The sequence below is a fragment of the Dasypus novemcinctus genome, chromosome 5 (assembly GCF_030445035.2).
Source record: "Dasypus novemcinctus isolate mDasNov1 chromosome 5, mDasNov1.1.hap2, whole genome shotgun sequence".
In the NCBI taxonomy this organism is placed as follows: Eukaryota; Metazoa; Chordata; class Mammalia; order Cingulata; family Dasypodidae; genus Dasypus; species Dasypus novemcinctus.
This window is the reverse complement of record NC_080677.1, coordinates 29,154,329-29,298,507: the sequence shown is the minus strand read 5'-3', so window position 1 is coordinate 29,298,507 and position 144,179 is coordinate 29,154,329. Positions and strand designations below refer to the sequence as shown.

At 41.3% G+C, this 144,179-nt stretch overlaps 2 protein-coding genes and 1 long non-coding RNA gene across 6 annotated transcripts in view; 2 read left to right on the top strand and 1 right to left on the bottom strand.

Annotated features, from left to right (window-relative positions):
• The window catches only part of PLEKHA8 (pleckstrin homology domain containing A8), a 60,767-nt gene extending 23,574 nt beyond the window's left edge, over window positions 1-37,193 (top strand). The window contains exons 4-14 of one of the 2 annotated variants that reach the window (XM_058296829.2): window positions 1,356-1,480; window positions 3,408-3,566; window positions 4,831-4,871; window positions 6,367-6,524; window positions 8,384-8,543; window positions 8,942-9,027; window positions 15,582-15,640; window positions 16,634-16,764; window positions 17,865-17,935; window positions 31,914-31,975; window positions 35,747-37,193. In XM_058296829.2, coding sequence (XP_058152812.1) covers window positions 1,356-1,480; window positions 3,408-3,566; window positions 4,831-4,871; window positions 6,367-6,524; window positions 8,384-8,543; window positions 8,942-9,027; window positions 15,582-15,640; window positions 16,634-16,764; window positions 17,865-17,935; window positions 31,914-31,975; window positions 35,747-35,944 — 1,250 coding nt within the window. In that variant the 3' untranslated portion in view covers window positions 35,945-37,193. Of the gene's footprint in view, window positions 1-1,355; window positions 1,481-3,407; window positions 3,567-4,830; window positions 4,872-6,366; window positions 6,525-8,383; window positions 8,544-8,941; window positions 9,028-15,581; window positions 15,641-16,633; window positions 16,765-17,864; window positions 17,936-25,040; window positions 26,544-31,913; window positions 31,976-35,746 lie in introns of those variants that run through there. The other variant, XM_058296830.2, reaches the window with a different exon arrangement.
• Window positions 37,194-70,547: 33,354 nt separating this feature from the next.
• MTURN (maturin, neural progenitor differentiation regulator homolog) lies at window positions 70,548-107,215 on the top strand. Of its 3 annotated transcripts, none has more exons than XR_011648796.1 (4): window positions 70,888-71,120; window positions 81,275-81,397; window positions 97,460-97,621; window positions 107,199-107,215. XR_011648796.1 is itself a non-coding variant. In XM_004456583.4 (3 exons), exons 1-3 carry the CDS (start codon window positions 70,959-70,961, stop codon window positions 97,568-97,570), a joined length of 396 nt encoding a protein of 131 aa, XP_004456640.1. In that variant the 5' UTR covers window positions 70,548-70,958; the 3' UTR covers window positions 97,571-102,771. The 3 variants fall into 3 exon arrangements, 1 of the variants encoding a protein (XP_004456640.1); XR_188118.4 differs by lacking the exon at window positions 107,199-107,215 and adding an exon at window positions 99,007-102,771; XM_004456583.4 differs by lacking the exon at window positions 107,199-107,215 and having other exon boundaries at window positions 70,548-71,120; window positions 97,460-102,771.
• Window positions 107,216-116,305: 9,090 nt separating this feature from the next.
• On the bottom strand, window positions 116,306-118,422 carry LOC131278607 (uncharacterized). Its single transcript, XR_009185990.2, has 2 exons — window positions 118,216-118,422; window positions 116,306-116,854 (listed from the first exon to the last, which is right to left on the bottom strand). It is a non-coding gene; the product is annotated as an uncharacterized lncRNA (long non-coding RNA).
• Between the last annotated feature and the right edge of the window lie 25,757 nt (window positions 118,423-144,179).

The window sequence follows — 144,179 nt, the reverse complement described above, 5'->3', positions numbered from 1 at the left end:
AGTCTGGGAACCTTGGCAATCATCCCCTGGCATCTCTGGGTTCCCATATTTGCTATCTTGCCTCTGACCACCTAGCCAGCTTTTTGTGTCTTGTATAAACTCAGTGGAGTTTAAGCCAGGGTCTATTTCTAACTCTTTTTCTTAGCATATCATAGTGGGAAGAGTGCAGGCTTTGGAGCCAACATCATGGCTTTCCAGGTTACATAACCTCTCTGAGCCACATTTTCCTCATCTTTTAAGCGAAATTATAATGGTTCCTATCTTAGAAGGATTACCTTGAGGATTAGGGATGATATACAAACTGTCTAGTACCCTGTCAGGCAGTAAGTTGACCTGTAGTAAAGAATAGCTGTGCCAGAGAAGCCTTGGATCAGGGTATTTTCTGTAGTAGCACCCCGTTTGCCCCTTCCTTCCCCTGGGTTGGGATGGATACTTAATTATCGAGTTGCTATTGTGGAATGTCATCAACTCAAGATTTATTGGACCTCCTGGAAACCATGGCATAATTTTCTCTTTAGACCAGGGCAGGAGCACCAGGCTGTACTGCCTGGGCCCCAACCACTGCCCTCCTACCTTGTATATACATCCAAAGAGATTACAAAGAAAGGGGAGGCCTCAGGGAAAAAGTGTTCTAGGGAACCTTTCTCATAACAGGTATGTCAGGTATGCTTAACTCTTCAAATAGAAACAGTAAAATAGCCTCCTCTTTGGTTGTTCTAGTATGCCAAATTAGAAGCAAATTCTAGATGCTTTTGGTGTTGAATCAGAGCAGGTGGTAATGTGCACCTTTTAACTGGCAAGAAAACAGAGATGGTAATAACTGTGACACCTCAGCCCCAGTGGTGGCTGGAGTGCTTTGCTAATGAGGGAGCAGCAGGTGCACAGAGGGTGCCATTAGCCTTGACAGGCAACAGTGTTGAAACAGTCCTCAACCAAAAAGTAAGTGTCTTATTTGTGGAACTTGGACATTACAGAATGATGTTTCCCAGGTGTGAGCAAAGTACTCTATTAACAGGCTAATAGCTATGACTCATTTTACAGATAGGGAAAGCCATGTGGCAGAACTAGAACCAGAACTCTGAACCCTTGACTCTGTTCCCACTTCTGATATCAGTGGGTCAGATTGTGTTTTCTTCTTCCTGTCTTGATGATTATTTGATTCAAGAAATAATTTAGACTGGGAATTTCCTTTTTCTGTTTTTCTTGTGCCCATTTCTTCATCTGTAAAGCATCTGTAACCAATACAATAAACATTGAACTTTGGGCTTAGGTTATATATTCCACTATCTGTATTATATACTAACTAGCAAACTGGTTATTCATTTTAGTGACTACATTATCATTTTGTTATATAGAGTTTGCTGAAAACACTGAAAACCTGAAAACCAAAATGTCAGAACTAAGACTCTACTGTGACCTCCTTGTTCAGCAAGTAGCTAAAACAAAAGAAGTGACCACAACTGGTGCATCCAACTCTGAGGTAACATATTTTGTCTTAGCCACATAAAAAGTAGCACCACATGGTGCTTACAAGTGATGCTTAACTCTCACATAATCCCTTAATATCTTGGAATCTACCATTTTTCAGAGAAAAAGTAAAAAAATTCAACAGAGGAAAGTAATGTGTGCATTTTAGCATATGGAAGCATAGAGTTTTCCTTCCTTCCTACCTGGAATGAATTTGGGATTAGTAAATTAATAACATTTGGAAACTTTTAACTTCAGTACTGGTTTAATGAAATATGTTTCTCTCCCAGTTTGCATTACTTTTTAAAATACAGTCTTGTCTTGCAGAGACATTTCTATAGGTATGGCTACTAATATGCAAACATAGCATTTGTCCCCAATGTATGTCAAGCACTTTTGTTGCGATTAACAGGATTGTATTCTGCCATAGTAATTGCCGTGCACTGGAACAGACCATTGCTTTCAAAGATGGAGACACAACTTTTCTTCTCTCTGTCATCAGCAGGGAGTGCAATTTTTAACATTTGTTAATAAAATTATCACTGACTCATCTTGCAAACCTATATTAAAGGATCTATTTGGTACTAAACAACATGTTGAATGTCTCACGTTACCCAAAGCAGGTCTTTGCTCTCCTTTTAGAGAAGTTATCCTATGCAAACAGTGCTTTAAGAATGAAGGGTCTACAGATTATAATGAGTGGTTTTAAATTACTCTTAGGAAGTAGAAGAACATTGTTATTAGTAAGGTATATGCTATTAGTTTTTCTAGTACAGGTGATTTAACTCATTTTAATTCACTTCCTTTTGGGCTCTTTTATTCATTCAACAGCTGCCTTTTGTGCTCAAAACACTATGCTGGATGTGGGGTAAGGAGAGGGGATCAAAAAATTATATCAGTCCTGCTCTTGGGGACTTTGTAGTATACAACAGTATTCTCAACCCAGAGCAATTTTGACCCCAGGAGACATTTGGCAGTGTCGGCAGACATTTTTGTTTGTCACAACTGAGAGAATGATACTGTCATTTAGTGAGTAGTAGTCAGGAATGCTGCTTAAAATCCTGCAATGGACAGGAAAGCTACTACCCCACTCCACCCCCTGCCAACAGAAAATTAACAACTCTAAAATGTCTGTGATTCTGAGGTTGAGAAGCCCTAGTCTAGAGGGAAGGAGAAATATGAACAAAACAATTTTTAATTCAAGAAAGCAAGCGCTTGTTATAAGTGCCCTGGGAACTTGCTAATGAAAGTTACAACCAGCAACATCACCTGGTACCTTGCTAGAAATACAAAAATTGAAGAACACATAAAGGCCACTAAAATGTGGTCTCTGCGCTCTCTAGTTGGGATGAGGTTTAAGTTTCCTGAACCGTCTTTAACATCAATATCCAGAGGAAAAACACCATTGAAAAGTAAAATAACTTGGGGGAAAAAAATCAATTAAATGTTCAAAAGAATTCCAATTGCAGACACCTCTTGGACCCATCATCCTGAAAGCAAAAAAGTCCATTCTGAAAGCAAGTGATGTATGATTTGTGGTTTCTTATGTGGTAGACCTCATTTTCCCTCAGGCAATGGGAAACATTTTCCCATTGATCCCACTGGTCTTCAGTCTTTGTGACTCCGTTTCATGTCTGTCACCCCTTATTGACTGAAAAGCTCTGTAAGGGCTTTGCGCCTAGCACCTGGCACAATATTTTGTTGAGTCGAAAGTTGTTGCCTTCAGCTGGAGTGGTGGATGAGTGAAGAGTCAGATTGAGCAAGGCTTATGTATGGATAACAGACAAATTTGATTCAGTCTTTTTTTGTGTGTGACTGATGTATGTATTTGTCCAACAAAATGGATAGATACATTAAAGGTTTCCTCTAAGGATATTCCACAATTGGACTTTTTCTTTTTTGGCAAGGTAAAGGAGTCTTCCACTCTGGTTGTTTCGTAGGAGGGAATTGATGTGGGATCTCTGCTGAAATCAACCTGTAGTACTTTTCTGAAGACCTTGGACGAATGCATGCAGATTGCAAATGCAGCCTTCAGCTCCGAGCTGCTCTATCGTACTCCCCCGGGATCACCGCAGCTGGCCATGCTCAAATCCAACAAGGTAAAAGTCTATCTCAGCTTGACTGGTACAACAGGACATAATGGGAAGTAGAAAAGTTAAGGAAGTAATATACTGAGTTATGTTCTCCATCATCCTTTGGTGACTAATAGAGCCATTTTTTTAGTGGACTTTGCATTATATCTACTTTTAGATCTGTCTTCACACACAGAAGACAAAAACTTGAGGCTTATTTATCCCCCACATCCAGTCAGTTATTTTTGGCAATTTTATCACCTGTGTATCTAATACCTCTTTAACCTCCTTATTCCAGTTAAGTATTGCCTAGATTTGTGGTAGTCGTCTAACTAGTCACCTTCAGTTTGCCCTTCCAAGTCAGCTGACAGTATTTCTGTTTATATGGGTAAATTGGATCATTTTACCTAAACCCATTCCTACAGGTTAAAGTCAAAACTTCTTAGCCCCTTCCCATATCACCATTCCCTTTCCCTGGCATGATCTGGTTTGGATGTGAGCAGTAGTTTTAACTGCTTATAGTTCCCTCCACACCTTTGTTTAATTTCCTACCGCCAAGAATATCCTTCTGGGGAGTGGATGTAGCTCAAGTGGTTGAGCGCCTCCTTCCCATGTATGAGGTCCTGGGTTCGATACCCAGTATCTCCTAAAACAAGCAAACAAATGAAAAAAAAAGTAACTCTCATTGGGGAACATGTGTAGCTTAATGAGTGAGCACATGCTTCCCATGTACAAGGCCCTGGGTTCAATTCCCAAGATCTCCTAAAAAAAAAAAAAAAAAGAATGCCCTTCTCTGTATTCTGCTGATCAGCTCTCATTCATCCTCCAAAATCTTCTTCCTCCCTGAGTCCTGAGGTTGAGCTAAGAGCTCTTCCTCTTCCATTTAAGCCTAACTTAGCCTAATTCCATTTAGAAAGTATCTTAAGGACAGGGACCTTTTAATGTTTATATATACAGTGTTTGATACAATGCTGGGTCATAGTTTGCTATTTATTAATGTTTAATGAGCATAGCTGAAATTACAAAGCAAACCAATCACCAAGGATTTGGCTCTGGTAATAAGGTCCTTCAAAAGACTGTCTTCCTTTTTCTTAGAAATTCATGTACCCTTATTTGAATAAATGAAAAGGGCTAGTTGGGTTAAGGATGCTCCCTTTCGGGAAGAATTTAAATTCTTTTTGTTGAGTGGGGCAGTGTATATTATGGTCGTATTTACTACATATGATAGGATTCTAAATATGTTGTTGGAAGTTTAACATGTTAAATGTTCGTTTCTTTGCTTCTTTTAAAGATGAAACACCCTGTTGTACCGATTCATAATTCATTGGAAAGGTACAGTAACTTTTTTTTGTATTTTTCTTCTTTCTAAAATTAAAAAAATAAAGATATTATTATCCCTTACTTTTTAAAAAAAGGATATTTTGATCATGTGTTGCTTCTCATGATTTGAGATGATCCTAGAAGGAAAGAGTATCTAGCTCTTCTTTTTTGGGGTGAACCTGAAGTAACTCAGACTCTCATTTAGCACTAATAGAGAAGATGTTTGCATTTCCCCCAGGATATGGATCTTACCACATCTAGTGACTTTTAGTCGCTAGTGCGCTGAAGTGGAACTACTCTTATGGAGGAGTTGAGCAATGATTTAAGTGTGCTTTTATCTAGAAAACGCAGTACTATTTTGTTTTGTTTTGTTTAAAAAAAAACCCTCTTACATAGTTTTACTGGTTAAAAAGAAAGAACTTAATATAAAATCCTCAATCTTCAATTCCTTTACCTGCTCCTTCAATTTTTAAAAAAGTACACATGTAGATAATTGTGCTCCTATTATTTGGGGGTTTTAATTCATTTATTTCATATACACATTCCCATGTATTGATATAGTCCATATATTGGTCATTTCAAATTAATACTTATATTTCATCTCTTTCATATACTGTCATTTGCGTAGCTAACTATTTCTCAGCATTGCTCCAAATTTGGTTATTTCCAGTTTTCTCTTATTCTAAATATTTCCACTAGGAACAACTTTGTAGATTTTTTTTTCTTTTGAGATATTTCCTGGATATAGTTCTAAATTTTTAATTGCTAGATCGAAATGTGGTATTTCTTTAGAAAATAACAAATGCGTTTTTTAGTGTCATCATCTAGGCTTGGTCCCTTTCTCCTTATTTTTCGTAGAAGAAAATATCTTTGTTCTAATTTGGCTGGCTATAATTACCTATAATAAGATTTTATGTTTTTCTCTTTAACAAATAGCATCAGCTGTCACTTTTCATGCTGAACAACCTGTTCCATTACCCTAAAGAGCAGCAGCTCTGTCAGGGTATGTTCTGCTCCTACCATTTTTTGTTTTTTACTGTTTTTTTGTTTCTGTCAAATATATTTTGCAGGAAGTACTCTCCCCTGACATGGGCTTCTAATTGCTAAGCAAACTAATGGAAGTGCTCTAGGGATTTTTGAAAGGAGAAGAGTGAAAAAAACATCCATGTGGCACCTGGAGAAAGTTGATTGAGAACTAAAGAGCTGTCAATGACTATTTCCTAATACTGGTGGGGAGCAAGATTGGGTCAGCAAAGGGTGCAGGAAGGGCCACGAATGGCTCTTTGATTTCTAAACTGCAGCCTTGAGACAGACTCACCAGCATCACAAGCCATCTGGGTGAGAAAGTCTGGCTTGGTTTAGCAATTCTGCTTTTTAATCAATGTTAAAAGGAGTTGGTGATTGTGAACCCTTCCCCCCAACCCTCAGAATAAGAGCTGTCTAGGCAATCTATATATGATCAAGTAATAGAACTTTTTCCTTTTTTTCCTTTTAAACATTTTTTCAGGCAAATAGAGTTGAACAATTGTGAAAATGGATCTTTAAATTTGGAGATAAATGATAATGAAGAAATCCTAACAATAAACAAGAGCCCCTTGTTTTTGAAATCTGCAGAGAGAAACTATAGCATATCAAGTGAAGAAAATATAGATGATAATATAACAGGTAAAAAACAAAAATGGTGAATGTCTGAAGCAAACCACTGAACAACAGAATCTTGGGGGTTTCATTTTTCATGGTGTGACCCAACACTTAATAGGGATTGACCTCAAAAGAATGCACTATAGGGAGTAGATGTGGCTCAAGCAGTTGAGCGCCCACCTCCCACACAGGAGGTCCTGAGTTCGGTTCCCAGTACCTCCTGAAAAACATAAACAAATACAAGCAAAACAAATGAGAAAACCAATTCAGGGAAACTAATGTGGCTCAGTGGTCCACATGTGCAGTCCCAGATTCAACCTCCAGCCCCCGGTACCTCAAAAAACAAAACAAAACACTAGATATCTCCTTAGGAAGATATTGTCTTAGAAACACCAGGTTATTTGACTGAACACTGTTCTGCCACCTCATTAGTGTGTGTTCTTGGCTGTTACATTCACAGGCTGCAGTGAACAGTAGCTGCCTGTGTTGATTTTAGAGGATATGAGCCCTTCACTAATCTTTCAAACTGAATTTCAACATTCTTTTTTTAGACTATACTATTAGCCCTGAGAGTGTAAAATTATGGCAGTTTAGCTTCTCATTCTCCTGGTTTCTGCTGGGATCTGGGGCTGCCAGAATTCACCAGCCACCATCTAGTTTTCTTCAGCTGGCCTTCTCTATGTTCAAGCCAAAATCCCATATCCTAGGTAATAGGCCTGTAGTTGAGAATGGTGCCCTTCCAAAGTTGCTAATTCCATCGGTACCAAGACACTGCTAAACACTAAAACCCTCTTCAGATCAGTCAACAATAGCCATATTAGACCTTTGAATAGTGTTATAGGGCCTAATAAATATTTTCAAATTAAATTTTTTTAAAAAAGTTTTCTCATCTCTCCTGAAATAAGAGAAATTGTTTTTACAAATGCATCAGGAGAAAAAGAAAGTTCATGTTCTTAGCTATTAATCTGCGACGAGCAATCTACACATCTTTTTCTAGTCATTGAAGACCTATCTCTTGAGAAAATAAAGGCTAGGGATTTTCCATCAAAACCGCACTGCCATTTGTTTGGCTAAATAATTTGACTTCTAGGAATTTGCCTTTAGGAATGGTCAGATTTAAAGTCAGAGATCTGTTGACAGGAATGTTCTTTTTTTTTTTTTTTTAAGATTTATTTCTTTTCCCTTCCCGCCCCGCCACCGTTATCTGCTCTTGTGTCCATTCTCTGTGTGTTCTTCTGTGTCTGCTTGCATTCTCAGCAGCACCAGGAATCTGTGTCTCTTTTTGTTGCGTCATCTTGTTGAGTTAGCTCTCCGTGTGTGCAGTGCCACTCCTGGGCAGGCTACACCTTTTTCGCATGGAGCGGCTCTCCTTGAGGGGCACACTCTTTGTGCATGGGGCTCCCCTATGCAGGCAACACCCTTGTGTGGCATGGCCCTCCTTGCACTGCGCATGGGCCAGCTCACCACATGGGCCCGGAGCCCTGGGTTCGAACCCTGGACCTCCTATATGGTAGGTGGACGCTCTATCAGTTGAGCCACATCCACTTCCCCAGGGATGTTCTTTAATGGCATTCTTTAATATAGTAAAATTTTGGAAATCACCTAAATGCCCTCTGTATGGGCATGATACAGTATTGAGTGGCTATTAAAATTGTGGTTTTAAGGACTAGTGAGTGATATTGAAACTATTCATGATACAACTGTTAAGTGTAAACAAGGATACAAATCCAGTTTTGTTTGCATATTCTGTATGGATGTATACAGTATTTCATTGATGTTTATTTTCTGAATACTTTCCTGGTTTGGAAATTTTTAACAATTTTATGTACAGTTTTTACAGTAAGTATGTAATAGGTTAGTAACAATTCTCTTCTACTTTGCAGTCCAAGTTGAAATAACAAAGGAAGGTGGAGAAAGAAACCTGGAAAATCATGATGGTAACTTGGCACAGTCTATACTGAACTCTTCAAATAATTCTCCAGAATCCCACTGGGAAGAAGGCAAAGAAGTTATCCCTACTTTCTTTAGTACTATGAACACCAGGTACTCTATACCCTCTGAAATCACTCACAGTTGGAGACTAGCCTCACTTCTGGAAAATCAGTCCTGGTATTCCTTTTATATGATGGCTTATTCTCAGAGAATAAAGAATAAGATATGCCAAGTATCTACTCTGTACCTTGTCTGAAGCAGTGGATGAGAAGCAATTGGATTGTGAGTGGATACTCTGAACAAATTTTAGCTTCCTTTGGTGGATTATCTTTGGAAAACAATTTTATTAGACCCTGTTTTAATAGAAAACAATCACTGGGCTTATCTGTGAAACCAGGCCAAATGATTCACCCTAGAGAGGGGCAGCTATTTCCATGACTACATCTGAACTGCAGAGAGTACTCATGTTATTTTCAATCTTTCCTCCTCTGTATCACCAAATTGTTTAGCTTTAGTGACATTGAACTGCTGGAAGACAGTGGCATTCCCACAGAAGCATTCTTGGCATCATGTTATGCTGTGGTTCCAGTATTAGGTAAGAAAATAAAGACAAGGGATTTTCCATCAAAACAGTACTGCTATTGGTGCAGTTGCCTTAAATTCATTAGTTTGTAGAATCTATCTCCCTGCAGTTATTTTGCATGAAAAATATCCTGAACATGTGTGTAGTGAGATGACCCTTTTTTAAAACTAACTCTTTATATCACCAGCAACATAATAAAAGGTATATGACCTTAAGCATTATTTCCATTTCATTTCTAATTATGTTTAAATATTGACTTCACACTGTGTAATGAAAAAAGAGGATTCTGCTTTCTGGAAATCATACTTAAAAGCAAGTGAAATTAGGTGAGAAACAGACTTTCAAATCCAATGGTACTATGGAAAAATATTTTACCACTTAAAATGTTTTTTCATATTAAAGTATATGTATAAATTTATTTAAGTTCAAACTTATATTTACTTATCTTAGTCAGTGCTACCAAGTATCACTGTGTTGAAATTTATTATATGACCCAATTAACTAGGCAGTGAAATGCATAGAACTTAACGTTATGTTATGATTCAAAGAATTTTGGCAAATGCACCTACCTGTGTAACCCACATCCCTTTGAAGACATAGAACACTGCCCTCACTTCAGAATACTCCCTGAACAAATTGATCCCTAGCCCACCACCCACTGGAAGCAACCATTTTTTTCTGATTCCTATCGGTATAGATTAGTTTTGCCTGTTCTAAAACTTCATATAAACAGATGAGATCTTCTGCATTCTTTTGCATTTGGCTTTACTTGCATAGTTCAGTGCTCTTGAGAGTCACCCTTGTTCTGTGTATTAGTACTTCATTCCTTTGGATTCCTGGGTAGTATTGCACTAAAAAATATACCTCAGTTGCATGTTCATTCTCCTGTTTGATGAACTTTTGAGTAGTTTCTTGTTTGGAACTATTATAAATAAAGTTCTTATGAACATTTTTGTGTCTACAGGCACATGTTTTCATTCCTTTTGAGTAAATACCTAGAAGTTGAATTGCTGGTTCCTGGTAATGTGTAATTTTATAAGGAATTGCCAAACAGTTTTACAAAGTACTTGTACAATTAATTATACATGTTCTCCAGCAATGTCTGAGTATTCTAGTTGCTTCATGTCTTCATCAGCATTTGGTAGGTCGGAATTTATGGTTTGGGCCATTCCTGTGGGTGTAGTGGTATCTCACTATGGCTTTAATTTGCATTTCCCTGATGACTAATGATGTTCAGCACTTTTTCATGTGATTACTGGCTGTTTATGAAGTGTCTGTTCAAATTTAACCCATTTTAAAAGTTGGTCATTTGTCTTTATTATTGACTTGTAAGCATTCTTTATATAGTCTTAATATAATTCTATTATAGACATATGTATTGTAAACGTATTCTCCCAGACTATGCTTGCCTGCTTTTTTTTCTTAATATCTTTTGAAGAACAGAAACTTTTCATTTTGATGAGTCTATTTTCTTTCTTTTATGTTTTCACTGTTCTGAGAAGTCTTTGCTTGCCCCAAGGTCATGAAGATATTCTCTTATGTTTTCTTCTAGTTTCTATAGTTTTAGTTTTCATGTTTACATCTATTCTCTAACTTGGAAGTAGTTTTTTGTATGTACTATGAGGTAGGGGGTTGAGGTTAGTTTCTTTTTCTCTTATATTTGGTTGTTCAGTAACCATTTGTTGAAAAAAACATTCTTTTCCTCTTTTCATTGGTTTGGTAGCTTTGTTGAAAATCATTTGTATGGGTCTATTGCTTGACTCTTTTAAAAAATTTTTTTAAATGGCTGGGTTCTTCCTTCTGTTCCAGTGATCTATTTTCTTTCCTAATGCCAGTGTTACAAAGTTTTTAAATACTGTATAGTTGTAGTAAGGCATGAAATCAGATAATGTTGGTCTTTCAATTTTACTCTTTTCCTCCAAGATATTTTTGGCAATACTATGTCCATATTATTTTAGCTTTTCAATTTCTATCAAAAAGACTTCTGGGTCAATTGATGCGAAAAAAAAAAAAAAGGCATTTGACAAAATTTAGCACCCCTTCCTGATAAAAGCATTCAGAAAACTAAGACTAGAAGGAAGCATCCTTAACATGATAAATAGTATATATGAAAAACCCACAGCTAACCTCATATACCATGGTGAAAGACTGAAAGCTTTCCTCCTAAGATCAGGAACAAGACAAGCATGCCCATTGTCACCACTGTTTTTCAGAATTATACTGGAAGTTCTAGCCAGGGCAACTAGGCAAGAAAAAGAAACAAAGTACCCAAATAAGAGAAGAAGAAGTAAACTCTCCCTATTTGCAGATGACCTGATCTTCTACAGAAAGAAACCTGAAAAATCCACAACAAAGCTACTAAAACTAATGAATGAATTCAGAAAAATGGCAGGGTACAAAATCAACATGCAAAAACCTGTAGTGTTTCTATATATTAGTAATGAATAATCCAAAGAGGAGATAAAGAAAAAAACTGCATTTACAATAGCAACTAAAAGAATCATGTTACTAGGAATAAATTTAACTAAGGATATAAAGCAAGGATTCTTAACCTTTTTGTTCTACAGACCCCTTACTAAGTCCATACTATACTGTGTATTATTGAATAAATATATCATACCCACACCAACTTGTCCCACAAGAATAATATTTTTATGAATTTCAATTCAAGCTCATGGACCCCTGGTTAACAACCCCCGATGTAGGCAGCAGACTTGGCCCAGCAGTTAGGGCATCCGTCTAGCACATGGGAGGTCCACGGTTCAAACCTCGGGCCTCCTTGACCCATGTGGAGCTGGCCCATGCTCAGTGCTGATGCACGCAAGGAGTGCCGTGCCACGCAGGGGTGTCCCCTGTGTAGGGGAGCCCCACGTGCAAGGAGTGTGCTCCATAAGGAGAGCCGCCCAGCACGAAAGAAAGTGCAGCCTGCCTCAAAATGGCGCCACCCACACAGAGAGCTGACACAATATGACGCAACCAAAAGAAACACAGATTCCCGTGCTGCTGACAACAACAGAAGCGGACATAGAAGATGCAGCAAATAGATACAGAACAGACAAGGGGGGGAGGGGAGAGAAATAAATAAATAAATGCATCTAAAAAAAAAAAAGAACCCCTGATGTAAAGGATTTCTATATAAAAAACTACAAAGCATTGCTAAAAGAAATCAAAGAAGACATAGATTAGTGGAGGGATATTTCATGTTCATGGACTAGATGACTAAATATTGTTAATATGTCAATTCTGCCCAAGCAGTTTATAGATTCAATGCATTTCCAATCAAAATTCCATCAGACTTCTTTGCAGAAATAGAAAAGCCAGTCATCAAATTCATATGGAAGAGTAAGTGGCCTCAAATAGCCAAAAACATCTTGAAAAAGAGGAACAAAGTTGGAAGACTAACACTTCCTGATTTTAAAACTTCTTACAAAACTACCATAATCAAAACAGCATGTACTGGCACAATGACAGAAATATAGACCAAAGAAGTTGAATTCTGAGCTCAGAAATAAACTCTCACATCTTTGACCAAGTGATTTTTTTTTTTTTTTTAACTAGAGAAGTTCTGAGCTTACAAAACAATCATGTATAATGTGCAGAATTCCTATACATCACCCCTCCTTCAACACCTTCACCAACTGATTTTTGACAAGGGTGCCAAGTCCACTCAGTGTATGGTTAGAGATTGAATCATGTCCCCCATAAAAGGCAAGTTCAGGTTCCAACCTCTGGTTCTGTGGGTGTAGACCCATTGTAAATAAGATCTCTTGAAGATGTCACTTTGTTAAGGTGTGGCCTGATTGAATCCAGTTGGACTTTACTCTGGATTACTGGAGTCCTTTATAAACAGAGTGAAAGTCAGATGGAGAGAGAAGCCACAGGGAGCAGCTAAGGGCTGGAAGTCAGTGGAATCTGGAAGAAAAAGAAGATGCCGCCATGTGCATTGCCATCTGACAGAAAAGCCAAGGTCCAAGGATTATCAGCAGCCAACTCCAGAAAGACTTTCTGGAGAAAGTCTTCTTGGAGAAAGCAATATCTTGCTGATGCCTTGATTTTGGACTTCTCCTAGGCTCAAAACTGTGAGCTAATAAATTCTCATTGTTTAAGCCAACCCATTGTATGGTATTTGTTTTAGCAGGTAGGAAACTTAAAATAGTGAGGAAAGAATAGTCTCTTTAACAAATTGTGCTGGGAGAACTAAATAGCCATATGCAAAAGAATGAAGGTGGACCCCTACCTCACATGATGTACAAAAATTAATTCAAAATGGATCAAAGGCCTAAATATAAGAACTAAAACTATAAAACTCCTAGAAGAAAATTTGGCAAGCACTTTTAGAACCTTAGGCTAGGCAGTGGTTTCTTCGACCTTACACCAAAAGCATGAACAACAAAAGAAAAAATAGATAAATGGGCCTTAATCAACATAAAAACTTTTGTGTATCAAAGGACTTTATCAAGAAAGTAAAAAGACAATCTACATATTGGAAAAAAAATATTTGGAAACCATATATCAGATAAGGATTTAATATCCAAATTATATAAAGAACTCCTACAACTCAACAACAAGAAGAAACTCAATTTAAAAAACAGATATTTCTCCAAAAAAGATATACAAATGGCCAATAAATATATAAAGATGCTCAATATCATTAGCCACCAGGGAATTGCAAAGCAAAATCACAATGAGATACTATCTCTCACTCACTAGAATGGCTACCATTTTAAAAAAAACAGTAACAGAAAATGACAAGTAGACAAATAGGAACACTCATACATTGTTGATGGAAATGTTTCCACTGTGGAAAACAGTTTGGCAAGTACTCAAAAAGTTAAGTATAGAATTCCCTATGACCTGGCAATACCACTTTTAGGATTTTACCCAAAAGAATTGAAAGCAGGGACTTGAACAGATATTGCACATTGATGTTCATAGCAGCAGCATTCTCAGTTGTCAAAAGGTGGAAGCAACCCAAGTGTCCATCAGCAATTGAATAGATAGACATAATATGGTATATGCATACAATGGGATATTATTCAGCCATTAAAAGGAATGTAGTTTAATGCATGCTGTAATGTGGATGTACCTTGATGCTACCATGTTGAGTGAAATAAGCAAGGCACAAAAGGACAGTTATTGTGTAATTCACTTACATGAAATAAGCAAAAAGAGTGCTGTGCCACGTGGGGGCGCGAGAAGTGTGTCTGACAAGGAGAGCCATCCCTCGTGAAAAAATGCAGCCCACCCAGGAGTGGCACTGTGCATGGAGAGCTAACACAGCAAGATGACACAACAAAAAAGAGACACAGTTTCTCAGTTCTGCCAGATAATGCACGTGGACACAGAAGAACACACAGCAAATGGACACAATGAGCAGACAACAAGGGGAAAGGGGAGAGAAATAAAAAATTTAAAAAATTAAAAATTAAAAAAATAAAAATAAACAACATTGAATCTTCCAGTTCATGGACATGCTACAGCTTTTCATTTATTTAGATCCTCTCTATGTTTTGTATAGTTTTTATGTCTTACACACTTTTATTAGGAATAAATTTTAGAATTTTAAGGGTTTTGATGCTATTGTAAATAGTATTGCACTTTTCAGTTATCTATTGATAATATAGATACAATTGATTTTTATATGATGAGAGTTGTTTTTTTAATGTGATCATGAATGAGTGAATTTTATAAAAAAATTTTTTTGTTTATTGAGATCTTATTTTCTCCTGTATTTTGTTATATAGTAATTACATTGGTTGGATTTAAGTCCACTGTTGCTATTTGTTTCTATCATCTTCCTATTTATTTTCTATTTGTTGACTGTTCTTTTTTCTTTTTTTACTCCTTTCTTACATCTGATGAATTGCGTCTTTTTTAGTATTGTTTTATTTCTGCTTTGCTCTTTAGCTACATATTTTTGTTCCTGTCTTTTGGGGAGGGGGGATTAATCAGGTATATAATTTTTTAATTCCTTACATTTTCTCCTTTGGCTTTATTTTTCAGTGTTTGCACTTGTCCAACAGAAATAATTTCAACAACATATGGGATTTTAAATTTTCTATTAGGCACATTAAAATAGTAAAACGAAATAGATAAAATTTTAATAATGTATTTTATTTAACTTAGTTTATTCAAAATAATATTTCAACATGTAACTTAATATAAAAAAATCACTGTTGAGATATTTTACATTGTTTTTGGTATTAAATCTCCAAATCTGGCATATATTTTATACTTAAAGTGTATCTCAACTTGGCTAGCCACATTGCAAGTGCTATTTAGTGTCTACCAAATTGAATAGTGCAGCTCTAAGGATTACAATAAATATGCACTCTAAATGTATAAGATCCCATCTGCCACCAATACCTTTATTAGGTATTCATCTCAGAGTAGAGTAATAGAAAAGGTAGATGACAGTATCCTGGAAGCATTTTATGTTTAGGAAATTATTTAGAAGCAAAAATGAAACTAGTTGGGGGGAAAGCTATTACATTCATTGTTAATATAAAAAAATTTCCGTGTGACAAAATTGCTTTTTCAAAGATAGTTTCTGTCCTTTCTTCTAGACAAACTTGGCCCAACAGTGTTTGCCCCTGTTAAAATGGATCTGGTTGGAAATATTAAGGTAAGTATTCAGGCTTATCTTTTCAGAAACTTTTAAATAAAGAAAAAAGTTTCTCAGTACTCTTTTGATTGATACGAATACATCAAAAAGTGAAAAATGTATCCCAGCAGCTCTATAAGAGAGTGACTGTCTTCTCAAATTTCAAATGTTTAGTCAGGGAAGGATTAATAACTAAGTATTTACTGTATGCTAGGGCAGGCTTTTGAGGGGTTGGAATAGTCGTTTAAAAAATGAAATCAGGGTTTCTTTTTCATGCTCCAGAGAATGAATCGATGGGATTTTGCTCATATGCTAAAACCAATTCTGTGCTTTTTAGGTTTAAATGATAGCAAGTTCAGTTTTTCCAAAGAGTGTACCAGATAGTTAAAATAACCACCTCTGTTCTCATACTCAGAAGGCCCAAGTTCTGGGTGCATCTCTGGGACCATTAGCGACTCACTGAATTTCTCTGAGCCTGTTTCTTCCCCTGTAAAATGAGGAAATTGTATTCATTACTTCTCACTTGTAAAGTTTATGTTCCATCTTAAATGTAGATTGAACATTGCCTTCTTGAGAATATAGTACCTAGTGAAAATCTGTCATCTTTGTCAATAGATACTAGTCTTTGAGGAAGCAATGTAAGGAATTCCTGTAAACTTAGCTTTCTTTAGAAAATGTATATTTTGAGGGAATAGTTGCATGAAACCTCATTCAGAAACAATTGTCGAGCTTTATACTCAGGATGAAAAGTACAGCTGTGAACTTCTGAGGCAGGAAAAAATACTTAAAGAATAATACTGTAAAACCCTAGGAGTCTGACTTTAATTACAGCTTAAACCTCATAAGAATCTTCAAACAAAACACTTTACCTCAAAAATATAAGGAAAAGGGTAACAGAGGCTTAACTTTGATTTCTAAAGGCCTGTTTGCCGAACTTCTAAGTCTCAATATTGTACTGATTTGCTTGATAGCCTTAGAATTGTTAACATATATTGTTCCCTGATTTTTCTCCAGAAAGTAAATCAGAAGTATATAACTAACAAGGAAGAGTTTACCACCCTTCAGAAGATAGTGCTGCATGAAGTGGAGGCGGATGTAGCCCAGGTTAGGAACTCGGCTACAGAAGCCCTCTTGTGGCTGAAGAGGTGAGGTAGCTGGGGTAGGACACCAGTTAAAATTTGGCTCAGTTGAAATGTTACCAGTAAAAAAATTGTTTGTCAAAGGGACTACTTCTATGTGAAGGAGGAAACTCAATTGCACAGCCCTTTCTAGAAGCCTGATGCATAGAACATCAACTTTATTTTTTTAACTCTCCCTCTTGGTAATAAATATTTTTAGTAATATATTTAAGATAGGAATCTTAAAGGGGAGTAAAGTCAACGCGTTTTTATTTTAAGTCAGTGGTTCTCAAACTTCAGTGGTATCAAAATCCCCTGGAGGGCTTGTTGGGTTTTTTTGTGTTTTTTTTTTTAAGATTTATTTTTTATTTATTTCTCTCCCCTTTCCCCCCGCCAAGTTGTCTGCTCTCTGTGTCCATTCGCTGTGTTCTGCTGTGACCACTTCTGTCCTTATCAACGGCACCAGGAATCCATGTTTCTTATTGTTGCATCTTCTTGTTCTGTCAGCTCCGTGTGTGGCACCATTCTTGGGCAGGCTGCATTTTCTTTCACACTGGGTGGCTCTCCTTATGGGGCACACTCCTTGAGCGTGGGGCTCCGCTACACGAGGGATACCCCTGCGTGGCGCAGCACTCCTTGCGTGCTTTAGCGTTGAACATGGGCCAGCTCCACACGGGTCAAGGAGGCCCTGGGTTTGAACCTTGGACCTCCTATATGGTAGGCAGACGCTCTATCCATTGGGCCAAGTCAGCTTCCCTGGAGGGCTTGTTAAAAACACAGATTCCTGGGCCCTAGATCAAGAGTTTCTGATTCAGGAGGTTCAGAGGTGGGGCCTGAGAATTTGCATTTCTAACAAGTTCCTAAGTGATGCGGAAGCTGCCAGTCCTGGGACCACATTTTGAAAACCACTGCTTTAGGTGTATCAGATGGAGTGAGGGAAGGGTCCAGAGCAAACTAAAGGGAATGCTAGGGAAGAGACTCAGAAGGGACTTAGCTATATGACTTGGCCTGTTTACTGCTGTGCCCAAGATGTTGCTGATATTTTTAAAAACTGATGTGTACCATTTCGTTATACCCATTCAACATAAGTGAACTTTGAAAATAATATCTCTTCATTTTTATTTTAGAGGTCTCAAATTTTTGAAAGGATTTTTGACAGAAGTGAAAAATGGAGAAAAGGATATCCAGACAGCCTTGAGTAAGTGTTCCTTACATTTTGATCAAGCAAATTAATAGGACATAGAAGGGAGACATCTGGAGGAGGAGGGAGGGTATAGGGAAAATATTTACTTTTCAGGGTTCGTTTTTGTTTATTTCATTATTAGTGTTTGCTTCCTATGTATTTTGTTAAAAAAAAAACTCATGAGACAGTGATCTGGTAATCTAGATCTAACTTATTAAAAAATCAGTATATCTTAGAGAAGAGCTGAATTACTAGAAAGCCATGCCTTAACTGTGTATAGGAAGATCTAATATTATGAAGAAGTTAATAGTTAATTAAGCATTAATTACAGTTAATCTTTGAATACAATGTAGTCTTCCAAAATTAATATCCAAAGAAAAGCCAGTTTTGGAAGCCATAAAAGGGGGGAAATGGGGAACCCTGGGGATTTGCCTTTGAGTGAGATTAAGGGTTGGTCATTATCCTGTACTCCTCAACTGCCTTATGTGCACCATTTTGTAGTGGTAGGCCAAGACGGGAATGAAGGCCTTGGTCAGTGGAGACTCTCCTATCTCCAGCTTCTTAACACAGGGACTAGAACATTGTGGTGCCTAATACACATTGGGTGGGTGGACAGATGGGTTCCATCTATTACATCAGCATCCTCACAGTGCTCTTATTGGAGTAGCTGTGCTCTCACCCTTCCTTTAGCAGAAATTCTTCCCATTCTTGAGGCTTGTGGGGAGTGGGGGTGGGGGAATGGAATTCCGTATTGTTTTGAAGCACTATATCATTGTAAAGATGCATAGTCAAGTTCTCAAATGGTCATGATCGTAAACAGTAAAATTAATTAATGAGATTCTTCTGTTGGGCAGGAGAAACCCATGTTTACCGCAGCATTTTGCCAGGGTCAGGGGCAAGGTCTGCCTCTTTCTCTGTGTCCTCCCTTTGTGTCATGAGTTCTAGAGGATTCTGCCCCCACATGATTTCCCCAGGTTCACCCTGTCTCGAAGCTTGCTAAAGTGCTGTAAAACAGTAAGAGCTGACATTTTTGTAGCATCTTTTAAAGAATTTAGCTTAATCCTCACATCAGTCCATTTTTACAGGTTAGGGAACCAAAATTTTGACAGATTAAAACCTTGCTTCGGGAGTGGATTTGAGGCAGTGGCCATCAGAGGTTCTAAGGGGAGGGAGAGGGAAGAATAGGTATGAGAGCATTTTCGGGACATTGAAATTGTCCTGCATGACATTGCAATGACAGCTATAGAACACTATATATTTTGTCATAACCTACAAAATTTGGGACAGAGTGTAAACTATAATGTAATGTATAATATACGTGGTTAGTAGCAATGCTTCAATATGTGTTCATCATTTGTAACAAATGCACCACACTAAAGATGTTGTTAATGTGGGAAAGTGTGGGAGGGGGAGGGGAATCCCCTATATGTAACAGTTATGTAATCTAAAGCATCTTTAAAAATAATAATAATAAACACTCCAAAGTAAATTCAATGAAGTAAAGAAATGCATGGGCATAGAGCAAAATTAATGAAAGATGATGATGAATGAAAAAGAAAAATCACTTGCATAAGTCCACATAGACTTTTAAGCAGAATCACTTCGGGACCCCTGCCTCCAAGATCCATACTCATTTCTTCCATAAAGGGCCTTTTCTACCATCCCTGGGCTGGCTGCATTTTTGGCTTCCCCATACATTCTGAATTTCCAGGACAGTTCCAGTTATAATTTCCACTATGCTCTGATTTCAAATACTAAAAATATGTTCTCTTTATCTATTCATGCCCCCTAACTGGCGTCTGTTGAACTTTGTGGCTTGTGGGAAGGTTAAGATCCTGGGCTCTGGAGTGACTCTCTGGGTTCCATCACTTAATAGCATCATGTCCTTAAGAAAGTTACTTAACCTCTCTCTGCCTTAGTTTCCTCATTTATAAAATGGGAATATTGATGATATTTCCCTAGGAAGATTGTTATAAAGATTAAAAAGGCTCATACATATAAAAAGATTTTTTAAAAGTATTTGTCATATAATAAACACTCAATAGAGGTAACTCTCTATTGATACTAATTTATCATCATCATTATGACATATGAATTTGATAACCTGTCAAATTGGGCTTATTTGTCCCAAATCAAAAATGGAAAGCTTATTCAAAGCTCAAGTGCTGAGCCAGAAACTTCTTAGTATGGAAATTTCACATTGGGAGGAAGACTCCACCTTCAGGAAATGCAGGAGACAGAGGATTTAACACTCTGCCTGGTGGACTCTCTATGTGCTGATCTCTTTTACCCCACAGCTGGAGCTGGGATGAACTAGAACCCTGCTGTTTACAGGCTTACAGGCTAGTGAAAAGTGCTTTGATCTCTGGAGGCAGAAAGGAAATTGAGGACAGACCTTTTCTGCCCCTTTTCTTCCTCTAGCCAGTACCTTTTACTTGATTTGGAGCCTGGGCCTTGAGGATGGATGGAGGTGTTGACTTTGTGAAGAGAGAGGAGACTAGAAGGGCATGCTACTTCATAGCTGAAGTAATCACAGCCAAGTCAGCTTTTCCATCCCCCTCTTTCCCTTATGTACTATTTTCACTGTAAAGGATAAGGGGGTTGTAAGTTTGAGATGTTCATCCTGATGTTGTGATGTTGGGAATTATTTCAAAGGTTTACATGGTTTAAATCATAACATTGCTTGCAGTGATCCCTAGTTTTCTTCTATTTTTCAATGTAGGGAGATAAAGCTTCTTTAACTGAACCCCCAACCCCCAGATACAGTAAGCTCTGTGCAAACAAATATGGTTTTATGAAAAATGTCTATATAATAGCTCTTCAGAACCCATAGGTTCCTTGATGAATATTTCTTCCAGGATAACAGCTTCTGTTTTCTCATTTCGTAGTCACAGCTTTTATGAGCAGAACTGATACCTTGGCAGAAATGAGGGATGGTGGATATGTAGGTAAAAGAAAGGCTGTGTGCAACTTATATGCCTTATGCTGTAGGCAAATTAGTTTACTTCTTTTTTTATTCTAAAATTGAAGTTGAGTTATTATAGTTAACAGCAACTTTTTATGGAATGCCCAGTGTGTGTAGATACTACACTAGGTTCTTTTTTTTTTTTTATTAAAGAAGTTGTATGTTTACAGAAAAATAATGCATAAATACAGAGTTCCCGTTTACCACCTCTCCCTGCCCACAGTTTTCTCTATTATTATTAACACTTTGCATTAGTTTGGTATTTTTATTACAATTGATGAAAGAATATTATTATAATTGTACTGTTAACTGTTGTCCATAGTTTATATTCAGGTTTACTCTATACTAGACTCTTGATAAACATTTCATTTAATATTCCCAATACTCTCCATTTATGGTGAGTAAACTGAGGTTCAGAGAGGATAAGTATCTTCCCTAGAGTCTCAAAATCTAGACCAGTGGTTCTCAAAGTGGTCTAAGGACAGCAGCATCTTCATCACCTGGAGACCTATTAGAAATATAAACTATGAGGCTCCACCCTAGACTGCTGAATCAGAACTCTGGGGACAAGGCCCAGCAAACTGGTTTAACAGTTCATCCAGGTTATTTTAATCCATGCTTTGGTTTGAGAGCCGTTTATCTAGAGCAGGGATTCTTAACAAGGGTTAAATGAGCTTGAATTTAAATTTTTTAAAAAACTTTATTCTTGTGGGGACATGTCAGTTCAGGTATGATATATTTATTAAATAATACAGTATAGTGTGGACTTAGTAAGGGGTCCGTGATTTTCACCTGACTGGAAAAGAGGTCTGCATTAGTCAGTCAAAGGGGTGCTGATGCAAAATACCAGAAATAGGTTGGCTTTTATAAAGGGTATTTATTTGGGGTAGAGGCTTACAGTTACCAGGCCTTAAAGTGCAATTTACTTCCCTCACCAAAGTCTGTTGCCACATGTTGGAGCAAGACTACTGCCGATGTCTGCCAGGGCTCAGGCTTCCTGGGTTCTTCTCTTCTTGGGGTTCATTTCTCTCCAGGCTCAGTTCCTCTGTTATCTCCACAAGGTCAACTCTAGACTATGAGGCTCTCTAGGCTTTGCCACACTCCACAAATCCAGCTGTAGACTATTAAATGAACAGCTTGTTTCTCTTCCCAGGGCCTTCTCTCTCTTTCCTTATGACCACCCTCTCTGTGTGCTTTCTTCCCGGGGCTCCCACTCAAGACTCCAGCATCAAAACTCCAACATCAAAAAATCCAGCTCTGTCCTTTGCCATGTCTTTTACCCTACAGACGTGGCCCAATCAAAGCCCTCAATCATAATTTAATCATGCCCAGGTACAGACCAGTTTACAAACATAATCCAGTCTCTATTTTTGGAATTCATGAACCATATCAAACTGCTACAGGGTCTGTGGAACAAAAAAGTTCAAGAACCCCTAATCCAGAGTTAGGACATTGATGCTCACCCGTCACTAGGCTACATCTTGGTTATTTAGGAACTTTGACTTCATCTGACCAGTTTGTGAGTAGGAATAAAAGTGCTGGAATTTGTCAGCCATCAGCATTAGACAATTTTACTTTGCCTACTTTTCTTAACAATAGCTTTCCAATGACTGAAATTTTTTCCTAATCTAGAGACAATAAAATTAGTAGGGATAAGTCAAGGATAAACTTTGATGTCACTCCCAAACTTGAAAATACTGCTTAAGAAATGTTTTAAGTTAAATGTTCATAAAATTTGTATAGTCTTAGTGGACTTAAGGGATTGGAAATGATATGTTAATCCTAGGTGACATAGAGAAAGCTGTGATGTCTATTAACTCTTTCAAAAACCCATCTATAGTCACTGTTTTGCTGGAGTTCTATAACCTAGAATGGTTCCCAGGATCCAGAATGAGGCCTGAGGCTTTATACTGCCTCCATTTGCCCCATTAAGTCACTTTTATTTCCCATAATAATCAGAATGGAACATTTTGAGTTGTCTTATGCCAAGAGCTGCTCTGTACCTTTAGTGTTCTGTGATATTCTCTTGAGGTCATACTGAGGAAGGAGTTGGATCCACGGGTAGATAGATTTAAAGGTCCATCTTGAAGATTAGTTCTTCCATTTGCAGATGCTACATCAAAAAGAGCTTTACAATGCATCTTTATAAGTGGAAGGCAGAAAGTTGCTCTGGCATTTCATGCACCATTGTACTAAATGTTACACACTCTGTACTCAGCAGGATAGCAGACTGCTGCATCTCTTACCTCAGAATAAGTCCATAATGTCAGATAAACATTAACCCAACTGTGATCCGTGGCACAGAATAGAAAACATGGAAAAAGGATGCTCAGTCATGTATTTAATTCGAAAGATTCTGGTAGTTAGGAAGCTATGAGAAAGGGATAAAATAAGAACTCATAATCAGAAATTTAGCATCAAATCATAACTTGACTCATTCTGAAAACACTGTGGAGCCACTCACAGTGTGTGCCTTTAATGGCAAGATGGGCTTACAGTGCAAGTTTTCATCTGAAGAGTGCCAAAAGTTAAGAAAAGGTTAGCTTGTTTCACCTGTTTCCACTTGTTATTGTGTTAGCTTTTCTATATACAATTTACTTTGCCTGAAATGTAGCCTCTATAATTTCCTATTAGTAGTAACTCATTTTTTTGAATTATAAATATTTCAAATATCTAACAAATATCCACCAGCAGCCTAATACATAAAATGTCAATACACTTAAAGTGCCCCATATATCATTCCTTGATCCCATTACTCTCATTTTCCAGAGAAAGTCATCCTGAATTTGCTACTTATCATTATATAATGAATGTTTTTTATACTTTTACTATATATTTATATATACATAGACAATATCTAATATTATATTGCATGTTTTAAATTCATATTTACATATTCTTCATTTTTCACTCAGTATTGTTTTTCAGATTTATCCAGTGTCGATGCTCATGGTCCTTAGCTCTCTCATTTTCCCTACTGTTTAACATTCCATTGTATAAATAGACCATAGTTTTCTTTTGTTTTTAGCTAAAGGTTTACAAAACAATCATGCGTAAAATACAGGATTTCCATACAGTTTTTTATTTAACAAATCAATTTTACTGACACATATTAATAAACATACAATTCATCCAAAGTGTACAATCAATGGTATTTGCTATAATCACACAGTTGTGCATTCATCACTTGAATCATTATTAGAGCACTTTCATTATTTCAATAATAATAATAATATATAAAAAACAGACTAACAAAATTCCTCACCTCTCAATCTCTCCATGCTTCCCCCACTGTACATGGCTGCTGTTTCTGGCTGTTCTGTCCAAAGTGTATAATCAGTGGCTTTTAGTATAATCACAACTGTATATTCATCATCTCAAAAATTCTAGAACAATTTCATTACTCCAAAAAGAAAGACTTCACACCCCTTAGCATCCCTTCCCCTACATAACCACTGCATAACCTACATAGCTACTCATCTCTTTTCAACTTTATAAATTGATTTATATTTACATTTTATATAAATGTAATCATACAATATGTAGTACTCTGTGTCTGGTCTCCTTCACTTAGTATAATGTTGGCGTTTTTTGTCAGATGTTAACTTATATTTGTTCAGCTTCAAAGAAAAACGGTCATATATATGGAATTCTACCCATATTCATATTTCATATATTTATATTTTACAACTCCATTTCTTCTTACTGCTGCATAATATTCCATCTTGTATATATTCCATAGTTTATCCATTCATTATTTGATGGACAGCTGGGTTGTTCCCAGCTTTTGGCTATTGTGAATAACGCTGCTCTGAACATTGGTATGCAGATGTCTTTTCATGTTACTACTTTCAGTTCTTCTGGGTATAAACCTAGCAATAGTATTGTCAGGTCCCATGGCAAGTCTATATTCAATTTCCTTAGAACTGCCAAACAGTTCTCTACAGTGGCTGTACCATTCTGTATTCCTTCCAACAGTGAATAAGCGTTCCTATCTTTCCACATCTTCTCCAACATTTACAGTTTTCCAACTTTTTAATATCAGCCAGTCTGATAGGTGTGACATGATTATCTAATTGTAGTTTTTTAAAAATTTTATCTATTTCTCCCCACCCCCTTGTTGTTTGCACTTACTGTGTCTGTTTTTCTTCCCAGTTTCTTTTTTAGGAAGCACAGGGAGCTGAACCTAGGACCTCTTATATGGAAGGGAGATGCCTAATTGCTTGAGACACTCCTGCTTTCTGCTTTGTTGCATCTCTCATTGTGTTTTCTATTGCATCACCTTGCTATATCAGCTCACCTCGCCTGCCTGTGAGCTCACTGTCTTCTTTCGGAAGCACCAGGAACCTCTGCTCCCTGCTTTGCTGTGTCTCTCATTATGTTTTTTTTCTTCTTGAGTCTCTTGTTGTGTCAGCTTGCTGTGCCTGCCTGTCACACCAGCTCGCTGTCATCTTTAGGAGGCCCTGGGATCTGAACCAGCGACCTCCCATGTGGTTGGCAGGAGCCCAGTCACCTGAGCCACATCCGCTTCCCTCTCACTATAGTTTTGGTTTGCATTTCCCTAACTGCTGGTGATGTTGAACATTTTTCATATCTATATGGTTTTTAAAAACTAATATAGTGTAGATGAACATTTAGGTTGATTCTAGATTTTCACTATTAAAAACAACATTACAAGAGTCCATGCTCTCTGTTTTATAGAAAATAGTAATACCTATAGCACAGCTGGAAAAGGTGGAGGCTGCTCATAGCTGCGTGCACACCTGTAATTCTGTGGGACTCATGTGGAAAGCTGCATCAGAACAATTGGTTTTCAAACTCTTAACCTATACCAGATCCCCTGGAGGGCTTCTTAAGGCTTTTGATTGCTTGGGAATCGGATGTGGCTCAACCAATTGGACTCCCGTCTACAATATAGGAGGTCCAAGGTTCAATGCCCAAGGCCTCCTGGTGAAGGCAAGATGGCTTATGTGGGAGCTGGCCCATGCAGAGTGCCAGCCCATGCGAAAATGCGGCCCCACATAGGAGAGCCACCCTGCATGGGAATGCCACCTTGCACAAGAAAAGCCACCCCGTGCAGGAGTGCCAGCTGACATGGAGATCTGGCACAGCAAGATGACGCAACAAGAGACACAAAGAAGAGAAAATAAGAAGACACAGCAGAACAGGGGAGCTGAGGTGGCAAAAGAGAGTAATTGCCTCTCTCCCCCTCCAGAAGGTCCCAGGATCAGTTGCCCGAGCTGCCTAATGAGAATACAAGCAGACACAGAAGAACATACAGTGAATGGACACAGAGAGCAGACAATGGGGGAATGGGGGAACAGGGAGTGGGGAGAAATAAATAAAAATAAATCTTTAAAAAAGCTTTGATTGCTTAGTAGGTCTGGGGTGGGGCTGGAGGATTTGCATTTCTCAAAAAGTTCCCAGATGATGCTGAACCTGCACACTTTGAGAACTTATGCTGTATTATATAGTAGAATTAGAATGGTTGAATCACATGACTTGACTAGATCTTGCCAAATTGCTCTTCAAAGTCTATGATTACCAGCAGAGTAGTGAGAGTTCCCAATGCTCCACATCTTTGCCAATACTTGTCGTTTTAATTTATTCTTATCTAATTGTTGTAAAGTGATACAATACTGTCATAGTTTATATTCTTAGATTACTAGTAAGGTTGAGCAGCTTTTCTTATAGAGAATTTGGGTTTCCTCTTCAGTAAGTTTTCTGTGTTCTTTGACCATTTTAGGTTAAGTTTTCTTTATTGATTCATGAGAGTTCATTTATTTTCTGGATATTAAACTTCTTTCCTTTTATAGGTTATAGATACCTTCTGTCCATCTTTTTATTTATTTTTCTTTTATGATAACTTTTAGTATATAGAGTTTCAAATTTTGTGTAATCATATGTGTCATTCTTTTCCTTTTGTGTTTTTCATATCTTGTTTTAAAAAATCCTTTTCTACCTTGAGGTCACAGAAATGTTTTCTGATATTTTCTTCTCAAAGATTTGCAGGTTTACTTTTTTGTGTTCATGTCTTTAATCCTCCTTGAATCCATGTTTGAGTGTGATGTAATGTACAGATACAATTTTCTTTTTAGCTGTATTTATTGGATCATTCATCTTTTCCCCACTTGTATGTAATACGACCTCTGACATATATATGATATAGCTATAAATATATGATATAGATATATATAAATCTGTTCTGGACTCCATATTCTGATCCATCGGTCCATTTGTCTATCCCTGTGCTTTATATTAGAACATGATTTCTCATAGGCAAAGATTCTTACTCTTTTACTGTTTTAAGTGAGCAATTGGGCTTGATCTTTCTGATAATCAAAGGGCATCAGGGCAGATACACTTCCCCAGTGCCTCTCTGTTTCCCATCAGCCTCCTGCCAAGCATGAGTACCTAGTTTCTAATCTATGCTCGCTGTTTATTTTAGCTCATTTGCAGAGCTGAGATGGCTGTCATTTCCTGAACTCAATAAATGATTCCTGACTTTAGTTACTTGCTTTGCTTACCTATTTCCCAGGCTCTTTCTTAAGACTTTGATTTGCATTTCTCCTTTGCCTTTCTACAATCCAAAGTAACTTTACAAATTTTACCAATTATAGATTTACAGAAGAAAAATATTCTCATATATTATTTATGGATAGAATGGTTGTGCACGAACAATATTAGAAAGGTTGTCCTTTCCTAGATACTATAAAAGGTTTAGGCATAGATTCTAAATACCTTATAGCAAGTTTCTGCTGTTATCAGTGAATTAAGATCTTTGCTGTCTTTATACTCAGAATAAGGGGCCAATTCTTACAGGAGATGGCTGGAAGAGGCACATTTTTCATTTTGTTTCCCACAAAAAAATTGATGTTTTTCCTTTTTTTTTTTTTTTCAGCATGGTTTAATGAGACAAAAAAGTCCCAAGTTCTCATTGCTTTTAGCGTTGTGACCTTAGGCAAGTCACTGCTTCTCTGGGTCTTCCGTTTCTTCATTTGTAAAAGGAAGTAAATTGGACAAGATTCTTGTCAAGGCTTCTTACTTGGAAATCTTGACTCAGTCTCTATGGGAACTGCCAAATCTCAAAGAACTGGAAAAAAGGTATCTTTTGTCTTAAAGAAGCCAAAAATTCTCCCAGATTATAGAACATGCATTATAATAATGAATGGATATTAGAATGAAGATTAATGTACTTTATTATCTATTCTTCTCTAGGTAACCAAAATAGGTCAGGCTTAGACTTCATCTTATTTTAATGTAGCCTCATGTGCCAGGGATATTGCAGTCCTAGAAGTCAACTAAGGACTTTTCACTGGTTTTTTGGTTTTTTTTATATAAGCTCTATTCCATTTGTTTTTTAATTAAAGCAGTGGTCTTCCCAGGCCTGAATCAAGACCCAGCCCAAATTCTCTGAATCTTCCTCCTCCATTAGACAATGTGGCCCAAAAAAGTACAGGCACAGGCAAGAATAGCTGCCTTCTCTAGGAAGGCACAGAGTCATGCTGCTGTACAAATACTTCTTTCTTAGACCAGGCCGCCCACCGCATTTGACCTTACAGCACACTTGTCTTATTGCTGTCCTGTGGAAGGAGGGCATGGGGAAGAGTTCGCAGGCTTTTTTGAATGTTGACGTGGAATGGCACAGTGTGAAAAGGTCTCTGAAGTTGGTCTCTGATAAGGTCTCTGCAGTTGGCTTCGCATTGGATTCAGAACCCTTTAAAAAGGCGGTTTGTCCAGCCAATTATGGGCCATGGGCTGAAGACTAGAGACCAGGACAGCTACCTCTGCTGCATATTGTAAAGAAGTGAGAATCTTACATTTTTACTTCCCTGTCACAATTCCATGTCAGAACAACTTTGTTATGAGAAGAAAATAATAAATACTCTCTGCATAGAATAAGACTAAGAGAATAGATCTCCAAAGTGCCCACTGTAATCTATGGGAGGCATGATTGTGGCTTTCTTTATTTCCCTCCTTTTTGTGTATTTTCCATATTTTTGACAATGCATTACTTACGAAATCAAGAAGAAAAACCCAGTAATAAGTGTTATGCTTTTAAAACCCACCATTGGGAAGCAGACTTGGCCCAATGTATAGGGTGGCCACCTACCACATGGGAGGTCCGCAGTTCAAACCCCGGGCCTCCTTGGCCCATGTGGAGCTGGCCCACGCGCAGTGTTGATGCGCGCAAGGAGTGCCCTGCCACGCAGGGGTGTCCCCCACGTAGGAGAGCCGCCCAGCGTGAAAGAAAGTGCAGCCTGCCCATGAATGGCACTGCACACACGGAGAGCTGACGCAGCAAGATGACACAACAAAAAAGAAACACAGATTCCCGGTGCCGCTGATAAGGATAGAAACAGTCACGGAAGAACACACAGCAAATGGACACAGAGAGCAGACAACTGGGGTGGGGAGAAGGGGAGAGAAATAAATGAAAAATAAATCTTTAAAAAAAAAAACCCACCATTGTGCCTCAGAAGTTTAGAATCCTTAACATGGCACATAAAAGGTCTTCATAATTGGCCTCAGTATTCTTCAGCCCCAGTGACCAGTTTACCATTGTCAAACGTGACATGATCTTTCACAACTCCAAGGTGCTTCCCCTTTCTGGAGCACCACCCACCACCCTTCTCCTTGCCCTGTAAGACTCTTTCTGAGAATTCTCTCTGTCCACACTCCCTCAAGCTGGATTAGTCTCCCTCTTCTTTCTGTTCCTGTAGTACTGTGTACAAATCACTACTGTAGCAGTTAGGGATTTGTGTAACAATGATTTGTCAAATGGCTGACTCCCTTACCAAACCATAAACTTCTTTAGGGCAGGGGACTGAGGTTAAAGCACCAGAGGACCTCCACTGCTTCATATACTATGGTAGACTCTGATTAAATTTTGATCAGATGGAGTAGATTTTAATGGTATTAGAAAATCCTTGGTCTGTCTAGATTAGGGTCATAAAAAAGAGTTAACTCCCACTATCTTCTGTTAGTAAGTCACCTAGGATGTTTCCCATAGACCTATATAATATCTTGCAAGCACTATTGGTTCCTTAGATGGTTTGAAATTTGGTTGTCCTTGCTGATTTTTCTCAGGCTGTGCCTAGTATTCTCTGCCTATCTTTACTATACACTTTGTGGACCAGCAATCCTTTTCTTTACGTTTCTCAAGATACATTCCCAACAGCCTTCTATACCATCTAAAATGTCCTGGATACCATATGTTCCCTTACAGAGAATCAGCTAGATTGTAGGTGTAATTTCCATTGGAGACTTGTGTCTCTGACCATATCCTAGTCTTTTCAAACTGTCCTCTATGAAAAAAATTAAATTTAATCTTGGGTTCTCCTTTAGGCTATTTCTAAGTATTCATTATATTTCAACTTATATTTAATTCTTTACCATTTCTGCTTTAGTTTTACCATACTGGATGTTGGCATTTTCAACCTGTTCCTAAAGCTTTAGCTAGCCAGGGAAAACTGTTATATTTTAAATGTACATCATTCATTTATATTAAATATAGTTGTATATTATGCAGATTGGAATCATATAAAACTGAAAATAGTAGGATATACTAAAAGTATTAAAGCCCCACCTACAATTTTAAAATAAAAGTTGACAAGAATTAGTCTAATTTCAGAGCTGGAGGACTTGCATAAATGTAGACTGTGTTTAAGCAGAGGAACCTATGCTTGTGGTTTCAGTGTCTGTTTTTCTGTTGTTTTAACATCTGCTCTTGATTTTTTACATTCTATTATAATGTCATCCATATATTCATCAATGGTATTGGCATTCATGGTAGTACTGAAACTAGCACATGAAAATAAATGAGCTTGGAATAGAATTGAGATGTGATCAAACACAATGAAGAATATCAAACAACTGCCATGAACTGCTGTGCCAATTTTGGAGTAAGAATTCTGTAAACTACTGGGGAGATGTGCTTAGAAATTAAAATGGAATGTTGAAATTAAAATGTACTATGGTGATGTAGAGCCACGCCTTCTGAGAATGTATTTATTCCTATGGGAAAAAGTTTTGCAATTTTGCACTAATTGAATTATTCAAAGTCTTCAGGAACATATCCTTTTCATAAAATGAAGCCACTTTGCTCTTGGGATTTTTTGTAAATAAAATTTTATGTAGCAGTTTTTAAATCTCATTTTTAAAACACTTTGGGGCCAAAATAATACTTTTTGTGGTCTTTAAGGTACAGAATCTGAGTGATATTTATTAATAGACCTACCTATTACTTTATAACTAGCTTAATAACTTCAAGCCATTCTTCCCAGAATTTTTTTAAATGTTTCAAATTTTAATACTGTATATCCAAGATTGTGGGATATTTAAGACAAACATTTGACATTTCAGAAATAGAATGTTAGAATTAGAAATAATCTTTGAGATCATCTTACAAAGGGGGAAACAGTTGGCTGTAGAGGGTATCTAAAGGACTGACACAAGGTCATACAAATTTCAAAGAACTGCATTTTTAAACATTTGTAGTGTATTTCTAAGTGTATTTTTTTTTCAATTTTCTAATATCCTTTCTTCCCCCTTTCTTTCTTTATATATATTTAACTTTACCCACTATGATATAAAGCTAAAGTTCAGATTCACAGGGAAAGAGGTCAAAGGCTCCATTTTTATTTTTAAAAGATTCCATGTGGACTTTTCCCTATTAAGACTTTCAGGATGCACAGTCTTGTAAGCACCAGTTCTTAATACCGATAGGACCATGTTTTGCACACATTAAAATATATCTTATACAGTAATATTTTGACAATGTTCTTTCATAATTTGTAACAATTGTTTCACAACAATGCAAGATGTTAGTGGTGGGCAATGTATGGGATCCCTGTATGATGATATGCATGTTTGTTTTGTAAGTTCACAACTGATATTGTATACTGTCTGTTTATGGATGTTCAGAACGATAAACTTCCATTAAAAAGTTTTTAAAATGTACATTATAAAAATAGTGCATCAACTTTTGATGACATTGTTTCTCATAGAGTGTTTCTTCTTTTCAAGATAATGCATATGGTAAAACATTACGGCAACATCACGGCTGGGTAGTTCGAGGAGTTTTCGCAGTAAGTAATTCGTATATCTCCTCATGTTTTGATGTTCACAAGCAGTGTTTTTCTCTTTGTGTTGTTTAGTTTTTTGTTGTCTACATGTATGGTTTGTTTTGTTTTGTTTTTGAGAAAGTCCTTTAAATCCATAGGCCTTTGGTGTATGGAAGTATCTACAACAAAAAGCACACACAATATAAAAGAGTGTGCTTTTACGCTTATATATTCCAATGACCATGTACAGATTTGCCTCAGAAGTAGTTGCCTTTTTTTATGAGCATTTTTTTTATTGTATTTTTTGAAGATACATAGATCACAAAAAATGTTACATTAAAAAATGTAAGAGGTTCCCACATACCGCACACATCTCCCCCATTCCTCCCAATTCAACAGCCTCCTTCATAATTGTGGCACATCCATTGCATTTGGTGAATACAGCTTGGAGTACTGCTGCACCGCATGGATTATAGTTGACATTGTAGTTTACACTCTCCCCTAGTACATTCCGTAGGTTAAGGCAGGATATAATGTCCAGCATCTGTCCCTGCAATATCATTTAGGACAATTCCAAGTCTCGAAAATGCCCCCACATCACATCTCTTCTTCCCTCTCCCTGCCCTCAGCAACTACTGTTTCTCCGTATCAATGCTACAGTTTCTTCCATTACTAGTCACAATAGTCTTATAGTAAAATATCAGTAAGTCCACTCTAATCCATATTTTATTCCTCCATCCTGTGGACCCTGGGATGGTGTTGGCCACTCCACCTCTATATCGAGAGGGAGCTTAGATCCCACATGGCTGATAGAAGGGATTCTCCTACTTGGAGTTGTAGGCACTCTCGGTTCCCTGTTGTGGTGGTTGACTATCCCCACCTCCCCATTAGCCTGTTAGCCGACCTGGGCAAGTCCATCAACCAGAGAGTAGGAGCTGCAACTCTCCTGGGGCTCAGGGCCAGCTGGCACATGGCCAGTCTAGAGATTTGAGACTCCTGGGTATACACCAACCCCAGCGCCAACCACCGGTTCAGTAAAAATGACAGAAAAATATGGAATGCTTCACGAATTTGCATGTCATTAAAGTAGTAAAGACTTGAATATCAGTGCACAGGAAGGCAGGAAGTAGAAAGCCGGAATACTTACCATTGAGGGGAAAACAGTGATGCAGAAGCTAGTAGCTCCCTCTGCTGTCCATTATATTCAATCCTATTAATTCGCAGATGTTAGTTTAATTTTAACTTTGAATATTTACTTAATTGGGTATACCAGCAGCTAGGACTTGAACTTTCTTCTAAACCAGTTATTTTCATTGGGAAGGTGTTTGTGTTCCTTTACCCAGGGCCCTCTCCTCCCTAGCTCAGCCACATGTTGAACTGGAAGAACACAAGCCTGGGACTCACAGTCCCTAGACAAATCACTTATCCTGCTTTGTAAAGAAGGAATCAATGGCCCCTTTATGTCAGCACTATTATTCTGTGATTCTTCTGTCAGGGAAAAAAGTCAGTTTTAGTCAAATGTAGCTGTGAAAAGGCAGTCCCATGTAGTGGTATACTAGGAAACTTCGTAGAATGTGTTATTTTGAAGGTTGGTGGACAAAAACAGCCCTGCAGGTAATATCTTTTACTACTGTAAAAGATAGGAGACATCATTTGCCTAAAGTAAGATCTGTTTGGGTCCTCATTTATTAGAAAGTGAGTAAAGAAAGTGGTAAGAATTTATAGTATAAGAAATAAAATATTAATGAAAATAAATATTATTTGAAAGTAGAGATGACTAGCTCCTTATCCCACCATCTACTGAATAAGAGCCAGACTAATTGGGGCTGAAAGTTGTTCACCTTCACCTCCAGTGCATATTTAATAATCATAACAATAGCTACAATGTAGGTACTGGCCATCTTTTACACATGCTTTCATGTTCATTATCTTTGTTAATCCTTAGTAATAACTACATCTTACAGGTTCAGATTCACTTTCCCAAGTACCAGTCCCAAAGTAAGCCTATGGCAGAGATCTAGGTCCCAGTTCAAATCTGTTTTCTATGTTGGATCCTCCACTCCACCCTAATATCATTTCCCAAGTCCTGCAACTTCCTATTTCTTAATTTAATCTTTCATTTCAGTGTTTTCCATCCTCCAGTAGCTTCTTCAGAAAGGATACAAAGGAGCTAAATTTTTAAGTTCCTGCATTCTTGGAAATGTCTTTATTTTGCCCTTTTTGCTACAATGATGGTTTGGTTGGGCCTATAAATTTCCAGGTTAATAATAATCTTCTCTCAGAATTTTGAAGGCATTGCCATCCAGCTCCCACTATTGTAAAATCCAATGTCATTTCAATTCCTGTTCCATTGTACATAAACTGTTTCTCACCCCAAATTCTGGATGCTTTTAGCATCTTTTCTTTATCCTCACATTATAAATTTTTTGATGTGTCCTTTTTTATTTTCCTAAAGTAAAAATTCAGTTTATTCATCTCTTTATGACACAGTACAAAACAGGCAAAGTGTTTCACATCATAGATTTCACTTCCAGCTCCTTGGAATGTTCATTTCTTTGGCTAAATTAAGGATACTCATGTCCTTCAGTTCTAGGAGATTTTCTCATATTATGTTTTTTTAGAGTGGCTTCCCTTTGTGTTTTTATTCTCTCTCTCCTTCAAACATCAACCATTATTTGAGTATTTATTCTGTGCCAGACAGTGAACTAAACACTTATGCTATTCTATTCTTAAAATAAGGAAAAGGGTATTAGTCTACAGATGAGGAAACTGAGGTTCTAGAAGCTTAAGCACTTTGCTCAAATTCCTCAAACTAATACATGAAATATCTCAGATTCAAATCCAGGTCTGCTTAATGCAAACCTGTGCTTTAACTACTGCATGATAATTCCAGTCACTTTCACTGAAAAAAGGAAAAAGGTGATTCTCAGAGACTTTCAAAGTATCTGGAAGCTCAGGAAAGCAACTGTATAATGATAATTTGAGATTCTTTGAAAGCCTCCAGACATCTCAGCAGAGCCAATCTAGTGGATGTCAGAAAGCAGACTTTAGTAAGCTTAGGGAAGAGTTGGCCTGCAAAGGGAGGTATAAGAAGCCTGTGAAATCATCTGTTAGAGAATTAGCCTGGTGTGGTTGAAAAAGCACAGAGATGATCCTAAGTTCAGATCCTGGCACTCATTAGCTTTGTGACCTTCATTTGTGGAATGGGATATAGAAACACCAACTGTACAGGATTCTTACAAAGATTAACTGGGATAAAATACATTAAAGCATCAGTACACAGTCAAACAACAAATGTTAGCTCCCTTTCTTTTAAGAAAATATTCAAGGGTGCAAAGGAAATATCCATGTGGGGGAATATAGGACATATAAAGAGAAAGATACATGGAGATGAGATACAAATAGGAAAGCAAGGTGCCTGGAAGGCTAGCCACATGGAAACAAGACCATGAGGGCAACATGCATAAAGTGATTCTGAGTTTTCAAGAGGAATCATCTGTATCATGCTGTGACTTGAAAAGGGAACTTTTCTCAAATTCTCAGCATTTCCTGACTTGTTGGCATTATTCGTCTTTAAGACAGCTCAAGTCCATACTTATACCTCTTCCAACCTTAAAGTTATTTGAGCTGTGCTAGACATATAATTTTAGAGGGTCCACAAATTTTATTTCTTTACTCTTCTCACATGAGTTGTGTGTGTGTGTGTGTGTGTGTGTGTGTGCTTGTATACACACAAGAAAGAGTATTTAAGAGAGATAGAAGTTGCACATATTCTCACAGGCAGTTCTTTTACAGTTAGCTCTGAGGGCTGCTCCATCCTATGAAGATTTTGTGGCTGCATTAACCATAAAGGAAGGCGACCACCAGAAAGCAGCTTTCAGTATTGGCATGCAGCGAGACCTCAGCCTTTACCTCCCTGCCATGGAAAAGCAGTTGGCGATACTGGACACTTTATATGAGGTCCACGGACTGGAGTCTGATGAGGTGGTATGACATCTGCCGGACAGCGCCTCCTCCTAACTTCAGGGAATAAAGTTTGCTGAAGTGTTTTGTTTCCCTACTTAATTCCAGCAACAGCTTCAACCCTCTCCAAATCCCTGTTTCAGGGGATGAAGAAGAAGAGGCAAAACGCAGTGTTTTGTATATAATTTTTAAAAATGCCTATGTGTTTTGTGTGTTTAAAAATCAAGGTGCTATATATTTCAGTTAAAGGGCCTGCTGGAAACCAAATCATATAGCTAAGCTCTGTTCTGCTTTTACAGACTGAACAGCAAGTTGTAAGAGCAGATTTAACAAATGAATTTGTTGGTATTATGCTTTACTTTGTTTTTATTTTTTATTTTCAATAGACCTCCCAAACTCAAGCTGGAAATAAGCATAGTCTCTCTCAAGGTTTATAATTTATAGCCAGTGTTTCAACCAACTTAGAATTAGATTGAAAACTTGGAGGGAGTTTGTCAAAGCTATTGAAATGTAGAGTTTATGAAGCTTACGTGTTTTTCAGTGAACCCTCTCCTCCATGATCCTTTTGGTGAGAAGAGCCTGTGCGTGAAGGTGTTTGGGCATTGGCATGATCACATGGTTGTGGGGAGTGGATAGGACATTGACAAGTAGTGCCACCCTGTTCACAGGCAGGGAGGCTGGCCCCCAAAAGATGAGTGGGTGCCCCAACACCAAGCTGGGAAACAATACAGGAGGGTTAGTACAAATTGCCTGAGATGATACATATCTAATGCACACCTTTTACCAGCATACTTTCCCCTGCATTATCTCCTATAGACATCACAGCATAACTGTGACATTTAAAGGGATTATTTTCCCATTTCAGAAGTAAGGTTTAGAGTTCGAGTGATTTGCTCAGTTATGGAGCCTCTATAAATAGAGGCAGAACTTAAGCACAGGTCTCCAGTGATTTCAAAGTGGAAGAAAATTTCAAGAAAAAGCCAGTTATTTTTGTTTAAATGCACATTTTTTCTACGTGTGGCCTGCAGACCACTTCTGCATCAAAGATCACATGGAGTGCTTGTTGAAAAAGCAAATTCCCAGGCCTTACCTTGACCTAAAGAACCAGAATCTTAAGGGTGGAACTCAGGAATCTGCATTTTAATAAATTTCCCAGGTGATTCTTATGCACACAGGGTTGAAGAACCACTGGATTAAATTCCAGTTTATACCGTTCCCAGCCTTTGTGAACTAAGTGATGTATCTCTTTTTTTCCAAAGATGAAGTGGCTGTCATTTTATTTTATTTATTTATTTTTTTTTAATTGGATAGTTTATCTTTTTATTGTTTTTTTTTTTTTTTAATTTTTTTATTTTTTATTGACTTTGTAATAATATTACATTAAAAATATATATGTGAGGTCCCATTCAACCCCACCCCCCCACCCCCCCTCTCCCCCCCCCCAATAACACTCGTTCCCATCATCATGACACATCCATTGGATTTGGTAAGTACATCTTTGGGCACCTCTGCACCTCTTATACATTGGTTCACATCATGGCCCATACTCTCCTCTATTCCATCATGTAGGCCCTGTGAGGATTTACAATGTCCGGTGATTACCTCTGAAGCACCATCCAGGGCAGCTCCATGTCCCGAAGACGCCTCCACCTCTCATCTCTTCCTGCCTTTCCCCATAACCTTTGTCCATTATGTCCACTTTTCCCAATCCAATGCCACCTCTTCTATGTGGACACTGGATTGGTTGTGTCCATTGCACCTTTATGTCAAGAGGAGGCTCAGATTCCACCTGGATGCTGGATGCAATCCTCCCATTTTCAGTTGTAATCACTCTAGGCTCCATGGTGTGGTGGTTGTCCTTCTTCACCTCCATCTTAGCTGAGTGTGGTAAGTCCAATAAATCAGATTGTAGGTGCTGGAGTCTGTTGAGGCTCAGGATCTGGCTATCACATTGTCAGTCCAGAGATTCAAATCCCCTAAATATATCTTAAACCCCAACATTAACTGCACCTCCAGCACATTAGCATGAAAGTCTTATGAAGGGAGATCCCATCTGAGTCCAGATTCATCACACATAAACACCATTTCCAAAGAGGGGCCATCTGCCCTGGTAGTTAACCCCATCGGCCATGACCATAACTCCCATGGGTCTCTTTGTGGCTGTCATTTTAATAAAATAAGAGAGTGGGAAGTAGCACATGTTTATTCAGCAGCATTTTTTAATTGAACCAGCATTGGCACCCAGGCAGCAGGCATCATAGTTCTGAGTGTACCCCTTGATAAGTTTGGTTTAATCACAGTAGGGTGCAGAGTTAGTCAAATGCAGCTGCTTATCAATCTCAAAAGCTTTGGAACAGTGTCAGAGTTTAAAGATGGGACTTGAATATTTTGTATATTTCATAAAACAACCTTGAAAAGTGTAATGTAATAGTGGCCCTAGTCTCCTAGTAGGCCAAGCTGCCAAGAGCGTGCATAGGAGAGAAGCCATGGGTGCCTTCCCCATAGAGGCTGCTTTCTTCCAGCACCAGGAGAGGCAGTTCTAGCATAAGATAGTTCTCTAGGGTAGAAAGTGGTGAATTCCTTTGAGGGACACAGGTGAATGCCACCTGAATAGCTCCAGATGAGGCTGTTCCTGCTGCAGATCCCTGGGGCAGGGAGGTTAGTAGAGAGGGCTGTTGATTTTTGTCCTCTGCCTTTAAACAAATGGGCTTTTATTTAGTGCAGATTACTGAGGCAGATATTCTGCCCACATAAGGACTTCTGGAAAATGCTTAAACTTAGAAAAGCAACATCAAATGTTTTAGACTGGAGAGAAAAAGGTTGCTAAAATGATGGTGATTATTTTGTATTTTAGTATTTGCTGTTGGCAGCTGCCAAGGTGTATGTATTATTTCTCCCCACTCCCATGAGTAATTGGTTTGGATCTCTTTCTCTGGCTACTGGGACTATGATGAGCGACTAGGTGGTAAATTAGACTTCCTGCCCTTGTTATAGCCTCCTAAAAAGAAAAAAAGAAAAAGTAGCCAGTCTTTGCTCATACTTTGAATGAAGATGCTTTAGGCATTGTGCAGTTGGGAAGGGACAATAGTGGAAGATTCTAAGTATTCTGAAGCATGACAGTTCTAGGCAACAGTTGGTTCTGCCTGTCACCTCAGATGAACTCTTCGAGAGGAGGTGAGCATTCTGAAAATACCTCAGATTTGTAGCCGAGAGCTCTTGGAATACACTAATAAAGAAGGCTGCTCAGCATGCCCATTTCACATTTTATCTAGATACTGCTTAATGTGACCCAATTTTCTGAGGAAGAGGGGTTTAATATTTTCTGGGATAATGGGGAACCCAGAGGAACATAATTTGAATAACTTGAATAAGTTTAATTTTCTAATAACCCTTTCCCAGATCTATTACCTCTAAAGGAGGTAATGTTTTTTGGTAGATATTTTCCTCACTAGAGCATGTTAAGTTTACTGAAGATATGTAAAGCTCTAGAAATTCTAGGAAAAAAAGAAATTGAACCTAATATATATTAACATAATACATATATTGCTATATATTAATATTATATGACCTAACAGTTATAAAGCCTAATAGTTATATAAATTATATAACTATAATTTATAGTTATACCAAACTAGGAATTCGACTTGACCTTCTGGTTCTATGTTACTTGATTTTCCATTTTAGTTAAGGTAGTACTTTTGGCTAATTTGCAGTTACTTTCTAAGGAGGGGGCACTGAGAAAAGATATTTAAGATTTCCATTTTCCTCCAAGATCTGAGACACCTAAGTTTTCTTTCACCCTGACAGCAAGAGATCAGAAAACTCTAATATATTTGTTGACAAAGTAATCACTTTATACTCATTGCTCAAAACATTTTTAATCATTTCTTTTCCAGAGTAGTCTTTAGAGAGAACCTGATGAAAAAGATAATCTGTCTTTTAGGTATTAGTAGAAGCTAGTCAGTAATATTTGGATGGTACCTTACAAAATGCTCTCATATCCATTCCTCATGCTTGCACAGAATAGGAATCAATATGTATTTGTTGAATCAAACAAAATCCTTTCAATGTTGGCATGTCTTTTGACCTTTGAAAACAAATTTGATTCATTATAGCTCTATCCTGATCAAAAATGTTAAATTGGAGGGATATCTTTTGGGGGCAAAACCAACTTGAGACTATCAAGTAAGTAAGATTTTCTCTTTAGCTCTTAATACAGCTCTGAAGGGAGTTCCAGGAGAGGGGCTCTTAGAATGTCAAGCATCTTGGTCCCTAGGGAATCAAAATTGAAGGGCAGTATTCATTAGGATTTGTAAGTAGTGGTTTGAGGCACCTTGCCAACATTTATTTGCATGTAATTTCGAACATAAAGCTTCTCCCAACATCATATTCCACAAAAAGGGGTATTTTAGTTCCATAGTCCAGGCTCCAAGCTCCACTCTTCTCTGCTACTGAAAATTGCCAGCAGTGCCCCCATCAGAGCACCAAATCGACCCCCTTTCCAGCTCTTCTGTCCCATTCCTCGGCAGTATCTTTCATACATATGTAGATCTGGAGCAGAGCTGGTTCAGAGTTAGTTGCTCAAACTGTGGTAATTCCATTTACTCCCATATCAGACTGCAAGAGATTTTTAGAGAACCCATATTCCCATTTGGAGTTGTAAAGTAGGTTGAATGTCATGATATATAGGCATCAAAGAAAGGTGGTCTATTATTAAATGAGTGCTACTGGAAAAATTTATAGTCTTCTTTTTTATTATTAATTTCATGTATATGTCCAAAAAGTTAATGCTTTCCAATTTTCAAAAAATTGTTTTTAATTGAGAAAAACATGTGGTAGGGACCAAAGATAAAGTGCATTTTTCTTTATTAAATATGAAGGAATGAAAAGAGCTGAAGTTAAGAGATTTCTTACTAAAGAAACTTAGTTTAATTGTTAAAATCATATATGAAGAAATGTTAGATAAGGCAGTAGAGATGATCAGAGGGTCAGGAACAAAATAAGATGCAAGGCATTTTGCAAACTATCTGGAGGAAAGCTAGTTTTGTGCCATGTCCTACAAGAAGTTAGGTACATATGTTGCATTTCTGAACCATTGATTAAAATCAACTTCTTCTGATTTTAACCTTAGATTTTAAAATTATTTAGTTCCCCCACCCTTATGTTTCATTTCTTCTTTGAAAGGTAAACTATCAACCTTTTAAAAATTTTAGATTTAGGATTTATAAGTAAAATATATTTTAAGCCATTGTTCTGTTTGCTGAGCTAAAGCCTAGATGGTCTGACATTGATGCCCTTTGTAATCTAGGGCAGTCTGTATACAAACTTCAGCATATCCCTGTGAAATGTATAGAGACTCTTTGGAAACATCTTCTGCTTCTGAATGTCCCTTTGTAACCTACAGTTGCTTACTCAGGGGTAATGATATAAAAAAAATTCACTTAGCCGATTAACAGTATTTTCAGATTCTTTCTATTGTAAGGTCATTAGGGGCCCTTTCAACAATTCCGTAAGCATACTGTTCACTAGTCCTTCCCTGTAAACATCCCCAATTCTCATCCTGTCTCAGTCCATGGTTCTGTGTACGGTGGCCATTTGCATGCTATCTCACTACACTGCTGCATTAAGGCACTCTTGGGCATGATTTAAATGATTGACAGTGCCACTCTGGTACAGTTGATGCATGCATTGATCTTTCTCCTCCACTGTTTTTATATAGCCCTTAATTAAAAGAGAAAAAGCACGCCACTGCTCTGCAATACAAGAGTTTTCTAAAATTCTTTGGTTACCCTTATTAATCACTTCTCTTTCAAAGTGTATAAATATTTTCAGCTAAGCTATGTGCAGACATAGAAAGAGATCCTGCTTGTTTGAAATACATTTTAAAGTATGTTCACTGTTTCCTCCCTAAACCTTATAAAATAGAAACCACTCTGGGATGATTGGTACCCCTTAAACTGAACTTGTCCATACAGACTCCCACATGTGTGTCTATTTATAGGGTATTTGGAGTCATTGACCACAAGAAGGGTGATGCAGAAGTTATTCTTTTGCTTCTTAGAAGGCTAATGAGCCACTTCCATGACACAATGTATGGTTCCCATGTGTCATGAGAATTTCAGTAGAATGTCATTAAACAGTCTAACTACCTCAAGTGAAATTGGCTGTGAACAATCTGTTTCAGATGAGAAAGGTGTTAAGATAATTGTAATCTGGTTAACAGATTGAACAAAATGATGTCTGTATAAAGAAGGACTATGTTAGACCAGATGCCAAAGGCTAAAATGTACATAGATTTCCTTGGATTAATTTTTTGAAGTCAGTGTTTGATTCCACACCCAGTATTCTTAACTCAAATGTCTATGGTTTCATAGATCCATGTACTTTGAATATCTGTCATATGCAGTCTTACATTTCCTATTCTAAAATACCTTCAGCATTTTAAGTGAGTATCAAAATGACAGTAGAAAGCAAGTTAAAATACAGAACTGTCAAGTGGTTTGTTGATTTCTTCATTTTAATGGACTTTTACTTAGAATATGATGTGTTGGAACCTTTTAGGACCGACCAAGGGACTGATAGTCCATGTTTAGTTTGTTTCTCTGTCCAAGTTCTTACTCTGTGTTTTGTGGGGAGGGTAAATAAGGGAGGATTTTACTTTTTTTTGAAAAAATGTTTGAAAATATCTGTCAGATTTTATATTCGTTAGTTATAATAAACTTATTTTTAAAGTATTTTATCAAGTGTGTGTTTTTCTGCATAATTGAATACACCAATAATAAGTATCATTTATGGAATACATACCATGTGCCCAATATCATTCTAAGCCCTTCACAAGTTTTAACGTTTAGTCCTCATAACTCCATAGGGCAGCCATTTTTGTTAACGTCATGTTACATGTAAGAGAAGTGAGGCCCAGAGAGGCACAAGGCCCCATAGCTAATGAAGGGTAGAGCCAGGCTACAAAGCCAGGCAGCCTAATTCCAAAGACATTATAAAACTTTTTAAAAACCCAACCAAAAGATAATTTTTAGGCATCAGAGGACCTCTGTCACTGCATTTCCCTGGGTATTCAAAGCACTCTAGCAAGACCAGGTCCTTTCATAGGTGGCTATAGCCTTTGCTGTGGCTTACTCCTATTTTCAGAGAAATTGCACATGCAATACAAACAGGGATAGGGATGAATTTGCTAAGCATAATATATTTGAGTAGCTGTGTGTTAAATTAGTTTACATTCATTAGCAGACAAATTTTTTTTTGCCTGTCACCTGACACCAGAGAAGGGTTGAACTTATCAAACACTTGGTTCATTCTATAAGTATGTGTGCCATATGTTAGGGAGCCACCCTGTCCACATCCCCTACTCAGGGAATATTTCCACCTATTGCCCAGGTGACCCATCCTGTCTAGCCATCACTCTAAACATATGAGCTGGGTCCCTTAGAATTTGCAGGGGGCAGGGGGCGTTGGGAGAAAGAGAGAGAAACTGCAGTAAAGAGTTGTAGGTGCTTGAGCACAAGGATCACTTTTCTTTCCACTGGTTATTTTTTACTCATAACTTCCTATTCCTTTACTAATGCAGTCATATAGCGCATCTACGTACCCTGCTTTATTCAACTGTAAGTGTCGTGACAATCTTTTGGGGGCTAAAAGGGAAAACTGAACAACAGTATGATACCTAGGGACTTTTCCAGTACATCTGAAGGAAATGAAAAAAAATGGAAAAAGAAGCCATTTGGAGTGGCTGACAGTTCTCTTACAAGAAGAAACCAGAAAAACTTAGCCACATGGGAATTTTGCACATGAGTTGGCTGCCATCCATCGGAGCAGCTTTTCTTTTTGTGTGCTTCTGTGAGTTTAGTAATGAAATGTCAGTCCTTTCCTGGCCCAAATAAAATTCCTGGGCAATAGAGCCATAGTCCAGTATTAACTTATGTTGATCAAACCCAGCCAGGTAGTGATGACAGACGAGAGAATGACGCAATAAATTTTATCCAGTAAGTGTTTGTTTTAAGGACCATTCAGCATTATATTTGTGGAACCCATGGAAACCCTATATCCTATGGTGGCATATGTGAAAATAACTCTGGTTCATCTCCCCCCTACCTCCTCTCCCTTTTCCCCTCTCCCCTTTTCCCTTCTGTCGTATAGAGAATTTTATAAAACTCCTTGACTTGATTAGAATAAAAAAATAATCACAGGATCATGGAGATGGAAAGCTCCTTTATATTTAAAGTGGGGTGATAATAGCTACCCCACTAGAGATCATTTTAAGGATCAAACCAGGAATTGTGCATAAAGTACATAGCACAGTATGTAGAGTAAGATCTCAATAAATGGTGATGGTAATAACAATTGATGTTATTATTTTTTAAAAAGTATAGTTCCATCATGCCTGGAGTTTTCTTAACTGAATAAGCTTTTTCTCATTTGGACCAGTTGTCCCTGTTCTTAAGAAGAATTCACTGATACCTCTGTGTGGAATGTCCTGCCACCACCAGGAGGAGACCCTCATGCACACATCTCCAGATGGATTGCAGGACTTTCTTTTTCTTGCCTGACCACTTGAGCCTGAATAATTCCAGTTGGTGGATTCCAGAAAAATGGCTATTTGGACATTACACTCAATCTGACACTTTCCATAGAAACAAACACACACACTCCACAGAACATCTAATATATCTGCTGCCCCAATCGCCTCTCCCCTTATTCTGGAACACACTCTTCCTTTAAGGGAGCTGCCTCTTCCCCACTCCTTGAGTTCTGGTTGGGCTGCCAATTACAGCACCCAGCCCTCTGGCCACAGCAGTGGGCATGTGGTCCAGAATAAACCTGTCGTGAGCCTTCCCTGGAGCTGTATATTTGGACAGTGGGAGCAAGTATCCCTTTCCTGTAGGGGTACTGAAGTGGGATGGCATAAGAGTGACCACTCTGCAGACTGCCCTCCCTTGGCTGCAGGAGAAAATGAAGGCAACATGTAGAGCTGAGAAATGGCAGCTCAGGGGAAAGACAGCATGTGCAAGAGCAAGAGAGGATGTGGATCTGACATTGACCCATGCCTAGGGTCAGCTCCATACAAGTCAATAAATCCCCCTCTATTTAAAGCTAATTTGGATTAAGTTTCCACTGCCTGTAACCAAATAAAGCCTAAGAAAATTTCAAGTTGAAGTCTGAGAACTTTGACTTCAATCAAGTTATCAAATTTTCTCCCAATGCTTTTCACTTCCACCTAATATGTGCACATGTTCTTTTCTTTTCTAGGGTTAATAGTGGGAACCTTAAGAAAGATGACTAAACTGGATCCAGTTGGGTCCAATTTAAGTCTTAGCTTTTTGGTACTGCTCAGACCAAGACACTGGATTGAACTTTTGGTTTCTCTTAGCCTGTATCTCCTTTCTAAATAACAATAATAATATTTATTATTTATATATTTATATAGTACCAAGCACTGTATAAACATTATATATTATGTTGTGTAAAAATATCATATAGATTATCTCATTTACTCCTCAGAACAACCATGAAGGAGGTAATATTATTAACTCTATTTAAGGATTAGGAAACTGAGGTTTATAAATGTTGCCCTGTTAAGCCGAGGTGGCAAAGCACCTGGGGAGGTAAAATCATGATCGAGCCCAGTTTGACTTGAGTCCACAACCTTAACCTTGTGTCGTATGATGTAATAGATAGAACACAGAATTGTGGTCCAATCCCACCCTTTCCACACCCTAGCTGTGGAGACCTGCGCATGTCACTTAGCTTCTCTGAACTTGGCCTCTTCCTCTGTAAACTGAGGTAATGCAATTGCATTTTGCTCATAAGATCCTTGCAAGGACTGAATGAGGTGACATATGTAAAACATCTCCTGCTGGGTCTGGTGTGTATCTGACTGGCCTGGAGGTGTGTTCATCGTGGCCCACAGTTAAATCTCCCAATCTAAGCTGATCATTCGCACACAATGGGAGCTCAGCTCTCGTGCAGGTCCTTCCACACCCTTCTTATCTTTCTGCTTACGTTAGTAGAAACTACACTGAACATGGAGGGACAGATCTGGATTCTGGTGCTGCCCTTGCAATTTACGATCTGGGTAACCCTGGGCAAATCATTCAACCCCTTGAGCCTTTGCTTCCTCATCTGTAAGACTGAGATGACGTTGTCATGAGGACTAAGTGAGATGATATATTTATAGCATGTAGCACTGTGCCTGGCATAGGGCAAGTACTAATTAAATTGTGATGATGGAATGATTAGACAAGTAGTTAATTCTCAGGTCACTCCAACTGCACCCAGACAAAGGAAATTACATGATCAGGGGAACATCTTTAGACAGTTCATAAACATATCACTTATATTAGACTTAGACTTTTCTTTAAATTCTTTTTAGTTATTTGATTTAATCTGTTAAATATTCAGATTGGTAGTAAAGCACATTTGCATTAGAAGAAAATTACTTAATATATTTCAAATTTCAGAAAATAAGACATTCATCACACACCGAAGTAGAGAACACTATCTAATACTGCACCCTGCTAGTGCCCCACATTGTCAGAGTTCTGTTAGCAGAAGTGTTTCCACAAACAAATGAATACCTACTCTGCTAGATGCCTTGCAGGCACAAAAATGAATCAGATACACTCCCTGCTCTCCAGGAATTTGCAATCTAGTAATGGAGATAAGACACGATCTTGAGTAACTATGCTATAATACAGAATGTAATATAAGCTCTACAAGAAGTGTAAGCAAAATGCTGTGGGAGCCTAGAGTGAGGAGTGTATTCTTTTAGTTGAGGACATTGGACAAAGGCATCCTCGAGGGGTGATATTGGACATAAGGAATAGTGTTCCGCTTAGGAATCTTCGGTTGCAGGAGACTGAAGACCTGAGCAGCACTATTGACGAATGCAACTTAATTGACAGTTATAGAACACTACATCTAATTACAGAATACACCTTTTCAAGTACATATGGAACATTAACCAAGTTAAACTATATGCTGGACCATAAAACAAATGTAAAATCATTGACCTGAAAAAGGATTCTGGGAAGATGGCAGTGGCAGCAGCATATTTCAGTCTCTGCAAATTCCTACATAGAAAAAGCACTTAGATAACAAAGCCAAAAACTCACAAACAGTATTTACTACAAAATTAGGTGACGTTATACTTAACACAATAATGAATATTTCCCCCACAAGATCATGAACATGGTATGAATGTCTACTTTGACTACACCACTTCTATTCATTATTTAACTTGAGGTGCTAGCCAGTGCAGAAAGGCAAGAAAAGGAAGTAAAATGTATGGATAAAAAGGGAGAGATAAAATTATCTTTTATTTGCAGGCAATGTATGTAGAAATCTTAAAGATTCTATAAAAAGACTAGGAATGACTGAATTACAGATGTTTGCAGGACAGGTCATATAGACAAATAAATTGTATTTCTATATCCTAGCAACAATAAGAAAATGAAGTTTGAAAACAATGCTGTTTACAGTAGCATAAAAATCCATAAGATATCAGGAATATATTTAATAAAATATGTATAAAACCTCTACAATGATAATTATAAAACATTTCTGCAAGAAATAAAGACCTAAATTAAGTGAAGAGGTATATGATGTTCATGGATTAGAAGATCTGATATTGATGTCAGTTCTTTCCAAATGGATCTAAAAATTCAATGCAATCCCCCCCCCAAAAAAATGGGAGGATTTTTAAAAAAGGAAGTGATGAAATAATGCAAAAGACCTAGAACAGCCAAAATGATCTTAAATAAACAAAGTTGGAGGACTTTCTATGAAGCTATAGTAAACAAGACAGTTAGGTATTAATATAAAGAAGACAAATCCATGGAATAAGATAGAGTCCAAAAATAGATCCACATTTAACATAGCCAATTGATTTTTTTTTTTAAATAATATTAGAGGTTACCATGCCCCCTATCCCCCACCCCTGGTAACCTCTAATGTACTTTTTTCTTTTTTAATTTCTCTCCCCTCCCCCGCCCCCCTCCCCTCAGTTGTCTGCTCTCTGTGTCCTTTCGCTGAGTGTTCTGCAGTGTCTGCCTGTATTCTTGTCAGCGGCACCAGGAATCTGTGTCTCTCTTTTTTTTTTAAGATTTATTTTTTATTTATTTCTCCCCCCTTCCCACCGCCAGGTTATCTGCTCTGTGTCCATTCACTGTGTTCTGCAACCGCTTCTATCCTTATCAGCAGCACTGGGAATCTGTCTCTTGTGTCAGCTCCCTGTGTATGGCGCATTCCAGGGCAGGCTGCGCTTTTTTAGTGCTGGGCGGCTCTCCTTACAGGGCGCACTCCTTGCGCATGGGGCTCCCCTACGCGGGGACACCCCTGTGTGGCAGGGCACTCCTTGCGCGCATCAGCACTGCGCATGGGCCAGCTGCACACGGGTCAAGGAGGCCCGGGGTTTGAACCGCGGACCTCCTATATGGTCAGACGCCCTGTCGGGCCAAATCCGCTTCCCCCAATTGATTTTTGAACAACATGCCAAAGCAATTCAATGGAGAAAGGAAGGCCTTTTCAGCAAATGGTGCTGAAACAACTATCTAAATGGGAAAAAAAGTGAACCTTGACCAATACCTCACGCCATACACAAAAGTTATTTTGTGATTGATCATGTAAATAAAAATAAAACATGAAAACTCAAAAGCTTCTACAAGAAAACCTACAGCAGTATCTTTGTGAACTTGGGGCAGGTGAGATTGCTTAGGACACAAAAGGCACTAAGTATAAAAGAAAAAATGATGAATCAGACTTCATCAAAACAGAAAACTTTTGCTCATAAAAAATATACCATAAAACAAGCTATAGATTGGTGGAAGTATTCACAATACATATTTGTGACAAAATACTTGTATCGAGAATATGTAAAGTCCTCCTACAACTCAAGAATAATTTTTAAAAGATTTTTAAATGCACAACAAACTTAAGCAGGTATTTTACAAGGGATTATATATAAATGCCAGTAAAATATAAAAAGGGTTCAACATTATTACTCACCAGGGAAATGCAAATTAAAACTAAAATGAGATACCACTAGACATTCACTAGAATGGTTAACATTTAAAAGACCAAAATCACGAAATGTTGCAATTGAAACTCTCATACATTGCTAGTCAGTATATAAAAAGGTTATAAAGATATCATACCTCTTCGGAAATTGTTCCGTCAGTTTCTCATAAAGTCAAACATGCACCTACCCTATGACCTAGCAATAACACTCCTAGGTATCTGTGAAAGAAAAATGAGACACTTCTTTTATTTCATGTTCATAAAAGCCCTTTTTGTAGTAGCCCTGAATGATCCATCTTCTAAAGCATGGCTTGTCCCTTCACTTTGTTAGTGAATAAACAAATTTTGGTATATCCTAACAATGAAATACTACTCAGCAGTAACAAGGAACAAAACAGTGATATACCCAACCAGAGGGATGGACCTCAGAAATATGCCGAGCAAAAGAAGCCAAACACAAAAAGAGTATGTATTAGTATTATTCCACCGATATGAAATCCCAGCACAGGCAAAACTAATCTATAGTGCAAGAAAGCAGAACGCTGACTGCCTGGGTGTCTAGGGTGGGCACTGAGTGGGAAAAGGCAGGAAGGATCTTTTGGGGTGAGGGGAATGTTTTTTTCTTGCTAGTGGGGTGGGTTACATGGCTGTGGGCATCTGTCAAACCTCATAAAATGCTCACTTAAGATTGTCTTATTTCCCTGTATGTGAAGAATATTTGAATTTTAAAAGGTAAGCAAAAATCATGTTCTTAAGAAGAGCAGGGTTAAAATAGCAGGGTAAACATTGCAAGGTCAGAATGGCTGGATCAAAACAGTAAGTTTGAAACATGAATACCCACCAGTCAGTTAGAAAATGCACAAAGAACAAGAGAAAAACATGCAAAGGATATGACTAGACCAGTCACAAATGAGGAAATATAAATGGCTAAAAAGGTTGAACATGATTTCATGTGTTTACTGCTTATTCAGGGTTCTTCCTCTGGTAACTGCTTGATCACGTATATTTTGTTTTGTTTTGTTTACCTTTTTTCTCCTGGTTTATCTTTCTTTAGAAATTCTAGTTATATTGGTCATATAGGTAGCAAGTATATTCTCTTAGATGGTGGCTTGTCTTTTTCACTTCGCGTCTCAGATCTTTTGTTATACATAAGTTTTAAATTTTAATACAATCAAATATATCTATTTTTTCCTTTATAATTAGTGCTTACTGGGTTTGGTCTAGAAAATCACCCCTATTCAAATATTAAAATATCATGTAATATTTTTCCTAAAATTTTTTAATGATTTTTCACCTTTAGGTTTTTAAGCCATCAGAAATTATTTATAGGGAAACGGACTTGGCCCAGTGGTTAGGGCGTCCGTCTACCACATGGGAGGTCCACGGTTCAAACCCCGGGCTTCCTTGACCCGTGTGGAGCTGGCCCATGCGCAGTGCTGATGCGTGCAAGGAGTGCCCTGCCACGCAGGGGTGTCCCCCGCGTAGGGGAGCCCCACGCACAAGGAGTGCCCCCGTAGGGAGAGCCGCCCAGCGCGAAAGAAAGTGCAGCCTGCCCAGGAATGGCGCCGCCCACACTTCCTGTGCCGCTGACAACGACAGAAGCAGACAAAGAAACAAGATGCAGCAAATAGACACAGAACAGACAACCGGAGGAGGGGGGGAAATTAAATAAATAAATCTTTAAAAAAAAAAAAAGAAAAAAGAAATTATTTATAGAGAGTATGGTTTAAGTATAATTTTAACTTTTTCCTTATAGATAGCCACTTGTCTTAGCTATCCCTTTCCTATAATTTTAAATGCTGGTGTTATCTTATATAAATGACTTTAATTCCACATTCTCTGGCATACAAATTCCTTTTGGTCTTTCTGTGCATAGATGTTCTTTCTATGTTACTTTTTTAAGACCTGCTTTATCCAAGAACCTCGGACCTAAACCTAGCTGCAGCAGCATCTCATATGCTTACCACTTGCTTCCCTCTTCGTTCCAGACACAACAGAGCCTTCTTCTTTCTCTTGAAAGTTCAGCCATGCATTTAAAATAATTTTCTGTTAAATTTTACCAAGCATTTCTAGGAAATGTGGCAAGAGAGGTTTCAGATGATCTTTTCCTTCATCTAACCAAAATAGGAAGTCTCATTCCACCCTTTAAAAAAGACAGATGTTTATTATTTTTTCTTCATAAAAATAATAGAAACTTGGGGTTGTGCATAAATAAAAAGTGTTGCAAGGAAAATGAAAACTGCTCATGGTACCACTATCTAGAAGTGACCACTGCTTATCTTTCCTTCAAGTCTCTCTTCTTATATGTGTCTAGATGTACATACACATATATATGTGTATGTATATTTGTATATGTTACATAATTGTATTCATATTTGTTCATTTGTTTCCTAATTTTTTTTACCTGTGATATTGTATTTTTCTTATGTCATTAAAATTCATTAAAAAACAACCAACCCAAGAAACACTTGCATTTTAAAAAGATTAAGGGCAGATAGGAGGCATTTTCATGCAAGTATTTGGCCTTTCTACAAACTTACGTTTTTTTTTTTAAGATTTATTTAGTTAGTTAGTTCTCTGCCCTCCTTCCCTCCTCCCCCACCCCAGTTGTCTGTTCTCTATGTCTATTTGCTGCATCTTCTTTGTCTGGTTCTGTTGTTGTCAGCGGCATGGGAATCTGTGTCTCTTTTTGTTACGTCATCTTGTTGTGTCAGCTCTCCATGTGTGTGGCACCATTCCTGGGCAGGCTGCACTTTCTTTTCCTGGGCAGCTCTCCTTATAGGGTGCACTCCTTGCGTGTGGGGCTCCCCTACGCGGGGGACACCCCTGCGTGGCACGGCACTCCTTGCACGCATCAGCACTGCACATGGGCCAGCTGCACACGGGTCAAGGAGGCCCAGGGTTTGAACCGTGGGCCTCCCATGTGGTAGACAGACTCTCTAACCATTGGGCCAAGTCCGCTGCCCAAACTTACTTTCTGTACCTTACAACCTAAGAATAAGAGAGAATACCTACTCTAAGAGTCCTATAACCTTAATTAACTTTGTGCCACTGATAGATGCCTTACATTTAAAGGAAAATAATGTTCTAGCTCTCCCATAGATCTGATTTTTTACTATTTTGATTAACTTGACTATACTTTCCTGTCTCCAATTTGTTGTAGTTCAATTTCAGATAGGCCCCCATCTTAGCTTTCTTGTTGAAAATTGCCTGGTGTGTCTGCAGTAGTACCCCAACACAGTTGGTACGTAATGGCTGTGAGAGAAGATAATGTAATAGCAGGTCTCTCTATGGGCAGAGTATAATGATGATCTGAAGGGAAGGATGGGGAATGACAAGTATGTTTGACAGAATGGCACTCCCCTTTTCTCCTTCTATAAGCAGCTTGTCAGGAGAATGAGGCATTGAGTTTCACCTGGTCTTGCAAATGTAAGTCTATCTTTGGCACACTCTTTCCATCTGCCCTCCAGCATCCATGCCCCAATTGCCTATGGAGGGCAGAAAGAACATTCCAATTAGGTTAGAAATTTTAAGAGCAGGCAGGGTTGAAGGATGAAATCATGCTTGGGAGACCTGTGTTTTAAGCTCAGAGTAATCGAAAATCAACTCCAACTCATGCAGCATGAGGAAATTTTGCATGTATGTTTGTGTGTGTGTGCGCACATGTTTACGAGAAGTTACTCCATTGCTTTCCCTGGTTCACTTAGCACTGTGCCATGCCAAATGAATTTGCATTCCAAATTAAGTTCTCGAAACTCAAACTGGTTGTAAATTAGGTCCTTGAAATTTATAGTAGAAACCATGGTCTTAAATCTCAACACTTTTCATTGACAACAGCCAGAATTTATGAGAGAAAAAGGAATTTTAAGTTTCAAAGGGGGTGCATCCTAAAGGAGTACAGGCACACATTTTATGTTGTTGTAAATATGGTATTAGAAAGAAATTAGAAAAAAAAAAGAAAGAAATTAGAAGAATATAACTAGATGACTCTACCTCCCACAGATTAAAGGTTACCCCAACCTTTATTCAAAAACATTTTTATTTTTAAAAATGAATTGAAAAATTAGATGCTAGTGAGTCCCTACAAAGGACACAAATATCAAAGACCTGTGGCGGGGTCTCACTCAGAGTAAGGTTAGGGGAAAGTGGCCTCCCAAGAATATAATGTTCAGAAGGGATGTGTCATATCTCGTGTACACCTCTATTCAGGGAGATGAGCATGGAGTGAGTGCTTCCCCTGGTGCCAGGATGCCCAACAAGCACAGAGAGGCCCCTCTGGAGAGGAGGAAACATGCAAAAATACCCTGAATTAAGTAAAACCTAAAATGCCTGAAAAACGCTTACATGACTGAGTTTACACGGAGTTTTCTTGATCAGTTTTCTGCCATCAGGTTGAATTGGTGCTCAAAAGAGAAATTAAATTGTGTTACAGGGAAATAAAGTTTAATTGCTTATCCATGTGAGTTTGTAGTTTATGAGAATCTTGCCCACTGTTGTGGTTTGGAGCTATATGTACCCCAGAACAATATGTTCTGTATCTTAACCTTAATCGATTCCTGTGGGTGCAAACCCATTGTAGGTAGAAACTTTGATGAGACTATTTCAGTTAAGGTGTGGCCTAGGATGGTTTTAAGCCTATTATTAGAGTCCTTTGTAAGGGGAATGAAAGTCAGACCGAAAGAGAAAAAGCCACAGGGAGCAGCCAGAAGCTGAAAAAGGGGAACCCTGAAGACAATGTACAGGACCTGAGGAGAATGTCACGTGTGCACTGCCATGTGACAGAGGAGCCAAGGAACAAGGATCACGAGCAGCCAGCCCCAGACGCCAGAGATTTCAGAAAGAAAGCATCACATTGATGATACCTTGACTTGGACTTTTTCTTTTTAGGCTCAAAACGGTGAAGTAATAAATTTCCATTGTTTAAGCCAACCCATTTCATGATATTGCTTGAGCACCTAAGGAAACTAAAATACTCACCAAACAAACAGAGGCAGAATGGAGAGATTTATTGTAAGTATGCCTGTGGGGCATCTCAGAATCCAAGGGAAAATAGCGGCTGGGCTCCGAAAGCACCAGAAGTAGGAATTGGACAGCCCCTGGGATCTTTTCTCAGCTCTCCCTGCTGCTGCTTACTGCATATCTGCTTCCCTCTTCTCACTGTGAGGACCAGCTTTTTGCACTTCTCCCATTCCGTTACCAAAATATAGTGGCATCTAGACCTTAAGTTATATGATATAGTTCTAGCCACCTACAGTTTCTAACTTTCCACCTCTAGTCTCATTTCCAAATTCCTGGGCAAGAATCTCATTGGCCCACTTTAGTCACATGTCTTTCTCCCTCAGTTCAGTCACTGGTGGCCTGAGGAACAGTGGCAGGTGGAACAGACATGACTGCTGTGGTTCCATCACTTAGATCGGAGCGCAGGTCTCAGGGACCTGAGAATGGGTGTAAACTTGTGAACTTGGAAGGCATCCCAAAAGATGATGACTCCTCACTGACAGCAGGGATTGTGCCTCACTTTTCCCTTCTACAATGTAAGAATAATATCTACCTTTAAGGGAAGGTGAAGAGTCCTAAAATGTACTGACTTCTCTCCACGTACCGTCATGGTAGGAAGCTAACCAGGTTACCTTTTCTCATCCTGAAAACAACCCTAAAAGGTTATTTTATTTTTTTAGGTACCAGGGTTGGGGATTAAACTGAGGATCTCGTATGTGAGAAGCTGGTGCTCAACCACTGAACCACATAGGCTCCCCTGAGTTGGTGTCTCTGTTTCTTTGTTTGTTGTTTGTTTTGCTGTTTTGTTTTGTTTTTCCTAAGAGGCACTAGGAACTGAACCCAGGTTCTCCCACTCAAGGGAATCGACCACTTGAGCCACATCTGTTCCCTAAGAGGTTAGCAATTTAATTTCCATCTTTATAGATGAGGAAATTCATGCTTTCAGAGATTAAATCTCATAGCCTGTAAGTGGCAGAGCTCAGATCTGAACCCAGACAGAACCCTGTGCTGCAGGAGGGGAAAGAACTATTATTAAGATTGAGATAATGTCTGAAAGCTGTGCATTACCTTCTCAGATATTAATAAATTGTCTAAGATAGTATCTTACATGTAGTATGCTCAGAGTTGAAAGTCTTATTAATAAGAGCACCTCACCCTTCAATTATAGCAGAAGTCTTATCATTTCAGAGTGTTATACTCACATTAATCCACCAAACACCTCTGGGGAGTGGACACCCATCCTCCTTAAGAGGTTTCTGCCAAGACACATTTCATCAAAAATGAAAAGGCAAGGAGAAAAGATGAAAACAGCAGCCAATACCAGTCTTAACTACAATTGACCTTTGGTAACCGTTTAGTGCAACAGATTAGAGAGTTTCCACACTTTTCATCCCTGCTCCGTGCACAGGAGTGGATTTGCTAACTTAGGATCCAGTGGTCACACTGTCTTTAGAATATAGGAATGTGCTCTGATCTTCTGACCTCCTAAAGCTAAATATAATTCTTCCTGGTTGGCACTGGGCTGATACAGAAAGCTCAGGCTCTCTCTGTAATTGTTTGCTGAATGAGTGGTTTTTTAACAGTGATTGGTTAACCGCCTACTGTGTTCTCAACCCTGAGAATATTAAACCTCTAAGACACAACCCACCCGAGAGCAAACCGTTTTTTTCTATGCCATAAAAAACCTAAGAATCTAGTCATCAGGGAAATGCAAACCAAAACCACGAGGAGCTACTACTTCACACCCATTAGGATGGCTATAATAATAATAATAATAATAATAATGAAAAATAACAAGTTTTGGTGACGATATAGAGAAACTGGAACCATGGTACATTGCTAGTAGGAATGTAATATGGTGAAGCTTCTATGGAAAACAGTTTGGCAATTACTCCCTCCCTAACATAAACATAAAATTTCCATATGACCCAACAATTGCACTCCTGAGTATATCCGCAAAAGCACTGAAAACAGGTGTTCAAACAAAAATGAATACGTCAATGTTCCTAGCAGCACTGGTCACAGCAGTCACAAGGTGGAAACAAGCCAAATGTCCATCAGCTGATGAGCAGATAAACAAATGCAGTATATCCATACAATAGGTACATACATTGTTCAGCCATAAGAAGGAATGAAGTTCTGATACATGCTACAACATGGATGGACCTGGAAGACATTATGCTAAGTGAAAGAAGCCAGACACAAAAGGCCAATGTAGCATGATTCCATTTCTATGGAATACCCAGCATAGTCAAACCATAGAGACAGAAGGCAGATTGGTAGTTACCAGGGCCTGGGTGGAGGAGGAAATGGTGAGTGACTTCCTATTAGGATGATGGAATATTCCAGAACTAGATGGTAATGATTGTACAGTATTGTTATTGTACTAAATGTCACAAAGAGTAAATTTTATGTTGTGTGTTTTACCATAACTATAAAAAAAAGAAAAGCTTAAGACCAAACTTTTAAATTACCAGTCAGATCTAGCTTGGCTGAAATTAACCCATGTTCTCTGAGGGCATTCTTTGAAACCCCTTCTATAATCCCCACTGGCGTGGTCCATGGCACACTTGCTTTTGTTTCCCATAGTAGGTTCAAATAAGTGACTTCAAACATTGCTAGCTGGTTTTTGATCTGCTCTTTCTCCAAGCATTAGTACCAGATGTAGGGTGATCGTGTAATTGCTCATTCAAATTGGACAATTTTATCCAAGATGAATGTTAAACAGAAAGGACACCCGGAGCGTAGGCCCAAACATTCCTACAGCTGTGCTCGCCCTTGCTGGAGGAACACTGAGTGAGATTCTGGCAACGACAGAACTAAGCCTCACAGCTCTTGACGGATTTGGGAATAAACCTCCCTGCAAAAACCACCAGCAGTTTCCTTACTCCCAAGGGCAGATGAGTGAATTGACACATAGCTTAAAAAGTAAGTTTCAATGTTTCACTGAATTCCTCAAAAATGTTTGGAGAAAATCTTTACACCAAAAATCCTACCTCTCCCCCATCCCAACCCTTTATTCCTGGAAAACTTCGTGGTTCTACCATGGCATCTTGAGGCAAGATTCTTCATTCAGTCTGGCTTCCTCAAATATATGATTTCTGGCTTTTCTTTAACCAAAGCCAATTTCTAATTTCCAATTGCCAGTGATACATTTTGTGAATAATCTATTTTACCTGTGGGAAAAATGAAACATAGACCTCCATGGCATAGCCAAGAGGTACAGTATCATCATTAGAGAAGGAAGCCGGAGTGGCAGGGTCTCACATTAAGAACTATAGATCTTTCTGTCTTTTTCAGGTTTGCCCTTTCTCTGACTCCTACATGCTGCCATTCTCCTCCACAGAAGGTTGGCCAGAAAAGAGCAGCTCAGGGTGGATGTCAGGATGACAGCTGGTCAGAAACAGGCCAAGAAGGGATTCAAGCCACTGTGGTAAAACAGGGGCAGCCACAGTGAAGTTTATACAACTCTATTGACTTGCCCTTCCTTTACATGGAAAATAGTTGACTGCATTCATTTATGACTTTTAATGTTTGTACCTCTGCCCAGTGACACCATTTGGAAAGGATGCTGCTTAAAATTACAAATCAATAAATAAGTAAAATTAGACCTAAAAACCAGTTAGATGCTGGCCTTAATGTGGTTCTCTCCTGCACGTACCAGAGTGTTTATTCTTGTCCTGCCTAGACTTAGGATTGCTTGGACAGATCCTGGAGGAGTTCTTTTCATCTAGCTTGGAATGATTGCCAATGTCTGAGGAAGACACAAGAAAGAAGGCAGTAAGCCCGGAAATTTTTTTCATATAAGAAACCGTAAGAACTATGGCCAAAAAGATTAGAGTGCGAATGTGCAGCTCCTTGTATTCTGCCTGGGTGGGCCTCCATCAGGAAGCCTTTTTTCTAATAGGGGGGATCAGAACACACCTAGCCTGGGAGCCACTGCTGGAAATTGATCCGACTGTCTACTCTAATGGGGTTTGGAAAAGAAATACCACCTGATCCATATATGGATCTCTCAGTATTCTCACTGCCAAATATACATAGATGATTCAGCGAGACCTCTCACTGTTTATATGTTTTACTTTTGATTACACTTCCCACTGTTTTAAAATAGTGTTATTATAAGTCACGTTCAGCTTCCTATATTCAATGAATCCACCCCCTTCCAAAAAGTTGTATTTTTTTTTCTTAATCATGTTTGCCTATCTTTAGTGTAAGTAAAGTTCTTTTTTCATTAAGGTTGCACTTCTGTTTATACAAAAACTCCCTAAATGTTGAAACAGATACTTTTTGGGGTATCTTCCCAGCTCAGTATCCCCTTCCTTCAGAACTTTTCCATCTGTGCAGGGCAGCCATGTTTGTTATTGATGACCCAGCTCTCCTGGCCATGAGACATTTAACCCAAAAATAATCAATCACACTGGAATTAGGATCCTGAGCTGACAGACTGGCTGTTAGCTGAAATGAGGGCTATATAACCTGATAGGCCAAGGGATCATGGGAAACCGTTCTCATTCATGTGCCTAGAGAAGCAGAGAAAGTGGACATTTAAAGAGATGAAGCTGATATGCAAAATAAAGGATAGATGAGAAAAAAATGATGAGCCAGAAACAGAGAGAGAGGATATTTGAAATCTCTCATTTTCTGAGCTTTGAGATACTAAGAACCATGTAAGCCTGGAGCTGCTAGGATTGTCTTTCTGGCATGAGAAGATAGCATGCTGAAGAACAGGGGTAGGCAGAGGGAAACAGAACCAACTGATGGAGAGACAGATACCTGACAACTTTATTTGAGCACCTAGATTCAAACATGCCTGAAGCTATTCAATTCCTGAACTTTGGTTACATAACCTACTGTGTTTCCTTTTTTGCTTAAGCTAGTTTGAGCTGGCTTTCTAGCAGATGGAACCAAGTAAGATAAAATACTGAAACACTGATTACTAACCATAGTTTTAAGAAAATATACTCCCCCCACATGGCTCCCTAATCTGTTTGCTTGTTGTTTTTGCTTGTTATTCTTTTTGCTCATTGTTTGCACTTAGTTTGTTTTTTGTTTTGTTTTGCTCATTGTTTGCTCAGTGTGTCTGTTTTTTCTTTAGAAGGCACTGGAAACCAAACCCAGGAGCTCCCATGTGAGAGGCGGGCACTCAACTGCTTGAGTCACATCCACTCTCTGCTCGTTTGTTTTTGCTTGTTGTCTGCTTGTTGTCTGCTTATTGTCTTGCTCATTGTTTTTGCTCATTGTCTGTTTATTTTTCATTGTCTGCTGTTATCTGCTCATTGTTTTTTCTTGTCTGCTTATTGTTTTGTTCGATGTCTGCTTATTGTCAGCTCATTGTTTGTCTTCTTTAGGAGGCACCAGAAACCAAACCTGGAACCACCCCCCCCCCCCGTGTGAGAGGCAGGCACTCAACTGTTTGAGCCACATCTCCTCCCATAAGTGTATATACTTTCACTTCTTATTTTTATATGCTACAGTGAGAGTCTGTCTTGGGGTCATGTCAATGCCTGTATTTATTTTTCCCACTTTAAAAACAGATGTGCACGGGGGTAGAAAGAAGCTTTTCTGGTTTGCTAAAATGCTCGTTTAAGAAGGTTTTTCAATTACCCCTCCCCCATTTTCTGGTAAATAGCAGTTAGTGATTTTGATTAAAAATTATAACTAATGTGGGTGGTTGAGACTATATTAAGAACAAATAGTGACAGAGAAATACAACTGTGTGTGCTTTTTTACTCTCGCTCCAAGGAAAAAGTAGTTTTATTTTAAAGCAGTGGCTCTTGGACTTTTTTGTTAGTTTCTGGGCCCCTTTTGCTCTCTTGGGATTTATTGAGGCCCCAAAGAACTTTCCCTTAAATAAGTTACAGCTATGAATATTTATAGTATTAAAAATAGAAACAATATTTTAAAATATTTATTGGTTCATTTGAAGATCGCAATGATAAGTGCATTGCATATTAACATAAATAACATGTTAGAGTTATTATGAAATTAATTTTGACCTTGCAGAACCCCTGAAATTTGTTCTAAAGTAAAATGTCAGTTTGTTGCAGAATATAGAAGAGCATAATGGAGGACAAAACTTGGAAAGTGAATTGTATTTGACCTGGTTAATAATACTTGAGTCTAAAAAGTAGCTACATTATGTGTTAAAATCTTAGCAAAGTTTGCCTAATTTTGATTGTTTACTTACTGATTAATGGCTTCACCTACAATAAAAAAGCCTATTCTTACTTGATGTATTTATCTGCCTAGATAGCTAAAATTCTGGGGTTTACCAGGATAATATTCTGTGCTTTATGTTCACTTAATTATATCCTTGATTATTTAAGGAAAAAACAGAACAAAGGCTCTTCACTTATGAAAGAACTAAAGTTCTTTTTAAAAGAAAAAATTATTGTGGTAAAATATATAGAACTTAAAATTTGCCATTTTAACCATTTTTAAATGTACAATTCAGTGGCATTAAATACATTCACAATGTTGTGTAACCATCACCACCATCCATTACCAAAATTCCTTCATCACTCTAAACAGAAAGTCTGTACACTAGGGTCTTTTTAATTGTACTACCTTCTGTGCTTTTTTAATGTTCATTTTAAATGTATTACTGTGACTTTTTAAAAATAATCAAGTGTTGTTTCTAATGCACCCATGATCCAAATCAAGTATCCAAATATCCTGGGTTTTTTTTCCCTCCTTCCCAAAACTCAGATCCTGAATTCAGAGAAAATAAAATAAAATCTCTTTTACACCTAAAATTATCTTTGAGATTTCCCAAAGAACACCTGGAAAAATGCAAAGATTTATTCTTTACCTTATGAAAAGAGAGGTGCTAGATTTCTTGAATGTGTTACCATAGTAAGATTTGCAAGGTAAAAGTTGTCAAATCAGAACAGATGCCCAGCCTTCCTTAGGTTAAATATGTATGAGAAAAATATTATTAATTTGAATATTTCAGAAATGGCATGCTTTATAGAAAGTTTCTGAAGATTTGTCAGTGTTCTCACTGTCCACATATGTTTTTATTCTCAAGGAAAACACTGATCAAAACTCTTATGAAATAGTTCTTTATATATTTATCAGGGTCCTTGTAATACTTTGCCTGATAATATTAGACAACAACAGTGTAGTGGTATTAATCATAATCTGTTATTATTTAAAATTTTATGTTGACCTGGCCACAGTCTTATTTAATTTGAATCTAGAATCTTCTAGACCAATGATTTTCAAATTAGGATGTACATCAGACTTACCTCTGGAGATTTATTAAAAAACACAGGGAAGTGTATTTGGCTCAACTGATAGAGCATCTGCCTACCACATGGAAGGTCCAGGGTTCAAACCCAGGGCCTCCTGGCCCGTGTGGTGAGCTGGCCCACGCGCAGTGCTGATACACACAAGGAGTGCTGTGCCACACAGGGGTGTTCCCCACATAGGGGAGCCCCAAGCGCAAGGAGTACACCTTGCAAGGAGAGCCACCCCGCACGAGAAAAGCGCAGCTGGCCCAGGAATGGCGCCGCACACATGGAAAGCTGACGCAGTAAGATGATGCAACAAAAAGAGACACAGATTCTCAGTGCCGCTGACAAGAATGCAAGCTGACACAGAAGAACACACAGTGAATGGACACAGAGAATAGACAACAAGGGAGGGGATGAGAAATAAATAAAAAATAAATCTTTAAAAAAAAAAGAGCATTGTCAAAATAAAAAAAAATACAGATGTGTAGATCCTATTTCTGAATCTCCTGATATTCTTGGTACATTATTATTTCATGATTTGTATGTTACAGCTCAAAAATTTTTTTCCATAAAATTTATGTTCTTCCATTTTAATAAATCAGATATAGCGTTCAATAATTTCTTTGAACATAGGTTTAATCATTATCTTAGAGACAGTCCAGTTTTGTTTTGTTTTTAATGACTTTATTATTTGTTTTTCATGCCACAAAAACAACCAAATTTCCTTGCCAATTATATTATTATGCAACTGTCATCAAATCTTTCACACTTGAGGGTTTACAGTTAGAAGTTAACCAGTTACAAATTAATCCCAACCATTTTAAGTCTCCCTGTTATACACAAATAGTATTGTTTTGTTTTGTTTTCACTCTGATACTTTCCCAAAGGCTCTGCTCTAAACTACAGGCCAGCTTTTTGGCTTCAACACAGAAAACAGTCTCAGAGCTTTGTGGCAAAGGACTGTACCAGATACGTCAAACTGTTGGCACTTTAGAACACAGGTTTCTGAGCTGGCATCTCTTAGATAACTTTCATACTATACCAGTGGACTGAGTCAAGAGTTTCAAGAATCTTTTCACTCCAGAAGGCTGCTAACCCAAGATCTATACAACAAGAATTAATTACGTAAGACTGAATGAACTAACGAGGGAACCTTCATTGTTCTTGTCTGTTTGCAATGCTGTTGATTTTGTTTCAATGTTTTACATTCTGGATACAAGAATCAGTCCTTATCTTTCTTCTTAAGCTATGAGTAACCCATAAAATTTAGTAGGTTCTGCTTTTGTAAACTGAAAGGAAACATTTAAAAAACATTATTTGATTCTCACCAACTGCCAAGTATCCAGAAATTCTTACTGAGCCTCCTAACTTTTCATGGCAATATAATTATTTGCAAAGATTTATTAAGAATATGTTCCCCTTTTCTTCAGGGTATAATTGGATAACCAAAGCCTTACCTGGAATGTCATATCTGAGAGTGATGCTTATTTAATCAAATATGTCCAGCTACTTTTAAAGGCTGACTTTATATATGGAGTGGATACCTAGAAAGCCCTCCTAAGAAAACTGTCTGGTGTCTGGCTTTTATGATCCCAACCTTACAGAAGGTAAGGAAGGTAACTTCCTGGCAGGCCAGAAACTTTAAGAAATGCTAGGGACTCAAAGAAGAGAGAAATTCACCCAAATTTTTAGTTACAGCTGGTGAAATCTGATTGTGTAAGTTTCCCAGTTGTAATATAGCAAATAATAAAGGACTTCAAAAGATCAAACTGGGATCCCTTAAGAAAACTTCCAGGCCAAAATTAATTTTGTAACTGTTCAATACAGCATAGACCTGAATTTTACAAAGTAAATTTAAGAATAATCTTTCTTTGAGATTATTATCATTATAAAATAAGAGGGGAGACTAGAGAAAAAAATGTGAAAGAAATGGACCAAAAAATTACTTGGTGTCTCGATGAAAAACCATGTATTGATTAGAGCATAAATTTCCAAGTCTTCTGATTCTATAGAGTTTGTGTCTTTCATTGTCTTTGAGCTGTTTTACAACTCTGTAAATTGCAGAAAGCTGATAGTAATACAAATGATTGTCATCCATAGAAATAAAAACTGTGACCAGGGGTTTGCAATTGATATTAACCACCACTCCATCTATTTGTATTCATTTCAGCTTGAACTCTGTAGTGCTTTGAATTCTCCTTTGACATCCTACAGGTTCCCTCACTAACTGAAGAGTTAAATAAAATCTTTGACGTGTTTATGTTATATTTGTATGAGTTGTCATTTTACCTTTTTTTAAAATTATACTTTAACAGGTATTTGCCTCATATAATTCCCATCCCTTTGCTCTCACACTTTCTATCTAAGTATGTCCCTAGTAAACAGCATATAGATGAGTTTTGCTTTATTTATACTACCTGACAATCTGTCTTCTCATCTCTGGGTTAAGTCAGTTCACACTGATGATGATTAAACTTAATTGCAATTATTTATACCATCTTATTTTGTGCATTTTCTTTCTATTGGCTTTCTTGGTTTATTTTTCCTCCTTTCTTGTTATCTATGTATTGGATTGATGGGGTTTTCTTTACTCCCTATTTTCCTCTATACTTGTTTGGAATTTACTCATTCTTTTTCTAATTTTTTAGGGGCCACCCTTGTGTCAGAGCCTGCTGCATCCCTCCCCCACCCCCCCAATAGTCATTCTTACTCTCCCTTTCCTCCTTAGTAATAAAACTTTGGGAAATGTGCCTTCCTGAAGAACTACATTTCTGACTTTCTCTCATAGACAGAGGGGAAACAATAGTAAGTAAGCAGAAGTTGTTGGTTGTAACTTCTGGGAAGGTCTATTAAAAAGGTAATGACAGTGGGTTTGTGTTCCTTTATCCCTCCTTTCTTCCTCCTTGGAATGGGAGTGTGACCACTGGAACTCCAGAAACGATTACAGACTGTGAGGCAAGCTCAAGGATGGAAGCCATGCACTAAGGACAGCAGAGCAGAAAGAAGCGTGAACAAGGGAGCCTAGCACCCAAGAAACGCCCACACCTGCCCTGAACTGCCCGCCTCCAGTTCCCATTTATATGAAATAAAGCTTAATTCCCTTGTCTGTCCTCCGCTCCTTCCCACCTCACTCCCAAGTGTCACCTTCCCTGAGTGTATTGGGAGGTAGAGGGGGTATCTCCCATCCCGCTTATGTTGTCCCCTTGCGTGTTGTTTCTCCAGATCCTGCAGTCCTTTCACCTCTTCCAGTACCACTGTGGCAAAACCTTATCTTTCTCTACTGACCACCACCTCCTGGGACTTGAGGTCCTCAGTTCCCTTGATAAAAGGCAGTCGAAGAGTAAATATGACATCAGCCACACTTTCCTTTCTGCCTAATTCCTTATACCACACAACCATAAGGTTGTGTGGCTAAAGTAGATTTACCAACAAGTAGGGTTAATTCAGTGGACTTACAGTGTAGGAGTGAAGAAAAGGTAAAATTGCAGGTTAAAATCAACCTTATTCAGTAATACATACCATCAAATTGTATATTTGAAAGTGGTTAAGATGGGGAATTTCAGGTTGTATACATGTTACCAGAATAAAAATATATTAAAAAAGGAACTGTATAACACAGCGTAAACTCTAATGTAAACTATGTATTACAGTTAATAGTAAAATTATGACATTGCTTCACCAATTGTAACAGAAGTACCATACTAAGGCAAAGTGTTAAAAATAGGGAAAACTGGGAAGCAGATGTGGCTCAACTGATAGAGCGTCCGCCTACCATAGAGGAGGTCCAGGGTTCAAACCCAGGGCCTTCTGACCTGTGTGGTGAGCTGGCCCACACACAATGCTGATGATTGCAAGGAGTGCCATACCACGCAGGGGTGGTGTCCCCTGTGTAGGGGAGCCCCACACACAAGGAGTATACCCCGCAAGGAGAGATACCCCACCCCACACACACACACACACAAAAATAAGTGCAGCCTGCCCAGGAGTGGAGCCACACACATGGAGAGCTGACGCAGCAAGATGATGATGCAACAAAAAGAGACACGGATTCCCAGTGCCACTGACAAGAATGCAAGTGGACACAAAAGAACACACAGTGAATGGACACAGAGAGCAGAGAATGGGGGGGGGGGAGGGGAAGGGGAGAGAAATAAATAAAAATAATTTTTTTTAAAAAATAGGGAAAACTGTATATATGAGGGGAGTATATGGGAATCCTGTACTTCTATATGATTTTTCTGTAAACCAACAGCTTCTCTAATTAAAAAATAATACAATAAGAAATAGGAGGAAAAACAACCCTATTCACAGTAGAATAAAACCACAGAGGACTTTTGGACAGGGGTAGATGGGTAAAGTTAAGCAGGAGAGACTAGGGTAGGTTTTGCAATTCCAAATTGGGCTACTGAGACCTCCCAGTCAGTGTGGGGTTTGAATAAGCCGCCTCTTATTCCCAGTACATATTTCCTAACGACAGTCACTGGTTCTCAGAGAGAGCAAAGCCCAGATTTATATACATGAAGAAAACCCTTTCTCTAAACACAATGAAGACTACCCAACCTCTGCCTACCAGTGTTTCAATTTTCTTTCTTCCAAACCATGGCCAAAAGCTTAAACCTAGAAATAGGGTTCAGGGGAGCAAAAAAAAATAGAGAGAGATAAATTGGACATCAGAATTTAAAACTTTTGTACTTCAAAGTACATTATCAAGAAAGTGAAAGGAGAAATATTTGGGAATCATATATATGATAAGGGTTTATGTTCTGAATCTATAAAAAATTCCTACAACTCAGCAAAAACACAAACCCAATTTTAAAATGGGCCATGGACTTGAATAGATATTTAAAGAACATATACAAATTGCCAATATGCACACGAAAAGATGTTCAACATCATTAGCCATAAGGGAAATGCAAATCAAAACCACAATGAGATACCACTTCACACCCACTAGAATGGCTCCTATTTAGAAAACAGAATATAAAAGTGTTGGTGCAGATATGGAGAAAATGGAACTGTAGTGCATTGTTGGTGGGAATGTAAACATTGCAACCACTATTGAAAAGTTTGTAGGTTCCTCAACAAACACAGAATTACCATATGAACCGGCAATTCCACTCTTAGGTTTATACCCAAAGAACTGAAAGCAGACAGTTGTAAACCAATGTCCACAGCAGCAGTATTCATATTAGCCAAAAGCAACCAAATTGTCCATCCACAAGTGAATGAATAAACAAAATATGTATATACATACAATGGGATACTATTCAGCCATAAAAGAAATGAAGTTCTGATATATATTCTACAACATAGGTGAACTTTAAGGATATTATGCTAAACGATATAAGCAGGACACGAAAGGACAAGATATTTTATCATTCCATTTATATGGAATGCCTAGAATAAACAGATTCATAAAAACAGGAAGTAGATTAGATATTGCCAGGGACTTGGGGAGGTTGAATGGGGAATTAGTTCTTAATGGGTAAAGAGTTTCTATTTGGGGGAAGCGAATTTGGCTCAACTGATAGAGCGTCCACCTACTACATGGTAGGTCCAGGGTTCAAACCCAGGGCCTCCTGACCTGTGTGTGGAGCTGGCCCACGCACAGTGCTGATGCGCCCAAGGAGTGCCGTGCCACACAGGGGTGTCCCCCGTATAGCGGAGCCCCATGCGCAAGGAGTGTACCCTGCAAGGAGAGTCACCCCACGTGAAAAAAGCACAGCCTGTCCAGGAGTGGTGCCACACACACAGAGAGCTGACGCAGCAAAATAATGCAACAAAAAAAAGAGATACAGATTCCCAGTGCCACTGACAAGAAAGCAAGCGGACACAGAAGAATGCACAGCGAATGGACACAGAGAGCAGACAAACGGGGGGGAGGGGAAGAGAGAGAAATTTAAAAAAAATTTTTTTAAGAGTTTCTATTTGGGGCTCTGAAAAAGTTTTAATAATGGAAAGTGATGATGGTAGCATAACATTATAAAAGTAATACCACTAAATTTTATGTTTAAAATTGGTTATAATGGCAAATTTTACATCATATATATAACCATGATAAATACATTTTGAATGAAAAACAGAAATGGGGTTCAGGAGCTTTTGATGTTATGCTACCCTCTGGCTATACAAAGGCCTGGCTGGAGCTCTGAAATGACCACTGTACCATATCTGGGGCCACAAAATATCCTTATATGCAATGCTTCATAGGACTCTCTCAAGCAGGAGGGAGGCAGAATGAAGATTTATCATCTTTCTAAGAAACTGGTGGTTTTCCAGTAGCATTAAGAAAAACATGGTTCAGATGATTTCTGGGGATGGACTTTGCCAGCACTAATTTCAGCTGCTTTGGGGCACACTCTTTCCATTAGTTAATAAGTATGACTGGAAAAGAACTAGTTTAAGATTTTTCTCTCTAAATCTTTAGTTCCCAACTGGGGACAGTTTTTCTCTCCAGGGGACCCTTGAAACGTGGAGACATACTTGGTTGTCACGACTGGCAAGGAGGACGGTGGTGATACTAGTGGCAGGTAAAGGCCAGGGATGCCACCAAACATCCGACAAAGCACAGGACAGCCTTCCTTCCACAAGCGTGAATTATCTGGCTCCAAAAACCAATGGTACTGCTATTGAGAAACTCTGCTTTAATGCTTGGGGGAAAAAAATGAAATTTAGCTTCAGCTGTGACCAGTACTCCCACCATGATATTACCGTCATGTCACTCTTGAATTTTACTTTTACAATTCATCAGCTGATCTTCCTAAAATCATCCCTAGGAAACAGTGGCATTTGCTAAGTTCATACTGTGATCCAGGTCCTAAGACAAAGACTTCATGTACTACTATCCTCATTTCCAGAAGAGAAAACTGGGGCTCAGGGCTATTAGGTTGCACATGTACATAAAACTTAGAACGAGAGAGGAGGGACTCAACTGAGATATCTAACTCCCAAGCTTCTGCTCTTTATCTCAATGCCTTTCTAAGGAAACCAACAGTAGATTTATTCAGTTCACTAAGCATTTACTTTGTACCCAGAATCCGATTTTTTGTTAGGAGAATTTTTCATATTCTGACAAGTATTCGTTAAAAATACATAACTTTATAATGATGGTCCCCCATCACTAGGAGCAAACTGATGCATGGGTTTTATAAACATAGAGAATAAGGGAAATCAATGCATCTTACATGGTTTAGTCTCAAACTTAAGGAACATTCTTCATTTTTGGAATTTCAGACCAATACAAAATATGGCATATCTAGGTAAAATTGCAAAGAAGCTCACTGTTGCACTCACTTGAGGCACTAATATTAAGAAAAAAAGGAAAGGGAAAAAGCAGTATTTCATAACATTTACCATAGCATATTGAATTTTTACATTCATGTGTCTGTCTCCTCCATGTCCTGTGTATTAGTTTTCTGTTACTGTGCTACAAATAAATATATACATACTTAGCAACTTAAAACATCCATTTATTAGCTCAAATTTCTGTATTTCAGATGTCTGGGCATGACCAGGACCTGACTAGGTGTTCTGCATCAGGGTCTCCTAAAGCTGAAATTATGGTGTCAGTTGGGCTGAGTTGTCATATGGAGACTCCATGGAAAAACTCTCTTTCAGGGTTATTTAAGTTGCTGGCAGAATTACTTGCAGGTACAGGACTGAAGTCTCCGGTTTCCTGCTGGCTGTAGAACTGGGATTGCTTTCAGCTCTTAAAGGTTGTTCTCAGGTCCTTGTTACGTGGCCCCCTCTATCTCCAAAGCCAGCAATGGAGACTCTCTCCCCCACCCACCTACCTCACCCAATGAATCCCCCTCACTCTCCTAATCTCTCTCCAGGAAAAATCCAGTCCTTTTTAAGGGCTCGACTGGTTAGGCCAGACCCACACTACCACCAATCTCCCTATCTTAAAATCAGCTGATTTAGGACCTTAATTACATCTGCACAATCCCTCACAGCAGCACCTAGATTAATGATTGGTTTGACTGAATAACTGCAGAAGATGTCTGTACAGTAGGGGACAGGTATCTTGGGAGCCATTTTAGAATCCTTCCTAGTTTATAATCTAGAAACTCCCTGATGCCAAAAGCTGGACCTCATGCCCCTTAGCCCGGTACACAATAGGTGCTTCATAAATGTTCACTCAAGTGAATTGTTTTAAAGGAATATGGGAAATTCTGAAGTCAGAAAATTGTTACACAAAACTTCTAGGTAAGGACAATTCCCAGCAGGAAAAAGAACAGATAAGATGCAATGCTGGGATACTTTCAGGCTGATCACCATCCTAACCTCTTATATCAAACAATTAAGTGAAGTTTCTATTTTTGCTATGAGAACCAACTTTTTTTTTTAATTATTAAGGGACACCAAAGCAATTTGAAAAACAGACAATTTTTTGGACTCACACCTATTCCACCAAGTATAGGGGTATGTGCAATGAATTCATCATGTCATGATCTTCCCTTGACTAAATCTGCCAGCTCTTTGACGGTGGGGCCACATATTCTTATTTTTATCTCCAGGGTTAGTAGATGCCTGGTTCAGAGGGTATCCTGTAAAAACCCAAGCTTTATAAAATGTATTGTTTGTAAAATGGAATGTTATTTAACATGTCTCTGCTGGTGTCAGTCAAGTCCTGCCAACAGGGACTCTGTATAACACATTTTTTGCAATCCAGTAATTCTGTCTGGTACCAGGCAGCCAGTGAGCATTCAACAGGTGCAACAGTTGAGTCACGTACTTTTATTTTAAAATGTTCTCATTGCTCTTCCAAACTAGGAAAGTTATGCAACGTGAGTTGAAGCTGAATAATATTAAAGCTAGTCTTATGAGACTTATTTTTCAGAAATATTCAATTTTATGTCAATGCAAAAAATTACTCTCCCATCTTCCTTTCCAAATGAGCATTCTTATCAGTGTCTAGGCAATATATTAAAGAGAAACTGATATTTCTTTACATCAATATAAAACAAAACTTCGAATTTGGAAAGAGCTCAGTTTCCCTTAGGTTTTCTCAGCTCTGCCATTGCTAGCTCCACACAAAGTACAAGTTAATCTCTACTCTGTGGGCGCCGAGAGCACTGAAACCACACTCGGGACCACGCTTTCCCGGCCTCCTACTTCTAGACAGCCGGTCAGCAGAGTAAAGGGCTTTCACCACTTCTCCAGAACCCGGAGAGCGGGGTGGGGCGCCGCGCTGTGACGTCACCGGGCTCGCGAGCCGCGGCGCCGGTCCCAGGCTCCGGCGATTGGCGGAGGGCCATGACGTCACTGCCCGGGGCGCCGTGCGCTCGCCAGAGCCCGGGAACGTTCGGGCTCGTGTTTTTTAAAAAAAGGTGGACGGGGGAGAGAAAGAGAGAAGAGAGAGGAGCCGGAGGAGGAGTAGGCAGCCCCTGCGCCGCGCCCCGCCAGCTGGCGCCCGCCCCGGCCGCGCAGCCTCCAGGGCGGCCCAGAGGGGGCGGGCGGGGAGGCGGGGCCGAGGAGGGGCCGCGGCGCCGCGCGGTACTGCCGCCCGCTACTCACCGCGTGTAAACAGCGCCCGCCGGGAGGTGCCCGGGCGCCGCGAGGGAGCGGAGCCCCCGGCCGAGGCCCGCGCCCGGCGTCGCCACCCTCCGGCCCGGAGAGCCCGCGCCACGCGGAGTCGCGCGGAGCCGAGCGCGGCGCAGTGCTGCGGCCCGGGGAGGAGGGCGCCGGAGGAGGAGGAGGGCGGGCGAGGGGGCGGGGAGCGGGGACGGCGGCGAGCGCCGAGGCTGAGCGAGCGGCGGGCGCGGCGGGCGAGGATGGATTTCCAGCAGCTGGCTGATGTTGCGGATAAATGGTGCTCCAACACGCCCTTCGATCTCATCGCCACCGAGGAGACCGAGCGCAGGATGGATTTCTACGCGGACCCCGGGGTTTCCTTCTACGTGCTGTGTCCGGACAACGGCTGCGGGGACAATTTTGTGAGTGCTTCAGGGAGGGACCGCGGGAGCGGGCGGGAGGGGGGACGCTCCCTTCGCCGGAGCTCCCGCACGGCGGGGAGGTTGTGGGGCGCCAGGTGGGGAGACAGAAGCGACTCGGGGCGCCGTGCATCCCGCTTCTCCTCGCTGCGCCGGGGAGGCCCCCGTGCCGGGCGCGGCGATGCCAGCGCTCTGGGAAGGGCCGGGTGGGCGGTGGCAGGGGCGCGGCGTGGGGAGGCGCCTTGGGCGCCCTCCGCGTCGGGGAGCTGGACTGAGGCGGGGGACGTAGGGTCCCCTGGAGTTCATCCCTTACCCCCTGCGGGCGCTGTTTGGGAAATGCGATCCCGTGGTTAGTACGGAGCGCTAGTCTCGGGACATCCCCGGGGCGTCCCCCGCGTCGTACCCGCCCGGGCTGGGCCGGGGCGCTCGGCCCCTCTCGCAGAATCCGGAGTCCAGAGCTTCCAACCTCCAGCGTCCGGTCCCGGGCAAAGCCATCGCGTTCCCCTCCCAAAGCGAGACACAGCTCGAATTCCTCCTGCTCGAATAGAGCACACCCCCCCACACACCCCCCACCCGTGTTATTCCCCGCGCTGCGTGTTTGGACACAAAGCCTCTGTCCACACTAGCGATGCCAGATCTCCTGGACCTTCTTTGCGGAATTACACCCCGGATCTTAAAAACGCACGCGCGCGTGCGCACGCCTCCCAACACACACACACACACACTCACACTCACGGGCACGCCTACCCCCACCCGCCCTCCTCCGCCCCTTGCTTTCACAGCTCCTCTTTGAGCTGCTGGAGAGGTGCGTGTCTCCTGGGGGGATTCAGTCGGGTCAAGGCTGCAGCCCTGCCAAAACCTTTCGGTTTTTTCCAGTTGAGGGGGAATCCCCCTCGGGCCTGAACCCACAGGGTCCTGGAACTGCGGTGTCCACACCTTCGACTTTGTTTCCTCCGCACACTTGGGATCTTGGTGCTGGCAGTTTAGAAAGGGGATGTGGAGGACAGGGGAGTTGGAGTGGGAGGTGCGGAGACTGGATGAGGATGGCCCTCCTTGAAGTATTTGTAAGGACAGGGAAAAATAATGGTCCCCAAATGTAAGATGGAGGCGGCTGTGAGCTCGGGTTCCCTCCGGTGTGGTCGCCGGCCTGAGCCTGGCGCTGGCGCTGCCGGCCGCCCCTGCGGACGCGGGTGGGGCGGCGAGGGGGCGCGGTCTCTGAGCTGCTCCTCAGGTGGAATTGAGACAAAGCCTGGCCACGGTCTGGCCCGTCTCACCCAGAACTACCCACGGAAACTTCGCGAAGGAGTTAGGCAACAATACTGCCTTTCTTAGTCCAGGAGACATCAAGGCTTCTGTAGGACTGACCAATAAATGCTCTTCCCACCCCCATCCCCCAACAAGTAGGGGAAGAACCTACTTGGACGCCAACAGTGAGACACTCATAAGAGGGATGCATTTGGATGACAGCCAGTCTTGAGTTCTGGCTTGGAGCAGATGCCTTCCCTTGAACTCGGTTTCCGCATCCAAAAAATGGGTGTAATAACATCACTACTCAGGTGATCAGGTAGATAATGCCCAAATGGTCCCTGCCCCACAGAAAGGGTCCCACAAATGAAATTTAGGTTTAGAGATCTGGGTTCCCAGGAGTTTAGTGCTTATGTATCTCTTTTTTTAAGAGCCTTTGTTTTCTTAGCTGTGAAGTGGGATTAGTCACAATGCCTCCATAACGAAGGTACTTGTGAATAGCAAGTAAAATGCTGCATATGTAAGCAGGCTTTAGACTGTAGATACTGTGTAAGTGTCATCATTTTTAGGATGAGTGGGGATCCTTAAGAAGGAATTCAAGCCATTGCAAAAGTGTCAGCACTAAGGGCCAACTGACTGCAGAAACTAAGGCTTTGATTAGAGTTCCTTTTGATTAGAGATCTGGGCTTCCTTAATCTGCCAGTGTCCTTTGCTCCCCCTTCCTTTGTGAAATAGGGCAAGAATCCCCCATGGTTCTTCATTTTATGGGGGGAGAGTTCTGCACACTTTACTGCTGGGACTGCAAGGGACATACCTAAAGAAACAACTCTATGGAGTAGAAGTAGACAGAGGAAAAGATGACTTGTTCTCTTGCCTTGAATAACTATATCACATGACCACTCATAAACATTATATCTGGACTCTTTTGATGCCACCCAGATAATATTTTATTTTATTAATTTTTTTTAATTAATTTTTTAATTTCTCTCCCCTTCCCCTCCCCTCCTAGTTGTCTCCCTCCCTCCATTTGTTTGCTCTCTCTGTCCGTTCACTGTGTGTTCTTCTGTGACTGCTTCTATCCTTATCAGCAGCACTGGGAATCTGTGTTTGTTTTTGTTGCGTCATCTTGTGTCACCTCTCCGTGTGTGCGGTGCCATTCTTGGGCAGGCTGCACTTTTCTTTTGTGCTGGGCGTTTCTCCTTATGGGGCACACTCCTCGCAGGTGGGCTCCCCTATGTGGGGGACACCCCTGCGTGGCAGGGCACTCCTTGCACGCATCAGCACTGCGCATGGGCCAGCTCCACACAGGTCAAGGAGGCCCGTCTTTTCAACCGTGGCCCTCCCATGTGGTAGGCGGACACGCTATCCATTGGGCCAAGTCCACTTCCCAGATTATATTTTAAATATCTTCCCACCTGTGTGGATAAAATGTTTGAAAGTATTCATTTGCTGGCAATGTTGAAATGTAAAGAAGATAGAAAATGGGGGAAAATAATTCCTTGGGTAGACTGGAAACTTTTTCAAAGTTTCTGGAGGCCGTAAAGGACAAGGTGCTAACTGTAGGCATTTTCTTAGCCCTTCCTTCTCCTTGAACCTGTCTCAAGGCAAGCTGTTTGCTCTAGTTAAGACACCTAGGCACAAAGTATCCAACCTCTGTTTTTTCCTCTTTTTTTTTTTTCCAGGAAAATCTGTTGAGTATTAAAAGAAATTTGAGATAAGTAGAATCCTTATTTGTGGAAGGATTTGTTAACAATAGAAATTAATATTTACACAGCATTTCTTAGTTTACTGGTTTTTGTTTTTTGTTTTTACCATGTTTAGCCTTGTATCTAGAGTACAAATAAGATCTCTGCCCTCATGCTCCAGGGACCATTTTACCAATCTAAGAAGAAGTGTAGCATAGTGGTTAGGAGCACAGGTTTCAGGGCCAGACTACATCCCAGGTTGCACCCCAGCTTTCCACTTCTAACTTGGTGCCTTAGAGAAGTTACTTAACTTCTTTGTGTCATGGCTTCAGCATCAGAAAATGGGAATAATATTAAAACCTCCCTAAGAACAATGCCTAGCACACACTAAGTGCTTCAATAAATGTTAGTGCAGCTTATGGTTATCTTTCTAATTGTGACCAGCATCCATCCTAGCTGGCACATGTGTACCTAGTTGCTCAAGTAAAAATCTATGGGCTGTCCTTGACTCCACTGTGTACTGCATCCAGTTCATCAAACTTCAGCCAGTTTTACCACCAAAATATATCCAGTGTCCATCTATTTTTCTCTGCCTCCATGCTGTCACACTAATCTAAACCACTGTCATTTTTCATTTTATCTCTTAACTTGTCTCCTTGTTCATAATCCCATCCCCACCACCCAAGCCAGTCTCCACATTGGCAGTCACTCTGGGTCTATTAAAATATAATCCAGGTGATGTCACCACCATTCCTTACCTTGCCTAAGCTGACTTCCCAACACTCTTACAATTTAAGTTCTTGCCTGGGTCTCAAGACCCTCATGCTCAGTCAAATGCCACTTGTCTAACCTCACCTTGAGCTCTTCCTCCCCCTGACTTACTATGTTCCTGTCACAGCAGTTTTTCTGGTCCTGACATGCCAAGCTCAGTCCTGTCTCAGGGCCTTTGCACTGGCTATTCCCTCTGCCTGAAACACTCTTCCCACAGATCTTCACATGGTCATACAGGCCTGGGTTCCCGTTCACACATTCCCTCTGTATCCTTATTGTAGCGCTCATTATACTTGATATCCTTTTGTTTTCTGCCTCCCCATCTAGACTGTAAGCTCTGTGAGAATAGGGATCTTGTCTGTTTTATTCATCACGTATCTCCACCTGGAACAGTGTCAGAATATGACAAGTGCTCAATACATGCTTGTAAGAAAGAATGAATGAATCATAGTGTAATATAAAAGACATGTTAAATGTCAAGAATAACAACTGCAAAGGGTAATATAGTAATGATAATGACCACTTACGTGCAACTCGCTATGTTTTAGACACTGTTCTGAGCACTTTGCATATACAAACTCATTTCACCTTAGCAGTAATCTTACCAGGTATGCTCTGTAATTCTCCCCATTTTACAGAAGAAGAATGCGGGGCACAGTGAAGTTTTACTAACTTTCCCACAGTTAAGTGGTAGAGCAACTTGAATCATAGCCCCTGCTGAGTACATAACATCACACAAGTGACAACAGGTGATCCCCTCTGTGGGTTCAGGAGGAGCTCCTTCCTGAGCCTCACAACAGTTCTCTGAGGTGGGTATTATTATTCCCATTTTATAGGTGGGGAAATAGACTCCATGAATTTCAGTGGTTCATCCAGACTGAACCACCAAGAAGAGTCAGAGCCAGCCCTCAAGCCCAGGTCTCTGGTTTTCAATCCCAGAGACCTGTCCTCTGCACCTGCAGAATGCCCCCAGGCAGGAGTAGCACAGAAGACCCCCAAACAAGGACTTCTTTTAATTTTTCCTCTACTTTGGCAGCTCCTGAGTCCCTTGAGCTCTCTTTCACCTTCTCGCTTCCCAGGCCATAAACTGCTGCCGCCCCTTAGGCCTCTCTCTCTGTACAGCCCATGGTTGGGTCCCAGGTTAAAATGATACTCTTAAGTGCCCTGTCTGTGGTGGGAGTTCAGGAGTCTGGCTCCCCTGCCTGGCTCCACAGGTGGGACAGGGAGGCACTACTGCCGAGGGACACTCAGTGGGCCTGGCGGGAGTGACTTGTGAGCTCACAGCTAGGCTGGTGTGCTCCAGTCTTCTGCTAAGCCCTTCTTGGAGGTGCTGAGGGCTTGAAGAATAGGGTGTTGGCAGCCACAAACATATCACCGGGACAGGTGGGACACGTGTGTGTGTGCACATGCATGGTGGCACTTAGGCATGGTGGCACCAGCTGCTTTCCTTCCTTGTCCCAGCCCAGGAGAAACGTGCTCCCTAAACAAAGGCACTGCCCTCCTGTTCAGTGGGCCTGGGTGCTGATGGAGGGGGGTGGGGTGGGGAGGGACTTAGGTGCCTTGGTGTCCTACCATTTCTGCCAACCTTTCAAAAACATGTTCATATCTGAAATGCCATATAGGTTAATCCCTCTTCAATGCAAAAACAAAAATAGCAATTGTTATATTACAAAGAAAAATATTTTATTTAAAGAAGGATTTTGTGTTTCAATTTTTCATGTATGTGTATAAATATATATATTTTCTCTCCATTTGTGGTCTAGGCATGCCTCTATTCTTAACTATGTAGCCAAATAATAGCCTTTTTCATTTTGGAAAAAGAAAATATACCTTGTCTAAATGAGATTGAATGGTATTTATAGGGTGGTATAGTAGAGAGAAAGCACTTTCTTATCTAAGTTAAACTCTAACCTCAGTTCCCTCATCTGTTAAATGGAGGTAGGTATACCTCCATTTTATTATTGTTGTGAGGAGTAAATAAGGAAAAGTATATGTGAACATGCTTGGTAAACCATTGAGCATTTCATAATGGCAGTGCATTATTCATATGAAGAGATAATTTCAGGGAAATATATATTCCTTTAATGGTAATCTTGAGGGTAAAGATATGTCAAAATTAATTCAACTGGATGGGAATAAGCACTTACTGGGTACCTGCTAATTGAGATGTGTTCTACAGTTTATCTCCTATAATCCTTATAACCATTCTGAGTGTTGTTACTTTCGCTAACTTCCAAATAAGTAAGCTGAGGCCCAGGTTGCACACAGTGTGGCTGAATGCATGCACACCTGGGTTGACCCCTGGCTCTGCCCCTTGCTCCCTATGTGACCACAAGCAAGTTTTTCTTAACCTCTCTGAGTCTCAGTTTCCTCACTGGTAAAATGGGTCAGTACTTGGCACAAAGAGCAGACCAGCTGTAGGTGTACCAACCACTCTCTTCTTACCCTGTGCACACGTCTTTGGGGTGGCATCAAATGGCTTTTGACTTTTATCACCTTGTCAGTTCAGTGACCAGAAATCAGTATTGGATTAAGCCACACAACACAAACTCAAATGGTACCCCCCGTACGGATGAGCATACAGAACCCCAAATTAAGGGCTAGTTAAGGAAGCGGATTTGGCTCAACTGATAGAGCGTCCACCTACCATGTAGGAGGTTCAGGGTTCAAACCCAGGGCCTCCTGGCCTGTATGGTGAACTGGCCCATGCGCAGTGCTGATGCATGCAAGGAGTGCCATGCCACACAGGGGTGTCCCCTGTGTAGGGGAGCCCCACGCACAAGGAGTGCACCCTGCAAGCCTGTCCAGGAGTGGCACCTCCCACACGGAGAGCTGCAAAAATAAACACAGATTCTTGGTGCCGCTGACAAGAATGCGAGGGGATACAGAAGAACACACAGAGAATGGACACAGAGAGCAGACAACGGGGGTAGGGGGGAAGAGGAGAGAAATAAAAAATAAATCTTTAAAAAAAAAATCAAAGTTATGACTAGCCATTTTCTACTCCCACCAGGCAGGCATCTGTTGGAAAGGGTTGGCTGCTCAGGCTAGGTACACAGAAGGGCCCTTCACTGCGACTCATTCTGTCCTGAGATTCCTGGCTGGTTCTACCCGTAGTGGCATTGCTCAGTTTCCTTTGGAAAGATTTTTAATGTAGCACTCCCTGTCCTTCTCTTCCCTTCCCCGCCCCAATATGGAGTTAGCCAGAGTTGGGCTATGCTAGTGGTTTTCCAGATGTGGTCTCAGAAACTAGCATCAGCGTAATCCCATCATTTGTTCGAAATGCACATTCTAAGGCCCACCCAGACTCAGTGAATCAGAAACTCTGGAGAAAAGACCCAGAATCTTGTGTTTTAGCAAGCCCTCAGATGGTTCTGATGCCCACTAAAGCTTGAGAACTACTGCTTTCCTCTCCTCCATGAATCTTTTCCTTGGATTTCCTCTGTAATAACAGGGAAGGTCTGCAATCTGCCTTTGTTCTAAATACCCTATTGGAAAGTGAATATATTCTGTACCTAGTTTATATTTGCCAGGAAGTTAACATTGTTCAAAGCTACAAGTTCTCTGATGCCTATTACAGATTTTCATGACTACAGGGGATGTTTGGTTATACATACTTAAAGTATTTTCCAAAATAGTTTTCAAGGTGAAATTATTGAGACTATACCCTGTGCCAAAGGACTTTGGGTCTTTAATTGCCCCTTTGTGTTTGTATGAGAGGAGTTCAAAGCCTGTTTCTAGGAGCATCAGCCCTGCCCTCAAATGTTCTGCTCTCCCCTGCTAGAGGTGGGTTCCCCCTCATCTTCACATGGACCCCTCTATTTTCCTGAGAGATAACCATCCTCCTCTTGCTCCTTGCCTCATAATTTTCCTGAGGAGCTTCTCCGTTTTTATCTTGTGGATGTTACCTCATGTGAACGATCATGCTTCTTTCTTTGTGTTGGTTGCTAGGAAGTTTTGGAGCCAAATCTGTGGCCCATCTGTAACAAGTGGACAGGCCTTTAGAGCTTGCGCTGTTTGTTCTAATCTCATTCTTGAATTTATCTTATTTCTCTTCTGTTATTTTCCCTTTGTACTTATTTTCTTTCCCAACTACAGGCTTATTTTTTTTAGTTCATCTTATCTGTTATTCTGTGGATCTTTACCAGCTGCCTTGGTTAATTTTTGGAAGAAAGTAATTTAATAAAATGAAATAAAATTGAATGCTTTTTGTTATGAGATATGTATATAATTAGCATTTAATAAACAATGGCTAAATGGCCATGTGGTCCTGGGTCTAACTCTAAACGTCATGTTACTCCGTGTGTCGTATAGGACAGGATTCAGTTAAAAACCTTTTTCAAACCAACAAACGGGGAATCCAGGGTGATGTAGACAGCCAAATGAAGGAAATTTAAGACAGACTGGACCAAAGACCCTTTAGTAGGGGTTAAATCTTCCTTCTCCAAGTTATATTCATCAATCAACAAATCCAAAAGTGGGATAGTTAAAAGTGTAGCATGAACAATCGCCTCATGAGATCAGAGATGACCTAGAAACACTTAGCTAGGTAATCTGCTTGATTACCAAGGTGGTGGAAACATGAAATTCTGTTTGTGTTTGAGTGATATACTTTTCTCAGTTTACTTTGTAATTTAAAGCTCAAATACACTCTTAAAAAAATCAATATACAGGTTTTTCATACTACTTCTGAATTAACCCCAGCCTAAGTTGCCTTGGATATTGTTCTCAGTGAAGTCCCGTTGGGATCTGCTTTGCTGGGCTCGTGACTTTAGCCTTGTTCCCGAGGTGGGATGGAACCCCTCTCCCTGCCTGTAGGTGCAGGATGGGAACTTGTGGCTACCGTATATCAAACAGCATGCCAAAACCAGCCTCTGTACCAGGTACTTGATGAACTTTTAACTTTTTCTCTGACCGTCACAACTTCTAGGGAGGGCAGGCCGAGCGTTTTCCATTCTGAGGTGCTTGAAATAAGCTGGAACTTTTAAAAATTTGTGTATGCAAATGGATGCTGAGCAGAACTTAAAGGACTTTGTTGTTCTTGCTGAATCCCCACTGAACAACATAAGAATCAAGCAAGATAATGGATATAAGAGGGCATCACACCCAAGCATCGCTTCACAAAGAAACACATACTTTTGTACGAAAAGACTTGCATAAATGACATTTCAATTGCTCTCAACTTTAAGGGTCTATAACAGGGAATAGCATGTCAACTGTTCTCTAAAGTTAGAGGTTCTGAAAGTTATCTTTATTATCATGGAGGAAACTACTCCAGAAGTCTTCTGGAATTAGAGCAGCATTTGTCAGAAATGGACCTTTACATCTGAGAAACAGAGATAATTGGGGTGTAAAGAGGGCACATTAGCACCTAGTGATCTTCTCTGGGATCTGAGTAGTATTTTGAGTTTATAGATCTTGTTCTGGGAATTCCTGCAATGAGAAGGAAGAAAATGAAATGTGTTTATTAAGTGACAGACATGTGATTTTCTGGCATGATGCCCTAATCAGTCATATCAGTAGAAGAAGGGGGCAAGTATGTGCTTAACGTGGACCATTTCTCCAAATAGGTGTCGTCTCTGCCGCTTGGTCCCTGAGTTTTCTCAAATCTGCCAGATAGCTCCTACCTCCCAGGTCTCGATGTTTTTCAGCAGTGTTGAGTTGTCATTGGTCCCCTCTATATGGTCATTCTTGGTACCTGAATGCCCCTCCCTTTTCTAGTCTTTAAAATGTGCTAAAAATGATACCCTCATATGGGGGAAAATTCTTACCTAACCTTAAATAAAAATAAAATCTAAAACCAGTCTTCTCTTGGTATGTGTTGCTTTGTGAAGTGATGCTTGGGTGCGATGCCCTCTTAAAGCATTGGAAGTGAAGGTGAGCTTTTAGAAAGCCTTTGCTGGTGATTTGGTGAACTGACTTCTTGTGGTCTCCCGAGTTGACTTCATTTTGAAGTAAATTCACCATCGCCCCTACTCACAGACTGATCTGGATAAAGAATGCAGAGTTCCAAGGTAATGGATACACACTATGCTTATTTAATCCTTCAGCCCCAGCTGAAGGCAACATTAAGGATTCTGCAGGCTTTTGGTGTCTGTTCCCTCATGTTCTCGAGACATCATTAAGCCTGCACTGGAAGGTGAGCAGTGGAAACCGTGGGTGGTGGAATAGCCTCCCTCTGTATATTTTACTGCCTGTGAACAGATCTGATGGCAAATTGAACAGGTGAGATTATGGACCAAAAGTCTGGGAGTTTTCTACAGATTATTATTACATTTTTTTTATCCCTTCAAAGCTAACAAATCAAGAATGAATGTATTGATTTTACTGTGGAATGGAGGCCGTCTTCAAATGCACGTAATTTTTTTAAAAATCGACTTAGCTTTCTGTATTTCCCACTGAGTGTAATGACTTACATGTCTTTGTTTTCTCCTTTCCTCTCCTGTGGGCTCGTAGCACGTGTGGAGTGAGAGTGAGGACTGCCTGCCTTTCTTGCAGCTAGCGCAGGATTACATCTCCTCCTGTGGCAAGAAGACGCTCCATGAAGTCTTGGAAAAAGTCTTCAAGTCTTTCAGACCCGTAGGTGCCTGTTTGGCTTCTAAAGATGGCTTGTTTTCTGCAGTGATTGTTTCTTGAATAACATGGATTGTGGGTAAATTTGGAAAAACCTGGGATGACTAATTGTTTTTCTCTTGTCTGCCCTATGACTTAAAGATAGCAGTGAGTGTTGGGAGGGTGGTGGGTGAGGGGGGAATGCAGAGGATGTGACACAGCTGTTTGTTGCAGGGATAATGGTTATTTCCAGTGTCACTTCAGTTGCATTTAGAATCCCTGATAGGGTGGGAAGCAAACAAATCCTCTGTGAGACAACTGAGTATTCCTGTTCTCTTCCAGTAGACTTAAAATCAAAATAGTTTGAAGTGTTATAGAGGTTCCCTCATCATGAAGGGCCCTATATTCGGGAGATTGTCAGAAAGCTATATAAAGGATGTATGTCCACGTCTGTAGATTTGGAGAAGGAAAAAATTGCATACTGGTTCTATTATTTTCTCTTTCCTTAAACTTACTTGTGGAGAACTTGGTTTTTTCCTCCTCTCTTGGGATTTAGCAATCTGTATATCTTGGCTAGCTGACAATTTGTTATCATTTTAGCTGTTAAACATGTAAAAATGAATACCCACCCCTAATGTGAAGAGTATCTGTTTTTTCTGTCTTTGTTGGAAGATGCAGTCAGATTACCAATGTCATGGCACTTCCCCTAGGTTCAGTTCCCTGCTCACCATAAATACTCCACATGTTCAATGATATTTGTTCTAGAATGTCTATTTAATACTTTTTCATTTCTTTTCTTTGTACTATCTACTTCCCTGCTGAGATTTCTAAGCTTTTTTTTTTATTTCTTTGAACATAGTAATCTTGCTTGTGTAATGGACTGTGTCTAATATTCCAGTGTCTCAAATCTTTGTATGTCTGTTTTATCCTCTTTTGTTTCTGCTCATTTTTACTCTTGGTATCTTATTTCTTTGTGTGTTTGATTATTTCTGTGTGCTAGTTATTATATTTGAAGTTTTATTTAGGAATATATTGAAGCCTATGGTGATGGGCTTCTTACAGAGTGGATTTTGTTTGCTTCTGCCAGTCATGGGGGCCCTATCAGTCTGAGACCACCTTAAAACAATTTAAAGGCTTCTCAGAATTATCCAGGTGATAAAAAGCCAGTTTGCAGGTCTGTTTTACTTCTAGTTGGTCCTTGTCCTGGGGTATCGTGATTTAAAGTGGGAGATGGTTTCCCACAGTCTTCTCTTCTGAAAGACCTTGGCTTTCATCTTTGTCCTCATAACTCCTTGAGCAGACCAAGAACACAATAAAGTTTCTAGCTCTTTCTTTCAGGTCAGGAAATGCCCTCAGGACAAAAGCAGCTTTTTGTGTTAGACTTACCTCTCTGGATTCTAATTTTTCAATATATTTAAGAAATTATTTTTCATATTTAATCCAACTTATTGAGTTGGTCTCCATCACTTAGTCCATTATTACAGGAAATGGAATATCAGTGGCTTTTGCCTGTCTGTCTGATTTGTATCATTCTTCCATCCTATTTATTTTTTGTTAGTTCTCTAAGCCAGTTTGGCTCATTCAAAATCAGTATTGGACTTTAAAGTTCAGATCTGCTCCATTTGCATTCATTCATTCATTAAGTGTTTATTGAGTACCCATTAGGCACTTGGCACTATTTACTACTCTGTTCCTAGCACTTAAACTAAACTTTAAGATGAAAATCTTACACCTCATGGAACTTATATTCTAGTGGGGAAGACATGACAGATAAATACTATGTATAATGTTTTAGACAGTGTTAAGTGCCAAGGAGAAAAAAAAATAAGGAAAGGGGATGAGAAGTAGAGTCAGTACTGAAATTTTTGATAAGGTAACTAAGAAGGGCCTCACTGGGATGGCAGCATTTGAGTAAAAACTTGAAGTAAGGAGTGAGCCATGAGGAAATCTAAAGGAAGAACTTTCTAGGTGGAGGGAACAGCAAATATGAAGGCCACAGGGTGGGAGAATACCTGTGGTCAAAGAACAGCAAGGGAGCACAGGCACAGTAACGGTGGAGTAGGAAGGTTTACAAATTGTTTGCTCCACTAGGGTGTTTTCTGGTCTGGCAGATCCCTGAAAGTATGGCATAGCTTCTGGTCTTGGTTTCAGCTGTTTCTGCTACATTGGCTTCTGGCCTCACATCCACAACAGCACCTTTTTGTACTTATATACCCAGGATACTTTTTCGTTGGTTGGGTTTCCTCTTTCTCTTTCTTGAAAGAGAGGACCTAACACAGATGTTAGCTTCTTTTTCTCAGAATGAGCATCTTCTAGCCTTAAAACAGCATTTGCAGGAATATAAAGAGCCAGTGTACCTCTTTTTCTTTTTTTCTTTTTTTTGGTTGGTTAGTTTTTTATTTCCTTCTCCATTTTACATTTTTTTTTCGGTCCTGGCAGATCCCTGAGGGCTGAACAGGGATGCTGACCTAGGTTTTGGGCTGAAAAGTGGCAGCTTTTCATTTTTTTTCCTCTTTTCTCCCATCCCTTTTTTGTTTGTTTCTTTTTCCTCTTGTTTGTAGTCTGACAGAACTAGATTTTCAGAGTGACTAATACATAATACTCAGAATGTTCAATTCTCAAAAAAAAAAAAAAAATTGCAAAACATACAAGGTGACAGAAAAGAATGGCCTAGTCACAGGGACAAAAGAATTTGATGATGATTCCAGAGGAGGCACAGTCTTTGGAATTACTAATCAAAGACCTAGAACAACTCTCAAAAATAAGATTGATGAACTGAAGGAAAACACATGGATAAAGGAACTAAAGGGAATCAGAAAAACAATATATGAACAAAATATGATTTAATGAAATAGAAATGATAAAGAAGAACCAAATGGAAATTTTGGAACTCAAAGGTACAGCAACAAGTGAAAAATTCAATAGAGGAGTTCAAGAACAGATTGAAGGAGGCAAAAGAAAGAATCAGCAACTCAAAAACAAAGCAATTGAAATTGTTCAGGTTGAGGAGCAGAAAAAAAAAAAAAGAAAAACTAAATAAAAATGAACAGAATGAGAAATCTGTGGGATACTGTCAAACATTCCAATATATGCGTCATAGGAGTTTCAGAAAGAGAAGAGATAAAGGGCCAGAAAAAACCTTTGAAGAAAGCTTCCCAAATTTGGTGAAAGATAGGATTATGCAAATCTAAGATGTTCAGTGAATGCCAAGCAGGATGAAACCAAACGGATCTATACCAAGACATATTATGCTCAAACTGACCAATACTGAGGACAAAGACAGAATCTTAAAAACAGTAAGAGATAAAATGGCATGTCACAGATAAAAGATCCTTGATAAGATTAGTATCTGATTTGTCAATAAAAACCATAGAAGCAAGAAGGCAGTGGGAGGACATATTTAATGTGCTGAAAGAAAAACACCTGCTATCTGAAAATAATATTCCCAGCAAAGTTGTCTTTGAAAAGTGAGGGTGAAATTGAGACATTTCTGGACAAACAAAAACTGAAAGAGTTCATTACCACCATACCTGCCTTACAAGAAATACAAAGGGAGTCTGATGTTGAAAGAACATTAGACAGTATCATGATGCTGGATGAAGAAATCAAGATCTCCAGAGTAAGTAACCATATGGATAAACATATATGCCAGTATTGTTTCATTTTTCATTTGTAATGCTCTTTTACTTCTTATAAGGCTGAAAATTCAAATGCATAAAACACAACTGTAAATCTTTGTTACTGGAACACAGTGCATAAAGATGTAATTTGTGACGTGAACAACATAGAAAAGGAAAGATGGAGGGATATGTTTAGACTATTGAAGTCAAGTTGGATTCCATATACTGAATTGTAAAAGGTTTAGAATGCTGAATGTAATCCCCATGGTAACCATAAAGAAAATATCCCCCACATCTACACAAAAATTCAGTGATTTGAATGGTGCTCTATAACAGATTATCTGAACCTGTTTTCCAGAAATACATCAGTTACCCAAATTGACTCAATAAGAAATAGAAAATATCAGCAAACCAATGACAAATATAGAGATTGAATATCAATAATCACAAAACCCTTCCACCAAAAAAAAGTCTAAAACCAGATCCTTCAGTGCTGAATTCAGTCAAACATTTAAGGATGAATTAATACTAATCTTTCTGAACTCCTCCAAAGAGTTCAACAGAAAGAACCCTTCCCCCATCATTCTATGAGTTCAGCATTACTCTGATACCAAAGCTCGTAAAGACATCACAGACAATAAAATTGTAGACCAATTTCTCTTATGAAAATAAATACAAAAATCCTTAACAAAATACTAGCAAACTGAATCCAATTTCATATTAAAAGATTATACACTATACCAAGTGGAATTCATCCCAGGAACACTAAGGTGGTTCAACATAGAAAAATCAGTTTAATACACTTCATAAATAGAATGAAAGAAAAGGGAAGAAAAAACCCGTGTGATTATCTCAGTAGAGGCAGAAAGGGCATTTGACAAAATCCAGCCCTCTTTCTTGATTTAAAAAAAAACAACAACTCAGAAAAGTAGGAATAGAAGGGAACTTTCTCAGCATGATAAAAGTCATTTATGAAAAACCCACAGCTACCATCAGACTCAATGGTGAAGTATTATACTATAAGTTCTTGACAGAGCAGTTAGGCAAGAAAAGATATAAAAGGTATTAACATTAGAAAGGAAGAAGTTAAAACTATATTTCAGATGACATGATCTCATATATATAGAAAATCCAAAGGAATCCACAAGAAAATTGTTAGAGTGAATGAATGAATTCAGCAAAATGGCAGGGTGCAAGATCAACAATCAAAAAAATATATTACTATACACCAGCAATGAACAATCAGAAGAAGAAATTTTAAAGATAATTGCATTTATAATAGCACCTAAAAGAAAAAGTATCTAGGAATAAATTTAGCTAAAGATAGAAAATAGCTTTTATACTGAAAAATATAAAATACTGCTGGAAGAAATTAAAGAAGGCCAAAATAAATGGCAAGACATCCCATCTTCATGGATTGAAAGTTAACATTATTCATATGTCAATATTACCCAAAGCAGTATACAAATACAGTGCACCCTTTTTTGCAGAAATGGAAAAACTGATCCTGGATAGCCAGGATCCTGGATAGCCAGAAAAACTGGATAGCCAAAACAATCTTGAAAAACAAAACAGGGTTGGAGGATTCACACTTCCTTATTTCAAATTGTATTACAAAGTGGCAATAAACAAAACAGTGCAATACTGGCACAAAAATAGAAAGATCAATGGAACAGAATTGAAAGTCCAGAAATAGACCCACACATCTATGGCCAATTGATTTTTTTTAACAAATCAATTTTTTATACATATTAATAAAGCATACGATTCATCCAAAGTGTATACTCAGTGGTATTTGGTGTAATCACATAATTGTGCATTCTGGCCAGTTGGTTTTTAACAAGGGAGTGGGGAAAGAATAGTCTCTTCAATAAATGATGTTGGGAAAACTGGATATGCAAATGCAGAAGAATGAAGTTAGAGCCCTACTTCACGCCATATATAAAATCAACTCAAAGTAGATGAAGAATGTAAATATAAGAGCTATAGCTATAAAACTCTTACATGATAACATAAGGGCAAATTTTTATGATCTGGAATTCGGCAGTGGATTCTTAGATATGACACCAAAAACATAAGCAACAAAAGAAACAATAGATAAATTTCATCAAAATTAAACACTCTTTTGTCTATTGAAGGAAGTTATCAAGAAAGTAAAAGATATACAGAATGGGAAAAAATACTTTCAAGCCATATATTAGGTAAGCACTTAATATCCAGAATATATAAAGAACTCCTACAACTCAACAACAAAAAGATAACCCAACTTAAAAGTGGGCCAAGGACTTGAACAGACTTTTCTCCAAAGAAGATATATAAATGACAAATAAATGAAAAGATGCTCAACATCATTAGCCATGAGAGAGATGTAACTTAAAACCACAGTGAGGTACCATTCACTCTCAAGAATGGCTATTACTTTTAAAATGGAAAATAGGTATTAGGGTATGGAGATATAGGAACTCTAGTGCATTGTTGATGGGAATATAAAGTGGTACAGCCACTGTGGAAAACAATATGGTGGTTCCTTGAAAAGTTCAATATAAAATTACCATTTGACCCAGCAATCCCACTTCTAGATATGAACCCAGAGAGAGTAAAAATAGGGTTGCTTGTATACCAGTGTTTATAACTGCATTATTTACAATAGGCAAAAGCTGGAAATAACCCAAATGTCCATTAACAAATGAATGGCTAAACAAAATTGATCCATATACACTATGGACTATTATTCAGCCATAATTAAAAATGAAGTTATGAGACACGCTGCAACACAGAAGGACTGTGAAAGCCTTATGCTCAGTTAAGTAAGCAAGGCACATAAGGACCAAAATTTGTATGCTATCACTTAGATGACTAGAAATAGCAAATTCTCAGAGATAGAAAATGTATGAGAGGTTACTGTGGGAGAAGGGAAGGAGAAAAAGGGGAAGTGTTTGTTTGGAAAAGAAAAAGAAAAAAAATAGCAAGGGACTAGTGTATCTGAGGCGGAGAGAAAAAAAGGGAAATAGAGATGAGCCAGAGGAATAGGAGGGAGCTTTGCAGGTAATGGGAAGAAATGTGGACTGTTACTCTGCTGTGGTGGGGAGCCACTGGAGGTGTGGGAGCAGAAGAGTGATGTGAGCAAACAACATATGGAAAGGTGACTTCTGGAGATTGTGTTGAGAATATCTGTAAGGAGGAGGGTAAAAGCCAGGAGACCGGTGAGGAGGCCATTGCTCTCATCCACATTAGAGATGGTGGTTTGGACTGGGATAGATATAGTGGAAGTGGTGAGAAGGGTTGGATTCTAGATATGTTTTGAAAGTAATCCAACGGGACTTGCTGATGGATCAGAAGTGGGGAGTGAGAAAAAGAAGACAGGTATGACGCCAGAATTTCTTGCCTGAGAAGGAAGGGTCTGGAGTTGTCATTTTCTAAGATGGCTGTAGGAGAAAAAGTTTGGGGACGATACTATCAGGAGCTTAGATTTACACATGTTAATTAATATTTGAAATACCTATTAGACATCCAAGTGGAGATATCAAGTTCGGCTAGTTTTTTTAAATGTTATTTTAAATTTTAACCAAAAAAATATTTATTAGAAATGATATTCACTTTGCAGCTGGTTTCTCACAGGAGTTCCATTTATTAGCCAGTCATCTGGTTCTCTTTACATGGGTATCATCTTTAGAAAGCAAAATACATGTAGAGTTGGCTTAACTGGAGAAAGTAAACTCCAGCCAGAACTCATTTTCCTTTTGTTTTATTTTCGTTATTTTACCAAGTCTGTGGTTGTATTTTTGGCAACAAGGTAGCCACATGTAAATGGAAAAAAAAAGTGCAGACCAGAAATTCCAGATGCGTAGCCAAAAGCAATTGGATTGGTTGAATATTTTCTTTCAGATCTCCCTGTGTGTATGACAGAGAAAAAAAGATTTGATTTAGTGGCCTTAGGCTTCCAGATTTTGTTTCTAAAGTATGGCCTTAGTTTTTGGACAGGGACACTTATCCACTATGGTGAAGAAGCCTTGACCCAATTTTACTTTCTTGGCTGCTAACACTAGTACATATGGACTGTTTAAACAAGGGGAATTTATTGGCTCATGGTTTTGAGGCTAGAGAAGTCCAAAATCAGGTGATGCTTTCTCCCTGAAGACTTCGACCTTCTGGGGCAGGCTGCTGGCAGTATTTGGTCCTGGGCATTTCCAACCATGGCAATGCACATGGCAGCATCTGCTCCTTTCTCTTCTGGGTTCCACTGACTTCAAGTTTCTGGCTGCGCCACATGGCTTCTCTCTCCATCTGACTTTCACTCTGCTTATGAAGGACTCCATGTTAAAGCCCAGCCTGTTTCAGTGGGGCCACACCTTAAATGAAGTACCATCTTAAAGAGATCTACTTACAATGGGCCCACATCCACCAGAATGTAGACCAAGGCCAAGAACATGTCCAAACTGGCTACACAATTCAGTCTACCACATTCCCTTTGAGCGGACGGGGAGGAGATTTTCGGTGCTGGGGCACCCTTAGGCTGGGCCTTTTGCTACTCAGGGAAGGCTGGGGAGGAGGCACCTTCTCAGGTTAGTGAAACCAGAATGCCTCCTGGAGTAGGGTTTCTTCCAGTCAGGATGTCCCCCACATCGCATGAAAAGGAGTAGTATAAACCCTTGTATAGGACTGTTGGAGCCCACTGGGGATACTTTTACCCTCTCCATCTCCACTGAATAGTGTGTTCCTTCCCAGTGGGTGTTACTTATCTTTTTGTTTTAAATAAGAAAAGTTTTGATTCACAAATAAGAAATAGGAAAGGGTTTTCTTGTTCTTGTCATAGTTGGAAATATTTATTGAAGAAACACATTCCCAAATGCTCCAAGGTAATCAAGTAGATAAAACTTCAGCACATCATTTCCCTGAAAATTTGTGGTAATCTGATGAATTTAGACAGCTGCTCTCTGTTTATGTGGAGAAACCACAGGAGAAGTATGTTCACCTTCATTAGCTCTGAATCCTTGTTTTCCTGGCCCCCCTATCACCAGCCCCTGTCCTATCTATTGACAGCGGTCTGCTGTCTTTGGGGCCATCAGTCAGGCGGATCCAATTAACTTTGCAGAAGCTTGTGCCACTGGCGTGTGCACAGGCCAAAAGAGTCAAGTCATCTCTCTGCCCTGCTCTGCGGCAGCGGGGCCAAGCCCACGCCCATGAGAACTCTGCATCTTTCAATAGAGACATTTTGTAGGCAGAGTGCTTTTTCCCCTTCCTCTTGCTTGCCTTCCCCCCACTGAAACAATTAATACTTACCTCACAGTTCCCCTCAAATCGATTTTTAGATTCGAAGAAGGAAAAAAAGTGTTTCTTATTTTTCTTTTTTACCATCTTTCTCCTCTTCCCTCTACAACTTCACATTTTCAACAAATTCAGTCATCTTCTATTTGCCAAAGGACTGCTTTGGAGGGTGAAGGACAAGACACAGAATGCCAGTTTATGCCCTCGAGGGTCTGACTCCCTTGCAGAGACAGAGAAATGTGCTGAGAAACCCCATGTCACAAAACAGTGTTGGTTTGGTCCAGATGATCTCTTAGGTGCTTGCTGTTCAGAGCCAGTGAAGGAGTCCCATCCCCTGCTCTGCTTTCACCACTTTGCTGGTTCTTTGGGAGAGAATGTTTGAGTGTGTCCTACAGGATGTCATTTGCCATGTCTTAACCTAGTTGTGCAGAATCCGGATACTGCAGTGAGGAGGAACCCGCATTCTGTGGGCAGGCTATCTATCTGGCTTCAGTCCCCAGCTCTGACACTTGCTGGCTGTGAGACCTTAGGCAAGTTATTTAACCTCTCTGTTTCTTGTTTTCCTCACTTGGAAAACACTAGGAAACTACTAACAGTACTTAGTTTCAGGTTGCTATGAAGATGAAAGTCGGCAGTTCTTGCTGGGTGCTCACGGAGCTCTTAGTGTTAGTGTTGATTTGGTCAGGAGGGCTGCTGGGCAAATACTGCTGAGAAATTAGCAGACTTCATGAAACCTTTGTTGAGACCCTTATATTTTTGGTGGAGAGAGAAAACACTTTGCTAAGTGGTTTCAACACATGCTTACAAGCATCTGGCAAAGCTGAGGATTTTAAAAGCTATTGGGGTGGGGGTATAGCCAAAAGTTTATCAACCTTGATTTTGGCCAGATAATAACTGTTCATCGATGGTTACCTAGTCCATACAACCCACTGTGCTAGATGCTAGGGTACAAGGAGGAAGAACAGATGCTTCTGTCGCCTAAAAGTGAAGGGCCCACATATGGCCAGACCAAGAACTTCTGGGTTTTGGGTGATTTTTATTTTCTTCTTTTCCATATTTTAAAAATATGGATTGATACAAAAAAACATTTATAATCAGAAAATATGTTGGTTTTTTAAAGAAGTGATGCTGTTTATACAAAGAAGTGTTAGGAATGTCAGACCTCACAGGGCTCATTGTGGGAAGAAGTACTGAGTAAGGCTCAGAGGGAAAGGAGGGCTGGCCAAGGAGACCGTCCAGGAAGGGCCTGTGGCCTAAGGAGTCCTACAGGGCGTCCCCGGGTACGCGTGGGTGAGCCCTGCACTGGCCTGGCGTGCTTCCCTGCTGTAAGGCTGTGAGCAGGGCAGCAACTTTAACCTCCCCATCTTAAAATGTGTCACTATCTTGTGCGTTCATGGGGAGATTCGAAATCAGACTGAGAACACAAAGGGCTGTCAAAATCCAGCCCCAGTGCTGAATGTAATCTCGATTTCTGGCTCACAGCTGATGTTCAGGAAATGTTTGTTAGATGAATAAAGGGCCGTGGCTGAAGCTGTCCAGTTTCCCTCCTAGAGCGACCCACATTCTACCTCATTCAGGTGGTCTCCTACCTGGCTGTGATGACCTGTCAGAAAGGAATGCTTTTTACCTAGTTACCTTCCTTCCTATTGGAACTTCATATCCAAATGGTACATGTATATAAATGAAAATGCCCAGCAGCCTACTGCTACCCTCTTTGAGCAGGCAGGTTTATCTATGTACTGCTACCAATATTGGTTTCAGAGATAGCAATTGATAGCTTGGATAAATGTGAATTGGATAAGCTTTGGAGACCTGCGTTTTTGTCACTTACATGACCCTAGGTTGACAGTTGGTGTCATCTCATAATTGAGCTAGTTAATATAGTTGTTATGGCTCTAAATAATAGGTCATTCATTTTTTCCTCAACGTTTTTATGTCTTTTCCTTAGTGACAACTGCCAGGCTTACTCCTGGTTGAAAAACATTCACAAGAGAAGAGATAGTCTTCAATTTCCAATTTAGCTGTAAAACGAAACCTTATCGTCACCCTTTCAAATTCTCCCAAGGTTTTCTAAAATACAAGGAATTATTGTTTTCCTAGAGTATTCTTTTTCCTCCCCTTCTGAATGCTGGTAGACGGTAGGGCTGTGAGGCACCTGTTTCTATTGGATTTTGTCTGTTGTTTGGGTTGATGCTGCTCTGATGGGCCACAGGTGCCTGTGATTTCTCACACTGCCTGACCCCTGACTCTGCTGCTTACTGGGCAACTCTGGATTGCTGTGATTCCACATTTCTTCTCCTGAGAAGCAGAGACACTTCTGCCAGAAAAATGCCACTAATTCTAGCTCACCAAGCATGAGCAAACTTGATTTTCCATTAATGGCTGGAAAGCCGGGGATTAAACCCCACAGGGAAACCCTTTGTGGCCCAGCCAAAGGCCAGTTCTTGCTTTACTCTTAAACCTGGTCAAGAGCTGTGAAAAATGGAAAGAACCTACCTGTGGGAAGCTGCTCCCCTCTCCTCCTCCCTCCCTCAGGTTGGAAAGTCTTACAAGAAAAGATCATACACCCACAATTGAATGTCGATAGATTGAGTTTATCCTGGCTTTTATTTTTAACTCGTATTTTGAACATTCAAACCTTTGCCTTTTTTAGAGATGGCCCCTAAAAGTAAGACAGGTCCTACTACTCTTACCTATTCCTCCTTTTAGCAGTAAATTGCATTTGGTCTTACATTCATCTTGCCACCTACTTAATGTTTGCCTGGTGTGGAGAATGCAAACTGATCAGTATCCTTTCATGGGTTTCTTGCTACCACCGTCATCATGGATCATTAAGAGATAAATGGTGTCAAATCCCCCAAATGCTTTAGTTTCTCACTATCAAGAGTGTGGCCTGAACCAGCAACTTCACCATCACTTGGGACCTTGTTGAAAATGCAGAGTCCCAGGCCTTATCTTCATCCCACTGATTCAGAATCTTCATTTTAACAAGATCCCAGGGCGAATCATAGACACAGTCAAGTGTAAGAAGGGCTGCTTTGAGGGATCCTCAGGAAGGAGCCACAGAGCACTTACTGGGTGTACCAAAGCGATACCTGATTGGCTACTCTCCTCCCCTTCTTTTATGAAGACAGTCTAACTTATGGGCTGAGTGAGTGCCACCTTCAGAGAGAGCAGACCCAAATGCCAGCTGACCGTGCTAAAATAGTTTATAGTATTTTCCAGACGATAACTCATAATCTTTTGGGTCTCCCAGACTTTAATTCTCAAGGGTTGGTATCTCTATGTTCCCAGTTCAACCCAGTTTCAATGGGTAGCCCCTGGCATTTCTATGTGATCATAGATTTCTCAAAGGAAGCTTTATGGACAGCGAGATACTGGAATTGCTATTGTACAGAGTGAGATTAAACTTTTTTTTCCTAGTCAGCTAAAAAACTAACGGAAGAAGAAAAAAATTACTGTAATTATAAGGATTCTTATAGACCAGGCCCTTCAGATATTTTGGCCCATCTCCTTTTTCCATATAGGAGTGAACACGTGGGTATAGTAAAAGGAAGGACTCCAGGATTCTTACAAGTCTATTTGTACTCCTGTCCCTGATATATCTTCTTGACTGTTGAAAATTTGAATCCAGAAGTTAAATTTAAATAAATTTAAATTTGTCCACCATAGATGAGAGTGGAGGACAGAGGCAGAAATGCTAGGTTACTACATATCTGAATGGTATCCTTCGGAATTTCAGGCAAATTCCAATTCTAGTACTTTTTCTACTCAACATATGCATCTCCAAATTGCACATATTCATAAATGCAGACATTAGCAATTACAAATAGTATTTCTTGAAATGTGTATTACCCCATAGAAAACACTGAAACTTCTAGCTAACCAGGAATAGCATCGACAGCTAGAAGGGAATCTCCTGAATAGCTTAGTGGTTGGGTATGTGAAGTTGGCAGTCAAATGGATCTGGGTTTGAGTCCTGGCTCTGCTGCTTACTGGGCAATTCAGGCAAATTACCCAGTCTCTCTAGGCCTTATCAGTAAAATGGGGTTAATAACCAGAGGGTTATCACACCAGCTGAATATATATAAAGCTGCTTAAGGCGTGCTGAGCAGATAGTAAGTTAACTAGTCTTAACTATTACAGTGATATGGTGGGAAGCGGAATTGGCTCAATGGTTAGGGCGTCCGTCTACCACATGGGAGGTCCGCAGTTCAAACCCCGGGCCTCCTTGACCCGTGTGGAGCTGGCCCATGCGCAGTGCTGATGCGCGCAAGGAGTGACCTGCCACGCAGGGGTGTCCCCACATAGGGGAGCCCCACGTGCAAGGAGTGCGCCCCGTAAGGAGAGCCGCCCAGCACGAAAGAAAGTGCAGCCTGCCCAGGAATGGCGCCACACACACGGAGAGCTGACACAACAAGATGACGCAGCAAAAAGAAACAGATTCCCATGTGTCTGACAACAACAGAAGCGGACAAAAAAGAACACGCAGCAAATGGACACAGAGAACAGACAACTGGAGCGGAGGGGGAGGGGGAGGGAAGGGGAGAAAAAGAAATTTAAAGAATGATATCGTGAAATCATTTGGTTCAATGGAATGCTAACTGCAATCCTGACCGTCAAATTAGGAAACCAATAGAATTGAGTTTCAGTTCTCATATCTTACAGTACTAATTAGCGGTGCAGTGGTCAAAAAGCAAGCATGGCAGAAGAGAGGAACAGCGGGGGCAGGAGGCATTCTACTTGATGCAGCAGTCATCTCCCTTGAATTGAGCTGATTGTGTTTATGTGACTTATATCTAAGAAGCATGATAAAATAACTAGATGCATTTATATGCAGCTCTACAGTTTGTAGATCGTGGCCACAGTGATTTTCTCATTTAATCTCCATAGTTACCTTTTGAGGTAGAATAGGTGTCGCAGTTCCCACTTTATAGGTAAGGACCCTGAGGCTCAGAAAAGGTCCCCAAACTAACCTAAAGCCCTGGCTTCCCAACTCCCAATTCCAGTGCCTTTTTCACATAGCCTCTCAATGAAATCATAAACCCTGCAGTAAGGGCTTAAAAAGTCCAGAAGACCATTGAGAGTTACTTACTTTCTTTCCCCCCTTCTGTGAGGGAAGGGGAGAAAAGCTCTTGAAATAGTAAGCATACTTCCTGCCAAAGGGAACGGTCTCCCTGTAGCTGATGCTCCAGAACCTATAACTAAGTGCTTTGGATTCACATCTAAGGTAAGGTAGGGAGCTAGGAAGAAGAGAGGAGAACAGGGAGCAGGGGCACCATGCTTGACTGGCTGGGTCCCCATCTACAAGCCACCCTAAGCTGAGGAGAGTGATCCGTGCTACCTGTGGTTTGAGTCTGTGTATTGTAGAGTAAACGGCTGGATGGCATGTCTTTTTAGGAGAAGGATGGCAGATGTCGATGCCTGCCTCAGCTGCTCCCTCCTTACCCAGCAGGGTCATTGCTAATTGACCATAGTCTTTCCCACTGAGCTTCAAAATCCTCCTGAACCCAGAGCTCCAGACAGCCACTACCAGGCAGGTCTGGAAAGTGAGAGAGAACCCATTGGCCATTTTTCTTCTGGGGCTTTCCCTTTAGTGTGAGGAACAAGTTACACTTATTGTTGGATTAATGCTGATTTTCTTTTGGAGTTTAGGTGATTTGGGCGTTCCTGGTAGTAGCAACAATATTTACCACCTAGTTAAATGTAATTACTCATCTGATACTTTCCACTCTGTCACTGAGCAGCTCTTTAATGGTTGAACCCCCAAATATGAATCACCTAGTTTTCATTGTGACCAGCCATCTTTTCTCTCTCTTTAGAGGCATACGTCATCTTTTTTTCCCATCTGCTAAATTCTGGATGGGAGACAGTAGCAAGAGAAAGGGACGACTCCCAACCACACACAGATTGGTGTCCAGACAAGCTGAGATGTGCTCTTCCTGCCCTTCCCCTTCAAGCTAACAGTGTGTCTCAGAGACAGCTGCAGGCAGCACGCAGAGCTCTAAGGGGAAAGCACGTGCCTGCAGTTGGCTGTGTCCGCCTTGGCAGGCCACATGCATACTGTGGGCAGTAATGCTTAGCAGATGATTTGTCCTGAGTGGGTTCATCGGGCCCTGTGAGGCCTGTAAGTAAAGTTGTGTTTGGAGACCTTCAGAGTAAAGGCATTATTTTGACCAGGGCTCTGCTTATCACTTCAATCATTTAAGCAGTTGGGAGAGAATAGGAGGAAGAAGGTAGCAGAATGCTAGGGAGACAGTGCAAAGTAAACAGAATGGTCTGTCTTATTTTAGTATCATAATGCAGTTAGTGTTTGGGTCATTGGGGCCATTCAGTGAAGTTACCTGAAAGTGACCAACCAAGAGGCCACCATGTGAGAAGGTCCTTTGGCCATGTGTGAGGAGCTGTGGATTGGATGCCTGGTTGTGCTTTTAAAAATTGTATATTGTTAATTTATTTTTAATTTCCCTGAAGATAATTGTAGAGCATTTGAAAAATACAAAAAGATGAGGGAAAAAAGTCTGCTGTCTAAAAAAGAACCCTTAATGTTTGGATGTATTTCACTGAAATCTTTTTTTTCTATGCATAAAAAAGCTTTTAAGAAATCCTTAGCATAATGAAAATGGACCATGCTCTTCTGACATGCACTCAAAATTGTCATTTAAAGTAAATACATGCAATTCCAGCTTATGGATATACCATAATTTATTTAACCATTTTGTTGAATATTTTAGTGGATTCCATTTTTTAAATAATTGTGTTATAAATAATGGCAGCATTTGTTTTTAGGGGAGAAAATAGAATAGTGCATTGATTTTTGACATCTTGATTGGACCTGGCAGCACCATTCATCTCATACTACTGCTACACCCAGGGGTGTGTGTGAGCATAGATAGTATAGTTACTTTTTAGGCTATCATAATATCTTTATGCTTTGTGGTGCTGTATTTTGATTCTTAAAAGTAGAGATTCTCCAGGCTCCCCAATAAAACCTAGTCTTTTGGGCAATGATCCATTGGAAAGATGGCTATTCCCGTCTAATAAGTTTATAAAAATAACTCCAGGGGTTGTTGACTCTAGTGGGAAGTCCCTAGCTGTTCTGAGTACTGGTAAGTGCTGTTTAATTTGGATCAGATGCCTTTGGTTGTCTTCTGTCTATGGTCCATTTGGCGCTCACAGATGGTTCTTGTCCTCTCCCCTGTAGTTGCTGGGGCTTCCTGATGCAGATGACGATGCATTTGAAGAGTACAGTGCAGACGTGGAAGAGGAGGAGCCAGAGGCGGACCACCCCCAAATGGGGGTCAGTCAGCAGTAGACCTCCGTGGGCTCACACCTGAGAAGAAGCATGAGCCCCGCTTTGCCCTAGGTGGGGCGTGTGCTCCTGGGTTAGCAATTTGCATTAGCACTTGGAAACAGGACGTCTGACTCCCAGCATCCAAATTAAAATGAAATACCTTTTTAATGACCATAAAATATCTGTGATGAGCTTTGCTCAGAAGTGACCTGAATTTTCGCTCCTGCTTCAGTGGGGTTTCTATGGAGTTGTCTCAGTAGCCTTTGCCATTTTAAATTTAGAGTCCATTTTGTGGCTGACTCTTCTCTCTTGAGTTTATGTTGGAGAATTAACATTCGCTAACTTGAATGTAGAGAACTCTGAATGTATTGAGGGTATGTTTGGAGTTCTCACAGGTGAACTTACTGAGGGAAAGTGTGCCAGAGAAGAAAAGCAGTCTGCACTTTTTATGTACCTTTTAAGTGTCCATAAGTGAAAGGTTTTGCTTATAAAGCATGTGTTTTAATATCTAGTCATTAAACCACCAAGCGTAAGTACTAGGGCAGAAAAAGATAATCACTTGGCTTTGGATTAAGAGGGTAAGAGATGCAGAGAAGCCTTTGTTCAGGTGTTCTGCCATGACTAAATTACCTGGGTTTGTAGCAGCTGGTTCATGGTTAGGTGTAAACATTACTTGGATGTTCAGTTATTTCGAAACATGCTACGTCCAAAGCTACTTTTAAAAATCTGGTAGTGGAAAATATAAATGGGGTGAAATACATAAATTATTGAACTCTTGAAAGTATAACTATGCCACATATGAAATGAAACATTTACCTTCTTCTCTCTTAATAATAAGATGGCAACTTGTTAACTCGTTAAAACATCCAGAATCCAAGTGCCACTGAAACTTTGAAGCCATAGATATATTTAATGGAAAAATAAACTGGTATAAACTTTTAAAAAAAATATGATCAAATCCTCTTTTACATTCTTTATCTTCCTTTTATTCTTTAAAAAAAAAAATTTATTTAAAAATTGGAATCAAGTGCTTTGAAGAACCTAATTTCAGCAAATTCTTAAAACAACACAAAAGTAGGATTCTTTTAATCATAGTTAGCTTGATTAAAAGGAAAAGTTTTAGTGATCAAAATACTCAAGACAACTCACAGAAATAACTGCTGTACTAACTGGAAACACTGCTGTCATCATTTAGCCAACAGTTACTTACTGGGGAAATTCTTTGTAATGCTAAAATGGAATCATTTAAACATTCATTTTCTTGGACCCTTCCCCAACTCGGGTTCTGATAATTTAGGATGCAGAATGCCTCTTTTACAACACTTGACCAAACGTAGCATCTGGGGTGGGAATGTTTTCAACATGTTCCCACATGCCTGTTAGATTGTCAAAGTTTTGAATTTAAAAAATAATCTACAGAGACCACAGAGCTTATGGGAGTCCTGTATATCTTCCAGGCACGTCGGTGTAAACCTGATTGTCTCAACAGTTTTCTGCTTTAATTGATTGGTGCTGTGAGGAGTGTGGCTGACTGCTCGTGGTAAAACAGTGTACCGCAGTTTTAAGTCATCGGGTAAAACAATGTCGTGGTTTCCATCCGTGCTTCAGTACCCAAGTGTTTTCTTTTCTCAGAAGAACATCTTAGAGGTTCATTTCAAGTAAAACGAATTTTCTTCAGAGTAGCCTATTAACAAAACCGAGCTTAGTGTTTCATCCACTGGGGTGAGCATATTCTGCAATTTGCTGCTGCCTTGCCTATGTTCTGACTGGCTTTGTTTATGAGCAAACATGATTGTGAGCTGTAAATTATCTAGATATCACCCAGGTTTGGTAACTTCCATTTAAACACAGTAGACCGTAAAAATGACTTTTGCGACTGAAATTAAGAAGTTTGACTAGCTTGTTCCAATTGAAGGTATACTGGAATTTTATACATAAAAGGCTTAAAATTGAAATTTGCATTTGTTTGAAAATGGAATGGACATTAATATAAAATGTAATTTTATCAAAAAAGTGTTCAGACTTTGACCAAGTACATTTCTGTATTATTTTATTACTATTCTCTGTTTATAAAAAAGTGAGCTGAGAGAGACGTAGCCGTTCAGTGGGTTGGTAAGAATTCTGGGCTTAGTTCCGCCCCAGGGGTAGGGATAAAACCCCTGTCTGTTATTTATTTTCATGGCAAAACCCAAAAGGCATTAGCAAATCTAGGTTGTTTCCTCTGAAGCATCCTTTCCTCTGACGTGTGCACATCCCTCCTGCCCCCACACGCTCACCCGCACACTCGTGCACACACTCCTGCCCTCACTGGGTGTTCTGATCATCGTGCGTCATTAGAGCTTGGACAGCATGAAGCTTCCCAGGGTCAGTGACGTCAGGCAGCCTGTGATTTTTATTATGGAAATTGTTTCATGGCTAGACAGGTTCCTGACCTTTCCAAATATATAAACACACTTACTGGGAGGCAGCATGGTGCAGAGGAAGGAGCATTGGCCTGAGAATTAGGAAGTGACTCTGTCATTGACTGTGTGACCTTGGGCAAGTCACTTAACTACTCTGTGAAACAAGGGCTGTTTGCCCTTCCAGCTTTAAACACTATACTTCTATAACTGCCTTACGATGTGTGTGTATATAAAAAGCAACAATCAAGAAAACTGTTAGGGAAACAAAAAGCAAATACATTTTGAATCTTGCCAAGATGCTGTCCTGAGGACCCTGGCCCTGGGACTACCTTAGAGCATGTTTTTGCCGGTCTCTTAGTGTCTGACCCTCTTGGGCACAATCCTGAGGGCTGTGGAAATTCCACTCCCAGATGATAGGTTAAATACCATGAGATCCCGGAAGACAGCGAAGAGGTCCCTGTCCCAACTGTACATGCCTAGCCTGTGGAAGGCATAGATTTCTTGTGTGTGTGCCCCAACAGACTGGGGCTTTGGAAGTGAATTAAGTTTTACATAACTGAAAGGGGAGGTTTTATGTGAAGAACAGATGGAAAAGCTTGAAAGACAAGTACTTTTCCCTTTTTTTGCCGTATCATCCAGTAGAGTGAAACTACGAGAGTGAATGAGAGCGCGTGTGTGAGTGAGGGAGGGGGAGAGAGGGCTGCCTGGTGGGGCGGCTGGTTGATTGAGTATCGCTGTGGGCCAGCTGTGCAATCATGCTGATGATGCAAAATCTTCATCCCGGGTTTGAGAGCATCGTGGAGCCCTTTTGCTTCTGGCTTCCTGGTTACTTTCCGATGTCTGATAATCATGTCAAGCAGAGTTTGGTGGGGGGTGGGGGGAGGTGTCAGGTAGTGAACTACAGAGCCAGGGAGTGAGGTGAAACCCCACACAATGACTGTCAGAGCAGGATTAAGTCACACCAAGGTGTCCTACTAATGTCCCCGAGGCCCGGAGCAGCATATATTCTGTTTTTCCCCCTGACTGGAAGGTCTCTCATTTAAGGATTCTCCCAGTGTCCTGATGCCAGAATTTAATTTTCCAATGGACTTCAGTGAAAACCTCTCTCCCCTGGTAGTGAGAGTTGTTTGTCATGTATAAACAGAAACCATTCTGTAGCATAATTCTGTCTTGGAAGATTGTTTTTGTTTCCTAAGAGCACAAAGTGTATGGACCTAGGGGAGCTGTGTTACCAAGACGTCAGGAGAATTTGTATTTTAGGAATCTGCCTTGCATGTAAAATTCACAAGTTGGGAATCTGTGGATGAACAAGTCTGATTTCCTGTGATCGGAGAGGCATGTAGGAATAGACAGGACTAATTTGGGATGAATAGAGGTGAATAAGGAGAATAAGGTGCTGACTTAAAAAAAAAAAAGTGAGACACAATTATATAAGGGGCAGGAAACTTGTTTTCACCACTGGCACGCTAGGGGCCTGCTTTTCCTCAAAGGACTGGCTGCATGTCAAGAGCTTTGTGACTTTGAAAATGCCCCTCCCAGCCAAGGAAGACCACAGGTGTTCTGCAAATCCACAAGCTGCCAGCCAGAACAGGCTCTCTTTGTGATGTGCTGTCAAATCCAGAGGGGTTCCAGTCGCATGGCAGGTAGAACAAGAACCAAACTCGGGACAGGCTCCCTGGTGCCTGCTGAGGAGGCCCTGGGCCAGCAGTGCCAACAGGCCAGGGCGCAGGGTCTGCCTAGCTCCTGCTTGCTTCAGGGTTGTAGAAAGAGCACAATTAAAACTCAAATGGATCTCACATCCCTCTTCCCTACACTGAGTGTTAACTCCAAAGAGATGCCATTGCCGAACACTTAGTATTCAGAGTACCAGAGAAGCCTACAATTTTTTGAATTAAAAAATAATCCTCTTTCATAGAGACCCAATCAGTTATCTTGGTTTTGTGATAGCAGGTATGATACAATAGGCTGAAGTCTTAGATTTTATACGGAGTAATTCTAAAACATACCAGAATGCCAGTAGCACGTGGTGTCCATGGCAATGTCATGTCCACAGTAAAATTGCTATAGTTCATGCTCCTTGGGAAAATAACATGTTGTCTTTTATATTTTTATTTAAATTTGGATTACCAAAATAGAGGACCTGCGAGCATTTCATGTTAGGAGCCCCATTTAAAGCACTGGAAGGCTGAATAGGCACATGCAATTAAGGCTTGTGCCAGGCCACATAAAAATAAACATTTCATTTGCTTAGAAATGTGTTCAAGTTATTTGGTACCACAGAGAAAGCTGACAGTTTCTTATTTGTAAAAATGTGTTTTCCTGGTTCTTTGTTTTGCTTTGCTTTTGTTTCTTTAAGATTCATTTTTATCAAGTACTTTCTGCTATCTAGGCAGATAAAGATGCAGAGCAGTGCTCTTTACAGGTTTCAACCTTTCAGAGGAGAAAGTAAATCTTCAATTCTAAGGAAAATCTGAAAATATCTGTGATCCAGTCTTAATTTGTGTGTGAGAACAAAATTTAGGCATCTACATGAAGAGCAAAAGCAAGGAACGGGTTTTTTTTTTTAGGCAAGAAACATTTCAAGTAGGGTGTGTATGCTTTCTTTGCCTTTATATTTCCTTTCAAAGAAATCTCTTGTAAATTGCAAAACTGTGAAATGGGTTGCCAAAAACTGTTGCCCTTTGTTAGATGCTTTCAACGGTATAAATCCTATACTGAGCCCTGTCCACATCTGCCCCCACTCCGTCCCTCCAAGAGTGAGGATCTCATCCAACAATGTAGTTACCATACGCTTGCTATTAAAGAGCCTTCCGAACTCTGGTGATGTCTGCCTCTTTTATACTCCCTCCACAACGTTCAGTCCTAAAGGATACATAATGTGATTTATAAATGAGGAACAAGGAATAAGGATCATCCGCTCGCTTTGTGGTTGCAGCGGTTGGAGTGGGGTTAGGAGGGAGAGGGAGGAGGTGGTTGCATAAAACATTGATATAGATTACGGTGTTAATAATTTATGTGTTTTGGGACACTAATATGTCTATTCTCATGCCGAAGCTTGGTATTTAGTAATTTTCCACTTTTCCTTCAAACTAGAACTTGAATTTTGTAAATGAGGCCCCTTTTTTATTCTACCCTTTGTGGCACTAATTTGAAATCTGTGTTCTTTGCCATTCTGTGGATGCTGTGACACCTGTTAAGTTCCATTACATGATTAAGAAGAGCAAGTTTCTTTCCCCCAAATGACTTTAGATTTTAGAGATTGGCTAAATGGGCTCAGCAGAGAGGTTTGGGTGGATATTTTGGCGTGCTTCTTTGTTTTCAACGTGGCCTTGCTCAAGTGGAGAGGCTGTGTGCCCACATCCCAAACCTTACCCTCAGCCCTCAATCCCAACTGCCACGGGCGTGGTAGCATGATATTCCCCAGAGAAAGCCTTTCATATGGGATAATTCCTTTGTTACTGCGATTTGATCACGTTGAAAGATTCGTTTTTTAACATGCAGAGTCACTTCTTTTAAATTCAGGGATTGATTATAGAAATTGCCACATTTCTCCTTGGCGACTGTTCTTTCCGAATTAGGTTGGCTGGGGAAAGTGATCCAGCCCGGACCCCTCTCTGACCGACTGCACCACCCACAGCTTCCCTGACCTTTGTTTCCTGATCTGTAAAAAAGAGAGTGTGGAACTTAATTCAGAGGCCCCATCTGCCCTCTCACTGTGGACTGTATTTTGTCTTTGCTGGTGATATTGGTGGGGAGGGTGGAAAGCAGAGTTTTCACAGTCAATGTTTTCACAAAACGGGCTGGGAAACAGGTACTGGCAAAACTGCATCTCAAATTTTGAACCCGTCTTCCCTTTGATCCCCTTTAGAACTAAGCAAAGGCCCCAGCTGATATAGTGGATGCATATTAGCCCCAGTGCCAACATCTCTGCTTCCTCCTGCTTTCATACATTTCCCTCCTCCTTGTGATCAGTTGTATGGAATGAAAAGGCACAGCAAAATGGGAAGAGTTGGGGTGTTTGCTTAGGGATGTAAGGAAAAGTCATTTTTTTTCGATGAGTCTTCCATTGTAAAGTTGAGTTGGGAAGGATGCCACATTGGCCTTAGGGTACATTGTGGACCTCTGTGGGTTGAATTAAAAGAAGCAAAACAAATTCCTGCCACACAGTTTGAACCCCACACCAGGGCCAGAGCAGGCAGACCTGCCACGTGTGTGCAAGAATGCCTGGCAAATAGTTCTGCCCGACGCCCTCCTGAATCTGGGAGAGCTAATGTTCCTTTCTCCATTTGGCAAGCCCAGCCATCTGGTACTTTGCAAACTCAAGAAACACATCCTGAAATAGCTGGCACTATGCTTTTCCTTAACTTTCCCTATCTCTGACCTACCACTTTTCCTTTTCGAAGAAGAAAAAAATGAAATGTATAAAAGTCTGGCAGACAAATAATAAGCTAGGCATTTCTTATTAGGAAACTTTTAAAATAGCCAAGATATTTTTTCCTTATTTTCTAGGAAAATAGGGTACTTCCACAGGATTTAAAAACCGACAGTGAAATTAAGTTGGTCCTCTGGGATGCTTTTTAATTGGAAGCCTCTAGAGGTCAGCACCACATAAAGAAAGGGCTTTCTAGTTCAAGGTAGTTAGGCCCCAGTCTCTTTGTACAGAACCTTTGGGAAATGAGGACTGGCAGGCCTCCAGAACAGGGCGAGTGGTAAATAGCCCCAGCTGTGCACAGGAGAGGAGGCTGTAGAGTCCTTTTCTTTATATATAAATCCCTCATTTTGACGCTGGTTGATTTTTCTCCCTTCTCTGACTTTCTCTGCAGCTTTCACACCTGTGCCTCTCAGCTCAGTAAGCATGGCTTATTGACCAATTGGTGTGGCATTTAACTCACTCCGAGAAGGGCTGGAGAAAACGCCAAAGAACCGAAGGCACATTTTGCTTTGAGCAAGGTAACAGGCTGCTCTGCTCTGAGCCAAGGCGTTTCTCTTTACTGCCCAGCATGTAGTTTCCAACAGCTTCAGGGTGAGGCAGGCAGTATTGGGACCACAGATTTCTACTTAGAACCCAAATTAGGCTTCCTGTGGCCCAGACAGGTTGGGGTGGGGGTTGGGGGAGGAAATTAGCATCCTTAGAAGTTCTGACCACCATTGGGGTAGTTGGGAGCCCGTAAACACTGGTTGACGCTCCTGGGGACCCTGCAGTACAGGACTCAAGAGCACCATGCAGCAATGGCCCAGGCTTCCCAGACCACCCGAGTTCAAATCTAAAACCAGGGCAGCCTCAGAACTCCCAAGGTTCCCTTTTAGCTCAGCAAGCAACAGGGTAGGGAAGCGTCATAAAAGGACTTTTCTCCCTTCCCTCCCTTGCCTCTTCTGTTAATCGTTTTTGTTGTCCCTGTCTACTGAATTAGACCCACATCATATTCAGACAGTACTGAGGCTTGTTCTTTGATGGGTGATTTGGATGAATCTGGGACCCTTTCACTGAGATACTGGTGGAGAAGACAACAAAACTTGCCACAGCGTAACAGAAGATCAGCCTCATGGGAAAACACCTTAACACATAACAGGCATATCAGTAATTTTACCATTACTGGTAGGTTTTGAAATGATGGTTATTGGTCCTGGTGAATGTAGACAAAGTCCAAGGTTACTGTTCCCCAGTGCTGGCTGGATTCTCCGCAAGTATGAAACAACCTGATGACTTTTCCATTGTTTTGTCTTGAAATAAACAGTACTACGTGGATATAACATGTTGTTACACACAAGATTTTATTTAAACATGCTAAGTACCAGGCACTGTAATAAGCTCCTTTTAACTAATCTTCCCAACAATCCTTGAAGGTAGGTATTATGATTAATATCATTCTTTCACAGATGAGGAAATTGAGGCACAGAGAGATTAACTTTGCTGAGGTCATCCAGTAAATGATAGAGTTGGAATTTGAGCCCAGGCAGTTTGGCCTCAGAGCCTTCTTAACTAGGGCTATAGGGTTTGGCCTTAACTTTAAATGATATCTCTGGTTCTTTTTTCTCAGCACTATATGGTACTACAGAACTCCTACTCATAAACTTTCCACAGTTAAATCTTCTAAAATCTCCACAGTTGCATGGAATGAAATGAGAACATTTCTTCAGCTCTTCTCCTTACCACTGTGCTGGATGGGTCTGGATGGTAACCAATACATTTTGTCCCCCAGTATACATGTACTCGAGAAAGATTCAAAAGTGGCTGCAAGAACTTGGAAAACAGTTGTGTTAAAAATAATTTAGTGCAGGGGTTTTTAACCCTGGGTCCATGGACCCCCCAGGGGTTCCATGGAAGGATGTCAGGGGGTCCATGAGCTTTAATTGAAAATTCAAAAGAAACATTCTTGTGGGGACATGTTGATGCAGGTATGATTTATTTATTACATAATACACAGTATAGCGTGGACTTAGTAACAGGTCTGTATTTTTCTCCTGACTGGCAGAGGGGTCTGTGGAACAAAAAAGGTTAAGAACCCCTGATTTAGTGGCTGTGTAAAACAAGAGGATCCTTAGGCCAGGGCAAGACTGAGGAAACAACTGCTTGCCCTCTTTTTCCTTTCCTCTTAAGACTTGCCCTCTGAGCAGCCCTTTACAAAGGAATTGCACCTCTTTTGGCTCCCTCCCCAAATGAAGGGACTTCCACCCAGCCTTACCCTGAAACAACCAGCAGTGCAGAAGCTTACTCTCTAGTGAAGCCAGGGCCTGATAGCAAGCATAAAACTCTTCTCTGCTGATATCTAATAAAGAGCACTCCAGCCACCATCACACGCATAGAATTTCCAGCTCAGTGTGTCTCCCTGTACCATGCAAACACATTTCCAGCCTGCCGTCCAACTCTGTCCTGCCTCAGCAGCAAACAGACACACACCCTCAATTCCATCACCCCTGCTGCGTAATCATCATAATTAGTAAAATAATCTGCCTAGGAGTGAGTGGAAATCGGATGATGCATTTCACTTTTAAACTCTTCTGCTTGTTTGGATGCTCTCTGCCATCATCACTTCCTTTGATGTAGGGAAAGGAAAGCTGGCTAGCATCCCGTAAGAAATGTTGATGCCCCAAATCGTCTTGTCTACTTTTAAGATTCCACATCATCAACGCTGAGCCCTTGAGTCTGTGTGATCCTCCGGGGCACCTGGCACATGAGCCCAGGCTCACTGGTGGTGGCCACAGGGAGCATACGGTAGGCTCAGGGGCAGTGCTTTTCTCTTTTCCAGATGATGCACAATTGAAGGAAAGCAGAAAGGATGTGAAAACTGAAATGCAAGTGAGTAAAAAACAGCTCTTTGGAAAATATGAATAGTCCAAGGAACATAAAGGTAAAGGAGGGAGGGATGGAGCCACATGATGATAAGGAAAGGCTGGTTTTCTGGCTCTGACCCTTGTTTCCCGTATGACCTTTGGTCTTGTAGATCCTCAGTTTCTTCTACTCAGAAATGGTAGGACCACTTGGAGCCTCAGCTGCAAGAAGCTATAAAAAAACAAACTTGTGGAGGATCTTGACTGGGCTTGGAATTTAAAAATCACTGACTTCGATATTTATTTCATGTTATCATGAATGTAAATCTAACAATAAAAAGATGTGATGTATCCAGTCTCCCCCCACTGTCTCACAGTGCAAAAGACTTCCAGGTGGACGCCTCGCACGCTGGGTGAATCCCTACGATGGCTGTCCTCAGGTCCTCCCATCTTTCCGACCGTACCCCATAATCCTTCCATTCTCTGCTCTCCCTTCTGGCCTTCCATGGGGCCCTTTGTAATTCAAAGCTCATTATCTAAATTTCATATGGGGATGTAAGTCAAACCTTTATCATTAAAAAGCTATTCCCTCCGAAGTACATCCTTATTTTGCAAGTACTCTTAGTTTTCAAACTGTACTCAGAGAAAAATCCTGGCATGTAAATCGACTGTTATTTAAACCATGCCTTTTTTAAGCTGACATATTTGTGACAGCTCCCCAGCAGTGGCTAGAAACAATTCTGAGCACTAACACTAGCAGTCCGTTTCTCTCCTTCCTAGTATGAATGTGGGGAGGGTGAGAAAGAGGAAGAGGGTATTGGAAAAGTTGGGGAAGGGATGAGTGAAGTCATCTATTCACATTGTTTCTTCCTTGTTTTATGGAGATTTCTGCTCAGGCAGTGGGGGAGGAAGCATAGTGCTTACCTGGGTAGGTTTTCTGGGCGAAGCAGAGGAGGTAACTTGGCCAACTTTAGTTAAAAAGTGACCACAGTCCTCCTGAGAGCTATCAGGACTGCTTGCTTTCTCCTGTATTCCACCCTCTCCCCAAGTTAAAAGTGGTGATTAGGCCTAGGAGTGGGTTATGCATAGCGGTTAGAGGTAAACTCTCCTGATCTCTTTTTATGTCCCCTTCCTTCAAAGACTCCTTTTCTGACCCTGGCCCCCTCCCAAAAATGACTCCTGTAATTGGTTACAAGAAGAGCTAAGTGAGGTAGTATGAGTGGCTTGTTATAAAATTGTTGCCATGCTAGAAACACCAACTAATGCCCTCGTGGTGAGTGGGAAGTGTCTTCTCCAGATACACCTCACAAGTTGAAAAAGATCTCTTATCCAGAAGCAAGCCAAAAACTGACATCTAGCTCAATGCTAATGAACTCACCAAATCCAGCCCTATAATCTAGCCCTTTCAGAACCAGGGCCAACCCTTGGCTTAATGCATGAGTGAATATTCCCTGCGGTACATTTCAAACCTTGCTCCCCTGGGGAGCAGGTAAGGAAAAACCCCACACTCTTAAACTCTGGAAAAGCACCTGCAGAACTGGCCATGTGCACTTGAAATACTTTATTTGGAACTTAGCACCAGTGACTACAGATTGAATTTTGTCGAAAGAAAACAAACGCTGCATCAGGCTGGCTGCTTGCTACTTAGAGTTGTCTCCCAGGAGCGCAGGCCTGCCTGCTGCTGAGGGAGAGTGTTACAGATGTACAGATGGGCCAAGCAGCTGCTGGGAAATACAATGACCTTGGCCTGTGATTCTGTCATCAAAATAATGGCACTTTTGTGCATCCTCTAGAAATAGAATTCTTCATCTGGCACCACTGTATGCTGGACTTGGGAGCAGTGATGTCACCAAGGAGGGAGAAAGTAGGCGATTCATCCTCTTGGGCGGGGTGACTAATTCCACTTCCCGACCTCTGAACATTTACTGAGGTCATCCATCCTCCCCCAGACCCCGGCAGTCACACATTCACATTGTTCTGACTCTAACACATCCTGTGGGGATTCCCGATCCCCCTCAGATTGCTCCCAAATATTCTGGGGGTAGTTGTCTTCTGAGCCATCCTCTGGCATCTAGTGATCTCCTCCATTCTCACTTTAACTCACAGTGGTCTCTGCAAATGAATGCTGCAGAACCCAAAAATGGCAGCTATGTTGCCAGTGCCCACAGGCGGGTACAGTGGTTGTCCACAAAGGTGCCCTCTGCTGCGCTGCCTGCCAACGCTGGCCCTGAGTCTTCCAGACACTGCTGCCAGTGACTATGAAGGCTGCCAGCACCAGTGAGGGTGGTGCCCCAGTGACGACTTTCAGGTTGTTTCATCTATTCCAGCCATTCACAAAAGGGCCCTGAGAACAAAAGGTTGGACAGTGCTTTGAGTGGCAGATTCAGAATCACCTTGTCAGCCAGCCTTGCCCAATGTCACCCTTGAGCCCACTTTGTGAATCTTGACATTTTTCCCTTAAGATGAATTCTGCCCAAGAAGGCTCCTCAGCCCCTCTTATGAGCAGGCTGCTGGCAGGTCCACCTCCTGTCCAATTCAGTGTGTCCAGAAATGATAGAAGCTGGGACTTGCCATCCTCCTGAAATAAGATGGATGTTTCCCTTTGGTGGGATCAGGGTACTGAGTGGAGGTGATTTAGCCAAGACAGAAATCGCTGAAGATCCCAGGTGATTTAAACTCCCCCTTTCCACACAGGAAGTACTTTGAAGAGGATGTTGTCAGTCAGTTGACTCTCCACACTGTAAAAGCTATTAAGTTTTAGCGTTGACCATTAAAAAGTGATTTCTTGATCCTCAGGGTGGCAGAAGCCTTGGTCACCAATCAAGACTGTGGACCAGTGAGTCTCAAACTTTAGGGTTCTTAAGAACCACCTGGGGAACATGTAGATCCTTGGGCCCAACCCCAGAGGCATGCTGGACCCAGGAAACTAATTACTAAATGTTCAGGTGGCCCTGATACAGGTGGTCCATGGGCCCCACTTTGAGAAACCCTGGGATGCAGCCTGCCGCCATGCTAGAAATCATTCCCCGTGTTGGAGAGGGAACCTAGGTTTGTTATGAAGTTACTGTGTGCCAGGTGCTGGGGACAAGTCCTTCGTAATCTTCCTACATCTCATTCCACAAAAGAAAATCCTTAAACAGATACCACACTTAACTCCATTTGAATGGATAAAAGGCCCAGGACTTGGAGCTGCACTCAGCTCATATGGTGACAGAGCTGGGAGTGTTGAAGCTCATTCTGCCAGACCCCAGAGCTTTGTATCTCAGCACAGGGTGTCACATTGCTTCTGGGGCATTCGGGGAACAATAATGGAAAGAGGCCAAGTTGGGTTTGGCAAGCGTGCTTTAGTAGAGCTCACAACTACTTAACCAGCTCAGGATATCCATCAACACCAATGGGAAAGAAATGAAAGTATTGCAAAGGGGTCAGCAAGAGTAAGATTGAATCAGAGGACCACAGAAATTCAAGCTCACTACGTATTCAATGGCATAATTGTACCAACAGGCTGGCCGGGTGAAGATTACACTTACTAGAAGACACAAGGGAGATTTCATGGTCAAATATGTATGTGTTTGTTCCTTTGTTTACTTGTTTACTGCCCGTTCACCCCACTGGAAAATGAGCTACATGTGGAAAAGGATTGTTTATTCTCCACTGTATTCCCAGTGCTCAGCACAGTATTAGCACATAGTCGACTTTCAGGCAATTTTTGTGGAATGAATGAATGACTGGGGTGTGAGGAGAAGAAGGGTATGCTATTCTTTCTCCCAGGGGAGGTAGGGGACCTGCTTTGCTCCAAGATCATCCTGCTGTCATGCTTCATGTGTTGTTGAGTGCCAGTCCTTGGCAGAACACCCAGGATACAAGTTCCTGAGACCCTGCCTTTGTCCTCATGTCCTAGGATAACTATCTGTATTCAGGAGTTGGGGGTGTTTTTGGCAAGCCTCTGAGAGAATGAGAACAGGAGTGGGTAGATGGGACAGGTCTCTGTGTCCCCCACCCATAATCCCTGGATGACCATCCAGGGCATGACTGGGCAATCATGAAGCAGATGCAGCACTAGCTGCCTCTTGGTGGGAAGGCAGGAGCATAGACTGTGGCCCCTTCTGTTTCCTTTGCCTTTTCCCACCTGGAATAGAGGCTGCCCTAGGCACAAGAATACTTTCTGTTGGCTGGTGCTGGTCTCCAAAGCTGCCCACCTATATATACACCCTCTCTGGAAGACACAGGAAACTGCCTATTTCTAGTAGGACATCAAGGGGACAGAAAAATGCAATGTGCCTCTCACACAGTGTTGAGAGATTCCTCAAAGTCACTAGGCTTCTGCATCTAGAACATATATATCCGGCCCCCTGGTCACCTTTTCTCAGAGGCACAGGAATCCTGGAACCATTTTTCAAACACTGCCTTTATGAAAGTCTCCCACAAATCCCCACCAAAGCCCCTCAGGTCCCACAATTTCATAATCACCAAAAGGAATGAGCTGCCAGGGCCTGTCCTCCACTCCGGGACCACTGACTCACAGAAGCTATTGGCACAACCAGTTCATCAGAACCCCGTTTGTTTCTAGCTTCCATCTGCCTTTCCTTTCTGGTTCCTTGGTTCTCACTGGTGCTCATTTCTTACCCCAGGGTCCCCACCTCCCTTCTCATCCCGGCCCCAATATGTTTTCCCATTGCTGGTTGACAGGCCTGCCCATCTTCTCTGAAACTATTCAGGCAGGTCTCGGTTACCAGCTGCGATCACTCCAACCATAGCCTTGACCCTTCCACTTCAGAGCCCTTAGAAGATAGAGTGGCCTTTCCCTACTCTTCCCAAAGAATGGGAAGGAACATGTAGATCTTAGCGAGTTGTGCTGGCGCCCCAACACCGGCCCGAGCCAGGCTACTAAAGAGCAAAACCGCGCTGCGTGCGACCAGGACCAGGCTCCTCCTGCAGCATCTTCCAGCAAGATCATTTTTTACCTCAGGGAACCCTAAGTCTTGGTAACTTGTTTGCAGGGAGTTGGAATCAGTGTCCAAGATAGGTCAGTGAGTCTGGAGTGATGAAAAGAATCAGTTTCATTTTCCTGCCAAATAAAATCTCAAACCCGCTTGGACTCCCTGTGAAGCTCACCGCAGATGCGCAAGGACTCTGCACACTGCACGATTCTGTTATTGCCCCAGGCTATCTGATTGGAAAAACTGCCTACCAACAGTACCTCTCCTCTCCCAGGATTATCTGTCTCTACTGCGCCTGCAGCTGGTCCTGTGCAGAATATATAATAACGGCATGGTATGGATACTGTGCAGGCTTCCAGCCCAGTGGAAGCCGGCAAGTGGCTTCTATTTATAGGGAAGGCATTCCTCGGGCACACATGCTTTCTCGGGCCTGCTGAGAAGTCTGCTGAGTCCCCGGCAGACGCTGTAGAATAGGGCTGCCAGCCTCCCTCTGCCAGAGAAGGGCATTGTTCTGCCACAAACAACGGTGATGTCAGAATGAGTTGACAGCAGCTGCTAGCGCCTTCCTTCTCCACATTTATAGCTGAGCTCTGCCAGATGCAGAGAGCCGTCAGACTTATGGGTTTGGATTTGGGAGAATGAATTGCACCAAAAAGGAAGGACTTTCTAGCTCCAGTTGGCTCCAGGAGGGAAGTGGCCACAAGCCATAGGTGGTTATTTCGCTTAGGCTGCCCATGTCTTCTGGAGCAATGTGCAATTGCTAATTGTAGTAGCATGGGCAGCCAGGGCCAGTGCAGGGCAACAGACCTGGTGGTTAGGCAAGTGGCCTGTGGCTTCCCTAGAGCTCTTCTGTAGGCCCAGCCTCCCCCGGGCTTTCCCAGCCCCCCACTACCCCCAACCCCCCCAAAGCTAGTGGCACCTGAACCCTGCCAGGGAGAACAGCTTGTAACTGGGTTGTTTCAGGTTCTAAGAAGAGCCTCACCTCTCTGGGCGAGGGATAGTAGTTCCCTTATGTAATCTTCAGTCTTTTATTCTTTTTTTTTTTTAATTGACTTTGTAATAATATTACATCAAAAATATATATGTGAGGTCCCATTCAACCCCGCTCCCCCACCCCCCCCTCTCCCCCCCCAACAACACTCGTTCCCATCATCATGACACATCCATTGGATTTGGTAAGTACATCTTTGGGCACCTCTGCACCTCATAGTCAATGGTCCACATCATGGCCCATACTCTCCTCCATTCCATCCAGTGGGCCCTGTGAGGATTTACAATGTCCGGTGATTGCCTCTGAAGCACCATCCAGGGCAGCTCCATGTCCCAAAGACACCTCCACCTCTCATCTCTTCCTGCCTTTCCCCATACCCATCGTCCACCATGTCCACTTTTCTCAATCCAATACCACCTCTTCTATGTGGACATTGGATTGGTTGTGTCCATTGCACCTCTATGTCAAGAGGAGGCTCAAATTCCACATGGATGCTGGATGCAATCCTCCCATTTTCAGTTGTAATCACTCTAGGCTCCATGGTGTGGTGGTTTTCCTTCTTCAACTCCATCTTAGCTGAGTGTGGTAAGTCCAATAAATCAGATTGTAGGTGCTGGAGTCTGTTGAGGCTCAGGACCTGGCTATCACATTGTCAGTCCAGAGATTCAAATCCCCTAAATATATCTTAAATCCCAACGTTAACTGCACCTCCAGCACATTAGCATGAAAGTCTTATGAAGGGAGATCCCATCTGAGTCCAGCAGTCTTTTATTCTTTAGTTAACCCTGATCATACCTGGGAAGGCAGAACAAGCTGGTGGTTGAGGATGTGTACTTTAGAGTAAGACAGAGCCAAGAAAAGTTCTAGCTCAGCCACTTACTAGCTGTGGGACTCTAAGCAAGTTAGCTTACTTTCTCCAGGCCTCAGACTTTCCATTAATAACTTGGCATAAAAAACCCAATAGAAAAATGACCAAGGATACAGATAGGCACTTCACAGAAGAAAAATACAAGTGACCAATAAATGTATGAAAACATATTCAAGCTTTCTACACATCAAGGAAATGCTAATTAAAATAAGACCTCATTCTGGGCAAATTTTTAAAGGCTTGATAGTGTCCAGCATTGACACAGAGGCAGTCATACTCTGCTGGTGGGAATTAAATTGGTTCAGCCACTTTAAAAGATAATTTTTCAGTCTCTACTAAACTTTTTATGTGCAAAACCCTTTGACTTCACAATCCTACTTCTAAGAATCCCTCCTGGAGAAATAATTGCACATGCGGATATGAATGTTAATTGTAGTATCGTCTGTGATATTTTTTTAAAAAATGGACCGAAAGAATCGAAAACAGGGATTGGGACAGATACTAGTTACCAATATTTATAGCAGCATTATTCATTATGGTCAGTAGGTGGAAACAACTCAAGTACCCATTGACAGATGACAAAATGTGATACGTATGTACAATGGAACATTATTCAACTGTAAAAAGAAGTGAAGTGCTGAAACATACTCCAACGTGGATGAAACTTGAAGACATGTTGAATGAAACAAGCGAGATACAAAAGGGCAAATAGGGAAACGGACTTTGGCCCAGTGGGTAGGGCGTCCGTCTACCACATGGGAGGTCCGCGGTTCAAGCCCCGGGCCTCCTTGACCCGTGTGGAGCTGGCCCATGCGCAGTGCTGATGCGCGCAAGGAGTGCTGTGCCACGCAGGGGTGTCCCCCGCGTAGGGGAGCCCCACGCGCAAGGAGTGCACCCATAAGGAGAGCCGCCCAGCGCGAAGGAGGGAGCAGCCTGCCCAGGAATGGCGCCGCCACACTTCCCGTGCCGCTGACGACAACAGAAGCGGACAAAGAAACAAGACGCAGCAAAAAGACACAGAAAACAGACAAACGGGGGGGGGGAGGGGAATTAAATAAATAAAAATAAATAAATCTTTTAAAAAAAAAAGGGCAAATATTGTATGGTTTCATGTAGATGAAATACCTAGAATAAGCAAATTCATAGAGCCAGAATATAAATAACAGGTTACCATGAGACAGGAGGATGTATATTCAACTGCTTACAGTTGTCACCTCCAGGGAGGGGACTGAGGACAGTGAAAGGGAAACGGGAAGACGGGGGAATGTTAAATTTCACATGCCCATTAGGAGCTGCTGAGTCTGAAGTTCAGAAGAGAGGACTGGGCTGGAGCATCACATTTGAGGAGGAGTCCTCTTGCTTTATGGGCAGTTCTATTAGTAAGATAGGTTAGCGGCTCAGAGTCAAGGGTGGTGGCCACCCGGCCCTGGATTCTGAGGCAGGTAAGTTGAAGGAATGGGAAGACACGTCAAAAACCTGGCAGAAAAACATGGCCACAAAGCACGTGGCCAAGGACCCCTGCCTGGAAACCCCCCCAAGAAGGTGCCAGAAGGACCCCCCAAGAACCCCATTTGGAACGAGATTTCGTCCCGGCTCAAGGGAAAGCCCCGATACCATCAAGGGGCCTCACCATTGGGAGGGTGGGGTAATCAATCAGCGCAGCAAACCGCTGGGGCCCCTCCCCCAAACATTAGCAAGGGGAGGAGTAATTAATTGCTTCTGGGGATACATAATCTGCTGTTTTCTCCCATGTCTGTTCTGTTCTCCCGTTTTCTCAATAAACTACTGGCCTCACTAAACCGGCATGTTGTTAAATTCTTTTAGGTAACATAGCCAAGAACCTAGAGAAATCCATCATTCCCCACTTTCCCCCAACTTCAACTCCACTTGCCTGAGCATGAATCAGTTTCTGCTGTATACCTAAACAAGTGCAGTGTCCTAATTAATTCTCGCACCTTTGGCATCCCTGGTACCTGGTGGTGCCTCCCTCCATCGGATTCTTAGTTCTACTTCCTGTTTTCCCTTTGAATAGCCAACTCCGTGTGCCTAGACTCCTTTCATGGTCTCTGTGGTTCCCAGCTCTGCCTTCGCTCGACCTCCTGTCATTAAATCCCCTTGGCTAATGGCGCAGGGAAGCCTTCCCGGTCCTCAGTAGCTCCACCTACTCTGCACCCCATTCTCCAAACTCCATCCCAGGTAGAGCCCAGCCCCTTGCTCACTCACAAGGAAGTTGCAACATTTGTACACTTTTCTACACAGTTTCTCATTTAAGTTCCAAAAAGCAGCCATATTATCATTTTTATTATTATCCTTGCCGGCTTGACAAGGTGCAGAAATTGACATTTACAGAGGGGAAGTAAACCTGCCCAAACTCAGATGGGAAATGTCTTGGTTTCCTATTGCTGCGCAACAGATTGCCACAAGCGAAGCAACTTAAAAGCCCACAGTTATTACCCACAGCTGCCGGGTGTTGGCACTCTGGGCATACCCCAGCGGGATCCTCTGCTTCCAGGTCGCCCACGAGGCTCCAGTCAGCCAGGGCTGGGGTGGCTACTGAAGGCTCAATTGGGCGAGGGTCCCCTTCCAAGCTCCCTCAGCGGCCGCTGGCTGAATCTGGTTTCTCTTGCGCCGTGGAACCGAGAGCCCCGGCTCCGGGCTGGCCCTTGTCGGCCGCTGCCCTCGGTTCCTTGCCCCGGGGGGCCTCTGCGAAGCAGTGCGGCTGCCGACTTCATCGAAGCTTGTGGGCCGAGGAGGACAGGGTCTGCCGGCAAGACAGAGGTCACGCTCTCTTACCACCTCATCTCGGACGTGAGAGCCCCGCTCCGTTGCTGTGTTCTGTGGGTTAGAAGCAAGTCTCTAGACCACCTCGGTGGTGGAAACCAGGCGAGGGGTCCCACCGCGCGCCTAGACCTGGAGGCGGGGCTCTTTGGGGCCATCTTGGCGTCGGCGGCCGCAGGAAGTAACACCCGGGGCTTCGACACAGGCGCCAGCCTCTCCTACCAACACCCGGGGCTTCGACACAGGTGCCAGCCTCTCCTACCAACACCCGGGGCTTCGACACAGGCGTCAGAGTCTCCTACTAACACCCGGGGCTTCGACACAGGCGTCAGAGTCTCCTACTAACACCTGGGGCTTCGACACAGGCGCCAGCGTCTCCTACGCGTGGCTGCGTCCTCCATGGTTGCGCCCTGCTGTGGCCTGAACCAACAGGCGATGATGAGGAAACACTCCTGTCGCTAGGCGTGTCGCGTAAGCTGGTTTTAACAAGCAGGAAAGGGCGCTTCTGAGTTAGCATGCTTCCCTAAAACAGTGCGCTTCAAAGCTGAGTAACCAAAGAGGGGACGGGAAGAGCAAACGGTGCCCCTCCAGAGAGGCAGCCGATAACAGCTGTCACCGCCTCTTAAGCCGGCCCTGCCCCCGCGGGCCGCTGGCAGACGAGCGCCCCACACCCGGCGCAGCAGCCGGGCCTTCCGTTCCAGCCGCCACGCGGGGCGGGGGCGGGACGAGGAGCAGGAGGGAACCAGCCCCCACGCCGCCACTCCCGCCTGCCCCCGGGGTCCAGCAGAGCTGCCAAGCTAGCGGGGGTGGACACAGCTTCCCGTGGGGTGGACCGTGTGTCCTCCTGTGACGACGGCTGGGAGAAAGGGCGAGCGTCGGCGGCTCTCGCCATCCCCACCCAGCCCAGAAGCCCCCGACAGCCCTTTGGCGTCTGGGCAGCACAGATGTCAGGCTCTTCCTCGGGCCGCTGCGGAACGGTGCCCTCTTCCTGCTGCCCCCACGCCTCAGAATAGTCGCTCTAGTTTCCGGGAACCCCAATAACCCCGGTTATCTGGGACCTTTGGTCTCGTTTGATCCCAGATCGGCCTATTTATTAATAAATATTTATTGAGAACTCACTATAGGCAAGATACCTTCCTGGACACTGAAAAGGAGATATTCCTTGTACATAGATATGTATGTACCAGGATGCCCATAAAATAGAGGTGAAGAGCATTACTTTGAAGTCGCCTAGAGTCCACCATTTAGTAACAGTGAACTTGGGCAAGTCACTTAAGCTTTCTGAGCCCGTTTCCTCTTATGCAATATGAAACCATTATCCCTACCTCACAGGACTGTTGTGAAGATTAAATGAAATAGTTTGTGTATAGCACTTTAGCACCGCACCTAGCACACAATAAATACTTAACAGGACTTACAGGTGATCAGCACGGGACAGGCCATAGCACTGATTCCTCATTCCCACCAAACTGCAGGCTCCAGGACAAGTTGGACCACATCTGCGTGGCTCACAGTTGCTTCCACAATGCCTGGCACGTGGTGAGTGCTCAATCAACATCTGTGGAATGGATTAATAAATGAATAGCACTGCCATTAATGACAAAAATATTTATCCAGTGCAGCTTTCCAAGGAGCTCACAGATCTCTCAATATTATCTAAATTCAGTTTCAAAGTCCACCTTGGATGATAAGTAACAAGTCATTTGACTGAGGCCTAAGAGGGTAGACTTTAAACTTGAGATTTGCCTAAAACCATGCAATAAATGTGGAGTGGTTATGGGGTTAGGATTCAGATTCCTGGATTTGCAGCCCACTGCTCCTATATATCCAGTATATTGAGATTATCTTCCCAGCCTGACTGATTTAGCAAATAGGTAAAAGCTACCTATTATAATAGAATGTGGTATATTATAATACACTAACATTTACTGCAGTGGTTTGCAAACTTGTGCTTGCACCAGAATCTCCTGGAAATCTTGTTAAAATAGATTGCTGGGCCCTACCTGCAGAGTTGCTGAAGCAATAAGTCTGGGCTGGGGCTGAGAATTTACATATATCTAACAAATTCCTAGAGCTGCTGATACTGAGGCCTGAGAGCCCACTTTTAGAACTACTGATTTTCTGTGTGCTTTCTAAATGACAGACACCATGCTAAACACTTTACATAAATAGTTTTACTCATGTTTCTAGTTTCTATTGTAATATGCAACACACAATTTTCCATTTTAACCTCTATCATGTAAAATTCATTGATATTAATTATACTCACAATACTGTGCTACCAATATCACATCCATTACCAAAACCTTTTCATCTCCCCAAACAGAAACTAGGTACTGATCAAGCAATAACTCCCCGTTCCCACCCTAGCCCTAACCCCTGGAAACCTGGCTTTGCTTATTCTGGGTATTTTGTATAAGTGAAATCAAATACTACGTGTCCCTTTGTGTCTGGCTTATTTCACACAACATGATGTCTTCAAGTTTCTTTCATCATTAATAGAACGTCATTCCTTTTCATGGTTGAATAATATTCCATTGTATAGACATACCCCATTTTATTTTTCCATGCATGTTGATGGACACTTGAGTGTCAAATAATGCTGCTATGAACATAGGTGTATAAATATCTGTCTGAGTCCCTATTTTCAATTATTTTGGGTATATGCCTAGAAGCAGAATTGTTGGGTCATATGTTATTCTATGTTTAACTTTCTGAGGAACTGCCAAACTGTTTTCCACAACAGCAGCCATTTTACATTCCCATCAACAAATTCACAAGTGTTTCTGTTTCTCCACATCCTTGCCAACACTTATTTTCTGTTTTGTTTTGTTTTTGTTTTAAATAATAGCCGTCCTAGTGATGTGAAGTGGTATCTCATCATTTTTATTTGCATTTTTCTAATGGTTAGTGATGTTGAGCATATTTTCATGTGCTTATTGGCCATTTGTATATCTTCTTTGGAAAAATGTCTATTCTAGTCCTTTGCCCATTTTTTCTGTATTTTAAAGAAGTTTTAGATTACATGAATGTAAATTTTACATGAAAAATATAGGGGATTCCCATATCCCCCAAAAAACACACACACTTAACTCCATTAATAATATCTTTCATTAGCGTGGTACATTTGTTAGTTGATGAACATATATCAAAGCATTGCTCCTAAGCATGGTCTATAGTTTACATTATGGTTTACACTTTGCACCGCACATTATATAGGTTTTGACAAAATGTATAATGGCCTGTGCCCATCATTGCAATGCCATGCGTAACAATTCCAATGTCCCAAAAATGCTCCATGTTATACCTATTCTTCCTTCTCTCACCCCTCAGAAACTCTGGCAGCCATTGTCTTTACATCAGTGTTACAAGTTCTTCCATTCCTAGAATAATAATAAGTCTACTTTCATCCATAGTTGCATTCCTTCCTCAGCCTTGAGGATTTGGGGATGGTGATGCCCAGTTTGCTTCCTATTGAGAGGGGCTTAGATCTTATGGGACAGATAGATAAAACTGTCTTGCTTGCAGCTCTAGATACTCTGTGTTTTGAGAGGTGGGCACTGTCCATCATCATCCTTTTGTTAGATGTCCTGAGTGAGTCCGATGAACTCTAGAGTAGGTGTTGGCTGCAACACCTACTCATTCAGGGCTCATCTGGCATGTGAACAGTTGGAATATTTAAGTCCCTGGGACACATATTTAATGCGTGTAGTGCTCATTATAGATTCAAATAAAAGGAGCAGAAGGACCATGTGTAGGAAAATTATAAATGAGTCTAACTCTGAATCATTGCCTTTGCCCATTTTTAAATTGAGTTTCTTTTTGTTGTTGAGTTGTAGGAGTTCTTTATATATTCTGGATATTAAACCCTTGTCAGATATATGGTTTCCAGGTATTTTCTCCCATTCTCTGGTTTTCTTTTCACTTTCTTGATAATGTCCTTTGATGCACAAACATTTTAAATTTTTATGAAGTCTAATTTATTTTCTTTTGATGTATATGCTTTTGGTGTCATATCTAAGAACCCATTGCCTACTATAAGGTCATGAAGATTTTCCCCTATGTTTTTCTTCTAAGAGGTTTATGTTTTTAGTTCTTATACATAGGTCATTGATCCATTTTTTAGTTAATTTTTTATATAGTATGAGCTGGGGGTCCAATTTCATTGTATTGCAAACAAATATTCAGTTTTCCCAGCACCATTTGTTTAAAGACTATCCTTTTGCCATTGGGTGGATGTGGCACCCTTGTTGAAAATCAGTTGAGCATAGATGTGTGTTTTTGTTTGTTAGTTTGTTTTTAGGAGGTACTGGAGATTGAACCCAGGACCTCATACATGGGAACCAGGTGCTCAACAACTGGGCCACCAAATGAGAGCTGGGTTTTTCCTTTGCTTATTTGTTTTGTTTTTTAGGAGGTACAGGGGATCAAACCCGGGACCTCGTACATGGGAAGCGGATACTTAACCACTTGAGCTACCTCCGCTCCCCTGGATAGTTTTATTTATTCCTCACAACTATGCTATGAAATATGTATTGTTCTATTTATACCCCTTATTCCATATGAGGAAACTAAGGCTTAGAAATTCTAAATCTCTTGCTCAAGCTCTTCCAGGTATTAAGTGGCAGTTCCCAGTCCAGGTCTGCCAGACTCCTAAACCATGACGTTAAAATGAAAATGTACCATAAGGAATAGGTACACTTATTCCCAGGTACTTGTTTTCAGTAGTTGACCCAGTATAAATACAATAGTAAAACAAATGGTCCCTGAGGAAAAGGGTTCCAGAATAATTGAGATTTGATGCCAGAAAAGCAGGCCCCATTGCGTATTATGGCTTGCCCATTTGTGGCACCTGAGAAGCCATGTAACTTCTCAGGACACCTTGGACATATTTGACCAAGTGAGGCAGTACTTGTGACAAGGGACAGAAAAAGTGGTGGGTAAGAAGACAAACTTCACTTTATTCATTTACTTGCTTATTAATTTACTAAATGCTTATTGCAGGCCTGTTATATGCTGGGTGCTGTTTTGGTGCTGGAGATACAAAGGGGATCAAATAAGACCCTGTCCATGCCCCCACAGAGCTTACAGCACACTCAACACTACACGGCTAGTAACAATTTTGCCCCAGGCTGGTCCCAACATCTTGAAAACCAGCTTCGGCCACATGATTCTTTTGTGTCTCTGCCGTCTGGGCCTGGCTCTTCCAAGTCTTACTGTCTTGTATTATTCACTCTGGCTTGACCTAATGGATTTCCATTCTGACTCATGCAGTTAAACCCAATTCAGACATCATGATCTCAAAAGGCTGCCTTCTGAGTAGATTTTTTTAAAAAATTCTTCATTATGAATAGGATTTGGCTGGTATTTGATAACTGGTAACTTGCAAATATGACTGAGAGGTGGAGGTTTTTTAATTGGTCTGCTCTTGTGTTCTTATTCGTTATTATTAATTACCCAATATGTTTGTTATACCAGATGGATGCTTAATGAATAGTCTAATGAATGAATCTGAAACACAATATTCAGGATCCAGAGAGCCTTGGCCCTGGGAGGGAGGTTAATGCAGTTTTCCGTTATACTGCCCAACATCTGTCCCTTTGGAGTAAGCTTGAGGAGACCAAATTAGATCCTAAAGATCATATAGCACTTTTTGATTCCAAGGAAAATTTCCCTGAATTCTGGACTTAGCATGCTTTCTGTGAAAGCTCATTTGAGGAGGAATCTCAGTCTTACGTATTCCAATGTGGATTTGCTCACTCTGCCAATGTTATGACCTACCAACAAAATAATAATAGACACAGTGAGTCTTGACAACTGCAAAATCGAATTTCAAAGAACCACATGAAGGAAAGACAGAAAGAAAAAAAAAACGAGCAAAGAAAGTCTGTAGCTTAAAAAAAAATCTATGATCGAAAATGGAGTTTTCGTAATGAGCTAAAGAAAACCTCTAGGCTGTCTCCTAGAGACACTAATTTCCTACTATCTAATCTGTAGCTTTATTTTCATTAAAAGCAAAACTAAATTTAAGCTTCAAAGTAAAAACTCAATGCTCAGTGCAGACATATGGGCTGTTTGCTTTGAACAAGTGGCAGCAGCCAGTTTTCTCCCACAGTTGGCACAGAAAAAGTTTTTGAAACACAGACTACAAAGATAGCTCACACATGGGACCTGTGGGATGAAATAAAATACTTTCAAAAAGAAAAAAAAGAAAAGATACTAAAAGAAATAATAATAGGAAGGCCACCCATTTAGTTCTTTGGGTTAGTGTCAAGTTTAACTCACCCATCTCAACAGACCCACTAGTGATTACTCTTATGTGGGGATTTCCAATGGAAAAGTACTCTCAGTAGCTTTATTATGAAGGACACAGCTTTCATTTTGGCACAAAATTAGCCTGGACTGAATTACCCCCACCGAGATAATTCATGCTGCCTACTCATGGACAGTATGCCTTTGCTTTTGGCAGGGTGCCCTGCAGCCTGGCACTCAGGCTTGGCCTATCCCCAGATGCCTTGCCAGGCCCACATCAGAGCAGGAGTGGGGGAGCACAGGCTTGAGAGATAGACTATACCAAGCACTTAAGAATGCAGGCTCTGGAGCCAGAAAGACCTGGTCAAAATATCTAATCTTCCTCTGTGTAACCTGGGGCCTCCAGTTCCAACTGCATCTCGATATAATAATACCATGGACTTATTATAAAGATTCAATGAGATAATATATCCTAAGGGCTTAGCTCAGGGCATGGCACGTTGACATGTAATCTGCAAATGCGACCTGTTCTTGCTGGCAGTCTTGGTCTTAGCCATAGTATTAGTAGGGGTGGAAGAAGATAATACTTGAATGATTATGAAGTTTGTCAAAATTAGTTCCTAAATCTATTTTCCAATACAACTTTCTGTGATGAAAGAATTATTCTCTGTCTGAATGGCCCAATATAGCAGCCACTTGCCACCTGTAACTTTTGAGCACTTGAAATTTGGCTGGAGGAAGTAGATTTTCACATTTAATTAATTTAAATTTAAATAGCCATATGTGGTTAATGGCTAACATGTTGGGCAGCACAATCTATAAGACTCAATATTGCCAAAATCTATGCGAGAAAGGGCAAGCATTGGGAGAGAACAATTAAACGGAAATGCAAGAAAGTGGAGGGAAGCGGACTTGGCCCAAAGGATAGGGTGTCCGTCTACCACATGGGAGGTCCACGGTTCAAACCCCGGGCCTCCTGGACCCATGTGGAGCTGGTCCATGCGTGGTGCTGATGCGCGCAAGGAGTGCCGTGCCACGCAGGGGTGTCCCCCGCATAGGGGAGCCCGATGTGCAAGGAGAGCCACCCAGCGGGAAAGAAGATGCAGCCCAGGAATGGCGCCGCACACATGGAGAGCTGACACAAGACGAAGCAACAAAAAGAAACACAGATTCCCGGTGCCACTGATAAGGACAGAAATGGTCACAGAAGAGTGCACAGCGAATGGACACGGGGAGCACACAACTGGGGGCAGCGGGGAGACGAAGGGGAGAGAAATAAATTTAAAAAATTTTTTCTAAAAAAAAAAGAAAGCAGAGAGCTTGTTAGAATTGAAAATGTTAGAAAGAAGCAAATTTTTAATGACTGGTGGGCATAAATATTATCATATTCCCTTAGGGTAAAAAAAAAAAGCAGAGCATGAAACATTTCTGAACCTTAGAAGTCAACCAGTCCAATTTCAAGAATGACTTGAAAAATTATAATTCTACTGCAATGAAAAAAATTGAACATTGACATGAAATTGACAATAACAAAATCTGCACCATTTTGCAAACAGCTATGAAGAATAGATGAGGTGGCATCAAATCTAATCACCCAGCCCATCAAAGCACGTGTTGAAAGTATGCAGGTGAGAGCCATTTTTTGGAAAGGTAATAGAGGAAGCTTATGAAACTCACTGCTGAGTTGGCAATGAGATCACTCGCTGGCAGCCTAATGAAAAAGCCTGTAGGGGGAGAAATTAATAAACTGGACATGTTTTCTGTTCCATTTGGCACAACCCAAGATATAGGCATAAATGTTGTTTGTTCAGTAATAACTCAAATGTGTCACAGACTTTGTGAGAGAATGTCTAGTGTGTATGGTAAATTTAAAGCATTAGGAGAATTATAATCAAGTGTCGAGCGTCCAGGATTAAAAAATAATACTTTTAAAAGTGCAGGTTTTACATAGTACTTAATTTCTTATTCATTCTTTTTAAAACAAATATATTGTGTTTACATTTATACAACACAAAATTTCCCATTTTAACATTTTTAACCATACAGTTCAGTGGTGTTAACTTTATTCACAGTGTTGTTCTATCATCACCACCATCCATTAACACGACGTTTTCATCACCCCAAGCAGAAATAACTCCCCATTCCTGCCACCTCCTAGACTCCACTAGACTCTACTTTCTGTCCATGAATTTGCTTATGCTAGATCATTCCATGTAAGTGGAATCATATAATATGTGGCCTTTTGTAGTCTAGCTTATTTCACTCATCATGATGTCTTCAAGGTTCATCTCTTTGGTAGCATCTATCAAAATTTCATTCCTTATTATGGCTGAATAATATTGCAGTGTTTGGATACAGCACATTTTGTTTACCTATTCATCTGGCTATGGACGCTTCAGGTATTTCTGTTTTTTTGGCTATTGTGAATGTTGCATAGCACTTAATACTTTACATAAAGAGATCCCATAGGGAGCGGATACGGCTTAAGTGGTTGAGCACCCACCTCCCACATGGGAGGTCCTGGGTTCGATTCCCAGTGCCTTCTGAAAAAACAACAACAACAAAAAAGCAAAGTCAAAACAAATGAAAAGACAAACTCAGGTAAGCCAATGTGGCTCAGTGTTTGAGTGCCAGCTTCTCACATATGAGGTTCTGGGTTCAATATCCAATACCAAAAAAAAAAAAAGGGAGATCCCATATAGTTGGAGAAAAAGTGGCCCTAAATTGGGATTGAAGAAACCTGGTTTTGAGACCTGGTTCCAAGCAACTTAACAGCCTCCATATGCCTCAGTTTCCTCACATGTGAAAACAGGGTTGATATGATGCTAACTACCTCATAAGATTCTTGTAAGAGTTAAATTGAAAACAATTAGTAGAGGTATAAAGCACTTTCCAAATGAAAATGATCGTCATCATCGTTGTTGTCGTCATTTTGACTTTCCCAACACTCCTCTGAGGATGTTGACCATTTCCAGAGAGGAAACTGAAGCACGGAGAGGCTAAATGACTTGCACAAGGTCATAAACATTCTCTCACGGTTTTTGAAAAACTGGGAGGAGTTTGGGTGATGAGCCCAAAGGCTTTATATTTCTTTTGAATTATTTGCTTTAGAAATGAATAAAATCATGGTACTGTGGAACTGGGACAGTCAGGATGGGATGGCCTTTAGATCCAGGCAAGGGGCCCCTGTGTGCTACTTAGAACAAGGGTTAGCAAACGAGACCAAATCCTGCTTATCTTTGTAAGTAAAGTTTTACTAGAACACAACAACAGAGTTGAGGGGCTTCAGTAGCGACCATATGACCTGCTGAACCAAAGATATTTTTACTATCTAGCTCTTTCGAGAAAGCTTGCCGATTCCTGCTTCAGGTTCCAGTATCAAAAAACACACAAAAATGAATTTATTAAAGAACACATGGCAATTCTGTTCCTCAGGATCTAGCGATCAGCACCCAAGTGTGTGCCCGAGAACCCTAAGGCCTGCTGCCCTGCGCAGGCGCACACGGACCGGGCTTCCGGCCCCAGAGCTCCTCCTCTCCCGCCCTGAGCTCTTGAAGCGAGCGTGGGTACATCCAATCCCATGGGGGTTTGAGGCTGGCTCCTTCAGGCCTCGCTTCGCGAGGAGGATGTGAGTGGTGTAAAGTGGACATGGTGGGTGATGGGTATGGGGAATGGCAGGAAGAGATGAGATGTGGAGGCGCCTTTGGGACTTAGAGTTGCCCTGGATGGTGCTTCAGGGGCAATCACCGGACATTGTAAATCCTCCCAGAGCCCACTGGATGGAATGGGGGAGAGTATGGGCCATGATGTGGACCATTGACCATGAGGTGCAGAGATGCCCAGAGATGTACTTGCCGGGTGCAATGGATGTGTCATGATGAAGGGAGTGAGTGTTGCTGGGGGGGAGTGGTGGGGTGGGGGTGGTAGGGTTGAATGGGACCTCATATTTTTTTAATGTAATATTTTTACAAAATCAATTAAAAAATAAAATAAATAAATAAAAAATTAAAAAATTAAAAAAAGGAACATCTCAAATCAATGATCTAATCTTTACCTTTAAAAATAGCATAAAAGCAAATTAAACACAAAGCACATAGAAGGAAATAATTGTGATAAGAATGAAATTAATGAAATTAAAATAAGAAATCAATAATAATAAAAAAAGAACCTAGATAAGAGAAGAGGCTAATTAATCTGTCAACTCCTTGCTTGACAGCATACATGTTGTAGAACCTTCCATACCAAGTATGGGTTCCCGGTGGCGTCCGCGTCTGGGTTCCTTCCCAGGGCAGCCTGGCGTCCCTGCTTCTCTTTGTCCTGGGTGTGCTCACAGATTGGCACCAAATCACAGCAGATGCCTGTGGCGACTGGGGAGCATTTTGCAATACTCAACCACATATTTCTTTCATATGCCCTTATATGTAGGTCTTATAACATGCATGAAGTGGACCCACTCTTTATATCCCCAGCTCGGTGGATGTGGAACACTAAAATTGTGAATGGTTTTATTTTCATAAAAATGATTTTGTTTAAACAATTTTGATATAAATATGTGATACTCATTTATTATTTGTATTTTGCCTTTTGATTTTAAAAGTAAATTTTTACTATTTCAGAGAAAAGATACATATTTGAAAACATGAAAAATCTTAGTATTTTGATCTTTTACATGTATTTTAATTTCCATTGTCTGATGAAAATAATTCAAATTGTGCACACTCTGAATACCATTTTATTTTTATAATCCTTTGAGCCTGACTGTCAATGAAATAAGGTCCAGGTTTCTCCTTTCTGGTGGTAGTCAGGCTTTTTGTTTGGTTTTGTTTTAAACAGCAGATGGGAAAATGACAGAACAGAATTGATTAACCTGGTTATTTGTCTCCCCTTCCCCCATCCTCCTGATAGGAACTCTCTGGTTGGAATTGTGTTGATTCCAATCTGCCCCAATACCTTTGGGGTAGACTTTATTAAAAGGGAGAAAAAAAGTTCTCTTCGGTACAGGATTTACAAAATCCCGTTTAACTTTCCTTCCCAGGCGGGTTAGGATCTGTTTTTCCAGTGACTAAGCCACTAGGCTCAGGCTTCTCAGGAGGTTCCTGCAGCTGCCAGCACCAAGTACCGATCTTGGGCTGCCTGTCCCAGGAGGAGGAAGGAGGGACAACCAGGCTGGCCCTTGTCCCACAGACAGCTGCTTCCCCTGGGGGGCCACTGGCCCTGGCCATTCAGGGAGACAACCGAAAGCCTGCTGCTCTTGGAGTGAGGAGAGAGAAACTTCCTAATCCACCAAGGCCCTCCTGGAAAACTGGCACAAGCCATTTTAATTACCCAAGAGTGCCCCAGGGCTGGAGCTCAGCTCTTCCACCCTGGGTGGCGGAGTGGGGGTGGTCAGGGGAGCTTCTCCCACCTTTCAGACAGAAACAGTCTATGTGTTAGCTCATTCATTTAACAAATGTGAACTGCGTACCTCCTGGGTGCCAGGCACCGGGTAGGCATAGGGGCACAACTGTGAACATGCTCAGTGTGCTTCCTCACCCAGAAAGGGGAGCAGGGAAGGCAGATGATTAAACTAGTCATTCCAGCAGGGGGATACGTTGGATGAGGGACAAGAATCCAGTACACAGGGAGCTGCAGCAGTAACCTAACCCAGGAGCTGGAAAAGGTATCTCTGAGGAAGAGGCACTCAGGGTGAGAGCCAAAGGTTATGTAGGAGTAGGCCGGGCGGAGGGCAGGAAAAAGAGCTCCAGGAAGAGGAAGGAGCATGAGCTTGAAAGAAGGGCCAGAAAAGACGAGGCTGGAGGCAGCAAGAGGCCGGGGTTTGAAGCACAACCGTGTAAGGTAAAATAAACCCTAGGAGATCCTAATCTCAGAATGCTCTCCCACAATTTCTCAAGACCTTTTGGATACACTTGAGATGTCTCCTTTTTTCAGAACTCTACTGAGCTGTATTCTTTCCTTCAGAAAATTTTAAGAGCCTTCTATATGCTGCATACTAGGCAGGGAACCGGGAATACAAAGCGAAATTAGACATAGTCCTTACAATGAAGGCGATTACTTTCTAGTCAATAAACCAAGATAGCTTTAGTCTACCCAGCGTCCCTTTGTAGGGGAACTCTGCTTTTGGGGACTGGAGACCACAGGGCCCTCCCTGAATGCTTTGCTCCATCTGCTGACTCCTGCTCATGGTAGATCATCTTCTTATATGTTTTATTTATTTATTTATTATTTATTTATTTCTCTCTCCTCCCCCCCTCCATTGTCTGCTCTCTGTGTCCATTCACTGTGTGTTCTTCTGTGTCCACTTGCATTCTTGTCAGCAGCACCAGAAATCTGTGTCTCTTTTTGTTGTGTCATCTTGCTGCGTTAGCCCTGTGTGTGTGTGGTGCCATTCCTGGGCAGACTGCACTTTTTTGTGTGGGGGGGCGGCTCTCCTTCCAGAGTGCACTCCTTGTGTGTGGGGCTCCCCTATGCAGGGGACACCCCTGCATGGCACTCCTTGTGCACATAAGCACTGTGCATGGGCCAGCTCACACACAGGTCAGGAGGCCCTGGGTTTGAGCCCTGGACCTCCCATGTGGTAGGCAGATGCTCTATCAGTTGAGCCAAATCCGCTTCGCCTTATGTGTTTTATAATCTCACTCCCATGGGGCAGTATCTGAAGCAGTCAGTGTGAGTCCCCATAGTACCAACTTCACCTCCCATGCTCCAAGATGAGCACACACCCAGGCAGAGTATCCTATCCCCTTGGTTATGGTGATTGGTCAGAAATGGACATGTGGCCTAAGGTCAGCCACTTAGATCCTTCCCCAGGACTTTTGTTTGTTTATTGTGCACTTTTTAAAAACTTTATGGTGAAATAAATATAGATTCATAGAAAGTTGCAAAGAAAGTAAAAAATCCTGTGAACCCTTCCCCCAGTTTCCCCCAGTGGTTACATCTTATGGAACTATAGTACAATGAAAACCATCACATTGGGATACAGTGGTACTGTGTCACTTTATCACATGTAGATTCATGTAACCACCAACACCATCGAGATACAGAACTAGTGATCACCACAAAGAACTCCCTTTACACTCCCATTTACCTAAGCCCTAATCTGTGTAATTTGGGGAAATATTAGATAAATGGAATCATATGGTGTGCATCTTTTGAGATCCTTCCCTGGGACTTTTGGTGGAACCAAACAAGAAGACACTCTTATGATCTGAGATAGCAGATAAGGACAGTGTAAGCATAGAGATGTTAGAAGCTACCTTTGCCACCTCAGGGAAAAGTCTTACCTGAAATTAAAGCTAACAGAGGAAAGAAGATCCTCAAATGGGGAAAGAATAGTTAGAGCAAGAGTGAGATGACAATGCTGAGGCCCCTTGATCCAGCAGTACCTCATGTTAGATGGATCTCCAACTTTGTGTCTCATGAACTGATAGATTCCCTTTTTTTTTTTTGGTTTAAATTAATTGAAAGGATTTTCCTCACAAGCAAAAGAGTTCTTATTAATATAGCAAACAGCTAAAGCACCCATTTCACGATAATGTGATAAATGCAGTTCTAATAAAGACAGGGAAGTTGGAGAGCATAAGTGAGTAGGTGGCTACAGAAGCTGTCAGAGCCCTGCTCATATGCCCTTGGCCCACCATGGAGGTCTCCTGCAGCGACAGAGGATCATTTCCCTCCACTCAGCTCACTTTCTACTTCATCTCTGCCTGTGGGAGGGTGCTCAGTCCAAGCAGAGGATAGGCCAGCAATACTTAGGGGTTGCTACTGCCAGGAACAACCCTCAACAAATAAAGGCCTGGGTTTCGAGTATCAGGTCCCCAGCTCCCCCACTCCTGGGTGGGCAATCCTGAGGGGGTCCCTGGCAGGACAGAGCCCTGTCGTGCACAGCAGCGACTGTCTCAGTGATGCTCCATTTCCAGGCTGTCCTCCTTCTTCTGTCACACTTCCTGGCTGCCTCACCGGGGCTTCCTGAGATCACCTCCCAAATAGACTATTCACACCACATCCTTACCTCAAGGGTCTACTTAATTTGGGAGACTCCAAACTAAGATAAGTGGGCTCTGAAATCAGACCCAATCCCAATTCCGATGCTTACTGTGAGACTTCGGACAACTTGCTTCATCCTCTTGTGCCTCAGCTTCCCCACTGTGAAAAGAAGATCATTTCACCAGCCTCCTAAAATTGTTGAGATGTAAATGAGATACTACATGTAAAAGTGCTTAGGACAATTTATGTGCTGAGTAATATTGGTGGTTACTCTTCTTATTCTTAGTCTTTTTACTGAATGTTACCTAAGTGTGCCTAAAAGGTCTGGGAAACCTTGGAGGAGCGAACTCTTGAGGTGAATACTAAAGGGCCAGCAGGTTTTAGGTGGAAGATGAAGGCAAGGGGTACATCAAGCTGAGCGACTGAGAGCCTGCACATCGGAACCAACTTCCCTACCCAAACAAATAATTTCAAAGAGTATATCCTTGTCTAAAGCATCTGGAAATATCTTCTCTGGCTCTAAGATAACTTGCTGAGATAGCACTTTTTTTTTGTATCTACGTCAGAAGAATGAGAACAAATGAAAGGTTTGTTTTCTCCCCCTTCTTCACACTCCCTTTGGATGAAGAAAGTCTTCAAGTCTCATGAGAGATGAATTGTCCAAATGCAAAGGTGTGTGCATTTGTGTGTGTGTGTGTGTGTGTATGTGTGAAGCCTGCAGTGAGCCCCAAAAGGAGAAGGGACATCTGCGTTCCCTTTCTGTTCCACGGGTTAATGGCAGGACTTCAGAGAGGCATGATAATTGTGTACCTGGGAGGGTTCCAGAGTTTCCAGCTTGATAAACCTGTGCCCAGATTCGCCTGGGTGTCTGTCTTGGTGGGCTTGGGCAAAGAGCATGTCGCCTGAGAGAAGTGTGTACTGAAGACCAAAGAGCCCTTTCCTGAAGGTGTTGCTCCATCTGCTGACTCTTGCCCATGGTGGATCATTTTCTTGTAGGCTGGAATTCTCATTTCCCTGGGACTCTATCTGTAAGGTCTGGGTTGAAGATGTGCCTCTCCAGGGCAATTCTGCCTTTGATCTGCCTGATGCCTGAGGGTTCTTTTTTTCTACCAGACCATGCAAGCTTTGTAAGTTTGAAGCCCAAATGTAAGTGGAGGCAGGCCTGTGGGTAGGAATGTCCAGGGAATACATTTGCTCCTTCCAAAGCCAAGTCAAAGACAGAGAAGTTTCCTTTTCTTCTCCCTTTGACTGTGAAGGGATTACATGCTAGATAACCATTTTCTTAAATATGAAGCTTTTCCAGGGTCAGTTTTGTGAGGGGTATTCTCTCTAACTTTCCATTTTACATGGGCCTGAGACTTGGCCCAGTGGTTAGGGCGTCCGTCTATCACATGGGAGGTCCGTGGTTCAAACCCCAGGCCTCCTTGACCCGTGTGGAGCTGGCCCATGCGCAGTGCTGATGCGCGCAAGGAGTGCCCTGCCATGCAGGGATGTCCCCCGCATAGGGGAGCCCCACATGCAAGGAGTGTGCCCTGTAAGGAGAGCCGCCCAGCGTGAAAGAACGTGCAGCCTGCCCAGGAATGGCGCTGCCCACACGGAGAGCCTACACAAGATGACGCAACAGAAAGAAATACGGATTCCCATGCTGCTGGCAACAACAGAAGTGGACAAAGAAGATGCAGCAAATAGAGACAAAACAGACAACCGGGGTGGGGGTGGGGGAGAGAAATAAATAAATAAATCTTTAAAAAAAAAAGGGCATTAAAACTCAAGCTCTTTAGTATTGTGTTAATCGAGATATAGTACTAACAGCTTTGCCAGAGACCCTAAATAACAGCAGCTTAAACAAGATAGTTTTATCTCTTTTCCATTGAAGGTCCATACTGGCATAGCAGTCTAGTCCTGTGAATTCATCAGGGGTTCAAGTACCTTCCTCTTTCCATTTCATCCTCCCGACAGTGCTGGCGTGGTCCAAAAGGGATGTCTGCCATGCTTGCTTTTCAAACAGCAGTAGGGACAGAGGGAGAGGAATATGATCTCCCAAAGGAACCCATCTTCTCACATCCAATAATTGACATGCGTATAGTCACATGGTCACATCTATCCGCAAGGGAGGCTGGGAAATACAGCCTTTATTCTGGGAGTCATGTGTCAAGCTAACATGAGGGAAGGATGGAGAGCATGGATGTGGGTGGACAATATCGGTCTGTGCTGTAGTAAGACAGACCAGCAGCTCCTCCCCAGAGCAGAAGAGACCTAATTTAGAGAACTGAAGGCACGTGACGCTAGTTCGCCACCTGTGGTGCCTGCTAATTAATACCCACAACACTTCTAATTGTGAAGAAACCTGATGATCCGCCCAGGGTGGTGTCGATGAGCTAAGTAAATTTAAAGGAGAAAACATATGTGTATGTGTGGCGCGGCTATGTATAGCTGTGTGTGTGAGATGCTGTGTGCATGTGGAGAGTATGTGTTTACGTTTGGACATATGTAAAGGCGTGATGTATATGCCTGTGTGTATTGGGGTGTCTGTGTGTCTCTCTCTGACTCCATGAAGCTGAATCCTTTTTCATATCACTATTCAGCACGATAAGCAATAACGTAACAAAACAGAGGTAATATTAATAATATAATTTAGGATTAAATCACTACCTAGCATATTAGGTACAAATCTCTGCCCACAAACACAAACAGGCCTGAAATATAACTTCGTTACCCTTCAACAAAAGTTACTTTCTGTCCTGTGTCTCTGTTTCTGGGAGGAGAGAAGCAGATATGGAATCTCAATAAATTCAGTATTCCCTCCTCTCCCACTACCTCTTGCCTTGAGATTGTCTAATTTCCAGAGGACTTATATAGCTCAAATATGTAAGAATCAAGTCTTGACTTTACAGGCATCTGTCCATGTCAGTATCTGCCAGTACCAGGGCTGGGGACAGTCGGGGACAAGGGAGCTGGTGCAAATCTCCAGGGCCAAAGCTCTGAAAGGGGGTCTGGGTCCGACTCTGCTCATATCCTAGAGATCCACCGGAATCCCCTTTGTGATGCCCGGTCGGGACCTCTGCTACCCCATTGGACCTCTGCCTATGGCTTCACTGCTGAGGGACCCCTGGCTCTTACCCTCCTTGCTCTCTCTCTGTGCCAACGGTTTCCATGCTGCACTCCGCCAAGTCTGCAGGCATCTTTTTGGCTGTCTTGCCACTTCCATGAGTCTCCTCTACACTCAGATTCTCAGAACTTCAGGTCCTTCTGTCGTCTCCTGCTCTCTGAAGCTCAGTATGGCACGGGGAGCAGCGCACAGCATGTGCCACATCAGCGTCCAGCCCTCCTTCCTCCCTGCTCTCCTTCCCCAACTGGGAAAGCTTCAGTTTGGGCAAAGAGGTGGGAATAGGGGTAAACCTTGTGCTCCCTTAGCATACCTTCCTACACATCTGTTGCCCATGCCCTCTGTGTTTCTTGTTGACCTTCTCTCCCCCAGACTTAGGCTTTTAAAAATCAAAAGCCAAGAACTGACCTTTTTAAGTGTTTCTTTAGCTTTCTGCAGTTTCCCCATCACTGAGGCAAAGACACTGTGTCAGGATGACTGAATGAAAAAAGGACATGCAGTAGATGGACCGAGAGGAGGGAAGAAACATGTAAGAAAACATGGTCTAGTGTCTTACCTCACCAGGAAAGCCACAACTGCCTTCAGGATTGGAGAACCTGTTTCACACGCCCCATAGTTTTGCTCTGGAAGCTTGAATAACCCCCGAGATTATTTTAATTTTTAAGAGAAAACTGTCGAGAGTGCATTCCCCCATTTAGTTCAATAGATTGTGGCCTTATTTCAAAATGACAGCAAGTACCATGAATAGTCTCCCAAATCCATAGGCAACGTGCCAGTCCCTGGTCTGCTGCTGGCACAACTGTCAGAATGCTTCGAGGGCACTGCTCACCCCTGGGACTGGCCGACGGTGCCACCCTGACCAGCAGGACGTTGCTGTGAACATGGGAATGAGGGCACACTCAGCCGGAGCCAGGGGTTGGCAGCTCTACCCAGCACTCGCCAGCTTTTGCAAACTATGCACAGAGATTCCCACTTTCTGGCCCTTGTGGGGTAACCAGGCCTGAGCACCTGCCAATCCTCCCTTGCAGGGTCAATTCGTGTGGCCGATGGAAAGGGTAGCCAGGAAAAGGGACAAGGGGAGATATGGCAGTGGCCAAGGGCCTGCGTGCCATTTCTGGCGGGTACCTACCTCAGGTTGCCTATCCCTGCTTCACATGCGTGAGAATGCTACTTTTGACCTTCAGGCCACAGCAGTATCTCTTAAAGTGGTATCCGTGCAAAAGAAATAGACATTGTATGAAAATAGGATTCTGAGATGAATATACTCAGAATATACAGGTCAACTTCTCAAAAGACTTTAATATTCCACTGAGCACTGTAAATACCGGAAGTGGGGGGTAATGTCGATTAAACTTCCTTGGCCACTGAAAACTCTCTGCCACAGAGAGCCCCTGGGCCTGTTGCTGGGTGGGCCCCAGTCTGAGAGATGCCACGTCCAGGCACACCTCTCTTGTTAGAGTCTCGTGTTCTGTGGTGCTGACCATTGTGGTTTGGGGTTGGAGCAAATACTGGCTCGTGGAAGCGAAGAGACTGAGAAGCAGCAGTTTGGCTAAACTATCAGGGCTGCATCTCATCATTCCCGTAAATTTCCAGATGCTAAGAAATCAATGGCTGGATTATTGCCACTGCTTAGTACAGAGCTGAGTTTTTCTGGCTTTGTTACTATTTGTCCAAGGTCCAAGTTGTTTCTTTTATTTATGGTTTCTTTTCTGAAACGTGAGCACCATTTTCCCCAGCCCTAAAAGAGGGCAAGGAGCGGAGGATGCATCTCAGTCTTTTAAGTTAATAAAACGGTGGCTTATTTATTATTAAATTAATTCACCTACCTTCTCTTTAGCACCTACTATGTACTGGAAGCTACAGGACATGCAAGGTGGAATATGGCAAAGCCCCTGCTCTTCCATATTCAGTGCCAGCTCTAACGTCTTCAGCCACTTACTTTCTAAAAAATGTAATAGTAATGTTTTTCTAGATAAAGAAACCTATCTGGAAATGAATGAAGTAAGGGGCTGCCCCAGTTTTGGTGCTGTCAGATGAGAAATGGTCCCAAGACAGCAGGACATGGAAGGAAGATCATTATTTCACTTCTGCTTAATTTCAGTAAACTTCTTGGTAGAGGTGATATTTCGAAGGTTTTGAAATCAGGACATTGGGCTAATCTCAAGATGAGCAGTTCAGTGACTCCTGCAGGAACCACTTTGGCAGTGGTAGGGTGGGGGACAACAGGGGCAGCTCTACCGACTGCTGAGCAGCAGTAACACTGGCTATTCTGAACCTCTTTGGTCGCCGTTGAAAACAGCAGCTCCTGTATTTCCTAATTCCCACAGTTGGGAGCTGTCAACCCAGTGTTTCATTATAATCTTGGCCCTTAAGCAGCACAGTTCATCCAAGGGTGACAGGGTTTTATGAACAGAAATTAGACCTTGGACCAAATTTGGAATAAATTATAAGCTTCATTATATAGGTGAGGAAAAAGGACCAGCTCCTCGATAACGGGTTTACCTTAGAGCAAGATGGAGGACTCTCTGTGGCCATTTCACAAAGGTCCCGCTGTGGATTGTGACTCTTGCTTTTAGTGACTTTGTTTGGGGGAAGCAGTGTGGAAGGAGGACAAAGAAGAGCAAAGTAGAAAAAGAGGGATAATTAGTGGAGGGGAGATAGGTTCCCTCCATGCACTGCTCCATCAAACTCATTTGAACCTCCAGAGAAATTTTAACATGGTATGATGCTCAATAAACATTTCTCTATCCAAGCCCAGTTAAGACCTAGGTGAAAACTGGAGAGTTTTTCCTCCCAAAATGAACAAACTAGAGTATGATCCCATTTATATGAAAGAACTGGGATATGCAAATTCCTAGAGTCAGAAACTAAAACACAGATTCACAGGGACCAGGATGAGGGTGGAGAATGGGGAGTTAAAACAAACAAAAGAGAACAAAAGGCCTGTTAATAATTTTAGGATGTGATCTCACTGTGGTTAAAAATATTTGTGTTGCTTGTATATAAAAGGGCAGGTAAATCATTCGGGACTGGTGTGGGCAACAAGAAATATAAACATAAAAGAAAAGAGGAAATGAAAATGCAGTGATAATAATACCCTTGGATTAACCCTTTATTTTCAAAGGAACCCAAACAAGTTCAGGTTCAATAGAAGTCCCTTTGCCAAGGTCTCCAACACATTCCACCTATCAGCAGCTTTGTTCCTGTTTCCTAAGATCTGCCCTTTCCCCTTTTGGGCCTGCCAAAGTTAATCTTGTTTTCAATTCCTAATCCTGTCACCGTCACAGTGTGGCCCTGAAGCTCAGTCCAGCTGCTCTGGTTGCTGCCAATGAGTTACAGTCACCTCATTTGATTATGCTACAATCATTTGCTCTTTTTATTCCCTCTGTCTCTAACTGGGGGAATTGCAGATCATTAGCTAATCCTTGCTGAGCTCCACAGGGAGCTTCAGACTTGTCCTGGTTTGTCTGGTGACCTGCTGAGACAGGTAGACCAAACAGTGTCTAATTGATTTCTTCGAATGGCCTGAAATCTTCTGCATTTGACTGAGATGGAGAGGTGGTGCCTAGAGTTTGGTGCCCGGGTCAGGAGAGGGGATGTGGGGCAAGCTGTGTCTCCCCCTGCTTCCATCGACTGGTTTTTGAGCCTTTCTCAGAGAGAAGAGGTAACAGCAAACCTGGAGAGGTCGCTTTTATACATTGATCCGTGATCTCAGGGTAAGATTGCAGGATGGAGGGGGAGGGGGAAATGCCTAGACCGTGCAGTGTCTGCCCCCCTGGCGACAGTGTGTCACAGAACTGGGGAGGGGCCACTTTCCCTGCTTCTGCAGAAAATTCGGCTTGTCTGGCGCCCTGAAACCTGGCAGCTTTGAGAATAGGAGCCTGTGCTACAGCACCCTGAGGCTGCCCCGGAACCTGGCATGGGCTCATGAGCAGAGCCAGCCTACATGCTCTCTCTGGAGAGTATGAACCAAAAACACTGACAAGAAGGAGCCGCTTGGGAGTTTGAGACAGAGACCGCCAGTGCCCGCCAATACCCGTGGGCTCTGCTCCTGCGCTACTTGCTTGCAGGTGCAAGTTCTGGCCGATGAAATGTAGGTGGGAGTAATGGATGCTACTTGCAGACCCAACCCCTCAACCTCCTGTGAGATCATGCCTAGTCTCTCTCTGCACTTAGTTGCTGGCTGGATGCAGAGGGTCTCTGGGGCCCTGGGGGAGAGAAGAGCCACAGGATGGAAGGAGCCTGGGTCCCTGAATGGCTGCACAGGGCAGTCTCTCAAACCATTGCCCCCCCACACACTGGACTGTGATGTGAGTGAAAGTTAAAACTTAGTTGTGTTAAATCACTGAGACTTGGAGCTTACTTGTTACATTGGTTACTGTGCTAATACAGAGCTGAAGCAAAAAAGTCATGATGTTGAAAGAGAAGCCAGAGACATTCAGTATTTTCTGAAACGTTTTCCACTGAAGAGTCTACAAGTACAGATAAGAATAAATGCATACCTCCAGGTACTCAGGCATGTAGCCTAACCGATTTGCTTTCAGATTAAATTTCCTTCATGAAAAAGTTCTTTTTCTTTATCATACACTTAAATTTGCTCTCATAGAACAATAATATTTAAAAAGACATAGGGAAAGTGGATATGGCTCAAGTAACTGAGCTCCTGCCTACTACACAGGAGATCCGAGGTTCAGTTCCCGGTGTCCCCTGGAGAAGACGAGTAAGACAGCAAGCTGACACAACGAGCAGGCTGGGAGAGCTGACGCAACAAGGAGACACAAAGAAGAAAGACAAGGAGAGATACAACAAAGCAGGGAGCTGAGGTGGCTCAAGCGATTGAGTTCCTCTCTCCCACATGAAGGGCCCCAGGTTCGGTCCCTGGTGCCTCCTAAATAGAAGACACAGAGAACACACAGCAAGCGGACACAGAGAGCAGACAGCAAGCACAAACAGCAACGGGGGGAGGAATAAATAAATCAAATAAATCTTTAAAAAAAAAAAAAGACCTAGCCATCAAGAGAAATTGACTCCTAACCTGTGCCTTAGCACCCCAAGTAACAGTCACATTACAGGAGGGAATCGCTGTTTGGAAAGCACAATGAGTGTTTCAAAGATGGCCACTCCCCCTCTTTCTCCTGTTTTTTTATAAGCCATTTCAAGATTTTACCCTTGCAAGATTAACAGTGAGTTCGCACTGTCAGAGTCCAGATGCCTGCTACAGTTCTTTAAAAATGAACCCTCTTTTACTAAAGCCATGTCCCTGTCTGGGTCAGTGCACTGCAGCAGCCAGCAGCAGTGAGCCTGAGAAAGGAGGCACCCTTGGACCAGCTTCTCTGCATCTCGCTGTCTCAGTTTTACCTGTGATCTTGATCGTAGTCTTAACCGTCATTGTGTCAACTTAGTTCCTTCAAAAACTTGTTGAAAAGGCACAGCAGTGGAGGAATACTCTTGGGGAGGAGGAAACAGATCCCAGCCCTCCCCACACCCCCATATACACTTCTGCAGTTGGAGCAATTTGTTTAGCTACATATTTTATTTGCATATATGCATGCATTTAGTTCTTTATTTTGCTGCTTTGGACTCCTGAGCAAAAGAATAAAACGGTAAGTTATTTTTTTTCCCTCACAGAAACCAGATGGACCTTTATGTTCTTAAGTTCTGAGCCCCCTTGTCCTATGGGGAAGGATCAGCTTTTCTATGTTTTAAAGGCTGCTGAAAAGACAGTCCCTTCTCAGGTCTTTATTTGGTAGTTCTGGACCCATCCAGGAGGGAGGTGGGAGTAGCAGCATATAAAGGGACAGGGGATAGAGCAGGGAGGCAGAGTCCAGGGCTTTGAGATGTGGGCTTCGAAGGCCGGGGAGAGATGGCAACCCCAATACTAGGAGGAGGTTGGAGGTTTGCGAATTTGGGGGTGAAGATCACTGCGGGGGGAGGGACTGGGATCTGTCCATTTCTCAGTGGATCATTAGGAATTTCCCATCAGTTGCGGAAGGTTGTCATTAATCACAAGAATTAGCTGGTGGTGATTTGCACTGGAGCTAAAATTTGCTCCTCATTGAAGATTCCTTTATTCTCTGTGCAGACAATCACTGATGTAACAGATGATATGCTAATGGACTCTCTGTATTATATATTACTACAATTTAAAAAAATAAAACAGGACCTTGACAGACTGACTGATTTTCAGGGAACAGTCTGGCATTTTACTTAGCAAACTCTTAAAACTGTAATTGTTCACGTTTTTAAAGTTGTACAGTTGCCAGTTTGCCTTAATGAGAAAATATTATTTGAGATGTGCCTGTGCTTTGGATTTGAAATGAAGAAAGTACCCAGCAAAACCAAGGAAATGATGATTTGGGGAATGCAAGACAAATTAATTTAATCGTCTAAATGTAATCTAGTATCCCACACTCACCCTTCCCCACATTTCTCAGTTTTTCATTCTCATGCCTCAAACCCTGATCACTTGTAAGTCATCTAAACCCATGAGGATTTAGTTTGAAGACAACAAAAATGATTTATTTAAAAAGGGAAAGGTATGTCATTTTTATAGCAAGCAAGGTAATAGTAAGATGATAAAAAAAGAATTCTTTCTTTTGACTCTATAATTGACTAGCCTAAACAGGAACTTGATTGGCTGTTTGATTGTGGGAGAATAGGCTGGGATTTTACCAAACATCAAAAAGTGGGTCTTGGTAAACATGGGGTAAAAGCTCTTTTGAAGAAGTAAAATAGGTCTTATGTGTAGATTTAATTAATTTTCTTGATCCAGATATGAGGAAGTTTTACTTTATGAGCAAACGGTATTTGAAATTAGTTCCATCCATTTCATAAGAATTAAAAATGATGTCAAATAGTTTAAAATGTTTCTGTCCTAATCCCAAATGTTATCAGCAATAGAAATAACATTTAGATGTCACCTACAATAATATAATATTTTGTACATATTAAGGGGAAAAAAAAAACATTCTCAGTATAAAATGTTCTCCTTGGTCCTAACCTTTCTATATTAAGAGTAAAATTCTCATTTCTACCAATTTAAATAAAAATGTGATTGAATTAAAGACGAAAGGCAGGATGTGAATGAGGTTGGAGGAGGGATCCTGTCCGTAAAATCCTCTGGGTGAACCCCACCCATGCCTGTGAGCCCAGGTCTGGTGCGACTGTTGCAGGAAGCTGGTAGCAGGGGACTCCGAATGTATTGGGTTGGGTCGGATTTCCCCTTCCTACAGTGCACTGAGCAGTGAGGAGGTGGGTGGGGGAGCCATGCTGCTGAATTCTGGTTGGCATTCCCCCCTGGTGTGAAATGGGGTAGCTGAGGTAGGGCAGTCGCAGCCTCTGCTTGGGTTTGATTGTGAGATAAACCTGGAGGAGAAGCACAGTTGCCCCGGTGAATTATTTAAGCAAAAATCTACTGTACATAACTTGTTTTTGTCATTTGTCAAATAAAGTTGTTTCTGGTTTTTTTAAGGCAGGAAAAAAAGCCTCTGGGTGAATGGATCTAACTCCAGAGGATGAACGTAGAGGAGGAGACACCCTGACCATGGCTGACCACCCATGTCCCTGAAATGTGGCTACATCTGCTGCCTGCACTGCATCGATTCACGGAAGAAGGAACTCCAGGAGGGAGTTTTGTTGTGCCCTTTCTGTTCTGTGGTCTCTCGGAATAATGACATTAGGCCCAAGAAGCAGCTGGGGCGTCTGGTTTCCATAGTCAAGGAACTGGAGCCCCGCCTGAGAGAGTCTACAGATGAACCCAAGGATACTGAAGTTCCAAGTGGATGTGACCTTGGATGTTGGTGCGGCCAGTAACCGCCTCATCATCTGTGATGACCTGAGGAGCGTCCAACATGGATGTTTAAAACAGAACCAGGAAGAGTGTGCGGAGAGATTCTACTCAGTCTGTGTCCTAGGCGCCCCTCAGGTCACCTCTGGCCACCATCACTGGGAGGTGGACGTGGGACCAAGCAAAGGCTCTGTTAACCAACCAGAGGAAATTCTACTGTCTTCAGAATTGGCTTCTGGACCGTGGGTTTGCGAAATGGAGAGCTCTACTCAGCAGCACTACGCCTTTGACTCCTCTCCGGGTGAACCCTGGGATATGCCAACCAGGGGTTTTCCTGGATAAAGATATTGGAAACATTTCCTTTTGTAACATTAGAGATAGATCCCCTATCTTTACATTCACCAGCATTTCTGCTATGGAGCCATTGTGCCCATTTCTGGCTCCTGCAAAAGCACTTAATGGTGGTCAAGGCTTCCTGAGAATCAGCCCTTGATGACTCTAGGCACTGCCACTCCTCACGTTACGCTGAGCAAGGCAAAGACGCCTTTGACCACAAAGCATTTATAGAAAATTAATTACTTTGTCTTCATACCTAAAATCTTTTCTGCTTGTTATATACATGGCACAAAGTTCCAGCAGAAAAATATGGAACATTTCATGAACCATGAACACAGGTAGATAAATTAGGAAAATTTCAAATATTATTTATTGACATGTTTGTCTTCTTTGGGTTTTAATGTTTATACTTATGTTACATAAATATGTCCTAAACTTTCAGGTCGGCTTCTAAATGTTTTCCTTTTTATTTTCTGTAAGATAAACCAGTGTGTTATGGAGGTGATAAACTAAATAAACATTTGGATATGACAAAAAAAGTAAATTCCTTTTTCTTTCATTGAAAAATATTTTTTCTTTATATCCAAGGCAATATACGCTCATTATAGTATACGGAAGAGAATAAAAATCTCCCAGCATGCTGCCACGAATCAAACAACCTCTGTTAACATTTTGTCCCTATGCTTTGTTTAATCTGTCTATAGCTGGGTACCTCTTTCAGGTCCCATCCACCTGCCTCCAGGTGTGCTGATAAGCCCTACTAAACCTGTCCCTTGCCCCAGGCACTCATTGACCACAGTGGCAGACCCGGTGAGGCTTGTGGTGTGTGGCAGGGAACAGAGAGAGAGAGGCAAGAGCCCGTACGGGCCACGAGCCCACCACCTACCTAGCAGGTTCTTCACCAACCACAGACCTAATCCTAGCCCAGCTAGTTTAGATGAGAATGAGTTTGTTCCAAGAATTGATTGGAACTTAAACGATGTCTGTAAAGACAAGACAGTAAATGGTGGTTCTATCCCCAGCCCAGCTTGGGGCGACCAACAATGAACTGAGGCCTTGAAATATTTTTCCAAGAGTTGGTGAGCAACTGAGGGCATGTTTACCCAGCAGGCTTCTGCTGACTGGTGTGGTGGAGAATGACTGTTCAAGGGTAGGCCAGGACACAGGGCCCCTGACTTAACAAGTATTCCTCAAGTCAAAATGAACAGCCAACTCCATGATGACATAATCATGACCCAGTTCTGTTCACAGGAGTCAAGGACAAGACCACTGACTCCGTGAGTCCAAGCAAGGCTTGGAGAAGGAAGATCCTCTCCTTCTCCCATAGAACCATAGAACAAAGCAGGAGACTGTCCATGTATTGTCGTCTGAAGTGTTGTGAATATATCCATTCTCCTATGTATAGTCTGTCCCAGTGGACTGACTGAAGTTCCTATCAGAGGACTCCCTCCGTGTAGTCCTTGAATCAGTGAACAAAGGTTTGACGAGGTTAGAACATTGTTTCTGGAAGGCCTGTTTTAGTACACATGTGTATTACTCAGGAAGGTCCCAAGGTGTCCTTGTGGTCACAGCCACGATGCATGTATAAGAATTACTGGGTCAGGGAAACAGATGTGCCTCAAGCATTTGGGCTCCCATCTACCATACAGGAGGCCCAGGTTTTGATAACCAGGGCCTCCTGGTGAAGGCAAGCTGGCCAATGTGGTGAGCTGGCCCACACGGAGTGCTGGCCCACGCAGGGTGCCACCCCAAGCAAGGAGCAAAGCCCTGCGCAGGAGTGCTGGCCCACATAAAGAGCTGGCACAGCAAGATGACACAACAAAAAGAGACCCAGAAGGAGATAATAAGAGACTCAGCAGACTAGGGAGCTGAGGTGGTGCAAGAGAATGATTGCCTCTCTCCCACTCTGGAAGATCCCA

What these genes read in the sequence shown, in the direction of transcription:
- MTURN (XM_004456583.4), top strand. Translation starts at nt 70,959, where the DNA reads ATGGATTTCCAGCAGCTGGCTGATGTTGCGGATAAATGGTGCTCCAAC. An exon ending in ACGGCTGCGGGGACAATTTT is followed by an intron (nt 71,121 to 81,274) that starts GTGAGTGCTTCA and finishes GTGGGCTCGTAG; the next exon opens with CACGTGTGGAGTGAGAGTGA. An exon ending in TCTTCAAGTCTTTCAGACCC is followed by an intron (nt 81,398 to 97,459) that starts GTAGGTGCCTGT and finishes TCTCCCCTGTAG; the next exon opens with TTGCTGGGGCTTCCTGATGC.